At 44.6% G+C, this 117,882-nt stretch overlaps 1 protein-coding gene across 1 annotated transcript; it reads right to left on the bottom strand.

Moving 5' to 3' along the window:
- Nucleotides 1–39,730: 39,730 nt before the first annotated feature.
- Nucleotides 39,731–113,827, bottom strand: LOC147678465 (vomeronasal type-2 receptor 26-like). The gene is made up of 5 exons (XM_086946585.1): nucleotides 113,570–113,827; nucleotides 112,702–112,809; nucleotides 110,792–111,019; nucleotides 61,909–62,032; nucleotides 39,731–40,626 (listed from the first exon to the last, which is right to left on the bottom strand). The coding sequence occupies exons 1-5, from the start codon at nucleotides 113,825–113,827 to the stop codon at nucleotides 39,731–39,733; spliced, it is 1,614 nt and encodes a 537-aa protein (XP_086802711.1).
- Nucleotides 113,828–117,882: the final 4,055 nt, after the last annotated feature.

Raw genomic sequence — 117,882 nt, 5'->3', positions numbered from 1 at the left:
ATGTTGAATCCATGGACATGAATGATGCTGGTGAGTGGTGTTACATAGGTGTTAAAGAGGGTTGGTCTGAGTGATAAACCTTGAGCTACTCTGCAAATGAAATGAAATGAAATATGGGTTTTTGTACTCAGGTTATGGATATCTGACCACTACAGGGCCAGGTTAACTGACTGGGTCCAGCCTGTCAGGAAGGAGAATATGCATCAGAGTGCCAGACTTGGATGCCTGTTTGGTACAATCATTGGATAAGTAGGGAGATGGTGCTGTTAGCCACAGAGAGGTGTGGGAGGACAAAGGCAGTGGTGACTTCTCTGTCCATAATTATATGGATGTTGTCTGTCAAGGCGATAACGTTTTTTGAGCTGTAGCTTAAGCTCGCACCGGATTGAGTGTTGTTGAAGAGATGGCTTCTGTTGACGTTGGTGGCAAGGCACTTGTTGATTTACTAATATGTCATGCAATGTAAGGAATTCATCAGCCCATAAAGAAGCTGAGAAAAGAATCAATAATAACAGGTTTTTAGCTAATTTCAGTGTTTGAGTTTGGGTCAATAGAGATGCACCTCTTGAAGTTTGCCATATATGTTCCCTGGGTCTCAACTTAACTTAGCTGTCTTGCAGAAGGCCTTTCTCTTCTGCATAATATTAGCAGCTCTTCTTTGGCCTGTTAGGTGGAATAGAATTATTGTTATGAATTTAACTCTGCCTGATTCTGAATAAGTAAGTGATCCATGAACCAATTTTCCTGGGAGTTGAAAAACGGGCAGAAATGTTACCAGGTGATAAGTCTGCTAGGATTAATGATGCCCAACCCCACACAGACGCTGCAGGATACATTTGCTCTGAGTACAAGATAAATGAACAAGTTAAACCCCACAGGATTGGGAATTCTACTTGGATGTATGACTAGTAAATCCTGTCCCATTACGGAAAATCCCCACTGCATGGTAATTGCATGGTACTAGTGCAGTTCAGAAATACATAAACAATGACGGTTAACATCATTGCAAATTTCCATAGAATCAAATATGAATCCAATATCAAATTGAACCCCAATCTCCTTTATTCTCTGGCTGTCCTAACTGTGCCCCACTTTATCTTCTCCTTCTGGTGTGCTATTCTAATTTCAATATCAGTCTCTTTCACTCTCTCCAGCTCTCACTCTTCCTACACAAGTCCACATCACTCCAAATACATTTCATGGCCTACATTTAACTGGTGTTACTCTCATGAAACTAAGGCGCATATTATCAAGACAGGCGATAAAATTATTGCCGCTTTAGCAGAAAACTGCCGCTAAAATGGCGATAATGGGCTAGATAATATGCTCTATTAAAGCCCATGTTAGATGTTCTACATATCTAACATGGGCTTCAATTGGAATTCCATAGAGCATATTATCAAGCCTATTTTTGCAGTTTGCAAACCATTGATATATTCAATACCAACAGCAATTTTGAAGGGATGCCTCTTTCACTCCACTCCAAAATCGGATTTGGAACCAGTTGCAGAATCCATTGTATGAGTCTGGAAAGCTTTTCTGACTTGAAAAATGGGGCATATGTACAAGGAAGTGGAGGGGTGAGGCATTAGCAGTCATGGCTTAACACCTCGCTCCGTTACTTCTGAAAGACAGGTCTGCACCATATACACAATGATATGGTGCAGCCTTGCATTTCCCCTGAGATGGCGCTACACTTAGCAGGGTAGCACAAACGCATGCACTCTTGCACCATAGTGCATGCAGTGGAGGATTGCTTCTGTGCAGGAAGGTGACCCTTCCTACACATAAAAAATTCTGAAATGCGATTTTTTTGCTTCTCTATGTGCTGCATAATGCAGCACACATGGAAGTTACAAAATGTCATTTTGTTAAGGATTGTTTATGTGCAGGAAGGGTCACCTTCCGACACATAAACAATCCATGCAGAAAAAGCAAAAACGAGGAGAAATAAAGCATTTCTCCTCGTTTTGCCAACTTAAGACCATGTTTTTCCTGGTCTTAATTTTGGCGCTGCCTCCTATTTACGCTGCCCTGTGTGTTGTGGTGGAACGCCCGCAGCAACACCCACTGTCCACCGCTTTCACGCTAAGCGTAGTGTGAAAGGGGGCCTTATTTACAAGACAGCGTTAAGCCACGCTAAGTGGCTTAACGCTGCATTGTAATTAAGGCAAAACCCCTATCACCACGGGAACGTCACTAAAATGTACTTTTCTGTGGCGATAGGGTTTTGTACACATGCCCCTATGTTTTTGTGCACTTGCCATGCCCCTTTTGAGGTTGCAAATGCGTTTGTGACCTCAGGAGCGATTAATCCATATGGCCCCCAGTTACTTCATCCAGGTTCAATTGCATTTCAGCCCACTGTCCTGACTCGCGCAGAAGCACCAACTAATGTGGTCAAAAATTACTCTGGATTTTATGGTTGAACCCCGCTAACTAGTTTTAGATAGCACCGGTTAACCCTTAATATTTTTGTCTAATGTAATCTTACAGTTGTAGTTTAAAGGTTGAAGGCTTCATTGTGACTGGACACACAAAATGTGGTGAAACTATTTAAAAAAACTTCTCTCGAGCTGAGCATACGTCTGAAGCACTTAATACCACCCACCTAGACATTGCAAATTATCGTTCCTGTCCCCAGGCAAAATAAGCCTACCCTGGAGAAGTTGAAATGCAAAGAGAGCATATTTTCCTGCCTTACCTTCAATACACAGCTTCCTTCCCAATAACTCTCTTGCTGCAGCGGTGATAATGATGGGCCACAGAAGGTTGTGAATGTTTTTCATACTTTGAGCCTGGGTAACATTTATACTCTTGTATTAGATGATTAATAGCAAACCGTGCATACCCATTCACACACACACTTTTACCTCTGGGGCTCCAGGGCAAAGACGCAAGATAATTGCCACTTTTTAACTGAACCCTCATGAGGTAGGGATGGTTTCAGAGGGATTTGTCTGCAGGTGAAAGAAGTTCCAGAGTAAACGCTGTAACGTTAGAAGCTTCTGTAAAATAATGTGGAGAATAAAAAGATTTCGTTGATGGTTGTTGGGTATACAAGAGGTGCATAGTTTTGTAATAGTTGCTTTAATATTGAAAGCACAGTGAAGGGTCAAATGATCGCAGAAAAGCAGAGAGGATTGTAAGCTGAGCCTCCTACTGTGTCTACAGCGACACCACTTTTAACACTCTGCAATGACCAAATTCCCTTTCAACCTTTTGTCATGCATTGCTTCACTACCTGGGCCCTCTACTTTCTCTCACACTCCTCGCACACCTCTTTTATTATATCTCTTTTCTCTCCCACACTCACACTGTCCTTTCTTGGTCATTCCTCTCTCTGTCACACCTGCCTTTTTTCTTTTCCCCTCATTTACTCATGTCATTTTTTGTGTGCCCATTATCTTTCCTTGCCTCTATAATTTATCAGCTACCTCTCTATATTACGGTCTGCCTTCAACTTCACTTCTAGGTCTATCTCCTTTTCTCTGCACCCCCCCCCCCCAATACTACCACCTTCACCCCAAACCACGGACACTTTCTCCATGAATATCTGTCAAACCCTGTCCCTCACTGTCCTCCTCTGCCATTCACTGTCCTCCATTCACTCCAGGGTCCCCTCACTTGTCACCGGCCATTTTAGCTTCCCATCAGTGGTTTCTTCTTCCTTTCATCCCCTTCCAGCTTCTGTCTCTTCCTATCACTCTCTTTCTTACCACACCTGCCGCTCTCTAAATTATTTCTACTTCTAGCTGTCATTAATTGCCTTGTTCAGTCATTGTTGACCTTTCAGTCACAATCGCTTTCTGTTTAACCCTCCGTCAACCTCTGCCACCCTTTGTCTCTCCCTCTTTCACACCACCATTGTCTCTCTCTTCTTTACCCACTTTCTGTCTCTTCCTAGTGTCCCACTGACACACTGTAGAAACAGCCAGGGTTGTGCATCTCTAACCAATTCAGAGGTGGTCACAAACAGCTTAGAAATTGCAGCTAATTCTCCAAACAGGTCACTTGGCAGGCACATCATTTAGAACGAGGCCTCTAGTGCCTTATTGATCATGAAGTGGCTCATTACAAAGTCGTTCTCAACCAACTGGCCATTGGTTGCGGTCTGACCGAAATCTGGTCTGGCGGTCTGACCACCGCATTTTGATGCAGGCGGTCAGAGGCAGGGAGCAGAGGGACCAACCAACACTTCCGACAGGCACAAGGAGCCTGTACGACCGGCTTTTAGAGAAAGACCTTGATCCAAAAGGACACCCAGGTTTTTCACCACCTGCTTAGGGCTAGGGACAGGGCCCAGATCTAAAGGCCACCAGTCCGGTGTCCCCAACAGTGTCGCTTCCCCAAAGAGCATTAACTCTGTTTTTCCTACATTACACTGCAGGAAATTCGAGGCCATCCATTGTAATACAGCCCACATGCCTTCTGAAAAGGACTGTTTAACCGCCTTGTTTAATGACTTAAATGGGAAGAGAAGCTGAGTGTCATCAGCGTACGACACTGGGATGAATCCGTATGATCGCATGAGGCTGGCAGGGGGACCACGTAGATGTTGAAAAGTGTAGGGCTCAAACATGAGCCCTGTGACACCCCCTTTGTAAGCTCTACGGGTGCGGATCGGAATGAACCCATACTGATACACTGTGTGCGGCCCAATAAAAAGCTCCTCATCCAGGACAGCGCCGAACCCCTGAGCCCCACCTCCTCCAAACGGCTAAGCAGAATGTCATAACATCCCATTACACCGAGAGGATAGAAAAGGCGGACAGCTCAGTTAAGGAGCTGTTCCTGGTTTACAAAGAAATATCCTCGCTCTCGACCATAGAGGTACCGGTGACAGGCTCTGTGGCATCCTGTAATATGGTAGCAGAGTTTTTTGCCAATAAGGTGGAGAGGATTTACTAATCCTTTCCCGTGGAAGCGAGGTATGGGCTTGGAAGAGAGGGGGTACCTAGTAGTTTAATCGAGACAGATGGCCTGACGGCATTTAGGGTTCCAGCTGGAGATACGCTGAGCAAGATAGGTACTAGTATCAAATCCAGCTCACCCAAAGATCCTGCGCCTGCTAAAATCCTGAGAGAGAGCAGCGAAATTCTAGAGCCATTTATTAGACATCTGCTAGAACTTTCCTTCAGCTCAGGCAGGGTACCGAAAATTTGGAAGGAGGCAGTGGTGCTCCCTCTGAAAAAAAAGCAGAACGTAAGCATGGAGCAGTTGTACAACCTGCGTCCCATTTGGCTCCTGCGCTACTATGCCAAGATTGCTGAGAAGGTGGTCAATCAGCAATTGACTGCCCATATTGATTCTCATAAGCTGCTTCATCCCACACAATCTGGCTTCCGCGCACTCCATTCTATGGAGTCAGCTTTGCTTTTCTCCACAGAGACTCTTTGTAGACACGTGGATGAGGGTCAAACAGCGGCACTGATTCTTCTTGATTTAAGTGCCACATTTGACACTGTGGAGCATCACACTCTGCTGCAGTGTCTAAGAAGGGGAGGAGTGGTGGGGACAGTGTGGGAATGGCTGGAATCATTTCTCCATGACCGAAGTTTCCAAGTAGCTCAGGGACCCTATAGCTCTAAATCCATAAGCCTGAAACAAGGGGTCCCTCATGGGTCTAGCCTTAGCCCGACCCTTTTCAATCTTTATGTGGCTCCTGTGGCTGAGATAACCAAGAAATATGGGGTGGAAGTTGTGACATACGCCGACAACACTCAGCTGGTTATGGCCTTAGCGCAGCCAGCTGAGAGTGCAGCCAATAACTTCGCCTCCTGTTTGCAAGACCTCGCGGTCTGGATGGCCAGCAATTGTCTTAGATTGAACGGTGATAAAACTGAGGTGCTGATTGTGGGAAAGGCGCCGTCAGTCTGGACGTCAGCATGGTGGCCTCAGACGCTTGTGCCGCTCCCCACACCCAATGAACAAGTTAGGAACTTGGGGATCTATATTGACTCCAAAATCTCATTTGAGTACCACACTAGACGTGTTGCGGGTACCTGTTTCGGCATTCTTCGTGGCCTCAGAAGGACTCTGGACTTACTTCCTATAACAGGTAGGAAATCATTAGTCCATGCCTTGGTTACTTCAAGGCTGGACTATGGTAATGCCCTCTATTTGGGAGCTAGTGTGAGGTGCCTTCAGAGGCTTCAGTGTATCCGGAATGCGGCAGCCCGGCTGGTATTGATGCTGCCTAGGAGAGTTCCTTCTAAGAAAGCGTTGGAGACTCTACACTGGCTGCCAGTCAAGGAGCAAGTGCAGTTCAAAGTCCTATGTGTCAGTCATCGGATCACACAGGGGAAAGGACCTTGTCATCTTCTTAATTTTCTGACTCCTCATAACCCGACTCGACAACTAAGATCTAGTGGGGTGGGTCTAGTGAAGGTTCCTATAATCAGAAGAGCAAGAATGGGAGGGCGGTAGTTCCGGTTTATGGCAGCCCAATTGTGGAATAGCCTACCCCTCAGGCTCCGTCTGGAAACCTCGGAGGTGATTTTCCGTAAAGAGCTGAAAACCCACCTATTCCCTAGGGGATAGGGAAAAGCGAGGGTTTGGGTGGTGGGTGCTATGATGGCGTGTGAGGCCGTGGGGGCTGATACTTTAGCGCTGGGTCACACTTGTCAGTGTAACCAGGCGCTTTATAAGCTCAGTTAAATACATACTTACATACATTGTTGATTTCCTTGAACTACCCTTACTGTTTTGTACTACTGTAAACAACCATTGACAATTGTATAGTGTCTTTTGTACTATATGTTGTAAGTATGATCACTATTTCAGCACTGTGTTGCCTGCAATATATACAAATGTGTCACATTTTATTATACTGTGCTGCATATGTGTTCTAATATACTTGTGGAAGAAACTAAGAATGTCCGATGCTGGTACTCTGAGAATTATAATTTTTTTCTTCTGTGCAGTTAGATTGAAATGTGATTTTGAATAAGATTGTGGATTCCTCTAAAGGATAGATGACGTTTCCTCACCCAAATGATTCTCATGTGATTTTGTGTTTGTAAACTACCCTTGTAAGTAGGACTCACATCCAGCACATTGAGCAGGTTTACCATCAAATTCCTAGTGCAGGTTGCCAAGGGACACGACCCAACACGACCCTCCGAGGAACACTCGTCTACAGACCACCCGAACCCCGACCACAGTTCAGCGACACCATCGCCGACCTCATCAGCACCCACGCCCTCGCCTCCACGGACTACATCCTCCTCGGGGACCTGAACTTCCACAGCTCTAATCGACAACCTCTCCAACCTCGGACTCAAACAACTCCTGACTACACCCAACCACGCCGCCAGACACACACTGGACCCCATCTTCTCCACAAGTCCCCAGGTTTCCTTCAACCACACCACCGAACCCCACTGGACCGACCACAGATGCATCCACTTCACCTTCAGGAAACCCACCACGCACCACCACGCCCAACAGTTGCCACGCCACTGCTGGGGCAAAGTCACCAAGGACCAACTGACCACCACCCTCGCCCTGAGACCACCGGCCGACCCCACCGACCCCGACACTGCCGCCCGCCACCAACCTGAAACAGTGGATCAACAACTGCACCGACACCCACGCCCCAACCAAGACCCCCGCAACCAATCACACCAACAAGAAAGCCGTGTGGTTCACCGAAGACCTCCGGACCTCCAAGCACACCTGTCGGAAGCTGGAGAAGAAATGGCTCCACGACCGTACACCACACAGCTACACAGCCCACATGAACGCCACCCGCAAACACCACCAACACATCAGGACCGCCAAGAGGACCGCCTTCAAAGATCACCTAGACAACAGCGCACACAACTCCAAAGAGCGCTTCAGCATCGTGAAAGAACTCTCCAACCCCAGCTCCAACACCAACCTCATCCCACCCTCTCAGGACCTGTGCGACTCACTGGCCACCTTCTTTCACCGCAAGATCGCCGACATCCACGACAGCTTCAACTCCGACATCCCCACATCCACCGCTGAGACAACCAGTCCTGCGACCTCCACCCGCACCAGCCGCCTGACCACCTGGACCAACGTCAGCGACGAAGACACCATCAAGACCATGAACTCCATACACTCCGGATCCCCATCTGACCCATGCCCTCACCACGTCTTTAACAAAGCCAGCGCAATCACCGCACCCCATCTCCGGAAAACAATCAACTCCTCCTTCGAGACAGCAACCTTCCCGGAGAGCTGGAAGCATTCCGAGATCAACGCCCTACTGAAGAAACCGAAGGCGGACCCCAACGACCTCAAGAACTTCCGGCCCATCTCCCTGCTCTCCTTCCCGGCGAAAGTCACGGAGAAGATTGTCAACAGACAACTGTCCCGCTACCTCGAAGACAACAACATCCTGGACCCATCTTAGTCAGGCTCCCGCAGAAACCACAGCAATGAGACAGCCCTCATCGCCGCCACCAACGACATCAGGATCCTGATAGACAAAGGAGAAACAGCCGCCCTCATCCTTCTAGACCTATCAGCAGCCTTCGACACGGTCTGCCACCGCACCCTGACAGCTCGCCTCCATGACGCCGGAATCCAAGAGAAGGCCCTGGCCTGGACCACATCCTTCCTCACTGGCAGAACCCAGAGCGTCCGCCTCCCACCCTTTCGCTCCAAGACCACCGAGATCATCTGCGGCGTCCCACAGGGATCCTCCCTCAGCCCAACGCTGTTCAAAATCTACATGGCACCACTCGCCCACGTAGCACGACAACATAGCCTCAACATCATCTCCTATGCCGACGACACCCAACTGATCATATCCCTCACCGGATACCCCCACACCGTCAATGCCAACCTCCACAGAGGAATGAAGGTAGTCGCCGAATGGATGAAGCACAGCAGATTGAAGCTGAACTCAGACAAGAGGGAGGTCCTCATCCTCGGCTCCACCCCCTCAGCCTGGGACGACTCCTGGTGGTCAACATCGCTAGGAACAGCCCCAGAACCCACCGACCACGCACTCAACCTAGGGATCGTCCTAGACTCCGCCCTCTCCATGACCAAGCAAGTCAACGCAGTTTCCGCATCCTGCTTCAACACCCTCTGAATGCTCAGCAGAATCTTCAAATGGATCCCCCCCCGACACTAGAAGGACCGTCACCCACGTCCTTGTCACCAGCAGACTGGACTACAGGAACTCCCTCTATGCCGGAACAACAACCAAGCTCCAGAAGTGGCTGCAACGCATCCAGAACACCGCGGCACGTCTCATCCTCAACATACCATGACGCAACCACATCACACCCCACCTGAGAGACCTGCACTGGCTCCCTGTCAACAAGAGGATCACCTTCAAACTCCTCATCCACGCACACAAGGCCCTCCACAACGCCGAACCAGCATACCTCAACCACCGACTCAACTTCCACACCCCCACCCGTAACCTCCGCTCTGCCAACCTTGCCCTCGCCACAGTACCTCGCACCAGAAAATCCACCGCCGGCGGCAGATCCTTCTCCTACCTCGCGGCCAAGACCTGGAACACTCTCCCTACCCACCTGCGACAGACCCAGGACATGCCGGCCTTCAAGAGACTCCTCAAGACCTGGCTCTTCGATCAGTAGCAGCCCCCCCGCCCCCCTGCGCCTTGAGACCCCCACGGGTATGTAGCGCGCTTTACAAATTATATTGTATTGTATTGTATTTTGTTCTCTATACTCAGGGCTGTTTCCCTTTGCATGGGTTTAGTTTGCAGCACCCCGTGCAGTGCGCCCGTCGCACTTGAAATTTCTGGCTGATGTTAGCAACAAAGCAACAGTTTTCCAGGTATGCTTGTCCCATTCAAATTATTGCTGTCAGGTGCGCCAGTCCAACTGTGTCAATTGAAGCAAATCAAGAGTCCTACTCGCATAGTCCATTTGTTAGTTAAATGAGAACTCAAGGTTGGTATCCTGCCAAAAAGGAACAATCTGGCAAGCCCCATAGAGGTGTTTGATGTAAGGTGATCAAAGCTAAAGGAAGGGAAACTCATGACTGACCAAGGTAATAAAGAACAAAAGAAAAATTTACCAGATTGCAGTCAATACAATGCAGTGATGACACGTATTCAAAGGCGTTTTAATACTAGGGCATATTGCGACCTGCCTAAAACTACACAATAGCTTTACAAGTAGCAGGTATGACAACAGAAAAAAAGGGTAAGCACAGTGTCTGTGTGTCCTTCATGGGAAGAATGGCTGAAATCAATATGATTTTAAATTAAGTATGGAGAGTTTGGGGAGTACACATCTTGGTTCCCTCCTAAATCTGTCAAATGGCATTTCTGGACCGTGGCTTTCTCCTTGTCTACAACTGCACTAATTATGACTAGTCTGGAGGAAAACACACAAGATGATGGACAGAATGTTGCACAATGGCGAAACATTCACTCCCAGTCACAGATCTGGGTTTAATCCATCGTTATTTTGCTCACCAAGCCACCCCAGTTCAGACATGGCCATATGCAAATCAGTCTTGACCCTGTGCCTCATGGGAACAGTCCAGACCGAACTGCCAAGCCACGTCTTCCCTGGACCGGATCAAGCATCCTAGGACCGGTTTCTGCCTATCAGCCATCTTCAGCCAGGATAGCTTGACTCCAGTGGCATAGTGAGCACGGGACCCACGTCTGGGCATACCCTTCCGACATAGGGCGAACAGAAAAACACACAAGATGATGGACGGAATGTTGCACAATGCCAAAACATTCACCCCCAGTCACAGATCTGGGTTTAATCCATCGTTATTTTGCTCACCAAGCCAACCCCAGTTCTGACATGGCCATATGCAAATCAGTCTTGACCCTGTGCCTCATGGGAACAGTTCAGACCTAACTGCCAAGCCATGTCTTCCCCGGACCGGAATCAAGCATCCTAAGACCGGATGGATTTAGGCCCAGATCTCTGTACTGGGGCGAATGTATGACATTGTTCTGCATTCTGTCCATCAACTGTTGTTTTTGCATTTCTCATCCCGAGTGGGAGGGGTATGCTCAGACGTGAGTCCCGTGCTCTCCATGCTACTGGAATCAAGATATTCTGGCTGATGACGGCTGAAATCCAGAAACCGGTCCTAGGATGCTTGTTTCCAGTCCAGGGAGGACCTGGCTTGGCAGTTCGGGCTGGACTGTTCCCATGGGGCACAGGGTCAAGACTGATTTGCATATGGCTAGGTTCAAACTGGAATGGCATGGTGAGCAAAAAAACGAAGGATTTAGGCCCAGATCTCTGTACTGGGGTGAATGTATGACATTGTTCTGCATTCTGTCCATCAACTGTTGTTTTTGCATTAGTCTGTAGGAATCAGCACTGCACATGCTCTTAATCACAACACTCGACGAAGACAGACTAGGCTAGTGAGGCTAGTGATCCTTTAGAATAGGTCCCCTAAGGCCATGGTTTCTGGTAGGCTGGAAGGGCTGGCACAGAGTCAGACACCTTACTCATAAGTGATTGCCATGATGCAAAATCATGACTTTCCTGCCTGCACCAATATACTCAGATTGACTGTACTGCTGTATATCGACATACAAGAATCTAGAAGACAGAATATCGAGGGATAAAATATCAAAGAGTAAGTCCATATAGGGTAGTATCGATTATATCCCTAATTACACATCTACATGCCTTGAAGATATATGTATCGCGTAGGCACACATATGTGGAGTTAGGTATGGAACCTCTAGATTTACCTGTCAACATTCAATATTTTTTTCAATATTCTGTCTTTGATATTTAGTACTATCGATATTCTGACTTTGATATTTAGTATGTAGTTGCACACCCTCACATTGGTAAGGCACAATACCATGCATAAATTGATATCCAGCTTTAATTTTTAAAACTGGTTAACAAAATAAATCAAAAAAGAGAATAAGATGGAGGAAGAGGAAAAGAAAAAAGATACAAGGAAAAGAGTACATTATATGGAGATTATCAAATACACAAGATGTATTTCTTTAAAGGAATTTCAGGCAGTTCCCTGAAATATATGCAAAATTATAATGGCTGGACCTGGGAGAAGAGAGTAGTGAAGCCGTATAGGAAGCCTTTGGCTTTTCAAATTTGAGAATTAATTCTTATGGATCTTTGAAGCGTGAGAAGTATTTTTTCATCCCTGCCTGGTATGTTGTTTTTGGGGCATTTCTTCTTTTGGACTTAATGAGACAGGGGAAGAGCAGGGTTTGCAGAAATAGGAGGTCGATTCCGATGGTGTTAGATGGGTCAAAAATTGACCAAATGTTGAAACACAGGTAAATTAAGGTAAAATAATTGAGGATGGAAGACAAACGTTCAGTTCAGACTTTGAGAAATGTTTTGCAAATTAGAGGGACATTTAGGGTGGGATTTTGTACACGGGACGGGTCTGCTTTCTCTAGCATCCAAATATTAAGGTTTGTTTGGAAGACATTGAGATTTCTAGGGCTCTCCAGAAGCAGTATTAGACCGAGTCACTTAGAAAAGGGTGACCACTGAATGTAGAAATAATTCTGGGGGTGAAATTATGAGGATAGGATGATGTAGATCTGAATGCAGTCAAAGGGTATGTTAGGCCAGATAGGACAAATGAGTATTAGTGCATCACTTGGGGCCAAGGAGGTGAAGTTAACAGTTAAAATAGGGTCATTCTTTTTTCTTGTCTTGCTTTTCTATACCCTACAACGGTTCCTTTGCTGCAGAATGTGTTACCGGCATGGCTAGTGGTATAGTATGGATTTGGTTTAATGGACTCTTCACTTAGTGAGCTGCAAACCAAGCAGGGTGGTCAATTGGAAAACGGCCAGGATTGGATGAGAAATTGATATCAGTAGAGTAATTGGGAAAAGGGGGCATGAGATGGGGTAAATCAGTGCCACCATTAGCTGAGATGTCAGAAGGTGGGATTGCCTAGAACCATTGGTAATTCATCTTGAGGAAAATGTTCTGGTGCAGCTAATCAACATCATGTTGTTAAAGTTCTTGTAGGAGGATTTAAGGGTGATCAAAAGGTTCTGGTCAGTGTCTTATCTAATATTAATATAGGCTATCAGCATAAAGGTGGCAGACCTAGAGATGGCTCAGAAGAAGCTGAACAGGAATATAAGGGATATTTGTGCTGCAAATGGCATAGCTATTATACAACATATACCCATTACCACTGATGCCTACAACTAGTTCAGGCCTGATAGAGTTCATTTGCCTTTCCTCAAACATGAATATTCCTTCCTGCAGTTGAAGAATGCATTGGTGTGGACATTGGGGGAGGCCTGGTGGGATTAGGAAGAGTTTGGAGTGTGGGCAGCAGCAGTGACTTATAAACCCTGAGAAAGAATACAATTGGAGAAGGGTAACAGGGTCAGAATTGAGAACATAAACAAAGGTGAAGAAACATGACATTTAGGATGGGTGTAGGCGTGGGCACAAATAAGTTGGAAGTCAATAAGTTGTGGTAAGTTTTTGGGCATAATGTTAAGGGTGGATGGATACAAGTGGTTTTGTATTAGTTAGGTGGGACTTGTAAGATGCACAGACCTGTACCATTACAGCGGCCTCTGATAGAAATCTGTCATGATTCATGGGATTTCACCCCAAGGGTGCCTGTGGAAGAGGAGGTAGTTGGTCTTCCCTCTAGGTGAATTGCATGAATTATGAGTCGCTATATTGTGAGAAAAGTGGATTATTAGTTGGGGTGGTTGTGAGACTTCACCAAGTAATAATGGCACTAATCTGTGTCAGGTACAGTGAGTGTTTTTCATATCAAAGTTTCACCTAGTCCTGGGTAGCTGTGGCACAGAGCAGTCAGACTTGACTCAAAGGTAAAGCATGTATCTGTACCAAAACAGTAAACAAGTAGAAACATGACACCATAAAAATTCAATTTTAAGTTACAAAAATAGTGTAGATTGCTATGTTTAAAAAATCACCAACATGATAAAAATAGGATGAAGGGAACAGGTGTTATGATTTTTGCAAGATTTTAATATTTACTGCTTTTACTCTAAAAAGTTTTAAAAGCTTCAATAAGTTTATAATGCACAGCCTTTTACTTTTAGCAGTAGTCTATGAGCCTCGAACGCAAGTGTCTGAGGCTAAGTCAAAGTTTCCGACCAACTGTGATGGAAATAGAGGTCAGATGCTGGAGCTGGGCCAGTCCCACTCAAGATTTTCCCTTCATAATTTGAAACGGTTCTGGATCTTTTTTCTCCTTGAAAGTGTGGTTGACGGGGTCCTTTGCATTTTATTGACAGCGTTAGGCTTGATGTTGACAGACAGGTAAAGTCCAGTGGTCTGGCAAAGACTTTGGGGCATGTGTACAAGAAACTGGAGGGGCACGGTGTTACCCCAAAATTTGAAATGCCGTGCTCCGACAGTTTCAAAACACAGAGATGCACTGCATTCACAACAATGCGGTGCACTCCTGCGTTACTCCTAGCGCTGGAGCTAAAAAAGCTGCCTAGCTCCAGAGCAGGCACCCTAGAGCCATTTTGCTTGGATGCCTGCACTGCAGGGGCAATTGTTTATGTGCAGGAAGGTACACCTTCCTGCCCATAAACAATCTTTATGGGCAATTTGCTCTATCTAAATGTGCTGCAGAATGCAGCACACACGGAAAGAGCAAAACACTAAGACAAGCTATTCCCTAGCACTGTTTGCGTGCTGCCCCATACCTTGTAAATATGGGGCAGCATCAAAAAGCAATTGGCACTGCGGCGGAACGCCTACTGCAACACCAATTGCATGCCCCTTTCATGCTAGGTACTGCGTGAATAGGGGCATTATGTATAAGGTGGCGTTAAGTTAACACCTCCTTCTAAATAAGTTGCAGGAGTTAACACCACCGGAATGTCGAAAAAGTGACGTTCTGGTGGCTTTGAGTCCTTGAAATATGCCCATGGTTCTCGACAGCATTCAAGGCAATCAATGAACCAGCAAGTAGAGGTAGTCTATGTACCTCAGACTCAGTGCCAAAACCATTATGTTTTGCCTTTGGCTGGTAAGTTGCAGTTCTGTGAGCAGAAAGGTTGCACTCTAGCACCAGACAAGGGTCCAGGACCTGTGAGACACCTCTTCGGGGCTGGTTCATGAGCTCATGGGCTACACCAGTGGAGTACAGGGCAAGTACAGTGCAAACAGATGAGATTGGCATTTTGCATGTGCAAGGCATCTTTAGGTTCTGTGTCCCTGAAACTTAACTGAAGGCTGGCCAGCTAACCATTTGAGTCTACTCACTGATCCATAGCGCTAGTGCTCAGTGACTCGTTTTGGCTTCAAAGCCTTGCACATGATCTCTGCCAGCAGTTCATATGATCAATATATTTATGCATAGACATAAAAGAGGACTATCCAAGGCTTACACATTGGGCGCCATACTGAAATCACAAAGTTCCTATATGAACATTCAGACACTCCACAATAGACAACTGTTTAGTTATAAATACAGAAATATGTGTATGAGAACATTCTCTACTATATATTCAAGGTCTACACAGTCCAATGGGGATTCCTTTGGACTGTATTAGAATGGAAGGGCTTCCCGCCACAATTTATTAAAGCTGTACAATCACTTTATTCTAATCCCAAGGGTGTAATAAGACTAGGCACTGATACCTCTAGACCATTCTCAATCACTAGGGGGACCAGACAAGGTTGCCCCTGTTCTCCGCTTTTATTTGCCCTTTATTTAGAACCCTATTTGAACAGATTAATTACAGAACCTGGCATTCCACCAGTCCAACTTCACGAGGTTGACCACAAAGTTTTAGCGTACGCAGACGATGTGGCCATTGTAACCTCTGATTCTTCTACTGCCCTACCTAAAATAATTGAAGTAGCTAGAGAATTTGGTAAATTCTCCGGATATAAGCTTAATATCTCAAAAACCCAGATTATACACTCTAAAACTGGTGCACCCACCGATATTCCATTAAATCCTACTGGTACATACCTCGGTGTAACCATGGGCCCGATGTAGGTAGGGCGTTACCGATCGGTAACGGCCGAAAATACCGATTTTTGGCCCTTACCGATCGGTAAACAGCCATCGAGATGTAGGGAACAAAAAACATAAAGAATCGGAGTGAAAACCGAATCGGAATGAGTACCGAATGGGAAAGAATCCAATACGTACATACCGAAAATCGGATATGTAACGAATCGGAAAAACACCGAATCGGATGCAAAGACCGAATCGGTCCATGTACCGATTCGTTAGTGACACCGAATCGGAAAATCACCGATTCGGTCCATGTACCGAATCGTTAGTGACACCGAATCGGAAAATCACCGAATCGGTCCATGTACCGATTCGTTAGTGACACCGAATCGGAAAATCACCGATTCGGTCCATGTACCGATTCGTTAGTGACACCGATTCGGAAAATCGGTAGAAAGACCGATTCGGACATGAGCCGAATCGGAAAACATGCCGAATCGTATGAATCGCCGATCGGGAAATTCCCCGATTCCGACAGTTGGGGAGATGTAGGGAGGCACAGAAACACCGAAATCGGCTCAAAATCGGTAGAATTCACTCGGTATTTACCATGGATTGCAATCAGGTGGTAACCAACTCCAACCCATATAAACAGGCCCAAAATGCATTGCAACTTGCAGGATGGCAGCTTTCTATGTCATTGCGAGGCGGCTACGGCTACAGCAGGAAGGACAGAGGGAATGGCTAAGAAATGAACAGGTCTACAGACAGAGGATAACCCTGTTCATGCTCACAGAGGCAGAGATACTACAGAGATACAGGCTGGACTCTGACACCATACTTGAGCTCATCAGGGATCTCAAGCCATTCTTGGACCACCACACCCCAAGGGCGCACGCCATCCCTGCGCACATCCAGGTGCTATGCAGCCTACACCTGCTAGCGTCTGGCAGCTATCAAAGTGGTGTAGCAGCAGCAGGAGGGGTGAGCCAGAGCAGCCTGTCAAGGTTCTTCCACACATTCCTTGACGCCATGATACACAGGATGGACCAATACATCTCTTTCCCTGCAACCCACGCAGAACTGCTACAAACCAAAGCTGACTTCTACCAGATGGCACAATTTCCCCAAATCATCGGTTGCATAGATGGCACGCACATTCCGATTTGCCCACCAGCGGACACCGAATACATATACCGCAATCGCAAGTCTACACACACCATCAACGTGCAGGTGATCTGCAATGCAAAGTGCACCATCACAGACCTGGTCGCAAAATTTCCAGGGAGTACCCATGACTCCTATATTTTCCAACAGAGCGGCATCTATGCACGGCTGATGGCTGGCGAATTTGGTGAAGGATACCTCCTAGGTGAGACACATCATCAGACCCCCATAACACATAGTAGCTAGGTGGAATACATGTATGCATGTGTCTAATGTGACCCCTTTCTCTTCCAGGCGACAGTGCATATGCCCTCCGCTCATTCATACTCACCCCCTACCTCAACCCCTCCACACCCAGCCAAAGGAGGTATAACCAGGCCCACATACGCACAAGGAATGTTGTCGAACGGACCTTTGGCATCTGGAAAAGTAGATTCAGATGCCTGCACAAGAGTGGAGGTGCAAGGCAGTATACCCCCATCACCTGCTGCAAGATCATAGCTGTATGTGCAATGTTACACAACCTTGCGGTGAAGAAGGGCACTGAGGGGAGTTGTCTGACTATGAGGACCATGACGACGACGAAGCTGTGCCACTGACACAGCCAGCTGGGGTGTGTACGCCAAGTGATGGCAGATACAGACGTGAGGAGATTACTGAGAACTATTTCTGAGTGAGTACAGATGCAAAGACAGCAAAATGTTGGTTGGAAAACACAAATTTTAATACTGTTGCAACACAGTTACAGCACTGATGTGCAACAAAAAATGGTGTATAGGAAATAAAAAAAAGTCCAAGGTTCAGGTTGCCTCACCCGCCCTTGCAAGGCTACTTCTTTGCCCGCTTGCCAGACCCACTGGGGTGTCCCTCAGCCCCCTCTGAATGCCCAGCAGCATCAGCGGAGCGCCTGGTGCTCCTACGTGGCTCAGACGCAGCGCTGGCCGGGCTGCTGCGGCTGCTGCTGTCCCCAGCATCACCCAGGTCCAGGGCAGGATTGGAGGCGGTGTTTGAAATAATCATGGCCTCCATAGCAGTGGTGATCCGGGCCATCCCCCTTGTGAGCTCTGCCGTATGCTGACTCAGGCTAGATTCCTGGTTTGCGCTGCGATGGCACAGTTGTGCCGTCGCCGCAGCAAGGCGGCCCATGGCGCGGTTCAGCACCCGGGCATCCCGCCTGCGCACCAGCTCATGCTCCTCCTGTCTGCTAGATGATTGGGTTATGGCAGTGGTTAGCCTGCCTAACCCTGCTGCCACCTCCTTGTTCGATTCCACGAAGGCCTGGAATCCCTTGACCAACTCTCCCATCTGCAGGTTGTGCTGCAGGAGCTGGCGTTGGCAGGCCATCGTGGATCTAGCCTGTTGCCTCTGAATCTTCACCATCTGTCCCTCGAGGCCCAGGAATACACTGCCCTCCCGTGCTGGTGCAGCAGTGGTGGTGATGGTACGGCGCCGGGCACTGCTGCTTCCGGCCTGCTGAGTGGGCTGGGGTGCCACTGGTGGGGGTGTGGTGCTGGCCGGTCCCTGAGCCCCTGCTCCCAGGACAGGTTGTACAGGTGGCAAGGCCATGGTTGTGGCAGGAGCTGGTGTAGGCGGAATGGTGTCCCTTGTAGGGGAGTTCTCTGGGGAGAACTGCAAGGGGCGTGTGCTGGCCATTTGTGGGGAGTTCAGTGCATCGAAGTCTATCACCAGGTCTCCCTCCATACCTAGCCCTAGGGTGTTTCCGTCCTCCTCCTCCTCCTGGGCAGCCTGGCTGGTGCTCGGCCCTGCGACTGCAGTGTCAGACGGTGCTGCTCCCTCTGATGTCAATGTTGTTCCGCCTGATGGGGCCCCTAGGTACAAAGAAGCATTTGTAAACTGAGTGCCGATGTATTACAGTCAGTACAATTTAAGCATTCCACATGTCCTTGCATCTCCTTACACTGTGTCACACTGTTTCCTGTCTTGTGATTCTGCACTGCCATGTTTAGCTAACTTCTGCTGACTACATGTACCATGATGCTTGTCTCTTGTATGTTGGTGACAGTACTGTGCTGGGGTTTGCCTATGCATTGTGTCTAATGGGGAGGTGTCTGGTAGGGTGTGTCATGATGCGCATGCTTCTTACCTGTAGCTGTAGCTCTCGCAGAGCTGTCCAGGGTCCCGATTCCACTGACACTCTCCCTCTCAATGGTGCTGGAGACCAGTTCCTCCAGCTCGGTGAGGGGTGGCGCCGGGTTACTGCCTCCTCCAGTGCCTCCAGCCTGCCTCTGTATCTCAGCCATCTTCCTTTTTGTGAGGCTGCGGATGTCGTAGAATCTCTTCTTGAGTTCTTCTACGGACCTGGGGGTGACACCCGCAGCATTCACCTTCTGGGCGATTTCGGCCCAGATCCTCCTCTTGGTGCTGTCTGGCACATTGAGGGACAGCTTTCCAAACAGCTGGCGGTGCACCCTCACCACCTCTTCGACCAGCACCTGAAGCTCGGTGGTGGTAAACTTCGGCTTCCTCTTCTGGGAGGACTTCTGGCTTTCGCACTGCTCTGCCATGTTCTTCAGTAGAGTTGACAACCTCCTACTCCCACTGCTGCTAACTGTGAGTGTTGAGCTCAGGCTGGCTCTCCAGAAACTTCTTAATTAGCTGCACCTGCCAGGGTTGCCACTCCCTGTTTGGGTGGGGGAGGGGGAGCCACCTCATTGGCTGAATCGGCTTTTGCCGAATCGGATATTACCGAATCGGTAAAATCCGATTCGGTATTATCCGATTCGGTAAAACCCGATTCGGTAAAAGCCGATTCGGTTTCTTCAATGCATTCCTATGGGCTTTTTCGCCATGGGTGTGTTTTCATGGCTACGAATCTATGATTGCCGAATCGGATTTTACCGAATCGGCTTTTACCGAATCGGTGTTAGCCGAATCGGTAATTTCCGATTCGTTGTTAGCCGATTCGATACTTCCCGATTCGGTCCGTGCCGATTCGGAACGTACCGATTCTCATTACCGATGCCGACCGATTCGGTATTCATTCGCTTTTTTTTCCCTACATCTCGTTTTCCGATTTCAGAATACCGATTCGGCCCGCCTCGGTATTTTGAATTCAGAAAATCGCGTTTACCTACATCGGGCCCCATATCCCCTAAAATTGATGACATTGTTGGACTAAATTTGGATCCTTTACTCATATCTACCAACAGAACCTTAGAAAGGATAAACAATTTACACTTATCTTTATTTGGACGAACTAATGTCATCAAGATGATGATGTTCCCAAAATGTCTTTATTTTTTCCGCACCATTCCTCTATTCTTTTCCATGTCTCTCTTCAATAAAATAGACAGGATGTTGTCCAGATTCCTGTGGGGGTACCGCCGCTCAAGAAGATCTTTAAAGTGGTGTACTCTTCCGCAAGAGCGTGCTGGGTTGGGATTCCCGAACTTCAGAATGTATTACTGGGCTATCACTCTTAAAACAATTAAGGTCCTGCTATTCCATGACCATGTTACCGAAACCTCTATGGCACCCTCTATTTTTGAAATGCTTATGGGCACCCATGCGCGTCAATGTTTATTGAAATTCATGGAACCCAGCTATTACAAAAAAACAAAATTTAAGGTGCTTCTTTCTGCCTTTTTAGTTTGGAGACAGATCAACAAAACTTTACGGATAACTTCTAAATTCAATTTTTATACACCTATTTGTTGTAATATTTCACTATCAGGGATTTTTCAAGACCCTCCTACATATCGATGGCGCATGGGACAGATCCACTTAATTGGGCAACTGTATCAAAATGGGGTTTTTATGTCCTTCTCTGAACTCCAAGAAACATTTGGCCTTTCCAGGAATGAATTTTTCAAATACTTACAGATCCGTAGCTTTCTGGAAAAAAAAAACCTCTTATATAGCGATGCCATGGAGACTAATGATATTTTAGAGAGCTGTAGGAAGGATAACCGTATTGGTACAATCTATCAATTAATGGTCAATAGGATGCAGGATGATCTTGATCAACAAGCCCAGAAATGGCAAAGAAAATTGTGTATAGAAGGGATAGATTTGGTAAGGGCGTTTGAGATGAGTAATAAAACACTAATCAATAGCTCTCTTAAAAGTCAACATTATATGTCTACTCTAGATCTATACTACACACCTGCTAAGCTGGCCAAATGGAAAGCCACAAAAGGTATTAATTGTAGTCGCTGTGGAACCCTAGCAGCCGACTCATGTCACATGTTTTATAGCTGTCTTAAATTGGCGGTATACATAGATAAGATTGAAAAGTTTCTGACCAACTTGCTCAATGTCAATATTAAGCTATGTCCTTCGGTGATTATTTTTGGTATCTATTTTCCATCCAAGAGTTTATCTGTTGATCAAGAACACTTTCTTTTCATTGGAATGTCTATTTACCGTTTTTGTATTACTTCTAGATGGTTAGACATAGATCCACCATCATTTGAGCAATGGTTGGGAAAGCTGCTAAATGTTTATAGAATGGACAAAGCAGTTTATAAATTGAAAGGACAGAAAAAGAAGATCTTTGCTAGGAAGATATGTTCCCCTATTGACAATTGGATTTAATTTAATTATGACTGCTATTGCAAAGATATATTTTATATGCTAAACGTTTGGTCTTCTTTTCTTTCTTTCTTTTTTAGCTAGTAATGTATAAACCACTATGTGAATGACTGCCATTGATCAAATGCTGTTTCGTCCTTGTATGTATTATGCCTCTGCCACAAAAAAAGAAAAAAAATATAAAAAAAAAAAAGAAAGTGTGGTTGACGGGGTCCTTTGCATTTTATTGACAGCGTTAGGCTTGATGTTGACAGACAGGTGAAGTCCAGTGGTCTGGCAAAGACTTTGGGGCATATGTACAAGAAACTGGAGGGGCACGGTGTTACCCCAAAATTTGAAATGCCGTGCTCCGACAGTTTCAAAACACAGAGATGCACTGCATTCACAACAATGCGGTGCACTCCTGCGTTACTCCTAGCGCTGGAGCTAAAAAAGCTGCCTAGCTCCAGAGCAGGCACCCTAGAGCCATTTTGCTTGGATGCCTGCACTGCAGGGGCAATTGTTTATGTGCAGGAAGGTACACCTTCCTGCCCATAAACAATCTTTATGGGCAATTTGCTCTATCTAAATGTGCTGCAGAATGCAGCACACACGGAAAGAGCAAAACACTAAGACAAGCTATTCCCTAGCACTGTTTGCGTGCTGCCCCATACCTTGTAAATATGGGGCAGCATCAAAAAGCAATTGGCACTGCGGCGGAACGCCTACTGCAACACCAATTGCATGCCCCTTTCATGCTAGGTGCTGCGTGAATAGGGGCATTATGTATAAGGTGGCGTTAAGCCATGTTAAGAGGCTTAACACCTCCTTCTAAATAAGTTGCAGGAGTTAACACCACCGGAATGTCGAAAAAGTGACGTTCTGGTGGCTTTGAGTCCTTGAAATATGCCCATGGTTCTCGACAGCATTCAAGGCAATCAATGAACCAGCAAGTAGAGGTAGTCTATGTACCTCAGACTCTGTGCCAAAACCATTATGTTTTGCCTTTGGCTTGTAAGTTGCAGTTCTGTGAGCAGAAAGGTTGCACTCTAGCACCAGACAAGGGTCCAGGACCTGTGAGACACCTCTTCGGGGCTGGTTCATGAGCTCATGGGCTACACCAGTGGAGTACAGGGCAAGTACAGTGCAAACAGATGAGATTGGCATTTTGCATGTGCAAGGCATCTTTAGGTTCTGTGTCCCTGAAACTTAACTGAAGGCTGGCCAGCTAACCATTTGAGTCTACTCACTGATCCATAGCGCTAGTGCTCAGTGACTCGTTTTGGCTTCAAAGCCTTGCACATGATCTCTGCCAGCAGTTCATATGATCAATATATTTATGCATAGACATAAAAGAGGACTATCCAAGGCTTACACATTGGGCGCCATACTGAAATCACAAAGTTCCTATATGAACATTCAGACACTCCACAATAGACAACTATTTAGTTATAAATACAGAAATATGTGTATGAGAACATTCTCTACTATATATTCAAGGTCTACACTGTAAAGCGATCAAAAACAAAACACATACCTCCATAACCCTGCATGCAAGTAGTTACAATGTATTAATTCATTATACACAACCATTATGGTACTCCCACCTCTGCCACCACTCAGGCTTCATTTCTATGGTACAGTGGCACTATGGAGCTTAAGCTGGAGCTCCAGTACTATCCCTGCAAAAAACATAAAAATAAAATAATAATAATTGAAATGTGGATTGGTGGTTTTAAGAGGGTTTTGGCATTCATGGAGGGTTGGAGGTGGGGCCCACTCCTGCTCATGCCCAGCAATGAACAACCCGCTGCATACAGCTAAAGGCTCTGTGCAGAGGGTGGTTGGCTGCCCAGTGGGGTTGGACGCAGGGCCTGGCCAGAGGCCAGCTTTTGCAATCAAATCCATATTGCTCACGGGAAAAAGCTGTGTGCACTGGGCGGTTGGCTGCCTTCCATGGAGTTGGGTGCAGGGCCTGCTTGGGTCCTGGCTCTGCAGTCAACCCCCCGCTTTGAATGGCCTTTGGCCTGTGCAACAGAGTTTGGCCACCCGTGGAAGGGTTGGTCGCATGATCTGGATTTTGATGTAATTTCAGATGTCATCAGTGTTGGCATCAATTATGTCATTTAACATGACATGAGTGATGTAATAAGTGACATGATAACCAGTACATGGATGAAGTGCAAGTGATAGTTAGCTCCTTAACACATTTGCTCAGGTTAAGCAAATGGAATAAAAAACCTTTCACATATGATGGGCTGTATCTAACAGCTAGTTCTAGGCACCTGCAAATAGATTCTTCATAAGAGTTTGCTGTAGGAGAATGGTGTCCTAGTCATGGATCTGTTGAGAAAGAGTGTATGTCACACTTTGAGATAAAGAATAAGAACACTCTTGTCTACTCAACTAACTTCTTAATTAAATTGAAAATAATCAGACATCCTTGACATGTCTACAGTGTGGCACCCTCCTTCTACCTTCTATTAAAAATGAGTTGCTGGCTGGAAAATGGCATGCCGTGGAAGCGGCCAACCAGAAATCCTGCAGAAAGAAGCCCAATACTGCCAGGTGCAACACGATTAAAGAGGGCAATGTGGCAGGTCATCCGAGGGAAAGTCAATTATTGGGACAAATTGCTCTATGCGTGAGGTGAATGCATTGTCCCACCTCATGCTTCATTGACGGTTGCTGTCCCCAGTTGCTGTTCGTTTTAGGTGACCAATGCCACAAAAACTGATTTTATTTACCTTAAATGTGATAATATTTAAAGAGTCAGGGAATGATAGCCACATTTGTGGTTTTGACCTTCAAGGGAATAATGTTTTTATCATCAGAAAACTTCATTCGATTCACAGAATCATCAAAGCATAGTTAAAATACTAAAAACATTGGTAAATAAAACACATACAGTGCATTGATCCTCATAGTATTTACAGTTAGCAGCAGCAAAATTATGTATCAGTGTGCTACGTGTACACAGTTGGAAATCTTCAATTTTGTCACAGATGTTTTGTTCCCTATGTACAATATTTAGCGTTAAGTTCTATAAAGTGTCAAGTGCAAATTGGTTTGACTTTACTAAAAACACTTATAATACATTTGTCATCATATTATTTACAATATATGCTGGCACGATTTTATGACATGCGCTACAGTTACACAATTAAAAGACTTTGGTTAAGTTTGTGGTAGAAATATTGGTCCCCATATACAATTTTTAACAGTATGTTTCACAAAGTGCCAAGTGCAAATTTGTGTGTGCTACTTATTAAACATTCGCTAATCTAAATGTTTGGCAATTGTTTGATGATACCAAGTAATTCATTATAATTAGGACTCAATAAAATATACCTCAAAGAATCCACATATTAAAATCCACATCCTAATACCAATATAGTGATCCCTGAGGATACCCCCTGTTTAAAAATAGCATATAATATCTTTATAATTTTAGCCCTTCCTTCCTTCTTATAAAGTTTGTAGTCAGTAAAAATCTGCTAACGCCGACGACAATGAGTTTTGAGGAATCAGTTTTTAGAATACGCAACATATCATTACATTTTCTGATATTCAAGCTTCTGCCTAGGGGTTTTATCCATTTTCTTTCGGGATTTATGTATTTGGGACAGAAGAATAAAACATGGGCGATATTCTCCCTGACCCCCAAATGGCACAGCCTACACTTAGAATCCTTATCTCCATTCTGTTGTTGTCCCCATTTTGATGTAAAAGGTTTTATCTGCAGCATACCATACCTGAATTTCAGGTATAACATTTTTGTCATTTGGGGTTCAACATCATACAAAAATGGTTCGAAATAAGGAGTTGTTTTGAACGTCAGGAATTGGGTTGTGAGGGTTCCTGATGTACTATTTAGAGTGACTCTATGCCAAATGAAATGGCTTTAATTTCCTGCTTTGAGTCAGGTATCAGCAGGCTCGGGCTTTCCCAGCATCTGCTCAGAGTTTAGTTAAAGAACCACTTGCGAATGTGTGCCAACCAGGTAGTATAAGTATCAAGTGTCAGTAATTCACTCAATGTTTGTCTATATGTTACTAATTCATCTGTGGTCCAGATTCTGACCCAATATGACAGGGTCATCCAAATTGCCGTGTGTTCAAGTCGTTTTATACCAAGGTCATATATTAGCGGAATCAAAGGAGTGTTTTGGAGAAGTGCCATAAATCTTCTTAAAACCTTATTTTCCCTCACAGTTAGAGCGGAGAGATTTTTCCCATCCCACAGCTCTGAACCATACAAGGCTGCAGTTTGCACTCTGGACTTGTAAACTTCCACGGCTTGTGTTGCTGCCTTTGTCATAGTCACATACTGTTTTTTTAATGATTGGAGTGGAGATTTGCAATAAGATTGATTTTGATTTCATTATCTGTGGGTTCCATGAGAGTTTTGAATCAATGGTTACCCCTAGATAAACGCAATTAGAGACACACTTTAGGGTCGCTCCGTTCAGCACTGTTGTTTTTTAAACATTTGTGCGGTTTTATTGCCATATGTTTTGTTTTAACAGGGTTACTTTCCAGACCTATTAGTATGCAATATTCATTTAGTGAGTTTAAAAGATTTTGCAAGCCCTTTAGGGTTTGGGATAACAGAATTGTGTCATCTGTGAATGTTATGCGAGTCCCTCCAAGTTTTGGGGAATCATGTTGTGATTTTTGGAGAAACTAGACTATGTTGGTAACATATAATAGGAACAAGGTTGGTGCCAGGACACATCCTTGATGCACCCCTCTCTTGACAAGTATCTCCTCTGTGAGTTCCCCCCTTTTGCCCCAACGGACTTTTGCAAAGTTGCTATCATGAAGCCTAATCAATTGAATTAAAATCTCCTTAGGTACTCCCTGCTGTAACAAATTTGTCCATAATAGGTCTCTAGGGATTGAATCAAATGCATCCTTTAAGTCGACAAAAGCGACATATAAGTGGCCTCAACTTTGTATATTTCCAGGCTATAGTTACAAGTCTATACACCTGGTCTATTGTGCTGGTTTTTGTTTCTGAAGCCCGCCTGGCAAGATGAAAGTACATAATTTTAATTTATCCAGTCGTTTAGCTTATCCCAGATTTGCTTGGCATAGACTTTTTTATATATCTATCAGACTTATGGGTCTGTAGTTAGCGGGATCGTCTCTGCTGCACTTCTTTTAAATCGGAACAATCTCCGCTCCCTTCCAGGACTCTGGAATTGGTTTCCTCCTGGCAATTGCGTTACATAGATGGTTTATATAAACCTCAGGTGCATGCTTAAAAAGGTCCCCGGGTATCTTATCCGGACCTGGAGCTTTGGATGTCTTTATGGCCTCTATCGCAAGTGTGGTATCTTCTACACTAAAGTGTAATAGCGCTACCTCATTTAGAGTCAGCAGTCCCTCTGCACTACCAACGAGATCTTTGTCTACCAATTTCGGAAACGCGCATTCAAATTAGTAAAGTGTCTTTGCCATGTAGAGGGGTCTAAATGGTAGTTATGGGGAGAATTGTTTGTTTTACTATCATGGACTATCATCCACCAGAACATGGACTGATCACCAGCCTTTGTTGCTACTATCAGGTCCTCCCAGCTGGCATCTTCCCAGTTTCTTTGAGCTACTTTCAGGGTTTTATTGTATACATTTCATTCTTATGTGATCACAGCTATCTCTTTGGATTGAATTGCCTTAATGAGACGTTGTTTGGCCACTGCACATTCTTTATTGAACCAAGTATTAGATTGTCTGGTTTCAACCTTATGATTAGTGTTCCTGATTGTTATTTGGTTAAATAAGGTTTTATGTCTTCTATCAACATCTGGTGAATCTGAGTTATAGTTACATTTTCAGTGCTTGAGTTTAAAAAAGAGGTTAGAAGATGACTGAAGGTGTTATATATTTTAGTGAGGGGTTCAACTTGGTTGACTAGATTTGGCCATTTTACTGCCCTTCTTATTACTTACAAAGGGTGCTATGCTATCATCACTTGTTTCAGTTTGTGGAGACAAATGTGTCAGAAACCATTTTCCCACCAAGTCTAAATACAGTGGGAAATGGTCACTTTCTCTTCTGTCATCGACTTTGAAATCCTGTACATAAGCCCAGTGAGCTACACTTATCATGATGTAATCTATTCGGGATGCAGAGTGACCTCTCGAGTAAGAAGCATATTAGCAAAGGCATTTACGCTGCTTTAGCTGCACTTTCTGCCGCTAAAGCGGCAATATTATTATCGCCCAATTAACAAGCTGTCGTTAACAGCTGTTAGCGACAGCTTTCCGGTGACAGTGACCGCTTCCCTTGCCACTTTGCATCTCAGCGATATTTATTGCTAATTACATGCAAAGTAGGCGTGCCCCACAAAAACAACAGGTATCCACTTGCAAACACACCTAACTCCTATCAGGAATGCGACCCTGGGACCCTGTTAGCGACGATGAAAGTCACGATAAGCGCGGTTATCACAGGTTTTGTACACCTGCTCAAAAACTGACTTGTCCATTCAACTCAATAGGGGGGTGGATTGTGTGGCTGAGACCACTATGGCCTATCAGCAACCACCCCCCTAACGCTGGGTTATTATCGCCTTAATTCATGCAATAATCCTGCTTTTTGCCTCTATTGCTGGATTTTGCATCGCCGTGGACATAGCCCGTTGCTAATAACATGCTATCTCGCCGATGGAATCCAGCGATAGCCGGCGATGAAAACATACTTGCTAAGTGCGCTTTGCGATATTTATCACAAAGTGTTGCTAATATGCCCCAAATATTTAAACATTTGAGGTCTGAGGGGGATCTGCCATTACAAAACCTTAGGCCTTTCTCTATGGTGAAGTGGAATATTTGCATTGCAGAGTCAGAACTAACCCTGGGCGTAGTGGGGCTACGTAAAGCACCACAAAGTGGGAGGAAATCTATGCACACCCACACACTTCGCATAGCCCCACTACGCCCCGCCCGCCTCCCTCCCGCCCTCTTCTAAATGCCCTTAAATTATTTAAAACATTTTTAAAACATTGTAAAATGAATGAAAACAACTTACCTGAGATGCGGCGTCCCGGGGCTCCCTCTTCCTGGTTTCTCGCCGACTTCTTCCTGACAAATGCGCATGCGCGGGCGCTTGGACCCCCCCCAGCCATGTTACTATGGTGGGGGGTCTTTGCAGCAAGGATGGCGGGCGGATCGCCCCCGCCAGGCTGGCGGTGGCTACTACCAGCCTGGTGGGGGCGATCCGCCCACCATCCCAATGGGTTCCAAAATGTCGGGATCCCAATTTCCAAGTCTTCTTTCTCAAAGATGGCATCTAGTCCTGATAACAGTTCGTAGCAACAATTATAATCTCCCCGGACTATAATGGGCCCATTTGGTACAATAGAATCGAGGATTTCTTCCAGTTAATCGATTATCGGCGATTCTTTCGAACGCTCCCTTGGTCTTATATATATATTAAAAATGTGCATCCGAGACCTATTTAGGAAACTCAATTTTAAACCCAGGATATCATTCAAATTAGTTGGTAAAAATTCTATGGTTGCATTTATGTTGTTTTTTACCCAAATTAGTAGGCCGCCTGACGGTCTACCTTTGCTTAGGTGCTGAGCCTCTATGCTGAATGTTCTGTAGCCCACTTTGTATAACGGCTCCCTCGCCCATGTCTCCTGAAAGAGGTAGAAGTCAAAGTTATCAATGTAATCCTGCCAATCAGGTTCATAAAGTTTTTTGGGGAGTCCCGCTATATTCCAAGAGACCATCTTCACCCCTCCCAATGTTAAATAGCTTGGCGTGTTAGGCGGGTAATCAGTAATAATTGTGTAATCCAACCCATGTGGCTCAGAGATGTTAATTACTTTGCCTCCATCAAATCTTTTATTTCATGATGTGACTCCCGGATGGATTGCACATCTGGGTTTATTAAACCTTGGTCCCCATATGTCGAAATGGAAGTCCCTCCTCTATAGAATTCGATCTTGCCTGCAGATTCAGTCAATCTACAGCTTCTTGATTATTTGGGCCCTCCCTAGCTTTTATGGCAAAATTGCATCTATCTAAAGTGGTTTTGTTCTGTCTGAGGCTAATTTTAGAAATGAATAAAGAGTGGGTAGATAAGTGCATGGTTTATACATTTTCTGCAGTAGTTTTTGAGTGCAGCGTTAGTTTTATATCATCCAAGACCCCCTCCTCCTTATGGAACCGCTACGCATTATATATATCGGATCTTATAACAGAAAGGCACTGTTGGTTATTTCTGATCCAATGAATTGCCTTGTTTATGAGGCGGTCCTTATTTTCCCTGGCACCCTGCTTTAGTCTTGGGACATTAGTTAAAAATACATTATAGCCACTCGGCTGCCCCTATTTGCATGCTGGCTTATTGGGTAAGGTTCCTGAATCCGCTGGGGCCCCTATTCTCCTGCCCAAAATTTGGATACAACTAAGAATTTCCTTGGGTGGCTTGTGGTTGCCTCTAGGTATGCAATTTTATGTTGTGCATGTTGGTGCAAGAAAGGCAATCCAGAATGATTGTGTGTATTAGTCACTTGAGGCCTTGGTCTGGGTGGAGAGTTTGGTATATAAGTCATGTGATTGCTCTGGTTTATTACTTGGTTTGATGAGAATTTCGGTCCACCTCGGGGCGGGGTTGTATCTAGAATATTGTCTATTTGGGTGTATTGAGGTTTTCTCTTTGTATGTTCTGCTACCTCCGGTACACTATCCTCAGCTACTAGATTTTTGTGTAGATTTGTTGTAGGCACCTCAATCATACTTTTAATTACCGTAACCTCTTCCTGGACTGCTTTTAGTTTTGCGCAAAGATACAGCACAAGCGTATGAGTGTCTAGTTGTTGCACATGTGTTTCCACTACACTCTCATTGCCTATGGGATGTCTGTGACCATCTGTTTCTGTAGTTTGCTTTTCTTGTATTTCCTCCAGGTTGTGTGCTATTGGTGAGTATCTATTGGAGTACTCTATGCTTGGGATCTCCCTGCAAATAGAACTTCCCTGTGTCCTGTGAATATTACCGAATTCAGACGGGATTGGCTCACAGCAACTGGGTGTTATCGCCAATGAGGGTGTAGTTAATGATTATGAGGATGTCATGTTTTGAGCTCAGTGAACCATAATAGTAGGAATACTTGATCTTAAGGCAGTCGATTTTTCCTTTTTACTAAAGTAAGATGGGATTTTGCTTTTACCCTTGGTACTAAGCGCCTTTCTACTGGCCAGCATGGTTTCCACTTCTTCTATTAGGTCATCAGTGGATGCTAAGTTGCAGTGCTTTGCCCGGGCGAAGCCCGCGCTCCATGGGGAGAGGCAGTGCTTCAAGCGCGATGGAAGATCAGGCGCCTCCCCCGTCACTTGCAGCACCTGCGGATGGCTCGTTGCACCCTGGGAGAAGCAGTCTCCAAACAGGGTGTAGCGGTGGAAGCGTGGCTTTCTGGGGGCCCTGGGACTCCTGTCCCACCAGGGCAAGGACAGCGGGATGGCAGACAACAACGCGGGTACAAAGACTCAACAGTCTCCTGCACCGTGGGGGGAGAAGCAGTACTGTTAGTGCGATGGAAGCTCAGGCGCCTCACCCCTCACTTGCGGCACCTGCGATGGCTCGTTGCACCCTGGGAGAAGTAGTCTCCAAACAGTGTGTAGTGGTGGCAACGCAGCTTTCTGTGGTTTTCTAGGGGCCCTGGGACTCCTGTCCCACCAGGGCAAGGACTGCGGGATGGCAGACAACAACACGGGCAGAAAGACTGTTTAAGCACTACATTGATGTATTTAAATTCTCAAAAGCATTGTGAACATGTTAATGTACATATTCTGGAATTATACATTGTTTGTGCTGACTTCTTTCTGCACCTTTTTTCTTTTCAATGTGGTGTGTTTACCTGTCCCACTGCACAGACCCTTTTCAACAGGTTTTTTAAGTTGTCAAAATAGTAAGTATGTGCCATAAGGGTAGCTTTGTGTGTAACTCATTAGGTGATTTAAGAGATATACATTCAAAACTATTTTTGAGTTTAAATTGCATTTCATAATTAGGGATTTTTGTTCAATGGTATTCATGGGACATTTCCTTAGTTATTTATCCATGTTTATTTTTTGCTCATTTTATCTACATTTGTCCACATTCATTTTGTGCTTAGTTTAAAAAATGAAGCTATAATGGGTCTTTTTCCAAGTTCATTTAACCAGTTTGGTGACATTGACAGAATGGTTCCATTATGTGCCACAGTGCTCCTGTGCCGAGGAATGAACCATTCCATCCTCTGCAAACGAGCACCAAATCCCTCTGCTGTAAACAGCAGAGGGATTTCCTTTTTCTTTTCAAACTCGGAGCTGGGGAAGGCCTTCCCCAACCTCCCGAGGCATTTTGTTTTCACAGTGATGATGATATCACTTTCACTTCCTATGTGCCTGCGGCGTTATTTCAACCCCCAACCCCCAAACATGTAGCCAGACTGTACAGGTATCATTGGAAACAGGAGAATCTCCCCTTTCCAATGATACCTTTCCCTAGTGCCTCCCTGCTTTGGATCACTGATGCCGTGTGATTCCCCAAGCAGGGATACACCCACTAGTCACCAGGGAGGGGGGAGCAGCCCCTTGGGCAAGGACTTTTACTACCTCAAATAAATGCCTATGTTCAGTCTTTCTGCCACCCCACCCCCAGGGGGGGGGCATAAAGCACATTAGACAGCAGGGATAATGTGTGTTTTAATACTTAGGGTGGGAGCTCCCTAAATGGGCCTTATAATGCCCCCAACCCAGGGATTTATTTTACTTTCTAAAAGAATGGTTGGCATGCCAATGCCCCCACCCCCCAAAAACAAAAAAAGGACAGTCTTTCTGCTCCCCCAGGAGGCAGATGCAGGGGCAGAAAGCCCACTATGAATCAGGGATTTTGTTTTTGAATTCGTAGGTGTGGGGGCTGCCCAAAACACAAAAGTGACAGTCTTTCTGCCCAACAAGGGGCAGATGGGGGGTTTTACACCCAATATGCCCCCCCCCAAAATGGGCATAGACTTTCTACCCCACTGGGGGTATATGGAGGCAAAAGCACCCGATCTGCCCCCTGGGGTGGCATGAAGCCCCCTAGGCACCAGAAACTGTTTTTTATCTTAGTGTAGGGGTGGGTTCTGCCCCCACCCCTGCATAAAAAAATGGGCCCAGCCTTTCTGCCCTCTGAGGGGCATATTGCAGCAATAACCCTCAATCAGCCCCTCAAGTGGGGCAGAAAGCTCAGTAGCCACCAGGGATATGTTTATGGGCATGTCGAAGTGCAGCCCAATAGTCAAGGTTCACTCTTCTTTTTTGAAGGCACACATTTTAACCGTTTCTGCCACCTGGGGGGCAGATCAGAGATATGTTTAGGCTCATCTGTCCCCAAGGGGTGTGTGTGTGAACTGGAGTTCTGCTGATGGTCTGTACTGGCATTTGGCTGGCTGTGTGTGTACTGGCATTTTGCTGTCAGTGTGTGTGGACATGTGCATGGCTGGTGGTGTGTGTTGACTAGTGCTTGGTAGCAGTGTGTTTGTCTAGCACTTGCCTGGTGGTGTGTGTGAACTGGTGCTTGGCTGGCTGTGTGCATTGGATGGTGCTTGATTGGCGGTGTTCGTGGATGACCCTTGGCTGATGGTGTGGGCGAACTGTTGCATGGCTGGCGGTATGGCTTGCGGGAATCCCCCAGCGTTTTCCTACACAGAATCGACTGCAAACCTCAAAGTTAGCTAAAAAAGTCATATTTTCCTCACTGCACCGGCACAAATTTCATACCACCCAGCGTTCCCCTCGATTTCCTGATAAAAATGATCCTTCACTTCTCTGGGTGCCCAAAGCTACCTAAAAATGTATAAAACAACTGCCCTTATGGACACGCTTTGGTTCTCTCTCAGTTTTGAATTTTATACGTTTTTATGCTGAATCTACTTTGGGCACCCACACAAGTGAGGTATAATTTATATCGAGAAACAGAGCTGAATACTGGGTGGTAGGAAATGTGTGCCAGCACACTGATCCTACACAGAAATGTGAGGGAAGGGTTTTCAGGGGATTTGGGGTAAGAACATGTTAGGGAATCACTCAAGCCAGACCTCCCTGGACTCCTCCAGGTATTTAGTTTTCAGAAATGTCTGGGATTGGTGGGTTTACCAAGATGACCACCAAGCGGGGAACAAAAACCCAGGTGCCCCCATCTATCACAAAACAACTTATTTTTGCAAAGAAGGCTCCTGCGTTTTAGTCCTGGGCTCAGCAGCCATCTAGGGAAACCTACCAAGCCCAGACATTTCTGAAACTAAGACACCCTGGGGAGTCCAGGGAGGTGTGGCTTATGTGGATCCCCCAATGTTTTCTTACCCAGAATCCCCTGCACAAATCTGGCTTTGGTAGATTTCCCTAGATGCTCGCCGAACGTGGGGCCAGAAACGCAGTGCCTCCCTTGCAAAAGTATTGTGATCGATAATTTTCAAGTCTCCACAGTATGTTTTGTGCCATTTCCTATTGAGGGTATCAGGTTTACCCATACAAGTGAGGTGCCATTTTCATTGAAAGACTTGGGGGAATGCTGGGTGGGTGGATGTTTGTGGCTCCCTGCAGATTTCAGAACCTTCCATCACAGAAATGGAAGGAAATTGTTATTTTTTATTTTGCAAAGTTTGAGGTTTACAGGGGATTCTGGCTTACAGAACCTGGTGAGAGCCACACAAGTCATCCCATCCTGGATTCCCCTGGGAGTTTAGTTTTCAGAAATGTATAGGGTCCAAAATCCACAGCTAGGCACATTGCGAAAAAGGGTCCGTTTTTACTGGGAAAATATGATGTGTCCACATTACATTTTAGGCCGTTTCCTGCCTCACGCACTAGGCCTACCCACACAAGTGAGGTAACATTTTTATCGAGAGGCGTGGGTGGAATGCTGGATGATTGGAAACTTGTGGCTTCCCTCATATTCCAGAACCTTCCATCACAGAAATGTGAAGAAAATTTCGTTTTTTTACAAAGTTTGAGGTTTGCAAGGGATTCTGGGTATCAGAACCTGGTTAGAGTCATACAAGTCATACCATCCTGGATTTCCTTGGGAATAAATGTACAGGCTTGCTAGGTTTCCTTAGGTGATGGCTGAGATAAGGTCCAAAATCCATAGCTAGGCACATTGCGAAATACGGTCGGATTTCACTGGAAAAATGTGGTGTGTCCAGACTGCATTTTGGGCTGTTTCCTGCCACAGGCACTAGGTCTACCCACACAAGTGAGGTACCATCTTTATTGGGAGACTTGGTGGAATGCTGGCTGGGTAGAAGCTTGTCGCTTCCTTCAGGCTCCAGAACTTCCCATCACCGAAATGTGAGGAACATTTGTTTTTTTCGACAACGTTTGAGGTTTGCAAGGGATTCTGTGTAACAGAACCTGGTGAGAGCCACACAAACCATCCCATCCTGGATTTCTCTATGTGTCTAGTTTTAAAAATGTACAGATTTGCTAGGTTCCCCTAGGGGCCAGCTGAGCTAGGGTCCTACATCTGCAGCTAGGCACATTGCAAAAAAAGAGTCAGTTTTCACTGGAAAAATGTGATGTGTACATGTTGCATTTTGGGTTGTCTCATGTCGCGGGCACTAGGCCTACCCATGCAAGTGAGGTGCCATTTTTATGGGTAGACTTGTGGAATGCTGGGTGGGTTGAACTTTGTGTGTTTCCTCCAGATTTCTGAACTTTCTATCACAGAAATGTGAGGACATTTTTTGGGCACAAAGTTTGAAGTGTGCAAGGAATTCTGAGTAACAGAACCTGGTGAGAGCCACACAAGTCACCCCATTCGGGATTCCTCTCTGTATCTAGTTTTCAAAAATGTACAAGTTTGCTAGGTTTCCCTAGGTGCCGGGTGAGCTAGGGTAAAAAATCCACAACTAGGCACATTGCGAAAAAAGGGTCAGTTTTCACAGGAAAAATGTGTTGTTGTGCCCATTCTGCTTTTTGGACTGTTTCCTATTGTGGGCACTTGGCCTACCCACACAAGTGAGTTATCATTTTTATTGGAAGTCTTAGGGGAACACAGAATAGTAGAACAAGTGTTATTACCAACTGAATTTCTATGCATGTCTGTCTTCCCAATGTAAGCCAATGTGTTAAAAAGAAGTCATTTTAAAACATGCCCACTAATTCACATTCTAGTATGGGCACCCAGAAATTAGGAGACGTGCAAATAACCACTGCTTCCAAACTCCATATTTAATTCCCATTTCGTAATTACATAGGTTTCGATGATACTTATTTTTCACTCTATATTTTACAAAATGAATTTCTGTTTACTTGGTACAAAAAGAAAAGCCATTGCAAGGCGCAGCTCAGTCTTTGGCTCTGGGTACTTTGATTTCTTGGTGAACCTACAAGTCCTATATATCACTGCAACCAGAAGGATCCACTGGATGTAATGGTATATTGCTTTAAAACATCTACCATACTTAGAAGACATAAAAGGTAAAAATGTAGGTGAAAAAATTGCAGTTATTTTCAATTCTTTTCTATATTGTTTTATTTCAACTGTTAGTTATTGGTTTCAAACCCATTCCTACCAATAACTGGACGGAGGCTCACATCACAAAAATAGGAGAAATAGACTATTTCCCAGTAAAATGGCAAAACTGGGTAGAAAATCTTGCTTTTCTAGAAAAAGTCTGCCTGTTCCTGAAAGGTGAGAAGATGCTTTGTTCTACAGCACTCTTTTCCAATATTTCCCCCAAAACACAAAATGTTGCTGAATTTTGGGTTATTTCTTAGTCCCTTCCAGGGGAATCCACAAACCCTGGGTACCTTTAAAATCCTCTATATATTTGAAGAAAAGAACACACATTTTCTGTGGATACCTTATGTTGAACAAAAGTTATAGGGGCCTAAGCGCGAACAACCCCAAATAGCCCAAATAAGGCTTAGCATGGGTGGGGTTGTTGAGGCCTAGCAGAAAAAGGGGTTAACTGGCAAAGGTTTACTCATGTTTGAATATCTAATGAGGTTTAGCCATTTACAGTACACTTTTGCAATCTGAAATCATTTGCATTGTAGAACGGCTTAAAGAGATGTAATGCTGCAATTATTTAAGCTTCACTGGAATCCTTTTTTTTGTACCTTACCTGCCTGTTATCTAAGCTTCATTAGAAGTATTTTTATTTTTTTTTACCTTCCCTGCCTGCTATTGACCTGCCACATGAATTTACAGTAGTGAGAATTGTTGGACTTGGCCCGCAGGGCAGGTTCACCCCTAGACTTTTTGCCTTATGTGTGACCCTGTGTCAGTGATTTTTGGGTCTCTGCGCACTTTTCCCCTGAGTCCCAGAGTGAAAGTGCGTGCGTGTAGTATGGCTGGCCTGCCCTCCCATAGGAATGCATGGGGAATGTGTGTGTCCCTGGTAGTTCCTGATGCGTGGGGAGTGCAGGCTCGAGTTTAGTATGTGTAAACTCGTGAGAGTGAATGCTGCAAGATGGTGTCTGCGGCATGTATGTGTCTAGTTGGGAAGTGCTACTTCTGGACATTGAGATATGTGTGCAGTGAGGGTGCTGGAGCGTGATTGGCTGGAGCTGGCTGGCATGCCAGGCTCCAGGAAGTCTGGATGGGTCTGCCCGGTGGTGAGTGGGAGATTAGCATGAGTGATGTGTGGGAGGAGTGTACCTGGGTCCTGGATGGGCTGGGTTTTCCCCACACAATGCTGGCTCCGCCCCCCTGTGGTGTGTCTAACGACCCTAGCCTCCCCAGTGAATGAAATGGGTGGTTGGGCCATCAAGAGTGCTCCAGAACCAGCTGCGACTGGTTTTCCCCCCACCCTGCACATTGTAACAAAGGATTTACTGTATAAAAAGGGGCTGTGTCCCCTTGGAAAATGTTCTACTTTTGGATCCTGCCAGAGGGGGCTTTTGCTGCTGCTGGGGCCAGGAGGACCGCCACTTGGGGAGTCTCCCTGCCTGGAGACCCAGTGTGCTGGCTCTGGCCCAGCCTTGCCCCCCTGCCTGCCTCCAGCCCAGCTGGAGCCCTGTCCTGTCCTCCAGTGCTGGGGAGCACTGAGGACTTCTTGCCTGCAGCCTGAGAGCGCTGCTCTCTGTCCTTCAGCGCTGGGAGCGCTGGAATCCCTTGTCTAGCGCTTGAGAGCGCTGCATTTAGCCCGGTGGCGCTTGGGAGCGCCTTTTCTTAGAGGCTAGCGCTGCTAGCGCTTTGAGAGCCAGCCGGTGCCCACCCGGCATCAGCCCGAAATTGCGGTGCCCAGCGAGTGCCTACCTCGCTTTATATTTGCGTTGGCGGCGCGGGTGCCACCCCGCTCATTGCCGCGTTGTTTTAGCCCGGGTTGTTGATCTACGAGGGAGCCCACTCCTCGGATCACCTGGGAAGCCGCCTGCCTGCCTAAAAGCGAGCCGCCGCACTGCCCGCGGCGACCCGGAAGTGGTTGGGGGTCCGCCCAATCCTAGCGCGGCCCAGGAGAGGCCGACCGGAAGTCCCGCCTCTGACGCTGGGCCGGGAAGAGAGAAGCTGCCGGCCGGATCCCCGAGGCTCCCCGAGTGGAGAGGAGAGCCCCGGGACCAGCGGGAGAGACCCGCCTCCGCTGGAGACCAGCCAGTGAGTGTGGCCGTTCTGGAGGGAGGGGCGCCGCAACACATTGTCGGTGTCCGCCCCCCCCCCCCCCCCCTGCCCCCCTCGGCAGCGCGACCTCGCGCCCTCGTGTGGAAGAGCCCAGAGAGGCTCGGGGGCATTGCGTGAAGAGAGCCCAGCGAGGCTCCAACGACAGGGCGCCATTTCTTGTTTAGAGAGCCAGAGAGGCTCGCGAGGGCATTTGCTACGAGCCCAGAGAGGCTCTGAGGGCCATTTCGGTCGTGAGCCTGCGAGGCTCTTGCCGGGCATTTGTCTTTGCTTTGGGTCCCCAGAGCAGGGAACCCACAGCCCAGCGAGGCTGCACCTGTTGTTGCTGGAGTCCTGAGAGGCTCAGCAGCACGCTTGTTTGTTTAAGAGCCTGAGAGAGGCTCACCAGTGCCACAGTGGTGGTTCTTTGAGCCCAGAGAGGCTCCAACGTTGCCCTAACTTTCCCTGCTCCAGTTGCCCAGCACTTTGTGGGCAACTGCCACGTTTAGGCCCTGACATTGGGACACCGGGACAGTCACAGGTGGTGACTTGTGAGTTTGGCGCAATGGTACTTTCTCTGCACCTCTGAATGTATTGTTTATGCGTCATGTGCCTTTACACCTCTGAATGTTAATGCATCATGTGTTTTGTTTTTACACCCCTACAGGTATTGTGATGTGTAGGTGGTTGTTTTCTCCCTAGTACAGGTGGTGCTAGTGAGGTCCTGTTACCAGTGATTACTGGTTGTGTGATTTTGTGCTACAGTGATTTTACTTTCTAAAGTGCTATTTCTGAAAGTATTGCTTCTAAAAGTGCTGATACCCTTGACAGTGGTCCAAGTGGCCCTGTCCTGTACAAATATCCCTTGTAAATTCCGCCCGTGCCTGTTGGCACAGTGTAACAAGATGTGTGTTTTATCTGATGTATATTTATTATAATACAAAGGCTATTTTTACATAACCTTGTGTGGAGTGTTCCTTTGTGGTGGGCCTTTGGTTGTTGTTGCTGGGGTGCGTGCGCAAATACTTAACTTACATCGCCTCCAAGTTTAGCCTTGACTGCTCGCGCCACGTTACCTAGAGGGCGAGTAGGGGTTATCTTGGCGTGTAACTCCCTTGCCCTGACACTTAGAAATGGCGATCCCTGACTGACCTCGACGCGAGTCTTGGCCGGCCAGGGTCCCGTTTCTAACAAGAATCATCCCCCCAAAAAAAGATGTTCAGTATTTTTTCATGTAAAACAATACAAACAGAAAAATAAATTGTTTTCTGTTTGTAATTATCCAGTCAAATCAATAAAAACAGAAAAACAGGAACCTTGCTAATAATCCTTGAGTTTTTGATTGTGAAGAAAAGCTAGTAAATAAATCTAATACAGCATCTTTGACCATTACAAAGGTAGATTTTCTCTAAGGGCACTCACATTCAAATGTTTTTGAAATCGTCCTTAAAGCATACAACACATAGTAAAATTGAACTATGATGGATACAAGGTTTCCTTAATTGGGTTTATCTTCCTGTTACATAAATATTATTTCCCTAGAAGATGTTCTCTGGTATTCAATTCAGGCCGTAGCAATATTATGTAGCACTTAGGTAAAAAGATGCAAACAACTATTCCAGCACAAGAAGAGATGATGCCAAAGACCTCCACCGCCACCATGTATTTCCCTTGGGTGCTCAGATAGCCTGGGATGAAGGACAACCACACACTGAGGAACACCAGCATACTGAATGTAATCCACTTGGCCTCATTGAAACTGTCGGGCAAATTCCGTGCCAGGAAGGCCACCACGAAGCTAATGGAAGCCAAAAGACCCATGTATCCCAGCATGCACCACAGGGCAATCGCTGAACATTCATTGCACTGCAAGATGATGGTCCCTGTTTTCATTTTCATGTTCTTCTCTGGGAAAGGTGGGCAAAGGACAAGCCAGGTGGCACAGATGAGGACTTGAATTACAGTAGAAACTGAGACAGTAATCATGGGTACACGAAGACCTAGCCACCTCCTCATATTACTACCTGGCTTTGTGGCATTGAATGCGATGACGACCATGATGGTTTTGGCTAAAATGCATGATACACAGAGAGCAAACAAGATTCCAAAAGCAGTTTGGCGCAGTAAACAGGATATTGGTTGAGGTTCTCCAATGAAGAGTAAAGAGCAAAGAAAGCTCAACACAAGAGACACCAAGAGCAGATAAGTCAGATTCCTGTTGTTGGCTTTCACAATTGGAGTGTCTTGAAATTTGATGAAGATGATCAGTAGTTTTATTGTTATGAACGAGCAGAGTATGACGGCAGCAGACAGAGTTGCTCCTATAGGATCAATGTAGGAAAGAACCTCTAATCTCTTCGGCACACAATCACTGCGTCTCTCATTAGGCCACTGATCACTTGGACATGGCCAACACTTACTGGAATCTGTAAGAGAAGACATTTTTTTTAAATAAATAATGCATTTAAGAACATAGACTCATCAAGGTGTGAAGGACAACAATTTGCCTGATGTTCAGTACAATTCAGATAATTTTAGATAGCCTAATAATAAAGATGGATTCTTATAGACAGTTATACAACTTGCACATTGAGAAACTCTTCCACCATTTCCTCTGTCCTCATCAACATCTATTCATTGGCACCAACTTTAGTGGCCCCTTCTAACCAACCACACCTCAATTGTTTTTTTAATTCCTTACCTTTAAGAAGTTAAAAGGAAAATTCCTCCACTGTAGCTTGCAGCATCACCATGTACACATATACCTTGTCCTGCACAGCTGTCAATGCTGTGTACATTCCACTGCCCTATCTAGATTGGGTCACAAATGTCAGGAATATCCCAAAAGGCCAATAGTCTGCACAAGTAAGATTGAATAGAGACAGGGGAAGGTGTAGATTGATTTATTATAGATTCCTATGAAGATGTCCAGGCATGTGGCAGCTGGAATACACTGGCATGGTGGAACTAGGCACTCACAAAGGTTGGAACAGCCATTCCAGGTTCATTTAAGAAGAATTATAAGAAAGTCAAATTACCTAACAAAGTAGTATGTGAAAGGTTCTATCTTTCAGTAAGTGCCATTCATCACTTGTCATCCTCCACATTTATTTGATGTTTGCCATCTCAGTTCCCCTCATGTTAGGGTTTAATCCGTCTATCCCAGTGGGATATTTCCATAACCTGTGTTTGCTTTTGAGCAGGCTGTCTCTGTTTCTTCCATTTGCTGGGGTATTTCATGTAAACAGCTAATATAAAATAATTTCATTTTTGGTCATAGTAATCCCTTAAAAGCCATGATGTGCAAACTGTGGAGCAATTTTCTCCCACACTGCAGCTATATTTTTACTACACAAATGGTCTAGTTTCCTCATAAAAACCTCTCTTCTTTGAAAATGTGACCTTCAAACATAAAGCGTGTGACTTCTGCCACATACTATACACTTAGGGGCCGATTCCGATGTTGGACGGACCGGAGTTTGTCCGATATCGATTGGGAACTGGAACCAAAAGATCTCTTGTCATCCGTCCCAATTCCGCAAGTAGGATGCGACCCAACCCTTTTTGGTTGCAATCCTATACTTTACAATGGGAGCATGCATTCCAAACAGAATGCATGCTCTCATTGTAAAGAGCAGGGGTGCAGTTCATCCCTGCACCCCGTGGCAGGCACCTCAAGGTACCTGTCACCTGGTGCAGGGACTCGGTAGCCTTGCAGCCATGGGTCTGCGAGGCTTTGAAACATACAGGGACTACAGTTCACATTTTAGAGCTTACAATGGTGCCTCATGTATAGTACCAATCTATCCAGCATACCAGCGACCGCTGCCTATTGAACCATAATGGTTCATAATTATACAAAATAACTCTTGTAATGAGGAACATCAGGACTTTTATGTAACATCGTGCTAACATGGCGCCCGTAGCTACAAAAATGGGGTTCAGATTGCTTTAGTCCCTTATCGCTGGCCATGGAGTTCTCCAATGAGAGCAACATTGTGCTAAAATAGCATCATTTAAAACTGGATACATTTGAGACAAAACTGAGAATGCTAGCTTGAATATATATTTCACATTCCTGTGTCAATAAGGCTCCTGATTTGGACGGTAGACTGCCGAAACTGTCCTAAATCTACCACCAACATCTGAAACTGACAATTACATCGATTTGCGCATCTCCTTTCAAGCCAGTTTAAGCCTTTCAGCTAGATTCATGAAGCCAAATTGCGATCGCAATAGCTGCGAATTAGCAATTCTGATCGCAATTTGAATAAAAGGAATTCATGATAGTGAAATCTCAAAAAAAGCGAATTCGCTAAAGAAAAATTGCGAGTTCGCAAATAAATTTGCATAATCCTGGAAGAAGCCCATTAGCGAATCGGAAATTCCGAGAAACCATGGAATCTGCGAATTTATTTGCGACATCGCAAAATAATTGCAATCGCTATTCAAGAAAAATCGCAAAATGCGAAAAACCCAAAAATCGCTATTTGCGACGCGCAATTTAAGGAGAACCCAAACCAGGTGGTAACCAGTAGGGAAAAAAACTTTAACAAACTACCAACAGGTGCAGGCCTGACCAAACATACTTAAGGATATGCAGCTGGAGCATGAGGACTCTCACAATGCCAGGACTCTACATGGTGGTCAGGCGGCGAAGGCTACAGCGAGCAGCACGGAACAGACGTAGGATCCAGGAGCGGAAATTCCGCCAGCGGGTCACCCTTCTGGGCCAAACTGCGGAGCAAATTTACGCTAAGTACCGCCTGAATGGGGCAATGATCATCAAGCTGATCCGGGACCTAGACCCCCTGATGCAGCACCCAACAAGGAGGACCAATGCCGTGCCCACACATGTCCAGGTATTGTGCAGCCTGCACTTTCTGGCCTCCGGAAGCTTCCAGGGGATAATCGCTGTTGCAGGGGGGATATCCCAGCCCACCATGTCCCGCTGCCTAAGGAGTTTCCTGGAGGCTATGCTGACCCGGCTACACCACTACATCTCATTCCCCACCAGCCAACAGGACTTGAATGAGACCAAGCTTCAATTTTACAACGTTGCACGATTTCCACATGTAATAGGATGCATTGACTGTACCCACATCCACATCTGCCCACCAGCACAAACGGAATACATGTACCGCAACCGCAAGTCCTACCACTCCCTCAATATCCAGATGGTGTGCAATGCTAAGACATTCATCACGGACATAGTGGCACAGTACCCGGGGAGCACACATGACTCCTTCATATTCCGGCACAGCGGCATCCACACACGACTGGCCAGGGGAGACTTTGGGGAAGGACATCTACTAGGTAAGTACACATGTCCCAAAATAGTACACTGTGATCATGCAGCTGCGCAGAACAGGCACTCACCCTCTGCTCCTATCATTTAGGTGACAATGGCTACGCTCTCCGTGAGTACCTCCTCACCCCATACCTCAACCCTGCAACACCACAGCAACGGCGTTACAATGCTGCACACATACGCACAAGAAATTGCATTGAGAGGACATTTGGCCTTTTGAAGTGCAGATTCTGCATACTTCACAAGACTGGTGGGGCCATCAAATACAAGCCTGAGGTCTGCTGCCGCATCGTGGCCGTGTGTGCTATCCTCCACAACATTGCTACCAATCGCAGGATACCTGTAGAGATCTCTGGCAGTGAGTCGGAAGGGGACAACCGACCACCTGCACATGTGCGTCATGCACGCGGGGAGAATCCTGCAGAAGGACACAGGCGCCAAATCAGCATGAACTGTTTCTAGTGCACCCACTCCCCACACCCGACTTCACTCATGCATGACAATAGTAATAATGACATGAGTCAGATTAAGTTTAACAGAATATTTGTTATTGTTTTTTGCACAATAAAGTGGGAATTCCCCAAACTGTAACATGATTGCCATATTGCGTCATATGTCCCATGTTCTTGAGGAGGGCATGCTTGTAGCAGCAGCATGGCCCTTCATGGTACTAATCAAATGTTCAATGCCGCCTCCGGGCAGATGCTCCCAACCTTCTTTCCAGCTCCTCCTCCTGATTTGGCCGTGAGGCAGCAGAAGGCCTGGTGCTGCGGCGAGGTGCTACCACCAGTGGCACGGATTGGCTACTATGACTGTAATTAGCCTCACTAGTGTCGTCCCCCCCCCCACCTGGCCATGGCCAGTTGCCTGCGTACCCTGAACTGCAGTTGTCACTTGCTCCAGAGCTCTCGCGACGTCCTGACAGCACTGGACCATTTGCACCTGCATGGCCAAGGAGTGTTGTGACAGCTGGGAGGTCGCGTTGCCAATGATATAATTGGACCGCGTGTATGCAGACAGGCGGGTCAGCAGCTGCCGGTGTCTGCGCCGGTTGATGTCTCGCTGGCTATACATGGCCTGGGTGTTGGCCTCCACAGCAGCGGTCATCCTCTCCATACGGTCTGTCAGCTGACCAACATTCCTAGGGGTCTTGTTGAGCTGGAGATGTATTGCAGCGAGATGACGGGCTTGTGTTGGTGGACGTGGAGCATACGGCGCTCAATAGAGAGCCCAGGGGCCCACACGTTCACCCCCCTGCCAGCGCGTGATGTGGTATTGCGTGGCTCCCTCACCAGTCCGCTAGACTGGCTCCTCACAGCCGCAGGGCGGCAGGTTTGTCTGCGTGCTGCTGCTGGTGTTGTCAGCCCCACTGGTGTTTGAGTCACTCGCTGTGGTACTGCTGCGCCTGTTGGCGCAGAGGTGGCACTGTCCACAGGGGCAGGTGGTGGTATGACCGCTGGTGCGGCAGCTTGCCCTGATCGTCCTGGCTGTGGGGATGGATGTACATCTCCCTCAGTGTCCTCTGTTATTTCTTCAATTTGCAGGGCATCGCTATCCGTACTGGGTACTTCAGCGCCACCTGTGATGTAAAGTGGACGTTGATTAATGACATGTTACTTACACATTGGAGCTTCCTACATGCATGCAGGCTACCATTCCCTGACTCGCTGCAGGATTGACTCTCACTGAACAGTTCTGGCTGTATGGGGCTAGGTGGTAATTGTGGTCAGACTACATGTCCGACAATGCAATAGGGCTTTTGTGGTGTGCTTTGGCTGCATGACTGGGGTTTGTAATGGGATGATCTGGGGTCATGGCCATTGTTAAGGGACAGGGTCGCATTCACATGGCACTTATCTTGTGTATCTTGGGTGGGTCGGGAGGAGTCCAGCTGGATTACCCCCACGCATGCCTGCTGATTCAGGGTGTCCTCTACTCGGTCCTCAAGTGGGGTGTTGGGTGGGACAGTGGGATCCCCTCCTCCTGTCGAAACACGCTCCCCCAGCCTCTCTGCGATCTTCTCCTTGGCCCGCCCTCTGAGGTCGTACCATCGTTTTTTCAAGTCATCCACAGAGCGCTGGGTCACCCCCACGGAATTCACTTTTGCGCGGATGCGCACCCAAATCCTCCTTTTGTCGGCCTAAGGCACCCTTCTCGAGTCCTTCCCGAAGAGGCGGTTGTGGTCCTTGCACACTCCCTCTATCAGATATTCTAACTCTTGTTCTGAAAATTTAATTTTCCTTTTCCTTCCTGTGGAAGTTTCACCTGCAGCTTCCTGTGACATGGTGTGCACTGGGGTGTCTCCTGGATTTCACCTGTAGGTACTCTGGAGGGGAGCTCTGGCAATGCTGCTTCCACTTCAGGCTCACAATGCTGAATGAGGGTGGAACATGCCTACTTCCTGGTTGTGATGTCATCACTGTGCTCAGAATGCGACTTCCCGTTTTTGCGATCTCGCATTTAGCGAGATCGCAATTTGTGATTTCGGTAATTGCGAGATCGCTATTTCAACAAGGGTATCGGCAGATTCTGCGATTTTTATGTGATTTTTGGAAACTAGTAATCGGTGATTGCGGCCGATTGCGATTCGCTTTTTTTACTTGCATTTTTTCATGAATGCCATTCTGCGATTTCTAAATTGCGATTCGCTTTTTCTCGCAATTTAGGAATCGCAGAATTTGACATTGATGAATCTAGGTGTTTGTGTTTTGTTACCAGATGGCCTAATATTGTTCTTTTAAGGGATGCAGAGGAAGCAAATGTAACGTTTCCATTCTGCATTTCCTCACATTCTATAACACTGGTACATACCAGCAGCACAGGCTGCAAAGCTGAGATAACACTGAGCTGCAACTTGCGAGAGCATTCGGAGATTCGAGATCATGTGTGAGAACTAGAAAACAATACAGAGGGACTGCAGTACAAGACAGGTGACAGCTGAGCTGAACTCCTTCTGCAGAAGAAAGAATGGGAAGGAGGAGAGAGAAGTGAGGGCAGGACGAAAAGATGGCAGCAAGTCACACAGGAGGAAAAGGTGAGCGAGGGGAGGAGAGGAGCAGCTGGGCCGAAAGAACAAAGAAGGGAAAAAAAGGCAATGGAAACAGAAGTTGTGACTAAAGGAAACAAAATATTAATGTGGAAAGGGAGGACAAAGATGTAGCATGGCGGAGAAGCGGGTGAGGGACGAAAGAAGGAGAGGGAGAAAGAATGAGGGGGACACAGATGAACATGGTAGAATAAGTGAAAGGAAAACAATGGAGGCAAAGGAGGAGCTTAGTGACAAACCAAATTAACCAAGTACTGTGCGATAGGGATGGCACTAAGAGAACTAGGTCTTTGGGAAACACCAATGGAACAGGGATATAATGAAGCACATGAGCCATTGAACATGAGGCAAGGTGGAATACTCTTTATAACCTAAAAAGGATTCAAGTTCCCAATTTAATGTAATCTAGACAGAGCATTTAATGCCATATCTAAAGGGAATATCAGAGACCTTTGCTAATGCGCTGCCTCTAAGCTCGGCCGAAAAACAACTAGACAATTGTTTGGGTTCCAGTAAACACCACCATTCACACACTAGAACAGTCGCCCACTATTACATATGAGGGACAGTTACCAGCCAGTGTAGTACAGGTTTCAGTGAGAGCACAAGCTAGTGGCTCCTGCTTTCTATCCTCATTCGCACTGGAGTAAACTTGGTACAGAAGGTGAGCCGAGCCTTTTTCTGCCTAACAAAAGCAAAAAAATATGTTTTTCTACTTCTATTGCTGAACAGGAGCTAAAAAAATGGAGGCGAGCCTGAATGTATCTGTGAACAGCTGTAAAAGAGATATCTATATAAGAAATACTTAAATAACTTATGTAGATTAAGTTTAAAGAAAACATGAGTACCACAGTGACTGTGAAGTTTAGTGACCACTCAGGAGAGACAGAGGTCGGCCTTTGATGTCATTGAGAAGTACTTAAGAGAAAACATTATTTGATGGTTCTTGACATCTACATAACTGGCTGTTTAAAAACAAAAATGTCCTGAAGATGGTAGTCTTTTAGAATATCTACAGTCCACCGAAACATGCATCATTTATATTGAACTGTTTACTGCTTCCTGACCTAGAGTCTGAACGAAGATAGAGTTGATATCACTTTGGGTTCAGGTTTGTAATTACAACAGGAGAATTCATGTTTGCGTTTCTTGTTTATAATTTTCAAACAAAATTATTTGTGAGGTTCGAATTTATGTACATGATTTATGTACAATCAACATTGGATTGTTAAATGATGTGTTTTTATATGTTTGTATACTGCAGATTATTAAGGTGCAAAATAAGTTCCCATGGTGTTACACTTCAGGGGCTATACAGAGTTTATTTTGTTTGAATGCCTTCCTGTAACTCACTACATTGAAGCGCTCCTTTTTTTTGGTTGTTGAAGTTCCACTTCTTCAGCTGACTTAGATAGGTGGAGGTTCAGAAGACACGTCGCCATGCTGCTGTAGAACCTGGAGAAACAACTCAAATATATATCATCCTAACACAAGTGTGTATGGCAGGTCACAAAGCCCACTTGCCCATGTACACCATCTGCAGGGTATACCCTACACTGATTCCATACCCTGGTTCCTTGCTGTGCCATGGCATAATTATAAAAGTGCCTGGACTCGAGTTTGATGCTGTTTTTATTATTTTACAGCGGATCAGAAGCTTCTGGTAAATCATGAAGCTTCCATGATTTACCAGAAGCTTCTGATTCGCTGTAAAATAATAAAAACAGCATCAAACTCGATTCCAGGCACTTTTGTATTTTCTAAAACGTATATAGTCCAGCCTGGCCCCGTAGGACAAAACCCCTCATTTGATACAATGGCATAATTATAGGCATCCTCCCAAGAAAGTTCTGTTCCAGAAGTAAACCAACACCATAGAAAATGACTGTACTGAAGTGCTCCGAGGCGAAATGCGATCCCATATGATACACAAAAAACATGCTAATTTACATGACAAGTGAAGCTTAAGGCTATATTAGGGAACATAGATGCAGCTGTGCTGGTGCAAAAGAAGTTAAGGGAGAGAACAGTTTTCTCCAAGGAACATTATATTTTCTCTTGCTTATAATCCAAGCAAAGGAGAAGTGTGTGGGCTAGAGCACGAGCATGGGAGAAATACATTCCAAACATGTTTAAATATATTGTAATGTATTCACAACACCTACCACAACTGCAGCATATATATCATGGCTAAAGATCATATGAACAGTATCTTCCTTCTTACCTGTGATTTAGTTTGAGTCAGGTGTTATTTAGTGGGGTTGGGTTCGTAGACTGTGCCTAAGATAAAGGATTTGTAGTGTCGGGCCTAAGGCCCTCATGACGTTGCAATGAGGGACACTGACACAGACTCGTAGGTGGGTAAACTGGCCATGAGCACGTGCACCCGGGCCCTTTTATTTGCGGGGTCACGTGACTCGTCACACCCGTGATGGATGGGTGAGGGGGTGTAGTGTGCCCAGCCCTCGAGGGAGTGGCTGGCTTACAGGAAATGGAAAAACACTAGAACGTGTCCTGCAGGACACTACATTCCTCCCCAACTTTATTGAGGAACAAATAAATTGCTAGTCCAAACCTGTGGGGGATAAAAACAATTAACTAGTTACCACAGGGTCCATCAGTCTCTAGAGTCAGGTGGCAGGATGACAGCAGACCTGGATTGGTGGCTTGGCTTGCGGAGGAGCCTTCTCGGCGGGCACCCATAGTTTAACCTGAGGGCCTCAGGACACGACCGCTGGCTGGGAGATGTCCTCTGCATGCCGACAGCTCGTTGATGGTGAAGTGTCTTGCTGCTTTGCCTGGTCTCCACTTGGCTGACGTCCGTGATGGTCCGTGGTGGTTTCTAACAGTTCATGGTAGTGAGCTGCGTCACCAAAATGGATGGAGTCCTACAGGAGAGTTCACAGAGGTGTGGCTGAGCCGACGGTCCTTGTTGAACGGCTGGGCTGTGACCGGATACCTGTCGGTGGGGCAGAGTCTCTGCTCGCTCTCCCGCCTGGGGAGGCCCGTTGTCGGGGTTGCTGCGGGACTGTAGGAGGGCTGCACTGAGGGCTGCTTGTATGCCAGCTGGTGGCAGCTGCAGGGCCGCGGAGGAGCCGTTGCTTGGTCAACCGCCCAACTCCCACGGGTGCATGAGTCGTGGACTAGACTTGCCTTTGCTGCTTTGGTTCCGGTGTATGCCAGGTTCACAGGGGGCCTCTGGTTTCTATTGACTGCTGGTGTGGTGACTGTGCAGGACTCCAGTCCGCCGATCTTCTGGGAGTGGTACTGTTTGACGCAGGTGATGACGGCTGGCGTGATGGCAGTAGCCAGCCATGTGGTGACTTGGGATGACAGGTGGTGGTGACTTGCTGGGAGTGTTGGATGTCTAGGTGGACTTGGCAGCCGTGTGCCTCCGCCTTGCTGAGCTGGAGTGTCTATGGCGGCTTGACACGTAGAGTGAGGGGATCCTCCTTTGCCTGGCTTGGGTTCACTGCCAACTCCATCTTGAGGCGGTGGGAGGACGGACACCCTGGGCTGATCTCCACCCTTGATACCAGAGGACAGGAGCACGGATGCTGGTCGACTCACACTGCTGACGCTCGGGGATGGACGGTCACCTGGGAAAACGTTGGGACACAACGTGGGCTGAGCTCGCTGCGGCTTATGCTTGGTCTATCCGTGGCGCTGCATCCTGGGACGTCGGTCTGCGGGGACTGACGGTCGCCTGGGAAAACGTTGGGATGAGACGTGGGCTGCGCTCGCTGCAGCTTATGCTTGGTCTATCCGTGGCGCTGCATCCTGGGACGTCGGTCTGCGGGGACGGACGGTCGCCTGGGAAAACGTTGGGATGAGACGTGGGCTGCGCTCACTGCGGCTCATGCTTGGTCTGTCCGTGGCGCTGCGTCCTGGGACGTCGGTCCGCCTTGGTGGCTGTCTGGCGTGTCAGGGTGTGCTTCTTGGCTGGCTGCGAGTCCTCGGTCTTCTCCCTTTCGTGGTCTTGTTCAGCCCACCTGTGCTAGTCCGGTCTTCGGGGTGACAGGTCTGTCACTCTTTTTTTTTTCTTTTTCGAGGGCGTTGCGTGTGGACCTCGAGGCGGCGCAGTCGTGGCGCCGGCTTCCGCCTTTGCTCAGGCGTGCTTGTCTGGACTAGTCACTTGGTGACGTGTTTCTTGCTTGCTGGGCGACGTGACGTCCGGTCTTGTGTCGCTATTTGTTGGAGCACATGGTGCTGTGGCGGCCTGACACGTGGGGTGTGCGACTCCTCTCTTGCCCGTCGTGGGTCACTGCCGACTCCATCTGGAGGCAGTGCGAGGGAGGGCACTGTTGGTGGTCTTCGGCCTAATGTAGGGCTTCGCTGTGGCGGTGGAGGTGTGTGTGTCCTCCAACCTGCGTGCAGCAGTGCCTCTGTGCGGGGATGTTTCCAGGGTACTGACTGTGCCGTCAGGTCCACTGGCGCGACCTCCTGCGCGCTTCTGGCTTGGCGTGTTCTTTGAGTGCTGGGTCTCGTTTGTGGACGTTTTCTTCTGGCACTTGGGGTGCTTGCGTTGTAGCTTGCGGCTGTTCACCAGTGGGGTGGGTGACGGCTACCTCTTCACTGGTGGTGGCAGTGGGTGGCCACGTGTGGTGTGTGCTCTGCACCTGTCTTTCTTGCACTGTCGACTGGGATAGTTCCTTTGAGGGGATGCCGTTTGTGGCTGGCCTCCTTGTGATGAAGAGGTTTGTGTTGCAGCCTCCTCGGTATTGATGCTTCAGATCCTTGCAGGGTTTATCCTTTTCTCCTGCGGGCTTTGCAGATGTGGCAGGCGGTGCTGTTGCTTATATGAGGCTGGTGCGGCCGGGCGGGCCCTTTGGGGCTCTCGGGTGTGGTGGTTGCCTGTAGACTGCTGTCTTCGAAGGCGTCCTGGCTATTCCAACTTGCGGGTGCAGAGGGCCACTCTTTGCGCATTCCTCATTGAGGTCACTTTTTGCTGTGCCCGGCGCAGGGCTTCACGCAGTGACTGTCTTTTGATGCAGTGTGGGTGACGTTGAGGCAGCCTTGAGGGGGGGTAACTCTCGCTGGAGCTCTGTGTCCTTCCTGATGCAGGTACCATGCTGCTCCTGGCGCTGGGGAGGTGGACTCTGTGTGGTCTCGCGGAGACCTGTGGTGCGTTTATGCAGGCTTTGAGTGGTGCCTGGGCTCGGAGGGACTAGCGAGCGCTGGGGGCTCGGTTGGTGCCTGCGGCATGCAGCGGGTTCACTTCAGAGAGTAGGAATTGGGACCTACGGTGGGACTGGCACTGCGCCGCAGCGGTGTGTCCTTGGTGCCTATGCCAGTGCTGTGCAAACAGGCGACTGTTGCCGGGTGCTGTTCCTGCTGCGCGCCGACTCGGCTGGTGGCAGCCTTTGTGGCCCCTGGTTGGCTCTTCAGATGTGTGTAGACACACTGTCTTTTGTGTTTAGGTCCCGTCGCCGGTCAGATAGCGCTGCCAGGCTCTTACTTTCAGCTGTGCTCGGAGCTGCAGACTTCCGTGGGGAGTATCTGGTGTGGTGCGTTGTCGGACCACCAGGTGGCGCACTGCTTTAGTGTGAGGCTAGGCGCTCTTGCTGAGCCGCTCTCGCAGGTCTGCAGACTGGCGGGGAGGTGTGCCTTGCGGAGAGCCGTTGGGGACAAGGTAGGTGCTTCTTTTATTTTCCTTTTTTTTTTTTTTGGGAAGCTCTGTGTCCCTCGCAGCAGGCCTCAGTCTCTACGGGCTGCGCAGGAGAAGTGTCGGTGACAGTCCGACCAGCCGCGGGTGGGCTCCGCTGGCTCTATGTAGTTTTATCGGCTCTCCGTGCGCTGCGGGCACTTTCCTTCCGCCGCTGGGGCAGCCTGTCGCATGCTGCGCGGCGGGGCAGGGGGTCGCTGTAGTCAGGCCGCGGGTGGGCTCCGCTTTGCTGTACAATGCTGAGGGGGTCGCTTTACGCTAGCGCGGCCCCCAGGCACTTCACCGCCCCCGGGCTCACCTTCGACCTACGGGTCTCTTCTCTCGTTGCGGCCGTGGCGGGTGGGCTCCGCCCGGCCGGTGCTTCTCTCTGCTGGGGGTCACATCGCAGCCGGCTCAGGTGGGCTCTGGCCGGGCCGCGCTCCGTGGCGAGGGACCTCAGTGGCGGTCGACGCGGGTGGGCTCCGGTCGGTCGCTTCTTTCTGGGCACCGTTGCGGCTGGCGCAGGTGGGCACAGTCCGGTCCGCACTTCTTCTCCGGGGCTCGTTTCCTGGCAGGCAGGGCGGCAGGCCTTACCGGGGTGGACACCCGGACGCCGCGTCCTCGCAGGCCCAGGGCTCTTTACACACCCTGCAGGCCATCGGACGTGCTCCTCACCGGCTTCTGGGGGTGCCCTCGACACGGGCAGCTCTCACCGGGATCTGCGCTCACTTCTCCCTATCACGCGGCGGGGGTGAGGTGCGGCAGGCTCTCACCGGGACAGCGTCGCCTCCCCTCTTGTCCTTGGTGCCAGAGGTACAGCAGTCCCCGGTAGCTGTGCTGGGGCAAGGGGAGGCAGTTTCACGCCCGATGTTTCCTGCTGGCTGCACTGGCGAGGACTGTGGCGATGTGGTGAGGTGCTTGCCCTGGACCTCCGGCCTCCTTAGTCTGCTTCAGACGTCGGGTGGGGGCACGACTAGATTTGGTGGCAGCTCTGTGACTGCGGAGGACGGCGATGCATCCGATCCCCCTTGCAGTCGCTGGGGCTGTGGGAAAACGTTGTGGAGTGCCGCTTCTCAGGCACGTCCCTTTTCTTCCCCCAAGAACAACAAGCAACGTGGTGCTGCATACCAGGCTTAACTCCTTTCCCACACGAGGAATGGTGAAGCGCCGAGTGGCAGGCATGCGGGGTTAGCTACCCGCCTCGTCGCCAATGTAGTGTCGGGCCTAAGGCCCTCATGACGTTGCAATGAGGGACACTGACACAGACTCTTAGGTGGGTAAACTGGCCACGAGCACGTGCACCCGGGCCCTTTTATTTGCGGGGTCACGTGACTCGTCACACCCGTGATGGATGGGTGAGGGGGTGTAGTGTGCCCAGCCCTCGAGGGAGTGGCTGGCTTACAGGAAATGGAAAAACACTAGAACGTGTCCTGCAGGACACTACAGGATTCACGGATGTGCACCCTTTTTTTTTATTGGTCTCAGGGATTTTCTATATATATTATTTAATGCTGGTATTATGGCAAGTCCAAATCATGGTACTGTCTCTTTCTGCTGCATGGGGTGATGCTTCCTAGATCTCTATCATCACGAGGGCTTGTTTTGCATTGCTCCCTTTCCTCTGCCTTTTTACAGTAGTTCTATCTGACTTGCAACAAGAGCTCATATCTGCTCTGAGCCACACATTTCTTCATGATACAGCCTTGATATCATCTACGGGAAGGCACCTAATTTCAGTTTTGGTATTGTCTGAGGAATATTTGTCCTATTGAATTTGAGTGGTGTGAGGCTCAATGGAATATTGTTTTTGCTGGATGGCTTTGTTTGATGGTCTAATTAGATGCCCTTTGTGTCATAGTGGGGCCATGAAGACTTTTTGAGATCCTTGAGCAGTCTTTCCCAATGAAGGCTTAAATACCTCTTCTTGTAAAACCTCTTGAGCTGTCTTATTCCTGCTTCCTCCATTGGTGTCACTTAGTTAGCAGTCATTTTTTCCCTTGGTGCTTAATGTTTCTGAATCTCCATTTTTCATCACCTCAAAGATATGTTGTTAGTTTGCCTATCCTTAAAGACCCTCTTCTTTCTAGAAATTATGTACACTAGCAGGTTGGGGGAGTTAAAGGCTCTGTATGTTTCTAAAACATACTTTTATGTTCTTCTGGTTAGTCCTATCTTTAGGACTAGTTTGTACTTAAGATCCTGTTCAGTTATTGTTTATCTCAATTTGTGTCTCCAATTTTCTTTATCCCTGTACTCAAGAAATCTTATTTTAGCATTTGGTTAGAAGAAGTATATGTATTCAAATAGAATTTGAACAGGTGTATTTGGGTACAATATTTCTGCTTAATATTGGCCTGAAAATGTGCAACTGTTCTCCCTAAATAAGGAAAATGTACCTAGGTCAGCGTGTGTCTTATCCATTATTTACTATTCCTACATAGCGCCACTGGACTGAATGGTGTTCTGGTGCTTCGTGTAAAAACAATTTCTACAGGACAGAGGCAGGTGCTCCAGGGTATTTTAGTGAGAATATAAAGGTTAGCAACTTGGCCCTGGCAGAACACTTTAAATTACAATTATAAGTTACCATTCAGAAGACCATCTGCCTATAGTGTATTGGTTTGAATGACTGGAGTATCTATTCATGCATGTGTAGAATGGTATGTGTTGGACTTCACCCTTTCTTTAGGGTTATCCCCAAACCTTTTGCCTTCCTCATCCTATTTGGGCTCAATGTATCTTTGTTGAACTTAGGACTCTGCACTTTACCACTGCTAACCAGTGCTAAAGTTCTTGTGCTCTCTCCTTCAAACATGGTACAACCGGCTTTTACGCAATTGGCATATATCATTTGCTTATACGTGCCTAGTAAAGTGGCACTACCTGTGCCTCGGGTCTGTGAATTAAATGCTGATAGTAGGCCTGCACCACTGGTTGTGCCACCCACTTAAGTAACACTTTAAACATGTCTAAGGTCTGCCTTTGCAGAGCCTGTGTTCGCAGTTTTAAACTGCCATTTCGACCTGAAAAAATACATATTTTTTAATACATACAGGTCATCCCTAAGGTAGACCCTAGGTATCCTATAGGGCAGGATGCAGTGTAATTAAATGTTTGGACATCTACTTTTAAGTTTTACATGTCCTGATAGTGAAAAACTCCTAACGTTGTTTTCATTACTGCAAGGCTTACCTCTCCCATTGGATAACATTGGAGTTATGTTGTTACATCTTATGTCATTTCCAAATGTAAAAAGGTAACCAGTTCATGTTTGGTGTCTCTGGAATTGTAAAGACAAACCTAGCTTATGGTGAAATCTAAGTTTAAATTACCATTATGAAAATGTCACTTTTAGAAAGTTGGCAATTTCTTACCTTAGCAATTTGGTGCCTGTAGCCTATTTCTGCAGTGACAGTTAGACTTTGTGTATTCCTCCTAGACAGCACAATGTGAAGCTTAGGTGTGACTGGATGGGCCATTACTGGCAGGATGGGAGGGAGGAGATGGACACAACCCCACATACATGTGAATAGTCTGTGTCTTGTCCCCACACAAAATGCTGCATATCCCTTTTAGTTAGTCTGGAGCCTGGGCCAAGAAGGCAGGGCATCTGTGCACTTCAAAGGCGAGCCTCTAGAAGCTTCTCCCCGTTTCAAAGTCCCAACTGTGTAGAAATACTCGACCTCAGACACCAGTTCTTCAGGACACTTTTGGACCTGTGGATACTCTTTCAGAGGTAAGGACTGCTGTTCTGCTGAAAGGACTGCAACTCTGCTGGACTGCTGGTCTGAAGGAACTGCTGCCCTGCTGTGCTGAGTTGCTACCTACTGTTCTCTAGCTTAGGTGAGAAGGACTGAACCTGCATCTCTTGAACTCATAATCCTGAGGGACTCCAAGGGCTAGTTGGCAGGCCTCCCAATCTGAAGTTTCTGGGACATAACAGGCTTCCAACAACCTTGCAACTGCACCTAAACTCTGCCATATGTGAGTCTACCCTGCCAAGTGGTGCCACCCTAGTCCTGAGCCCTTGGAAGTGGGTTTAAGGTGCTCTGACAGCCTCTGTGAATCCAGCGGAACCAACACGTCCTCTGTGCAGTGCCGCACAAACCCGAGCAGAACCGATGCATCTCCGCTGCTGCATGGATTGGACTCTTTACAAAGACGTGCATCACATGGCAGCTCTTTGGAACCACTGCATTGAACATCCTTGGCACAGGCCCTTGCATCCCTTATTGACAGCAGCCTCGACAACAATGCCGGACTCGCATTGCAGCCTTGAAGCTCTTCAGAACTGACACATTGCCCCGACTGCGCGCTGTGCTCTTAACACTGGATATCACATTGAAAGCCTCATCAACAGTATCTTGATAACATTGCAGGTCCCCACATCGCAGGCGCATTTCGGAACTGACGCATCACTTTGGCTGCGTGAAGCATCTTTGACACGGATCCTTGCAATGCTCCGCAAATCAGGATTTGAGGTAGTTTAGTCAGAGGGCATAACTGGTTTGCTGTAGCCATCCTGCGCTCCATTGTGGTCGGCCTGAACTTGTCACTGTGTCCCAGTCAGGCACAAGCAGATATTCACAGTTGGTGCTGTGGGCTTTTTTGGCGCTATTTTTCTCAAATCTTTAGATTTTGATGTGCCCAGTTCTACTAATTGGATTTTTGTAATTTTGGTCTAGTTTTATTTATTAAAGAAAGTTCTTAGCTCGTTCTGCTGAAAATGACCCTGCCATGTCAGAACCCATCCATCTTTGTGTATTTTAATTTTCAGAAACAACACTCCAAAATGAAGTTTTGATTCAAAAATAAAGAAAATAATGGTCCCTGGTGCCTTTTCTTCGTGCCTGCCTGGGTCAGCTAATACTCACATAGAGATCTGGGGCAAGAAAAATATGTGCTGGTAGGCACGCTCTACATACAATGGATACTCTGATGCCGTGACACTGGCAGATTTGTGTTGGATGGGCTATCGGAAATTTAAGTTTCTCTCACTTTTTAATGATGTGGATAAATGCAAGATTGAAACTTCTACTCTGCCAAACCCAACATGACTCCCCAGTCCATTACCCTAATTACTAAAACAGATGAATTATTAGTTGGGAAAGATTTGAGTACTTCCCAAGTAATACTTTCAAAATCATTTCAGGAATCAACATACAAATTCAATAAATATACCTGGGCACAATCCCTGTTAATTAGGACACAAAGCAAATAGGCTTTAGACTTAACTTAAAGAAAAGTGTGTAAAGTATTTAGAAATTAAAAACGTCAAAATACAACACAATGAAAATCCCACATCCAATTTGTAAAATTAAGAAAAATAATAATAGGAAAGATTACACCAAAATGACTGGAATCCAAGGGGAAACCAATTGTATGAATTTTTAAATTTTAGAACAAAAAGAGGCATAAAAAGTAAGGCACCAATCAAAAGTCAGTTTGTATGTTTACGGGGGGCCTATGTGCAGTGATTCATTAAACTAACTTTTACTGGGGCACATAAGTAACATCTTTAACAAGTCAATAAACACACACAAAAAATTACCAGCGCACACAGGCTTTTCTTACAACCTTGGGTGAACTTATATAGTCCCAGTTAGCACACTTTTCAATGTTGATAGTTCGCATGTAGCATCAGTACTGGCATTTCTCAATGCTGTCAGAGACAGTGGATGGTGCAAGCTGTAGTGGCCTTCTGGGAAATATCTTGGGCCATGAACTTATTTCTACACATATGAAGCAGGTACAGGTCCAGTTATTACTAGTCAGCTAGTCAATCCAAGAAAAGGCCTCTTGTAAAAAGATGTGCCCTTGCAGAAAAACAGGAGGTCAGCCAATTGATCCTTGGGATAAACTTCTCAATCTTGGGTACACATGGGAGTACATCTCCACACAGATCGCAGGCAACAGGTCCAGGCCTGTTTTGTTCATCCACAGATTCAGATGTGTTCTCGTGAGCTAGGGATGAGGTGCTATTTTTATAGTAAAGCCTAGCCAGTGGGCGGGGTGACTCTTGGACACCCCCTAGCCACTGAGAAAAAAGTTCCTGAAGGCAAATCTGAACCCTTATGCAGGACATCCTAATTCCCTTCCTGCAAACTATCCCGTAATGAACTATTTTGAATTAAAGCCAACAACGCAGAACCCTTCTGCCCTTCGAGGTGGGTTATGTGCCAGCCACGGGTGTGTCTAGGTTGATGAGCAGGGCCTCCACCTTAAGCATGAGGCACTGGTCCGGGGACCAGCTCACCCTCCAACTAGGCTAGTGTAAAGCTAGCTATCCTGTTCCCAGGGATCAAGGGACTTCTCGTCCAGTCTCTCCCTTTACACGTAACAGTTTTGGTAAGGAGGTGCATCGCACAGTGGCTCTGATGCATTGGTTCTGCTGGGATGACAGCTCGGCTAGCAGAGCACTTTCAGGCCCACTTACAAGGGTTCAGGACTGGGGTAGCGCCTTCTGGGACGGTAGGACTCACCGCTGGCAGAGTCCAGGTGCTGGATTGAAGATGGAGGAAGTCTGTTCTGTCCCTGAGGTTTCAGGAAGCCAGCCAACTAGCTCTTGCAGTCACTCAGATGGTCCTGGGTTCAAGATGCCAACCCAGTCCTTCTCACTCATGCAGGTGGGCAGCAGAGCAGGGTGCCAGTCTTTCTTGCAGCAGAGTAGCACAGCAATCCTTCTTCTGAGTCTTCCACACGTCCAGGTGTGTACTGAAGAGTTAGTTTCCAAAATGTATATCTGTTGTCCACTTTGAAGTAGGAGCAGGTTCTAGAAGATTCCTCCCTTAGAGGTGCCTAGAATTTCCTGCCTCCCTGCCCTGGCCCCAGATTGTCTGGGATCACAATAGACAAGTGTGGCAGCCTTTGTGATGTGCAAATGTGGTTAGTGACTGATCCTACCCCTCGTTAACTGAGAGTGATCTATCATGCCAACACCAAGCACGTCTTTGTCTCACTTTCTTGGAACAATACAGAATACCTGATGCTAACAGCTCCTAGTCATGTAACTCAGGATACAGGCTGCAGACAACAAACTGCTGGGACAAGAAAATGCCAACTTTCTAAAAGTGGCACTTTCAGAATTGTGATTAGAAATATGACTTTACCATTAAAGAGGACTTTTAATTACAATTCTTTTGTCACCAAATTTGAACTGTCCACCTGCTTCCAATTGAAATATATCACTTGTCAAATGTGATATGGTAAACCAGTGTTATCCTACAAGAGAGGTACGCCTTGCAGGACTGAAAAACTGATTTAGGAGTTTTTCACTACTGGGACATGCAAAACGTAAAAATGCATGTCCCACTTTTGAAATTCACTACATACTTCCCTCTAGACTGCATAGGGCATGACTTAGTGATCACATATATACTAAAAAGGAAATTTTGGGCCTGGCAAGAGGGTTATCTTGCTAGGTCGAAAAGGCAATTTATAACTGCACACACAGGCTGCAATGGCAAGCCAGACACATTTAGACTGGTACTTAAGTGGGTGTCACAAATCAATCAGTACTGCAGGGCCACTAGTAGCATTTAATTTACAGGCCCTGGGTACATGTGGGACCAATTTACTAGTGACTTGCAAGGAATTTAAATATGTCAATTCAGTATAAGCCATTTGGACCATGTTTAGTGGAGAGATCACAGGAACCCTAGCAATGGTTAGCAGAGGTAAAGTGCACAGAGTCCCAAGGCCAACAGAAACAAGATCAGCAAAAATAGGAGTCTTGAAGGCAATAGGTTTGGGGGAAGACCACCCTAAGGCTGACAGGTCTAACGTGGAGATTAAGTAATTTTCCCTTGTATTATATAATGTGGCTAAGTGCAGAAAGTCAGACTGTGGCCTGCTAGCTACTTTGGCCGTGGACCGCAAATTTACAATAACATTTTGTGAATCTGAAAAAATGCGTGAATTAGGTTTGCTAGAGCAAGTTGTAAGACCCATCTAGAGAAAACAAACAAAGAACAATTACGTTTCTGAAATCCCCTATAAACAGAGCTATGGCATCATAAAACTGGTAGCAATTCAAAGCATTACTATAATCAGAAAGTTGGCCTGAACAGAGCCCATCAGAAATAGAGCCTCTGCATTTGCAGAGCCTGTGAATATTCAAGGATATGATGTCTATATAGCCAAGGTATGGGCTGAATTTGGTAATCAGAAAGGTGGTAAACTCTGACTTGGTATGAGTCCTGGCATAATGGGAAAGGCTTTTATCAGATGTTTGATATAATGAGAACACTGCCAGATTTTGACACTTTACTGCACAGCACCAAATGGGACAAGTGGATTCTTCTTACTAAAGTAGATTACTGAAATATCCATTACATGGAAATACAGATATTGTTTAAAAAAAAATCATAAAACTGAGTTATTCTTCTGTCTATCTTACTCCTCTAATGAAGCATGTTTTTATGACTTTTTCAAAATTCTCCTAAGGATGAACATGATAAAGACAGCTCATATTTTTGGCTGTCTTGGCTGCTTATTGTGGATTACTTTCACTCTTCATCTCTTCTCTTAGTATTGGACTTCGAATTATTTCTATCTAATCCCCTGTTCAAATGTGTTACCCCAGCTGTCAAAGAAAATACCACAATGAAGCGACAACCTGGGCTTCAGCCAATTGGAATACAGCCCATGTTCTGAACAGACTGCATTAATAGAGTTAAGTTGTCAACGAAGAGTGTTTTGAAAAGGAGTCAGAATATGAAGTTTGTGTTGCAAATTGTGAAATTAAGTGTGACCAGGGACATCTTAAGTATTTTACGGGCCTTGGTTCAAACGGATTTTGGGGGCACCTGTTCATACCAGCTTTGAATATATGACCCAATTTCAGCTCTGTCATGCCCTCTTTAGCCAGAACACTGACAGTGCACAGGCAAACTCTTCCAAATTCAAAATGTGTTTAAATCTAGTATTAAGGGATAATGACATGTATTTTCAATATTGTACCAAAACGGCAATTCACTAATATTATCACTAATAATCTCTGTGACACCCTCTCATTTCTCATATGTCAGGTACTGTGTTTTGATGTAAAAAAACTTTTTTATGGATGAAACAAACACAAACTGTGTCTGCAAAATGTCTGTAATAGACTCTAATACATAATCCACATTAAAAACAAATTAAAGGAAAACTTTTTTAAGAATTATTCCAGGGCAAGGCTCTCAGCAGAACAGAGCTGGGTCTCTCAGGGGGCTCCTAAAAGGCTGGGGCCCTGGGCCAGACCCCACTTTGCCCTTGCCCTAAAACAACTCTGAGTGTGACCAGCAATATATTGTACGGAAGATACTTGAGTAAGGGCCAGTATTGTTATTGCCTCTATGCCTTTGTGAGAGCACATTTTTACTTGGTGAAAGAAAAATGCAGTAAATCCTAAAACATGTTATCAAGACAGAAACGTTAAATAAATTAACATGCAAGGATGCAAGTAGAAAGAGCAGACACTTTTACAGAGGCTAAGGCATCCAAATGGGTCGCATTTTCTAAATAAAAAGCCATAGATAGGTAAATATAATTTTTTCAGTAAATAACAAAAACACACAATCGCTCTGACTTACATTCTACATGTTATATTGCATCTGCAGCATAATAAGAAAACTACTTATGAGACATTGTAACCACCCGCCAAATGCAATGGCATTGACCGTTTTAATACTATCTTTAGCCGGCACTAAAAAAAGACACATGCATACCTCTTTCTTTTGACACCTCTCCTTCAGAGCATGGGAGGCAGTCATAGCAGCAGACTGGCTGCCCTCTTTGCCCTGCCTTGTAATAACCAGGAATGCAGCTTTCACTACAAGCAGAACGAGGAGCCTGAGGATGAGAAAGAAAGGGAGAGGAAAATTCAGGGCTATTATCTATGTAGGTTTTTGTAGTATAAACACGCACATGTTTATTTGTCTTCCGAGTCCACAGCCCCCCTGGAGACCAACTATCCCAACCACCCAGTTCCACCCAACATTCCACTTTAGAACATCTATGCCACAATAGGTGACATAGAGCTGACTTTAACCACAGAGAATGACATAATACAACATATTCTCTCTTTATAACAATAAGAAATATATATGCATGATACATAAAATGTGTACATAAAACAAAGAAATACATAACAAAATAAGCTATGACATTAATGAGCTAAGCAATAACCAATTGCACAATTCATACTAAAAGTAACAAGCATTTGCAATGCAATAGGCCTCGCATTTTGAGCTGTTGGCATTGTAAATGGCAATGCCTTTTATTTATGTATTGGTTTTTAAAACATAAATAAAAGGCATTGGTGTTTACAATGGCAATAACTTAAACCTATTGCATATCAAATGCTTGTTTCTATTCTATATGGCAGTGTTCTGTTGCTTCTCCACGCCTCCATTCGCTATTTTTTTGGGGGGTTGAGGGGGGGGGTGGCAGCAGCCAGTTAACTACTGGACCGCTGAGCAAACTTTTAATCTACCACTGCATGAGGGATGTTCGGCATCTTGAAAAGCTAAATATTAGCAAAAATCAATAAATGGCAACTACAGCATCATGACTCATAGGAACATTCACTTATTGAACCTTTTTACTTTTTTTCCCTAATCTTTATTTTTCACTCGCACTTTCTGAACTAGTGAAGGATTTCTTTGGGTCACCAGTGTGAATTTGAAAGCCAGAGGGTATTTTACGAAAGTGCTTCTCAGCACAGTGGGCAGTGAGCATGTGCGAAGCAGCGATGGCCACTGGTCTTGGACAGGCATGTGATGATTCTGTTCTGCGAGGGTCGTCACAGGTGTAAACAAATTTCATTTGCATTCAGGCCCATTTATGAACACCGGCCTCCTAAAAAGGTGACTTTAGGGGCCCATGACGCCGGAGGGGAGCCAGAATATAGTAAGGGCAAGGAGTGTCGTGCAAAGAGCACTGAAGGACGCAGCCAGTGTTTCGGGGTCGCGGGAGAGTTGGGGCAGGGGGTAGGAGGGGGGAAAGCAGGTCGGAGGGCGGTCGCTCCCTGCTTTTTTGACCTGCGAATCAGGCTAGTCTCCTGTGAGGAAGCCTCTGTAACAAAGGTGTAAATGAGGGCAGCAGAATACAGGCCCCTTCGCCTAGCACCCGGGCATTCCCACGAGAGACAGCCAGGGCAAGAAATTAAGGGTAGAGAGTGGAATGCTTTCTAATTTTTAGCGCGGTCTGACACGCCGTCTTCCCCGCCGCTCTGATTGGGATTGGAGGAAGATTGCTCGAGCTAGACACTAGTCCACTGACACTAGCTTCAATAGGCCCTGGATATGATTCAACTCCATCCTAAGAGATCAAATGTCTCAGTTAATATATGGACCCAATAGCAAAACACATTTGTGCTTGTTTATCACAATCCCCACTTCTTGCAGTCTACTCAACACACTCTCTACGTTTTTATTATGCTCTTCCCTAGTCTTCCCAGAAACCAAAATGTCATCTTGGAACACAACAGTCTTCTCCAGCCCTTCCAACACTTTCTTAATGATACGTTGGAAAACAGAAGCCTCCTAGGCCAAGCCAAATAGCATGTGGTTAAATTGGAGAGTCCCCACAGAACATACAAATACAGTGAGGTGACGTGAATTAGCATCTAACTCCACTTGGTGTTAGGCCAATGCTAAATCGATCTTAGAAAATACCTCGGCCCCAAAAAACTTTGACACTATGTCACCTATTCTCAGTAAAGGATGGGAATCCACCCATATTTCTTTTTTTAAACTTCATAAAGCGACATAAACTCTCAAACGTCCAGGTTTCTACTGTGCTACGACCAAAGGTGAAAGCCATCGGGAAGATTCAATTGGCTCAAATATTCCTGCCAAACACATCATCCTCAATTCATCTGTCACGTCGTCTCTCACACTGAAAGGGATATTACGCAATTTAGGTTTAATAGGAGTGATTTGAACGTTTACCTTGATCATGTGATTGAAACCTTTAATATGCTCCAACCTCCAATGAAAAATGCATGAGAAACACCTTACGTTGAAAAATCCTTTGTTACTCTTGTAACAAAAGATTTTTCAACGTAAGGTGTTTCTCATGCATTTTTTCATCTCTGCACCTGACAACAATCCGATCACATATCAATTGTGCTGTAAAAGTATTAAACTCACAGTCGGAGACCAATATGCGTACACCGCAACAAATGCATCAATGCTCCCACCAGATTGTTCTTCCCTTGTAAAGAATGTATGTCTTGACACCACAATGCTACACTGTACATCAAACTATTTCTCCAACCTTGCCATAGCTTCTTGAAATTCATCTAACACATATTGTCCTTCTTTTGTTTCTAGCAGTGGTAAATGCTCAAGAGCAGCTTGCCCCTCACATCCTAGATTATGTTGTTATGTTGCTTCTTTTATTATTGTATCTTTCTCTTTAAGGCTCGTGTGCTAGAGCATTAGAATGTATTATGCAGGTGTGTTCCAGGTTCAGGCAGTTGCTGACTGACTGTGGAGCCTTCCAGTTGTGTTCCTGGCACTACCTGTTCTTCCTATCTTTATCTTAATAAAGATACTAAAGTAATCAAACCGTGTGGTTACTTAACAAGTGGCGACGAGGGAAACCGGGATTATTCGGAAACAAAGAATTTAATGGAGAAAGAAAACGGAGCTTTTTGGAGGAAACAAAGAATTTAAGGAAAAAGAAAACTGTGGTTTTTTTTTTGGAAGTATCATCGTGTCCTTAACTATTTACTCCTCGCGCGCACTGTCCATGGCACTCACAAGGTAGGAAAGACTATTTAGTAGTACTTTCCGGGTCAATTGAACTGACCTGCATCATTTGAAGTTGCCATAGCGCGAGTGTGAACAGCCTTCAGCGCGAGTGTTGACAGCGCGAGTGTAAACAGTTTCCTGCGCGAGTGTTGGCAGCCATCTACGAACCTTAGGACATCGACGTGCGTGATGATGTCATGGGGCAAGGTCACGTAGCGTGACCTTTGCGTGGCAGCCATTTTAGGTGGAGGAATCTGTATAATACATCGGAAAGGAAAAAATACACGGACACGATCTCTTCAGAGCTGGAGTTTGATTTTTTAATTGTGGAAACAATATATTTGGCGGAAATTTTACTGAGTGGAATATACATAATATACGGAAAGAACAGGTGAGGAAGTCGGGACACTTTCTTAAAAAAAAAAAATATTGTAATAATAATTTTTTTTTTTATTACTTGTGACAACAAAAATAAAAGAAAAGGAGTCTAGAGACTTGTTTTGTTAGAAACTCATTCTATGGACGGAGGTGATCAGACTGGGGCTGAGACTGAAGAGGGAATGGCTCAACACAGTTTTACCATAAGTCCTCCACAACCTTTCTGGTCCACGGGATCACAACCAGAGATCAAGTGGGTGGAATGGAAGGAATATTTTACTAATTACATTTGTGCTATCGATGAAGCAGGGAAAATGAAGGCTGAACAGAAGAAGAGAATATTATTGCATTCACTTGGTCCTAAGGGTTTAAAAACGTTTTCACGTATGCAAAAAGTTGTGAATGCAGATTTAAGTGACTTTGAAAATGCCTTGAATGATATGGACAGGTATTTTGCACCTAAGGTGTGCATTGGTGTAATAAGACATAAATTCTTCCAAAGGAAGCAAAAAAAGGAAGAATTAGTAGATGAATGGCTAGACGATTTAAAAAAATTGGCAATTGACTGCAAATTTGGTAATCTTCATGATGATCTTATCAGGGACCAACTGGTCATGCACAATGACAATTCGCCTATACAAGACCGATTATGGGTGAATGGAGACGCACAGTTAGATGACGTACTTGCCATTATGAGGAAATCTGAAATGTCGGGTAGATGTGCCAACGTGATTAAAGATACAGTGAAAGATACTGAAAAAACAACTTTAGCAGTATTTAAGATCCAGAGTGGTTCAAAAAACACAAACAGACAGTTCCAAGGGAAATCAACTAGCCTACCATTCAAGAGTCAAGGAAGAGATAGGAATACAGAAGAAAGGAGATGTTACCGTTGTGACAGCCGGGAACATTTGGCCTTCAGCAAGATGTGTCCTGCTTTAAGGAAGAAGTGTGGCATATGTGGATTAGTTGGACATTTTAGTAAAATGTGTCGCAGACGTAGTAACGTTAAATGTATTTGGAGTGAGGAATCGAATGCAGGAGAAAGTGATTATGATGATGATGAGTGTATAAAGAATGTAAGAGGAAACTATATGCTCAATATTAGCGATGAGGCAATGGAGGGGAAACCAATGTGTGACGTGTCTTTGGGTGGTGTAACGGTTAAAGTGTATGCTGATTCTGGTTCCCCATATACCATTGTAAACGAAGAGGTGTGGAAAAAGAAATTTGTACACAAGATAGGGGATCATTTGAATGCATCTGATGTGAGTCCGGTAGGTTACACAGGTGAGAGGATAAATTTGTTAGGATTCAGATGGCTCTCGTTTTTGTTTAAAGGAAGGATGACAAGAGGAAAATGATATATAGCAAAGAAGGGGCCATCTGTATTAGGATGGTATGATCAGAAAAATCTTCATATCATTCTAGATCCAAATAGTAAAGACAAAGTGCTGGTACTAGATGAAGGCAGTAAAATAGAGGATCTCTTAAAGAGTAAATTTGCCAAAGTTGTCAGTCAAAAGTTGGGGGAATTGAAAGGGTTTGAACACAGGATTATGCTTAAGACAGATGCTCAGCCAAAAGTACATAAGGTCAGACCTATTCCAATGTTAATAAGGGAGGAAGTGAAGAAAGAAATTCAGGGACTTTTGTCTGAGGGGGTCATTGAGGATGTGGACACGTCGGAATGGATTTCTCCGATTGTTGTCGCAAGGAAGCCCAACGGAAAAATTCGTTTGTGCATCGATTTACGCCATCTGAATAAAAACATTGTCATAGAAAGGTTCCCCTTACCAAAAATAAATGAGATGGTTTCATCTTTAAGAGGGGCAACATGGTTCTCAACGATTGACCTCTCTGCTGCCTATCATCAGGTAGTTTTAGAACCAGAATCAAGACATCTCACGGCGTTCATTACGCCATTTGGATGCTATCAATTTAAGAGGATGCCTTTTGGTTTGGCGTCAGCGGCAGCTGTTTTTCAGCGATTGATGCACAAGTTATTTGGTGAAATGGAGGGTGTATGTTTTTTCCAGGACAATGTTCTCATTACTGGAAATAACAACGAGGATCATGACGCTAAGTTGATGAAAGTGTTTGAGGTTTTAAGCTCTGCTGGTTTGACAGTGGAATTGACAAAATGTAAATTTGGTGAAAGAAGTGTTTCTTACCTTGGCCATGTGATCAGTGAGGATGGTGTCAGACCTAAAGTCTCCTTGGTTGAGAATATCTTGGCTGCGCCAGCCCCTAAATCTAAAGAAGAGATCAAATCATTTTTAGGGATGGCGGAATATTGCGCAAAATTCATTAAAAACTTTGCTTCGAAAGTTTATAACATTAGGTCCTTGCTTAAGAAGAATGCGAGGTTTGAATGGACCAAACAGTGTGAAAGGGAGTTTGTTGAGATTAAGATGGATTTTCAGAAAGTGAATTCACTTTCAAGTTTTGACCCCAATTTGGATTGTTTACTTACTACAGACGCAAGTGATAAGGGTTTGGGTGCAGTGCTTTCGCAGATGGGTGATGATGGAAAAGAAAGGATTATTCTGGTTGCATCCAGGGCTTTGTCGCCAGCTGAGGGAAGATATCCTATCATAGAAAGAGAGGCGCTGGCTTGTGCCTGGGCTCTAGAGCATTTTCGTGCTTTTGTATGGGGCAAGTTGGTACATATTCGAACGGACCACAAACCGTTGGTTCATATTTTGTCTACAGAAGGGACTGCAACAGCATCAGCCAGACTTGCAAGAATTTCGATGCGTATGAAAGAGTATATTTACAAGTTGAGTTACATGCCAGGTAGGGATAACGTAGTGGCAGATTGTTTATCCAGGTTGCCTACGCCTTTGGAGGAATGTGTAGATGATCCATGGGGAAGTTTTAGTGTGGCTCTGATTCAGGATTCTGGTGTCCCTGCTATTAGTAAGGAGGATTGGGCTAGAGAGCATGGTAAGGATAAGATCTTAGTAGATATATCTAAGTTTATTTGCAAAGGTTGGCCTAAGGAGAGGTTTATTGCCGATGAATTGAGACCATTTTGGGAAGTACGCTTGGAGTTGTCCTTTGAAAAAGATGTATTACTAAGGGGTGACAGAATTGTTCCACCGATGAGTTTAGGGAAAAGGATTATACAAATGTGTCACGAAGGGCATTTTGGGATAGTCAGGACTAAAGTAGCTGTCAAAAAGTTGTTTTGGTGGCCCAAGGTGGATAAGGAGGTAGAAGATTTTGTGAGGGCATGTTTGGTTTGTATCTCTGCTGACAAGTCTTTAAGGACTTTGAAACCTATGATGAGTGAGGGATTAATTCCCAGTTTTCCTTGGGAGACAGTTGCTGTGGACATTTTTGGTCCGGTGGGGGAACTCAGAGAGTATGGATTGGTTGCTATTGATCTTTTTTCAAAATGGCCAGTGGTTAAGTTTGTAGAGAAGGTAGACACCCTAACTGTTCTTAAGTTTTTGGACAAGATTTTTACAATGGAAGGGTTACCAGTTAACATCTTAACGGACAATGGTGTGCAATTTTTGTCGAATTTGGCTCAAGATTATTTTGGAAGATGTGGAATTAAACATAAGACCACAGCTCTGTATAATCCAAGTGGTAACAGCACTGTGGAACGGTTCAATAGAGTAATTAAAGGAGTTTTGCAAGCTGCAATTAATAAGAAGCTAGATTGGAAGGTACAAATACAGAAGGCTGTATGGTCTTACAGGGTTACTGTGCATAATAGTACAGGGTTATCCCCTTTTGTAATTTTGAGAGGCAGGTCACCAAGGTGTAAGTTAGGCCCGGGATGGATGTTTGAAGGTAAGTTGGAAAATTGGTCTATTGATGAGGTAAAGAAGAATTTAGGAAATGTACATTCTAAGAGCAAAGTTTATTATGACAAACTTCATGGTACTAAAGATACCCAGGTCAAAATTGGAGATTGGATTCGTGTTAAGAAACCTTTTAGAATTCAGAAGGGTGAGAACAAGTTTTATGTGGCTAAGCAGGTAATTGAAGTTTTTAGAAACTCAGTTAGGTTGGATGACGGAAAAGTGTGGAATCTTAAGGATTTTGCGTTTGATATCTGTTTGGACCATGATAGGATAGAATCTAGTAATGATGTAGTAAAGGATTTTGATTGGGTGGAGGATTATTTTGAAAATAGTGATTTGTAATCTCGTTTGGCTTTGGAGGAGAGGCATGATGTACAGTCTCAAAGTGGTCCTTGTAGTGTGGATGTCTCGGCTGTGCCTTCTCAATTAAGGGAAGGGGAAGGGTCGGTGGATGAGTTAGCTGTGGATGGTGGTGTGAACCAAGCCTTGGTGGATGGTGCTTGTGGCAATAATGGGAACATGCAGTCAAATGGGAACATGCAGTCAGGGTTGGTGGAAGATACTGTTTGTACCAAGAGAAAGAGGACGCTACCGTTGTGGTTAAATGATTATGTCATGTGAGTTTTAGGGAATGACTGTTCAAGGTGTTATTATCTTTTCATTATTGTTTTATTGTTTTTTTTTTATTTTATTTTTAGTTCTTTGTAATTTTGTAAAGGGGGGGATGTGTTATGTTGCTTCTTTTATTATTGTATCTTTCTCTTTAAGGCTCGTGTGCTAGAGCATTAGAATGTATTATGCAGGTGTGTTCCAGGTTCAGGCAGTTGCTGACTGACTGTGGAGCCTTCCAGTTGTGTTCCTGGCACTACCTGTTCTTCCTATCTTTATCTTAATAAAGATACTAAAGTAATCAAACCGTGTGGTTACTTAACATATGTTCTAGTACATACCTTTTATGTTCTGCTACAAATCTATTTCTACCCACCGCCCCCCAAATATTTGTACATTTCCTATACCACAATTTACACCTGACTGGTGGGTCTCCTGGAAGCTCTAAAAATGGTGGTGGTGGGTGCACACTTTGCATATTGTCCATCAGGACAACAGAGCCTGGGAAAGAAATGTTGCTCTAACAAAACATAGAACTCAGTTTGTTTTCAGAATACGAAGCAAGCACAAAGCGATCTCTCTCCCAGGATGACATTGATAAAGTTCTGAACAATACAATATATATATAAATACTGAACGTCAAGATGAGACTGATATCGGATTGTAAAATAAAATGTGGGAACTTTACACGTAATGTACCTCAAACATCACTGCATGTGTTACAGATGAACAAACTCAGTATGTGACTCTGCAGTTGTACATATAACCACCAAACAGCATACAATTGTGCACCAAACAATTAAAACGCAAAGCCCACAACTAATCCTACAATGTGCAAAGTAATAATTACCAAAAGGAAACAAGATGAAAACAAAATGAACAGATTGAATAAACTCACTGTTAATTTCACTACAAGTTATTCCTAATGCTGAACCTAAATCACCATATAGTTAAAGGAATGACTGTTTGTTTCACTACAAACTGAGCCAAGTGTTTAACCGTTCTTCTGGAGAATTCTACATTTTACCTCACAATAATACCACTCAGTTCAAAAGGATGCTGTGGCTGACATAGGTCGATGATGCAAAACAAAATTACCATGCAGGATGCTCTTCTTCATGATGTGCAGTTGCACAGTAGTAACCTTATATTGCTGCTGCACTCAAAAGAGCATTGAACAAGTGAGAAGCTTGCCCGCTGCACTCCCCACAACGTTACAAAAACACCACAAGACTACACACAATGCTGCTGATGTTGAGTTCATGTCTCTGACATTGCGCAGGGCTAACACTGCGTTCCACTGTGCGCTCCACCTCCCAATGCATTCCACAGTACGTCATACGACATTGATGCTGCTTTCCGTAATGCACTCCACAATAAGGCCTTGTCAGTAGATTACACACTGCCTTCCAATGTTGTTCACCACAGAAACAAATGACAATATGTAAACAACTTCTGAAAGACTAGCCAATGACACCATTCAATCCACGACACCCTGACGGAAAGGTCTCTGTAAACGATCAATAAAACCACAACTAAGCTCACCAGACTTTGATGATTATTAAGAGCAAGAATGGTCCACACTGTTCCTTGTTTAAATTATGAATCCTGAGGTCCTAAGGCAGTAAAACCTGTTGTGCACAGGGTGAAGTGCATGCGGTGTCTTCCGGAACATTGTAGACTTGATGATCCACTAACCAGCATGGGTGTAGTTGGAACCAACTTGTTGCTCATTTTTGTAGTATAAACATGCAGACAGGTATTGAAGGGGATACACGTTTATTTGGCTCCCAACTTCACAGCCCCTCTGTAGACCAACTGTCCTAACCATCCAGTTCCACCCAACATTCCACATTAGAATATCTATGTCACAATAGGTGACATAGAGCAGACTTTAAACATAAAGAATGATATATTACAATTTTATTGGTATGCAGTTCTGCTCATCTTAACCTTTGCAGTGTAGAATCCTTAAATCAATGACTGAAAAAAATTCACTCACTTTAACAACCATTAAGTTGCTAATGGGACAGAAAGGCCATTCAATGACTTGTGCATCATGCCTTAAGTATTTGCCACTGTGATGTTAATGAGTAAGCCCGTTTAAGCCCGTTCAAGACCGGCCAAGGACGGGACGGGCCACCCCCCTAATATCCACATTTACAGCCTTCCCAAAAGAGGTCAGTGACTTTTAGCATTTACCCATTTTGTTCCCTCGTACTAGTGTGGGCCGCAACGAGAGTCATCTTGCCGCAGACATCTTTGCAAGTTAGCTCACTATGGCTATATCACCACCCATAGGATTAAATAGCAGAAGAAGCACAGGGGGGACTCTAATGGGCAACCGGGACAATTTTTTGATCAGAGTGTCTAGCGCCTTGGCCAAAGACATTGAATTGACCGAAAAGAGGTTATCCCATGACAATTTATTTGATAAACGGTCATCAATGGGAAGTCTGGCAAGGGTAAAATCGCCGGTTGCCCAAACGACTGAGCCCCAGGATAGACAGATCCTCAGTGAGGGGGATGAGGGAAACTGCATTTTACATCCAGCAAAGTCCCTTGTAACCCTGGACACAGTTGAAAACATCATAGCAACTGGGCCACAGAGAAGTAATTTTTCAAAGAGGAAACCGTCACCCAATATAAAGACCAGATCAGCTAGAAGTGCCAGAATTGGGTTGGTACAGTCACCGCAGGGGCCGCTGATGGAGCGAGTTTCAGAATTCATTTTATTCTGGCTCACGAAATTAATTCTCTGTAACATGAACTAACTTATTAATGAAATGTTGCATGATTTTCTATTATTAATCCAACGTAAAGTAAAAGTTGCACACACGAAACACGCGGGACTTACATTTATGTGCTCATGTTGCATTCGCAAGTACGTTTTGTAACACATGTATTTAATATTGTCTTGTTCGTCCTATTGTCTTTGTCATCATTAATGCGGCTGTTCATCATATGGCATGTGCTTTTATTATATGTGCTTATTTGTGAGTCTATGTTGAGTTCGTCTGTCTATGTTGTGACTGTTTTATATGTTTTGCTCGACGATAATTCTTTTTACTCTTTCCGATTTACTAAGAAACCAGCTGGACACTATGAAGAATGGTAGATATTAAATGTGCTGCTTTATTTGTGTGCTTCTGCTAGGTGATATATATTAATGGGTTTAATTCTAGCAGGGAAAGGGTGGGTAACAGAAGGGTTTACTTTACCTGAATTAATCACTCTTTTATGTTTGTTTAAATACTAGCCCGAGAGAAAGGCCTGAGGCCTAGTTCTGGAGAATATTGGTTAGCCTGTACGTGAGCAGAGCCAAGCACGGTCACATTTGAACTTTTCCATGACAGCTATTCATTGGAATGGACTGAGGCTTAAATAAAAAAGACTTGTGCATTACGTGCTCTGGATGTTATTTCTACAAGGCCAAGGAAGTGACAGAGATGGTTTTGCCGAGCTCTGGAGGAAATCAGTGAAACAACTTTTAAAAATTGTATCGAATCCTCGGAAGCCGGAGTCGCTTCATGTCAATGAACAATGGTGAAGTGACGTTGTCACTCTGGATAGAGGTGGTTTTGGTGGTCTGACAGTCAGCAACCAATCAGGGTGCTGAGAATTATTAAAATATTACATTTAGTTAGATTAAGTGAGTCAGAAAGGTATAAAAGTTTAGCCTTTGAGGGGAGCGGGGCTGACTGTTTCCTGAGGGCGAAGTGCTGTCCGTTTTCCTTTGGACACGTAAGGATTTTATAATAATTAATGTTTTCTTTCCAGGTCAGAAAGCTAACTTAGGGATTGAGGTTTGATGTTTATTTAGTTCATTTATTCTGTGTGATTCTGAATGTCGGACCTTTGTGTCAATAATAAAATTGATTTAATAAAAATGTTTGAGATTAATAAAAGCTAATAAAATTTGATTCTTTGAAATTTAAAAAAATAAAAGACTTAAAACGTCAAGCTGGTCTTGATTATTTGGTCGTTACCATAGGTAGATCTCATTGGCCTCAGTGGTCTAATTAAATGTTTCCTTGTTATTCATGATTTTAAATGTTATACTGCAGTTGTATATATTATAAATAGGGGTTTATTAGTGTGAATAATTAGGCCACATGATTCAGCTTCATAATATTCTGTCGTAGGTTTATGGGCCTTAGTGTTAATTAGCTTGGTGAGTATTAGGTAGTGAATGATAAATGGTGACGCACGTATGACAGAATTTCTATAGTGACGCTGGATCACCGCTAACGCTAAAAAGGAAACGCACAGGGGCACAAATGCAAGCCGCAGATAGAAAGGCAAAAAAAGCTAAAGAGGCGATGCCCAAAGAGAGCTTGACAGTTAGCACCTCACTAAGCCCACATGATTTGGTACCAGTAAATGAAGGAGTCAATGGATTGACAAACAAGGAGGGAGGGTACAGTAGTGGGTGAGCCAGACCCCCCCTTCTGGAAAAGACTGGAAAACATCATGAAAAAGGCAATTCACCCGATTCACGACAGATTGGACCGGATTGAATCGAGACTGGTGTGTGTGGAACTTTTGCTTGCATCAGCACAAACAAGGGGCAACCAGGGCAGCGAGCAAAAAGTGGCAGGACCAAGTATTGAGGGTACGAGTACTAATATTACTGCTAATGTTCCCTTGAATCCTGATGTTTTTACAATTGGTAGTCACCCTTCTGTAGTAAATAGCCAGGTGACAGCCAGTGTCATGGGTCCCCGGACTAATTTGGCAGGGGTTACCCAATCGGAACAATTAGGTAGGGAAGGTGTTGGGGGGGCTAGTCACCCTGTATTACAACCACTCGCAGTCCAACCCCCGTTAGTGTCTAAACTGCCAATAACCCGTCCTGTATCCAACCTGCAAACAATAGATCTACCCCCAGACTCAGCCCCCTACGTGTTAATTTTAGCAGGGGTGCCATCGCTTGAGCAAGGAAAGAGGGAAACATATATGGAGTTAAAAAACAAGTGTATTTTCTGGCTTAATGAAAATCGTCCGTTACCACTCCACATGTGTGCAGAGATATTGTTCGCTAGAAGAGTCAATTGGGTGGGTAGGTGGGCCAAGTCACTAGGAGGAGATTGTATTATGATCAATTTCAGGGACACAAAATGTGTTGAATATATCTGTAATTGGGCACAGCAAAATCCAATGTCCCGAATCCAACCACTCCCTCTCATGACCTTCTATGCACCAGTACAGACCCCACAATGGGGACATTCAGTAGGGAATGAGGTACAGAATCATTACATCCCACGGAACATAAGGCTACATAACAGGTTTGAGGCCCTGTCTGGGCTGTCGGACTGTGATTGACCGCAAACCCAGAATGGTGGGATTAGGGCGGGCATCGCTCCATCAGTAGCAACACCTATCGCGGAATCAGTTAGTGGACCTCAGTAAGTTAAAGAACCACTAACACTAAGTGAGTGGAACACATTTGAACTTCTGTCTTGGAATGTGGCGGGTCTCTCAGCCAAATTCCAAAATAAAGAATGGTTGGATTACGTAAACAAATATAATGTCATTTGTGCCCAGGAAACCTGGGAAGTGAATCCAACTAATTTCAATCTGGATGGCTATAAGCTATTCGGCATCCAAGCAGTTAGATCAAAAGCAGGGAGAGCGAGAGGGGGCCTTTTACTGTGGGTCCGCCTGACGGTAGAAGGAGTATGGAAGGACTTGAAATGGAAGTCAGATTGTATGTTGGCGGTACAGTTGAAAACGAGGGACCTTAATCTAATTATTGTATTTATTGTAAATGTTTATAATGTAGGGGGGAGTAGATTGGAGGAACTGGAAGAACGGCTAGGCACACAGTTAGAGAAGCTGACGGATGCCCTAGTCCCCCAAATTTTAATTGCAGGGGATTTTAATTGTCATTTATGTCCCCAATTGATACCCTTTACGGATGATTGGTCCTCCTGTAATATGGAGGAGGGTGCTCATTTTGAGCATACAACAGAGGGTACCAAATTGAACACAATGGTGTCAAATTTTGACCTGGTACATTCAATGGACCTCATACCATTAGACCCGGAAAGGGGAGTTGATCCCACCTTTAAAGGAAGATTTTGTAATTGTGTCTCGCTCAATAACACAAAGAATAGTAGAGTTTAATATTGAGTGTAGCGGTTTCAGTGACCATAATCCCCTTACCATGATAATGTTACTGTCGCAAGGGAACAAAAAAATGAGGAGAAGAGTAAAGGACGTCAGGGAGATTATCACTGACCAGGGTTGTTGGACCTAGAATTGCTAAGCCACCTAGGGTAAGACAGTCACTAAATAGAGGCACATGTGTAAAGGTTGCACACCACCCAGCAGTAACTCAATGCAATTTCACTCAAAAAGGACACTACACCGGTAATTATGGAAAAATATGGTTTGCTTTATAAAAACAGTTTGGTCTTTCTATATATCTCTTTTCTTTTTACACCAATACTTCTCCTTATGTTTCTTTTCACCTTTAAACTTTATCACATTTCAAAGACACATTTCATTTCTTTTGACAAATTACCTAGAAATTTCACACTAAACTTTATCCACCAAGCTTCTCTTAATACTGCAGAGCTGGAACAAAATGAGCAGTGGTGGGAGGCAATCAGCCTATTCAATTCCCCCAGAAGAACATCAGCATTTTAAACCCTCAGAGTAAGGATGACAACACAGGTTTCCCCATTTGACCCCATGGACTAAATAACCCCCACACGGTTCAATGCAAAACTGGAGTCAGGCAGACTGAATCTAACTCCTGCCAGAGGCTTGCTCTTACTATGACTGTATAAGATTTGCAGTTCTCACCACAGTTCATCCTTCCACCCTGGAGAACCTGTCCCAAGTTACCACCTACTTCCACTGTCAACTGGTGGATTCAGTCTAGCTTGAATTCATAGACCGGATCTGCTGCCTGGACAGTGCCAGTAACCTTTTCCCAAGTAACCGGTCAATCACAAGTACACAGGCATCAAATTCAAGCCGGTTCCCCACAGCGTTAGATACCAAAGGGGTTCAGAACTCTTTCTCTTTCTCCAGGCTCGTCTTGTCCCAATCGGAAGATAGGAAGACGAGCTATCCCCTCGTGGTCTAATCAAGCTTCAGGGACTCTGCTTCATTCCTGTCCCACGGACCCTGCCGCTTTTAAAGGAAATCGCCCCGCTCTGAGAATTCACCAAAGCGGACCGCTTACTGTGTTAGCCCTTGGTCCTCCGCATAGACACCCGGGAACTTCGGCGCTCCTCCCCTCCTTGTCAGTTCCACACACGCGGCCTGGCCAGCCGCCGGTCTACGCAGCTCCGCTCCTCTACCGAGCCTGCGCGGCACTCCAGACACTTCTGCGCCTCAGGAACCACTCGTGCTGGCACTAAGCATGCGCGGCCTTGAGACAGCGCTTCTATGTCCCGGTACTGCTCTGCACCACACGGAGCCTGCGCAGCGCCGGGAACACTACTTTCGGCAGAGGGAAGCGGCGCCTCACTGGCAGAGGATCCAATACTGAGGTCAGTCACTCTTGATAACCTCTGCTCCGACGTGCCGGATTTAGGCAGGACACTCAAGTCAAGTTTATTATGTTTTGGCTCTCAAATGAGGGCCACATAAAATAGACACAATATTACACAAAAAATTTACAATGAGAATCACAAGTAACAGAACAAAAGGAAATACTACATATTCACTGAGCGAACAATCATCTAACACTTCTCTATGTATCATTAATAAATATCTAAAAACCCTTTGAAAAAGTTAAAAATTCTAAAACAGAACACTTCATTTGGCGGACAATAAAGTGCATGGAAAAAAGTTTTTACATTTAGAATTCCTAATTGTAAACAAATAGGTTTTAGCCATTTAACACGCAATGGGCGTAGAGCGGGACAGATGAACAAGACGTGATTACGATCCTGTATGGCATTCTTACAAAAGTTACATAGAGGAGATACACCATACCATTTTGCTAAAAGGAGATTTAATGGGAGCAAATCTTGTCTTAAAAGGTACCATAATCTACGGACTCTATGAGGGATATTCCAGGAGAGGTATTCTTGGGCCAGCTTTGGTATATATGTGTTTAACAATGATTGTCTTTCTCTTTTCCCTTGTATGGCAATCATATCCAATTTAAAACTGAGTTCCCACGATACACATTTTAGTTTAGACTTTAGTTCAGAGGGTGTAAGTAAAAACAGTGTACTTTCATCCAATTTTAACAAAGTTACTGCTTTTCTAAAGTTTTTAACTAACATGGAAAACTCGTTAAAATTACCCAAGAGTTCATTTTTAATAGCTTCCCTTAAGGTACCCTGTTTACCTTTCGCTAAGCGGACCACCCACCTTACGAGTGCAATCAACCCCTGTACCCAGCAGCTTCGGAGTCCGAATTCCAGCCTGCATGAAAATACAGAGCATGCTGTGTTTAAGGAAGAAATTCTTCTTAGCACCTTTCCTTCAATTTTTTGCAAGAATCCCCAATGTTTTAACTCCACTAATTCTAATCCATACAGTAGAGTAGCAGGGATTTTAGCTCTAAATACCTCCAAAAATAATGTAAAGTGCCTCTTCCCTGTAGCATTATACAAGGAACATAGCCCTATTCCATGAGCCGATGCTTTACTTGAGTTCTGCTCAATGTGGGGTTTCTCACTTAGGTTTGCTGAAATTATTTTACCTAAGAAAGTATAGGTTTTAACCACCTCTAGTTTCTGTCTTCCAATGGCCCAACTATAGTTTACAGACCTACATTTTTTCTTTCCAAAAATGCACATAATTTTGCTTTTCATGACATTAATCTTCATGTAATGTGCTTCTGCAAACTGATTTAATGCGTGTAGGCGGTTAGACAAGCCCTTTGGGGTTAAATCTAAAATGAGGATATTGTCTGCATACATTAATACCGATATCGGTAATCCTCCAATTTTCGGGGCTTGCCCACCACAAGCAGAAATGGAGATGGGCAGGTCTGATGTATAGAGTGAAAACAATATAGGGGCCAATATACACCCTTGTTTCAACCCATTCGGAGAGGGGATAGATTGAGAAAGACCCCTTTCTCCGCCTTGTAAGACCTTACACCACGTGCTCGAGTGAAGAGATTTTATGAGTTCAAGTAACTGTATTGGCATGCCTAATGCTGCAAGCTTTCTCCACAGCGTTGGACGATCCACCTTGTCGAACGCTGTGGAGAAATCTATAAATGCCACATATATTCCACCACCTCGAACACGTACATATTTGTCGACAATCACCTCTAATGCTGTTAAGTTATCAAGAGTACCATGCTCTTTACTAAATCCGGTTTGTTCCAATGGTAAAATACTATTTAATTCAATCCATTCTGTAATTAATGTTAAAAGATATTTAGCAAAGATTTTTCCTATTGAGTCCAATAGAGCTATTAACCGATAATTTGTAGCATTATCCCGCTCTCCCTTTTTAAATATGGGAATTAATATACTTCCCCTCCATGATTCAGGGACTGATCTCGAAAGGAGGCATGCGTGAAACACTGGGAGAAGAATCCTACTCCAAGAGGTGACATCTTGCTTTATTAGTGACATGGGCAACTCGTCCGGACCCATAGCTCCGGAAGAGCGCATACTCTTAATTACCGAAGCTATGGTTTTCTCGGTTGGGAGCTCTATATTAAGCTCACTATTCCGGGCTAAGTCCCCATTGTCACCCACTACACCGTTAGATGCGTACAAACTAGATATAAATAATATCCAAACATCTTCAGCAATAGAGATCGGGATAGGTGTGGTTCTTGCACCACATCCCTTCCCTATTATGGACCAGAACTCTCTAGATTTATTAAAGGCCGAAGCTTCTCTTAACCTGATCCAAAGGGAATCTTCTTGTTCTCTTTTTAATTTTATTTTCAGTCTCACCCTCCTTCTTCTTAGTAAGGCTAATTTATGCTCTTTTTCCCTAGTTCTGTTAAGGTACTGTTGCCTCACAAGTTTATTTATTTCCTTATTTAAAGGTAATAATATACTAGGAGGGGAATACTGCTTCTTAGGATTTCTTATTTTCTTAGCTGTCAAAGTAAGCTTCTTCTTAAAAATTTCAAAATATGAGAATTCCCTACCCTGCCATTCATCTAATTCTAATACAGTTTGGGCAAGAATATTTTGTACATCCTTCATAGTGGTAGGGTCCCAAAAACACCTTCCAGACTTACAATGAGTAGAAACTCCTTTATTGGCTATAGACCAGGAGTCAGTATCTGGAGGTTGTATTGAGACAGTTATGTTAATCACATTATGATCACTCAAAGAAGATTCAGAAATCATTATATCACGAATGAAGGGGAACGTATCATAGTCCGTGATCACGTAATCCAGAATAGATTCACCCCTGAATGACCTATGTGTAAATTTAGCAGGGATATCAGACGGCATCCTACCATTTATGATTAGTCCCTCTAAATGGGTAAGTTCTTCAAGTAATATCTTACCTCTTTTATTAGTTTTTGTTTTACTAGGAAAGATGGCTTGGGGTATATTATATACTTCTTCCTTGAATTTATTTCGAAACATATCTATACTTGAATTAGACACTTTACCATTTAAATCTCCCATAAGTAAGATATAAGGGGGCGGGTCAAGCTCTAATAATTGTTTTACATAGGAAAACATTCGCTTCAAAACATTATTAAAAGAGTCTTCAGGTGGAATATATGCATTTAAAATTACAAGAGAAGAACGTGTCCCTACAGACTCTATATTATTAATAGTTATTGATTGAAAGAGATTACTAATGTCCGTGTAGTGGGAAAATTGCCATTGTAATGAATTTAATAAGAAACAGGCAATTCCGCCTTTCGCATGGCCTTTTTTTGAAGGTGTAGCGGTGGCTTCAAGGACAAAGTAATCTTTTCCTCCATATAGGCTGTTTATACACCATGTTTCCTGAATACATAGTACATCTGCGTGCAAAGAAAATGAAAAATCTAGCTTCTCTGGGCAATTATGTAGTCCTGCTGCATTCCAAGATATGACTTTTAATTGACTGTTAAAGATGTTGAAACAGTCTTGGGTTATTCGATGTATTGTTAGACAGGACTCCGGGAAGCCAGTTCCACAGCTGATTATCTTCTGTTAGCGGCATATCCAAATTCTCAGGGATGGGGAGTACTTGAGAAACCATGCGTTTGCCTCTAGAGACCCAGATTTTTAGATCTTTATTATAAGTGGACTGATCTTCCTGCTTATGGCCCATCTTAAAAACTCCTTCTCTAGGGAAGATACATTTTCCATTATTAAAAAAGGGTAACACATCAATCCCTCTGCATTGGAATGCTTCCGCTTGTTGAAGGACAAGATTGGCAATAATTTTAGAACAAAATTTTACCCGTGCTCATTGCCCATTTTCAAGCCTTATTACTGAAACCAAGTCAATATCACTAGACAAGATAAGTTTTAGGCTTTCAATATCCTTAAAAGAATTAAGTAACCATGACCTATTCAAGTTTAGGTCAGAGTCGAATAAGGGAAGAAAGTCCAATGTCAAGGTATCCACACTTGGATTTGGAATTTTTAAAGGTGCAATAGTTATGTTCGTAATTGCATCAGCATGGGGGCGAAAATTAGGCGCTGTCGGATTAAGTACCCTTTTTTCCGTAGGTTTATTTCGTGTGGGTTCTTCTACGGGTTCCGGGAGATTTATCCCACTAACTTCATAACATAGAGCTCCCCCGTTCATAGTACTAACATCAAGGGGACCTTCTACTACGGGGTCAGTGGAACAAACAGCAACCTCATTAGAAGAAATATCCAACAGTGGACTATCTACAATTTCTATTACTTCAAGGGCTTCTGTATCTAAGTGATTTTGAAAGATAATTTGTCTCTGTCTTCTCTTCTTATACTTGCGGGTAGGTTTCCTATTTTTCCCTTTGTTCTTTCTACTTTTTCCTTTTACTAACCCCTTGGTCATTACAGATCCTTCAGAATCTTTTTTATCCTGATTGAAAATGGGGAAAAGTTCTTTCACAGCGGATTGATTAACCTCTACCAAACTTTCTTCTTTCAAAGTATGATCGGATTCTTTCCTCCGTTGTGTGGAAAGTGGGATGGGAGCCTTAGAGGGCTCATGAATGTCTACCTTTAGCAACATCTCCACTGGTGCATTTCTCCTTAATGAACCATTGCTGTCCAGATCCTTCTGGACAACGTTTTCAGTTGGTAAAATGGATCCAATCTCAGTATTTTTAGCAAGTAATACTTTCAGTATCTCAGTGACTGAGTCCAAAATACTATCAGAACTCCCAACAAATTTACCTAATAGAAGAAGTATGGAGGCCAGTAAATGTTCAAGTGCTATCAGGGAATCTGAAATAGGTTTTTCATTTTTTGGGTATCCAGATGCGATAAGAGAGCAGATACCTGATAGATTAAGTTGCGGGGATTTCAAATCACTCTGCATTGAGGGGATATCATTTGATAGTATGGAAGGAGTGCTACTATATAGCAATAATCCCGATGGTGTTGCCCTATTTGGAGTTTGACTGGGTTCAGGCTGTTGGAGGATTCTCTCGTCCATATAGCGACCACAAAGTTCGAGATCGATACTGGATGGAATCGAAAGCTCTTTAATATCCACTTCCTGATTTACTGTGTCCTTAAGAGTGTTAAACTGAAGAACTTTCAGATTTGCTTTGGTAGGGTCAGAGTGAGCTCTTTTGGAAGAACATAGTAGGGAGATTGTGTCAGTAATTAAAGGCTGAAAAGGCGAATTTTTGTCCGCAGTTAGCTCAGGTTTGATATCTTTTACTGCTTCTAACTGCGGTTCCATCGTTGTTAACATGTCAGCATCAGTGATTATTGGAGCTTCCGCAGTTTTATTAGCTGGTTTATCCCATATTTTCAGCAACTGCATCTGTCCCTTTAGTTGAACACTATTTCCATAATTATTCCTTAAGGGATTGGATCTGGTTTTTATACAGGACCTCCCACCTAGGACTCTTCCGGAGCGTAGTTTCTTTGCTGTCATTTTCTGGGGCTAGACGGGCAGTCAATAGTGTTATAATTTTACACGCCTTCAAACACTAGTAGGTCAGATTTGTTCAAAAATGTAAATAACCGGGCCCAGCCCAGCCTACCTCAGCCACTGACGGCCACAGACGGTCCCGCCCTTGTCCCGGGCTTCTCCCGGCGCGCTCCCGCGCGCTCCCGCGCGGCGGAAGTCTTGTGCGAAATTTATAAGTGTCTAAATGAAGGGGGCGTGGCTGACAGGGAGAGCGGCCCAGGTGACTCGGGCGGGTCCGCAGCAGGGACTCCTGGAACTCGGAGTCCAGCAAACCACACGCTCGCAGCCCTGCAGCGCTTATCAGCAGCACAGTCCACACAAGGGTCCCCTCCTCTGCACTCTCCAGGCAGCAAGCGCCGCGAAGCCAGACCCGCGGAGCGGGTCCTGCGAGCTGTAGCGTTTCACGGAGGGTGGGCGCTCTGGAGACACGAGGTGCTAGGGAGCCTCAATAGAAGCAATCAGGATTCCAGCAGGCAAGAACAGCATAGAGAGAAGCCAGGCAGGACACTCCTTCTAGGTCACTACGTCAGTCTCACCGGACACCAGGGGGGGTTTAGGAAACAGGGATCTCCCTTCTTTCGTTCCCCTCAAGCCTGGAGGGCGCCTCCGGTTGCCCTCACCTGACAGTGCCTCTCTGTCCTCGCCTTCAGCCACCACATAGGAGTCCCAGCGGAACTCTTGCCCAAAGGGGGGGGTCCTGAGTCCACGACTTGACAGGGTCAGGTCAGAAGAGGAGGGATAGCGCTACTACAACAGGGACCGCGATCCAGCAGATCTGTCGATCTCCACAGTGTGCCCATCTCCTCCTTCAGCCACCTATACTCCTGCCCCAACTCTCCTCTTCACGCCAAAAACCAACATAAAATGGCCGCCTTGGTTCTGGCCTTATATAGGCTACCCTAGGAGGTCCAGAAGGGACCAGAAGGTTCTAGAGGCTCCTACTCTTCCTTATGGCCACAGGAATGGCAGTTATGGCAGTTGTTGGCATCCATTTTGTGGTTTCCACAATTCTGGTCAGAAAAGGCTCCTGGGACTGAGGTAAAAAGGCTATGGGGGTAAAAGAGCATCTATCCCCCAGGTCAACACCATAAAAATCTAGTGGGCACAAAAAGATTAAAAAGGTATGAGGGGCAAAAAGGGGACAAAATAAATAATTAATAGGTGGGGCTACGCAAAAGGCCAGACAGGTCCAACAAGGGTAGACGTTTAAAATGGGCAAAAATGGATGGGGAAAGTTTTTATATTTCATTAGTGACAAAGGGCACGGTGTACTTGGAGGTGTTTTTTAATCTGGATGTAAGTGGGCCCCCGCTAGTTGAGGCTTTTGAGAATATAGGACGGCTAGTAGATAGTCTATTCTTTACGAAGGGGAAGGGCAAGGTATTAACCAAGCCCAAAAGGTTCAATAGAGGATGTTCCCGCGCTCAGCGTAATCTTAGAGCAGCACTTAAGCAAAAACCAAGGGATGGGCTAAGGATCACACGCTGTAGATTAAATTACAAACAAGAAGTTAAACGCCATAAAAAAGCCCTCCAAGCTGAGACATGGGAAGATTTGCGCGAGGCAGCAGAAAAAAGGGACCTCTCTGGGTTTTGGTCAATAATTAACAGACCCTGCTTCCAAGAAGGGAATAGCCCGTGTATAGGGTCAATTGTACTGCCCGAAAAATGGGTGGAGCATTTTGGTGGCCTATATAATCGAGGCACCCAGATGGAAGGAGAGCATGTTGCCTGCAGGGAGACAAGCGTAGAGCTGACCACTTTTACTTTAAAAGAGATTGAGGGGGGCATAAAGGGTTTGACTCGTAACAAAGCACCTGGGCCGGAAAGGATCCCGCCAGACCTCTTTTTAAGCAAGATCTAATTATGGGGCCCGATATTGACAAGAGTTATAAATGCTGCTATAGCCTCGGGCCTACCACGCTCTTGGTCGACGGCCATAATTGTCCCGATTTATAAGAAAGGCAGTAGGGACAACCCCCAATGCTATAGGCCCATTTCCCTGATAGATGTAACTGCAAAGGTGATGGGTAGGGCCATCCTGAACCGCCTTATGTGCTGGGAAGAAGAACATCGTATACTATCAGAAGTACAGTATGGGTTCAGGGCAGGCAGATCCATGACTGATCAGTGTTTAAATTTATATTTATTGGTCACAAAATACACTGAAGCCAGTAAGGAAAAAGTCTATCTAGCTTTTATGGATCTGGCTGCGGCATTCGATTGCGTAAATCGATCGAAGCTGTGGGCTATACTCTCGAGTCTGGGTGTTGACAGTGGTCTCACACACATCTTGATAGCCCTACACCATAACACAACTGCAAAAGTGGGGTACAACCTAGGGGGAGGCCTGACTGATTCTTTTAATTGTTCAAGCGGGGTGAGGCAAGGATGTGTTCTAGCACCCTTCCTGTTTTCCATTTACATAAACGGACTTGAAAGTTTTTTAATTAACCTACACGTAGATTCCCCAAGGATAGGAAATAGACCAGTGCCTGTCCTCCTTTACACGGACGACGCGGTCCTGCTGGCGCGTACACCACTAGGTCTGCAGCATCTGATTGATGGGTTCATCGAGTTCATGAAGGGATTAGATTTATCGGCGAATCTAACAAAATCGGATGTCATGGAGGTGGGCCAAAGAGTAAGGGGAAAGATTTTAATTATAGAATAGGCTCCACAAGTCTGGCAAAAGTACAGACTTTTTTGTATTTGGGCATTCTATTTGATAGAAATTTAACTTTTAAACCTCTGATTGAGGGACATGGAAATAAGTTAGCAGCTAGCTCTGGTGCGATCATGAATTTCCGTCGCCGTTTGAGACGTTGGTCCCCAGAGCAAATGAGGACTTTGTATAAATCGGTCACTGTTGCTAAAGCTGTATATGGGGCAGAACTGTGGGGGATGGCGAACGTAGACACACTGCAAAAACAGGAAAATAAATACTTGAAGAGGCTTCTTAAAGTTCCTCAGGGCACATCAGCCTATATAGTACATGAGGAACTAGGCTGTAAGTACTTGGAAGACAGAGTAAAATTGAGGCCTGCTTTAGCATGGTTAAAACTATGGGTTAGCCAGGAAGCCACCTTGACCCAACGAATAATTTTAGATTGTCTGGGCAGGGAGAAAGACAGTTCCATTCCCTGGCTAAAATATGTGAAAGGGGTCTTCGAGGGAATTGGATGTGGAAATCTGTTTTCAAACCCACAGAGCATCACGAAAAAGATTCAAGCAACAGTAATTGGAAAGCTTCTCAAATTTAAAGTGACAACACGGGAAGCACTTGTAAAGAATATGCAGACTGTCCAAGCATATGTGCCGTTGAGATCTTGCAGTGGACTCGAGCCATATCTCGCCCTCGTTTACAACCCACATGACAGGTTTTTATTAACGCGGTTTAGGCTCAACCTATTTCACCATTTATTAGCTGACCCCGCGGGATTCACTAATTTACTTGAGTCAAAGGGTCCCTGCGGCTGCGATCAACGATCCCCGCAGAATACCCTTCATTTTGTATTGTTATACCCATTTTATTTAATGCCTAGGTGCCGTTTTTTAAGAGATCTTTTAAAGAAGGCTAATTTTAGATCAGCGAGAGATGCCCTTGTCTTTTTAAAAGTATCTAGAGATCCCCTGATTTTATTCTGTGTGACAAATTTTTTAAGAACCGCAGTTAGTTTAAGGTCCACTATTGAAATATGATGATTGTTAATGTACTGAAAGGACAGCAAAACTGTTTTCTAGCTTCCTTCTGCTAGTTTGAACTGATGGATTTAGTTTGTTGCTGACTTGTGTACTTATCTTTTTATTTTTGTTTGTTTAATGAAATGTCGGAATATTGTAAAAATTGTACTTTTATGGTGTTAATAAAATGCCGAATAAAGTTTGTTGAACTGAACTGAACTGAGTAGGAATGAGACAGATAAGAGAAGATTTAGATTGGGCCGAGTTCAGAAAGCTAATTCCCTATGTAAACTTTGCTTACATGCACAAATTGCATTATTAAGAGGATAAAAACATAAAGCATTCACAAAAGGTGATGTTACATTTGTTAAAAGATTGATGACACAATGATTCTTGAGAAAAAGTCCACTCTCACGAGTGTAAGTACACGTTACAGGGTGTGAATTCCATGTGTGTTGGTAAACACTTACAAAGCTGGTAAATATTCACACACGTACTTGATTAGTAGGTGTTCCCAAACCTTGTCCTCAAGCATTCCCACTCTAGAAATGGCTTTCGATTTACTCCTGTCATGTGTAGGATATAATCTCCCTGCAGACTGGAATTGTTCAGAAAACAACCCCAACTATGTTGAACAGAAGAGGTGCAGGGTATCGTCCATGGAGAAAAATATGTTTTTTTATTGCACTCATAAAAAGTATTTTCCACGTATGTGTCAGAAATCATTAGGACGACACTGACGACAACTCCCATGAGTCTCTGCGACACGCACGTCTATAACGTCATCGCGATCCTGAGGGGCGTATTTCTTCTTGCAAGGAAGCTCCGCAGTTGCCGGTTACTCTTTCTTCTGAGCCAAGTTCGGGTGTTCGCGAGTACGAGTCCTGCCATTTACCTTTGTGCTACAGTTGGTAGTTGCTCAGCGGAGGCGGCAATTCACAGGCTCTCTGAATGTTAATGACTTTTCCCGATGGATGAACCGCTTTCCGGTTCGTGCGGGGAAGTCCAATTCTTATTCCACTGCTTCCCGTTGGAGGAACCGCCTTCGGGGTTCGTGCGGGAAAGCAGAAGTAGTGTGCCTGCATTTCACGGCTCCACATTGGAGTTCTTTGATTCAAGAGGGCATTCTCTGTCGAAGGATAGGATTTCCTTTAGAGACTGCCTTTGATATATATTTGTTTGAAATACTTGCTGATACGGAGGGGAGCTTGTGTTACTGATTGACTCCCTTACTTCCGTTAACCCTCTGTGTTCTGAGAGGCATCAGAACGCGACTTGCTTCCATAAACAATATAGGAATCAGAATCATGTTGGATTGGGATTGATTCCACCTTGTGTTATTTTGGAGCATCGCATGTGTGAGTTTATGAGTGTGTAAAGATCAGTGCCTGTGAATGGGCCTTCTTGTGTTGTTTTGCTACAGGGGATCCTGAAGTATTCCACAGTCAGCCCTGCACCCCCTGTAAAGCACAGTACCTCATATTCATGGGTAGGTTGTTAGACCCAAGGAACAAGCATTTGTGAAACTACATGATAAAGTATTAATGTGTTGTCTTCTACTCTTAGATGTGTGCTACGAATCGATAATCCATCTATGCTGACAAATAGAGAGAGAAGAGTATTTTCTTTTACAGGTATTTAGAACAGGTCATATATCGTAGTGGGTAATAGACAGGATCTGGAGTATATTGTGACTGTGCATGACCGGAGTGTTCTTGTCGTTACAGGTCTCCCTCCCTGCTGTTCCCTTCCTTCCCTTCCCCCGCTTGATCACTCCATGGAGTCTGTATGTTATAGTCAGATCGTGGTGGTATTGAGGTGTGGACCATAATGAGCAACATACGACCCTGAGGATCCTAGGCTGCGACAGAGTAACCGGCCTACATATATATATCCTTCGAGTCATAAGTTGAAATGGCCACTTTGGAGGACGTCATAGCAGCTCTTACCTTAGTACAGACAGAACTCGTAGCCTCTAGGGCTGAAACAGCCACTTTACAGGCAGTTGTGGATAGGATACAAAGGAAACCTTTTAATGCAGGTGCAGCAAAAATACCATCTTTGGTAGTAGAGGTGCCTACACCTATTCCCCTAGCCACCCCTGAGAGATTCCACGGGGAGAGTAGTAAGGTACAAGTATTCCTGACGCAGGTTATGCTGCATTTTTCATGCAAGGTCAAGGCGTTCACTACCAATCACTCTAGAGTAGCATTACTCATCTCATATCTGCCAGGAGATGCTGCTCAATGGGCTGTGCCTTTGGTGCGGAGAGACGACCCGTTATTATACGACTTGGACTCCTTTATCAGGGAATTTGAAAAAACCTTTAACCGCCGCTCTGTCACCCTTTCAGCTGACAGGGATCTGCTTGAATTACGTCAAGGAAATAGGGACCTGATCACATATCTGAACGACTTTTGCAGACTCATCACGGAGACAGAGTGGCCAGTGGCTAAACAGGCTGCTATCTTTCACCAGGGGCTAAGAGAGGAAATGAAAGACATTCTGGCGCAAATTGACCCTCAGCCGGTATCATGCGAAGACTTGATAAGTCTGGTGTTAACATTGGATCACAGACTGAACGAACGCAAAGGAGAAAACAAAAGAAGGGAGCGTGGTTCCGCTAGGTTCGAGGCACCACGGCACTCTGAAGGACAAACGGCTAACAAAACTGAGCCCATGGACATTGGTGCAGTGCGTTCTGCGCTTACCACAGACGAGAGGAATTACCGAAGGAAGAAGGGGTTATGTATATATTGTGGCAAGAAGGGCCATTTCATCTGAGAATGTACCCTGAGAACAAAGTATCCTCGAACAGACAATAGAAAGATCTTGCCAGTTGCCTCCATGTCCACTGCGGGAAACGACAGAGCTTGAGGACCACCGAAGGGATTCCCTCAAGCTATTCTTACATCCCTTCTTTAGACAAAGACACTCTTAGTAAGACTGACTGGGGACGATTCACAGTACTAACTTAAGACAAAATCCTAAACTTACTACTTTTGGTATTCACAGAAGTTAGGATTTTGTCTTAAGTTTGTCTTAAATTTGTCTTAAGACAGACTTAAGACAGACTTAAGACAAAATCCTAACTGAGGTACTGGGTTTTTCAGAACCAGTACTGATCCGGTAACCCAGCGGTGTCAGGGGCAACACCCAAAGACCTCAGGTACTTTCCTGATTCAGACCACAGAAACACGAGTCTTCTAGGTGAAGTCAAAGGTCAAATTTATTGGCTGCAACCAAGTAACAAGCGTCCTAGAAGTACAACAGCACGGTGTGTATATTCTCAGGAGACTGCTCAACCTTACAGAGCCAGGCTTCTCTTTTTATACAGAATATTAAGCTTCAGGCAAACATTCTTGGATTTACAGTGCAAACATTCTTAGATTTACAGTAGGCTATTCACATATTTTTACTACAAAGAAAAAGCAGAGTCATGATGACAAGTCCCCATTTCAGTTCGTCCAGTCCGTGATGAATTACCCGGCAAGGTCCAACATTTTCATCAGATATCGGTGTACCCCCAATAAAACCGGGCTCCTCCTCATCATAAAGGAAAAGAAGAGATTAGAGCAGGGACAGGTGTGAGCAAGATTTGGGTGGGGTGTGTGTGCGATGGGAACAGTTTATGGCCTGTTGTGCTTTGATGCTATCTCGTTCGGCCACTGGGAGTGGGACTGACCGAACAGGTTTGGCCTGGGGCAATGGTTCCAGCTTGCCCAGGTCACAGAAAAGTCAATTAAGGTGTATGTGTCCTTTGATATCGAATTCAGCTGTAGTTACAAGCCTATGTGAAGGGCAACTCACAAAATGGCCTCCAAGCGTAAAATGGAACCCAAGGGTTCAAAAACGAAAATGACGATTTCGAGGTGAAATCGTTACTCGATTATGACGAAAACGCTTGTGCATAGTGTACTAGCCATTATCGGTCTTTTGATATAAAAATCGTCATGCTACGACAAAGTTTGTTGCACGAGTCCAGAATTTTTCAGAACTACAAACCCTCCTTTTGCCCTTACATAGGCAATTTAACCTAATCTCATGCTAATCTGAGTCCAGGTCTATATTCCTAAAGTCATTGAGATGTTGCTGTAACATCATTCTGGTACTTAGTTTGTCTTTTGACACAGGCTTCCTACACATGATGTAGCACAGAGGCTACATATTGCAGGAGCTCAATGCACGCACAGACAGAACAGGAAAAGAATGGCTAAGACCATCCCAATGACCATCAGAATTTTCCATCCCCAGCCGGATATCAGTTCCCAGAACCATCCCATAAAAGACCAATCTCCTTTATCCACATGAATAGATTCGGAAATCTTATGCAATTTGGAGATGGCCTGGTACACTGTTGGAGCATTATCTGGAATGAAAACACAGCAACCTAATTGGATCAATTTACATACCCCACCCCGGTCTGCAAGTATGACATCTAATGCGGCCCTGTTCTGAAGGGTCATAAGACGGTCCGACTGGAGCTCAGCAGTCAAGTTACTAAGGGCACCAGCAGTTTCAATTACGGTGGATTCAACCACCCTTGCTAATTGCCTTATGTTTCTGCTGTTAACCATTGGTCCCCAGAACGGCAGAAAACCCTTTACGAAATCCCCAAATTCTTGTCCTGCAGTGTCTTCTTTACTCAAGACACCTCTAACTATCCTTGTTTTGTGGTAATCTGCCGCTGCTGTGTAGGTGGAGGCAACAGGAACGAAACAAAACATGTGCCCGAAAAGTCAGGGGGCAACCATGTATAGGCTCTATCATGGCAGATGAAATAGGTACCCTTAGCTGCAAAAAACGAAGGGGAAGTCTGAGATGCAAAAACATATGTTTCAGTACAGACACTCTTCCCTAACTGAGCTCTGGGGTTCTTGCCAGTACCTTGCAGACACAGGTGGCCCTGATGGGGTACAATCCAAATCGGGGAAGATCTCTTAGCTTGCTGTTTCTCACTCAGAGTAGCTCCATATCCGGTCACGTTCCATCCTATGTATACTAGTGTCTCATCTCTTGGAATAGTCTCATAGGAAATATCTTCCTTAATCATATCTACTATACCCTTAACTAGAGCACTATTCTTAGGATTGTTTGTTACAGAACGTAGGGGGTAGACTTCATGTGCATAAATGAACATTGTTCTGTATGCCCACACAGAACCATTGTGGCTGAATGGCAGGACCAAGTAAGGGATACCTTTATCCGTTGTGTGGAGCATAAGACCACACACCCAACAGTTAGTCGTGTTCATTACTAGTTAGTGTTGGTGCAAGAGCTGAATGAAGGAATTTTTAATAAACTCTAATCTCCTAGCTGACTCATGTTCAGGAAGGGGTTGAAAAGAATGTGAAGAAACAGTAGGAGGAGGTACGGGCGATGTAGTGGGTGCAAATGTAGCTTGTAAAGAAAATAATACTTATCCTACTAAAAACATTATTGCACTGAATAACAGGAAAATGCATAATAATAGAAAACGTTTCTTTGTCATTAATCCACATATTCTGGCCTTAAAGTTCACAGTTTTGGCAGGTCTCTCCATCTTGAAAACTCCATCCTCTCTACAATGCTGCCCGCGATGGGAGGTTGATTCTGCTAAGGAATGCTTCTGTTGATCCAGGGCAACTCCCTTAGACCAACCAGAACTGCCGACCTAACGTCGTCAGCTGCACCCCAAAGACTTTGGGCAATCGCGGCCCTAGCAGCGGAACCTGGATGGCGGTTCGAAAAACAAAAATAAGCAAGTTCCTCAGATGGGAGAGCTGCGCTTCAAAAATAGTACTTGGGAGAATTTTTTTTTTTTATTAGTTCACTTTTATTAGTTCGTATTTCTCGGCCTCAGATTATACCGTTGTTTTCCTGGTATTGTATGGTCTTGAAACAAGACTTCAGGTTCTGTAGTGTCCAATCGGGCTGACGGTGGTACAGCTGGTTGCAAAATATCGTCACTCTCTTGTTCAGTAATTGTTCCTTTTACACGAGCATCACTGAAAGGCAGAAACCGTGGCACAGATTCAGTCTCTGAGTCGGCGACACCCTTCTGAACCCACCGGTCATAGGGCAGAGGCAGGGGGATCTGTTTACAGTGGATCCCGTGGATCCAGTTCTTCTTTCCTTCCACTCGAACAGCTGATCTTGTGGAAAGAAGGACGAGGTGTGGGCCGGTCCACCTGGGTTGGTCGTTCTTTGTTCGCTGAAAGTTCTTTACCAGCACCCAGGATCCAGGATCGATTTAATGGCCTGGAGCTTCAGAGACCGGAGGCAGAGAGTCATGGACCTGTTGGTGTAAAACACGCAATTTAGCCGTCAATTCATAAAATAGTCAAGCAAAACAGGGTGTTCTATTTCACTAAACTTGGTGGGTCTTGGCACCCCCCATATGTTGGCCGAAGACAATTTCATAGGGACTAAGTTTCACCCTTGAATGCACGGTCATTCTGGTGGATAGGAGTGCTAAGGGCAGAGCGTCGGGCCCTTTAAGATCAGTGCTCGCTTGAATGTTGGCTAGTTTTCACTTTAGAGTGCCATTATAACATTCTACTAGTCCAGCTGATTGGGGGTGATTTGCAGCATGGAACTTCTGTCGGATGCCTAGCCCTTCACATACTTTCGTCATCACTTGACCCACAAATTCACTCCCATTGTCACTCCAGATCATTCTAGGCATTCCGAATCTGGGGAAGAACTCTTTTACAAGGGCTTTTGCTGTGGACAAGGCAGTATTGTCCTTTAGGGGATATGCTTCTACCCATCTTGAGAAGGCACAGACAACAACGAGTACGTTTTTTAAATTGTTGCACCTCTCCATGTGGATGAAATCTAGCTGCAAAACCTCAAACGGATACGTAGGAGGTGCAAAATGACCAGCTGGAGTTGGGGTTCCCCTACCAGGATTGTGTTTCAGACACACCATGCAATTCTTGACCACATTCTCTGCACACTTAGGAATTCCAGCATTTTGCCATACTGGAGCCAACAACTTGCAAATCCCTTTCATGCTGATATGAGCCATTCCATGAGCCATTGTAACCACTGCAAGCACGTACGCATCGGGTAGTAACCATCTCTGATGCTCTGAAAATTTAACCCAACAACCATTTGCATCCATTCTACCCGTACTTTCTCTCCACATGTTCAACTCTTTCTCTGTAGCCTCAGATTGGATCGATTTCACACTCTCTATCGTGTCTTCACACATTCCAACATCACCAACCCATCTTGCAGAGCCTGCAACATACATTCTGCTCATTACATTCCTTGCTGTTTCTTTCGCAACCTCATCAGCAAATGCATTTCCACGACCAACATCATCAGTCACCTTCCTGTGAGCACTACATTTTACAATCGCAACTTGTAGAGGCAAGGTCAGTGATTCAAGAAGCTCATTCACCAACTGACCATGCTGGATCTTGGCTCCATGCGAAGTCAGAAACCCACGTTCACGCCACAGACGTCCAAAACTATGAGCCACACCAAATGCATACTGACTGTCAGTGTACACATTTACTTTCATTCCTTTTGACAACACACACGCCCTCGTAAGTGCAATCAATTCTGCTGCTTGAGCTGAGTTATGCGGAATACGTGCAGCTTCAATGATTGTGTGCAAAGTTGTGACAGCATATGCTGCAGTCGTGTCACCATTCGGAAGCTTGAAGCATGAACCGTCCACCCATAAGGTACCATCGCATTCAACAAGAGGAGTATCTTGGAGGTCTAGTCTCCCTTTTGTTTCTTCTTCTGTTTTAAGAAAACAATCATGCTGCTCTTCAGCATTCTCAGCCTCAACTGGAATTGGCAATAACGTGGCTGGGTTTAGTGTGCTGCATCTTTTGATGTGCACATGGCTCGCTAACAAAGTTAGTTCATAACCAGACAATCGAGCACTAGTTAAGTGCTGTGTCTTGGTTCTGTTCAATAATGTGTCCACTGCATGTGGAACCATGACCACTAATGTGTTATTCATCACTAAGCCAGCAGACTGTCGAATCGAAACAGCTGCTGCCGCTGTTGCTCTTAAACAACTTGGCAATGCTTTAGCTACTGGATCCAAAGTCGACGAAAAATATGCACATGGACGCTGCTTGTCTCCAAACAACTGTGTCAAGACCGATAATGCACATCCTTCTTTCTCATGGACATACAATGTAAAGGGCTTACTGTAGTTGGGGGTACCCAACACAGGAGCCGAACATAATGCTGTGCGCAATTCAGAAAAACTTTTCTGACACTCTTCAGACCAAGGCACGGGATTGGGTGTATCTTTACACGTTAATGCCACCAAGGGTTTGGCCAGTAAAGAAAAATTTGGAATCCACTGTCTACAGTACGATGTAATACCCAAGAAAGCACGCACTTCTCTCTGTGTTCTTGGCACACTTAATTTTGCTATTGCCTGAATTCTTTCTGGGGTCAGTTTCCTTCCCTCCTTCGATAAGAGATGACCTAAGTAGGTCACTTCTTGTCGACAATATTGTAGTTTTGAGGGAGACACTTTGTGATGCAGATCACACAAATGACGCAACACAGACAACGTGGCTTCTTTACAGATTTCCTCAGAGTCTGCAGCAACAAGTAAGTCATCAACATACTGAATGAGGGTAGCGCCTTCAGGTAAAACAATTGTGTCAAGCTGTGATTTTAGAACTTGACTATATATTGATGGACTTTCGCAGTAGCCCTGGGGAGCGCGTATAAAGCGGAAACTTCGTCCTCCTAAACTGAAGCCAAAAATATCCCTACTCTCCTCAGCAATCGGGATGCTGAAGAAAGCATTCTTCAAGTCAATCACCGAAAACCAGGTTGCAGAGGCTGGAATCATAGTCAATAGGGCAGTAATGTCAGGAACAACTGGAAATTGTGGCACAACTATTTTATTGACCTCTCTAAGATCAATCACAAATCTGTACACAGGTGGCTGAGAGGGATCAGTTCATTTCAAAACAGGCAGAACAGGACTATTGCAAACGTTGCCTCTTGTCTCTTCAATCACATCTTTTTCAATTAGATCGTAAATGATTGCTAACAACGCTTTTTCACCTTCACTAGAAATTTTGTATTGGGGAATTCGTGGCATCCTAACATTAGCTTTTAATGTCACAACATATGGTGGTATTTCCAAGAGACCCACATCGTTAGGACCAGTAGCCCAAAGAATATTAGGTAGAGATGACAATTCTGTCGGAAATTCATCCCTTGACAAATACATTGGAGAAACCACTTCCTTACCTAGTGTAAGTTGTACTCCTGAAGGGGAACAGTACAAAGTCGCATACAATCTCTTTAACAGGTCCAATCCCAACAAGTTCTCACCACAACCTGTTGTCGGAATAAGGGGTGCTTCGAATTCATAAGGACCAACAGACAGGGACATAGGACTAGAAATCGGGTTCCTAACCGGGGCGCCAGAAAAACCTACAGAAACATTCATTTCGCCAGACAAAGGTACGCCAGGGAGTTTTGAGTGCATCATAGAACTCTTTGTAGTACCAGTATCCAACAGAAAAGGTTCTGACACACCTGATGTAATCACCTCAACATATGGTCCACTCTGATCTACTGGAACTGAAACAACTCCCTCTCTTTGTCTATGGCTGTCCTAGCAATCATTACCTTCCATATACTCATCTTCTGCATAGTAATCATCAGCATAGTACTGAGCTGCCCTACCAGAGGCGTTATTCTGCTGATCAAACCTATTCATAGAATTTTGAGGTGGAAAGGAGCGTGCATTCTGAGGGACGTTTCCGCGTCCTCTACCTCTAGGTGTTTGCTGAACACCTCTACCTCTTGTGTTTGACACACCATTTGCGCGCTGTAACAGGATAGGGCAACTATACTTAAAATGGCCCTCTTCCTTGCAATACGAACACTGATTGGGACCTACAGGAGCGCGTGGCTGAGTATACTCTACTCTTGGCTTTTGAAACTGTTGAGGTTGCTGATAATCATTCTGATAGTTATTCTGCCCACCATTATTCTGGCCACTACCACCACTTGGCGGATATGCTTGCTGTAACAGGACCTTCGTTTTCAACTCTTTAGTTTTCTTTTCTGCTCTATCTTTCTCATCTTTATCTCTATTTTCATAATACTGTGCGGTAGCCAATATCTGTGCTGAAGAAGAAACTGCCCATGAACTCTCTGAATCCTTCAACTTCTTACACAAATCTGGAAGTAGATTGTGCACGAATTTATCGATGAACAGTCGCTGACCACCTTCTGTACTCATATCTTGACCACTGTGGTCGACAAATGTTTCTTCAAACCTGGTGAAGAAATCAGACACCGTTTCATCTTTCTTTTGCTTACACGCAGACAACTTATCCCAATTTACACGCATCGCAGGCATTATAGTTTTCATGTAATCAATGATCCTACCAGGGAGTTCTGCTACCAAAGGCTCAGGTTTAGCACCACCAATTTGTAGGGCATCTGCAGCAGCAATATTAGCCCATGAGTCGCCTAATTCCTGATTGTGGTCTGTATGACGAATCTTTCCCCATAAAGGCTGTGGAACAACATTCCCAAATAACATATCAATATCGGCTAAATTCATAATGCATGAACCTGCAGTCTGCGACAATTCCTTGTAATACCCTGCAGGATTTTTGCGGGGATCAGGCAATGTCTGCTTAAGGGCTAATACTTCAGCTCGCTTCCATGGGACATGTACCCACACACGCTGAAAATGTGGCAGAATGATAGGGTTAGCATTCGCGTCCCCATCTCTCCAAACTGGGGGAACCTCTCTCATGGGATATTGTCTTCCCTTCTTCTTGACAGAGGAATCAGAATCAAACAACGACTTGGAAACACCTTCAATCCTAAGTGCTAACAACGTCGCAACGGCTTTCCTAACATCTGAACCCACAATTGCGCCTTTTGAAAATTTGAACCGTACATGGTTCAACTCGGGCGGATTAGAGTCCAAATCATTTTCTTCTAAATCTTCGCATAGAAAAACACACATTTTCTCGAAAACGTACCTCTGCTTTGATGCTTCCCACTGATGGAAGACATCCATAACAGATTCTAAATCATATATCATCGGGTTAGTCACCCATCTATGTGCCAAATGATTTAACGTTTCTTTCTCCCTAGAATCAGGCTGTTGGCTGCACAACTGTTTGTGCCCAGAGGCATGAGCCGGACTTGCCGCTCCAAAGAAAGGGTATAGAATGCTAGAAACAGTGCTTGCCACTCTCTGACGAACAGAAGGAGAAGTCGATGAAAAGACAAGTGGGAAGGCAGGATGAGACGAGGCAGATGCAGAGGCAGTGGGAGGAGGAGTACCAGGAGTGGTAGTCGATACAGTAGTTAAAGTTGCAGGAAGTATAGGGAGAGCAGGTGTAAAGGCTGATGACCCTTGGGGAGGCTGCACCAGAGGAATAGGAGCCAGCTGAAGAATAGCTGGTGGGTGCTGTGGAGGAACAGGAGGCATAACAACCATGGGTTGCACAACTAAAGGTTGTGGAGGTGCTGTAGCATTTTGCGCATACGGGGGATGGTGAACGTAACAAATGCGACATTAGGGGATCTTTTTCAAGCTCTTTTGTTGCTTCTTGCTGAAGATGCGGCAAAACTGGGTAGCATTTATCTATTACCATTTTACGTTGCCTGTGCAACTGCTCACTCATCTGTTCTTCTTCATTGTCTTTATACTGCATAGCAGCTTGCATTATTGAGATACCCCTTTCTCTCTTATTTTTCTTCGCTAATTTAATTTCCTTTTGTTTGGCCTCCTTACGCCATAGGCGGAAAGAGTCAAACATCGCCGGCCGGGCTTTCTTCTTAAAAAGTTTAACTTCGAGATTATCTAGGATTTCCGTATCAAAACTACCATACTGGGGCCATTTTAAAACACCGTCCTTTCTGGTGTATTTGATCCATACTTCATTGTATGTGATGGGGCCTACCCCATGCTTCACATATAGTTCATAGGTTGGAGTTCCAATCGGAGGAACTGGACACGAGTCCTCCAGTCGGGAGTCCCTATTATTACTACCAAGACAAATCAAATTTCCAAGTCTGCTAAGACCAGGCATCTTCCATCTTTAGTCTAGCTTCAAACTTCAAAGGATTATCGATTACGATATTCTCGTGAATACACGAGTCCTTCGGCTTTGGCGCTTGCAAGTTCCAAATCAAACAAAACTAAGGACTAACTGGGAGGCGCTCCACTTATACTTAACTGAGGTATCGATGACTTCACCAGAAGACTCGTCTATCGTTTCGCTCTACCAAACATCAAGGGTCCAAATCAGGGCGACAGCCAGGGCAGCAGTCCTTTGTAGCCGTCGGGAAGCGGGGAACCTCGCAGCAAAGACTTTCGGACCACGTCGACATGCAGGGGTCGATGAAGTGGCGGCCTTCCTCCAGAATTTTCACACGAAGCTCCTCACGAACCTCAGGCTTGGACCGGTACCGCTGGTATCGCCCTACATTGGGCACCAACTGAGGTACTGGGTTTTTCAGAACCGGTACTGATCCGGTAACCCAGCGGTGTCAGGGGCAACACCCAAAGACCTCGAGTACTTTCCTGATTCAGACCACAGAAACACGAGTCTTCTAGGTGAAGTCATAGGTCGAATTTATTGGCTGCAACCAAGTAACAAGCGTCCTAGAAGTACAACAGCACGGTGTGTATATTCTCAGAAGACTGCTCAACCTTACAGAGCCAGGCTTCTCTTTTTATACAGAATATTAAGCTTCAGGCAAATATTCTTGGATTTACAGTGCAAACATTCTTAGATTTACAGTAGGCTATTCACATATTTTTACTACAAAGAAAAAGCAGAGTCACGATGACAAGTCCCCATTTCAGTTTGTCCAGTCCGTGATGAATTACCCGGCAAGGTCCAACATTTTCATCAGATATCGGTGTACCCCCAATAAAACCGGGCTCCTCCTCATCATAAAGGAAAAGAAGAGAAAAGAGCAGGGACAGGTGTGAGCAAGATTTGGGCAGGGTGTGTGTGCGATGGGAACAGTTTATGGCCTGTTGTGCTTTGATGCTATCTCGTTCGGCCACTGGGAGTGGGACTGACCGAACAGGTTTGGCCTGGGGCAATGGTTCCAGCTTGCCCAGGTCACAGAAAAGTCAATTAAGGTGTATGTGTCCTTTGATATCGAATTCAGCTGTTGTTACAAGCCTATGTGAAGGGCAACTGACAAAATGGCCGCCAAGCGTAAATTGGAACCCAAGGGTTCAAAAACGAAAATGACGATTTCGAGGTGAAATCGTTACTCGATTATGACGAAAATGCTTGTGCATAGTGTACTAGCCATTATCGGTCTTTTGATATAAAAATCGTCATGCTACGACAAAGTTTGTTGCACAAGTCCAGAATTTTTCAGAACTACATAACTTCTGTGAATACCAAAAGTAATAAGTTTAGGATTTTGTCTTAATTTAGTTCTGTGAATCGGGCCCACCATTTTTTTGTGACCCTTCATTTTCTTATCAGAGAAATATGGTGTTCTGTGCCCGCCATGTTGGATTCCGGAGCAACAGGATGTTTCATTGATCAGGAACAAGCCAATACACTGGGGCTTTCATTGCGAGAGAAGGAACTTCCTGAAGCTGTCTATGCCGTTGACGGTCGAAAGTTGGAAGCTGGTCCCATTCGATTCTGCACAGAAGAATTAGATGTACTCCACAAACCTGACCACCAAGAAAGATTGTTTTTCAACGTGATAACTGCACCCCAATATGGCGTTATTTTGGGCTTACCTTGGTTGAGGAAACATAACCCTCAGGTGAATTGGATGTAGAAATCTGTTTCTTTTGTATCAGATTACTGCAGACAACACTGACTGATAGAAAGAAATAATCCAGCTACCACATTGGCAGAAAGACATCATATCGCCACGGCAATTGAACATCCTGTGAGTTTACCGGAGGAATACCAAGATCTTGCAGATGTCTTTGACGAGTAGATGGCTGAAACATTACCACCTCATAGGCAATATGACTGCCAAATTGAGTTACTTCCTGGGGTGGTCCTACCTTCAGTGAGAGTCTATGCCTTGACTGAACCGGAAAATCTCCATCTCCGTGAATATCTGGACAAGTATCTGGCCTTGGGTTTCATCAGAGTTTCCAAATCACCTGCAGCCTCTCTATTATTTTTCATACCTAAGGCTAACGGAGAGCTACACGCCTGTGTGGACATTCGTTCACTCAATGCCATTACAGTAAAAAAACGGTACCCGTATTGGAACAGGTTAAGAAGGCAGTCATTTACACCCGCTTGGATTTAAAAGGGGCTTACCATCTGGTAAGGATGAGCCAGGGAGACGAGTGGAAGACGGTATTCAGGACTCGCTTTGGGCTCTACGAATATCTGGTGATGCCATTCGGTCTTTGCAACGCGCCCGCCGCCTTCCAATACTTCCTTAATGATGTGCTACGAGAATTTCTGGATTATTTTGTGGTGGTCTATATTGATGATATTTTAATCTATTCATCTAACACCGAGATCCATGGCACATATGTACGCACCATTTTACAAACATTGAGAAGGCATCACTTATACTTTAAGATCAGTAAGTGTGAGTTCAGTGTCACCACCGTTGAATTTCTAGAAGTCATGTTGACCCCATGGGGTCAGGAAATGTCAGACCGCAGGATACAGGCGGTAAAGAACTGGCCTACCCCCAAGACAGTTCGCGATATCCAGTGCTTCTTGGGGTTCGCACATTTTTACCGCCGATTTATCAACCACTTTTCTAAGATAGCCACTCCGCTCACATGCCTGTTACAGAAGAAAGTGAAGTTTCTTTGGACTGAGGAGGCCCAACAAGGATGTGAGGCTCTAAAGACCGCTTTCGTATCTGCCCCGGTGTTGAGACATGCAGACCCGGATCAGCCATACATTGTGGAGGCGGATGCTTATGTGTATGCAGTAGGGGCGGTGCTTTCTCAACGTCACCTTGATACTGGCCAACTACACCCCGTTGCCTATATGTCCAGAAAACTCAATACCGTCGAGTGTAATTATACCATCACGGAGAAGGAGCTGTTGGTCATTAGGAACACATTCCAGGAGTGGAGACAGTACTTAATGGGATCCAAACACATTGTAACAGTCTTCACTGACCACCGCAACTTGCAATTTATGAAAGCTGCATACAACTTTCTGGTGACCTTCCGTCCCGGGAGCGAGAATAGAAAGGCTGATGCTTTGAGTCGCCAAGACACCCCGATAACACCTGAAGTCCTTCCTGAGAATACCATAGTGAATCCTCCGAACGTGATTTGTGCCAGTCACAGAAAATTCCTTAGAAGCATCAAACAGAATGTAACAACCAACCTATGGAAGATATGGTTAGAGAACAACAACAACTGGAATGTTAAAGATGGTCTTCCAGTACGGGGGAACCAGTTGTTGCTACCTATCAATTCCTTAAGGAAACAAGTTTCCAATGGTGTCATGCTTTACCCAGTGCAGGACACAATGTCATCGAGAAAACCATGGAAAGAATTCTCTGTTAGTTTTGGTGGCCCACGGTCTCGGGAGATGTAAACAGATGGGTGAGCGTATGTACAGTATGTTGTCAGATGAAGACCACACACAATAAACCAGTAGGATTATTGAGACCTTTACCTACCCCGGTCCAACCTTGGGAAAGAATTTCCCTTGACTTCATAGTAGGGATGCCACCCGACAAGGGACATACAGTCATTCTTGTAGTGGTGGATTCTTTGACCAAACTAGCTCATTTTATTGCTTTCAAAAAGATACCTACGGCGAGTGAGCTAGCTCAAATGTTGCTACAGAACATTGTTAGATTACATGGACTTCCTAGAGTGGTAGTGTCAGACAGAGGAACCTAATTTACGGCTAACTTCTGGAAAAAATGGTGCTCCACCTTGCAAATCATGTCAGATCTGTCTACAGGTTTCCATCCTCAGACCGATGGCCAGACCAAAAGGGTCAATCAGACTTTGAAACAATATCTCAGATGCTATGTGGATGTCATGACTGAGGCATGGGTGGACAGTCTATGGTTGGCGGAAGTGGCATATAACAGCGCCTTGCACAGCTCCACTAAACACACACCTTTTCAGTGCACTTATGGGTATCACCATTGTTTCACCCCCTTCCAGCATCCTATGGGCCAGGGATCTGTGCCCGAGGTACAAGAACGGATATTGCACATTCAAAAGACATTACAACGAGCGCGTAATGAGCTTCGGAAATCAAAAAAGGTGTATAAAGGTTATGCAGATAAACATAGACAAGAAGGGCCTACATACAAAAAGGGAGATTACGTGTGGTTGTCAACCAAACACATCAGATTTAAAAAATATAGCATCTTTAACCCTAGGTACATTGGCCCTTACAAAATAGTCAAATTGATTAACCCAGTGGTGGTGAAATTAGATTTGCCATCTTCCCAGCGCATTCATCCGGCCTTTCATGTTTCCCTACTCAAACCCACTTGTTCGGGAATAAGAAAGAAGCCTGCTCCGGTGATAGTGGATGGGGAGAAGGAGCATGAGGTAAAAGGTATTCTGGACTCAAAAATACACCGCACCAGGTTATGGTACCTGGTTGCTAGGAAAGCCTGTGGCAACAAAGAGAATTCATGGAAACCTGCTTCAGGTGTTCATGCTCCTCATTATATTTGTTTGTTCCACAACCGTTTCCCTCATAAACCCTGCCTCTGTCAGTGTTCTTAGAGAGAGGGATGTACTGTCAGAAATCATTAGGACGACACTGACGAGGCGATCTTGCAAGAGACTACAACTCTCCTGAGTCTCTGCGACATGCACGTCTATGACATCATCGCGATCCTGTTGGGCGTATTTCTTCTTGCAAGGAAGCTCCGCAGTTGCCGGTTACTCTTTCTGCTGAGCCAAGTTTGGGTGTTCGCGAGTACGAGATCTGGTAAGGGCGCTTTGCACCACGACTCCTGCCATTTACCTTTGTGCTAGAGTTGGTAGTTGCTCAGGGGAGGCGGCAATTCACAGGCCCTCTGAATGTTAAGGACTTTTCCCATTGGATGAACCGCTTTCTGGTTCGTGCAGGGAAGTCTGATTCTTATTCCACTGCTTTCCGTTGGAGGAACAGTTTTCGGGGTTCGTGCGGGGAAGCAGAAGTAGCGTGCCTGCATTTCATGGCTCCACATTGGAGTTCTTTGATTCAAGAGGGCATTCTCTGTTGGAGGATAGGATTTCCTTTAGAGACTGCCTTTGATATATATTTGTTTGAAATACTTGCTGATACGGAGGGGAGCTTGTGTTACTGATTGACTCCCTTACTTCCGTTAACCCTCTGTGTTTTGAGAGGCATCCGAACGCGACTTGCTTTCATAAACAATATAGGAATCAGAGTCATGTTGGATTGGGATTGATTCCGCCTTGTGTTATTTTGAAGCATCGCATGTGTGAGTTTATGAGTGTGTAAAGATCAGTGCCTGTGAATGGGCCTTCTTGTGTTGTTTTGCTACAGGGGATCCTGAAGTATTCCACAGTCAGCCCTGCACCCCCTGTAAAGCACAGTACCTCATATTCATGGGTAGGTTGTTAGAACCAAGGAACAAGCATTTGTGAAACTACATGATAAAGTATCAATGTGTTGTCTTCTTCTCTTAGATGTGTGCTACGAATTGATAATCCATCTATGCTGACAAATAGAGAGAAAAGAGTATTTTCTTTTATGGGTATTTAGAACAGGTCATATATCGTAGTGGGTAATAGACAGGATCTGGAGTATATTGTGACTGTGTATGACCGGAGTGTTCTTGTCTTTACAGGTCTCCCTCCCCGCTGTTCCCTTCCTTCCCTTCCCCCGCTTGATCACTCCATGGAGTCTGTATGTTAAAGTCAGACCGTGGTGGTATCGAGAGGTGGACCATAACGAGCAACATACAACCCTGAGGATCCTAGGCTGTGACAGTGTGTAATAATACGTTATTCACAATTTTAAATTTCAAAATCGGTCACCTTGCATAAAGTTAGGAATCACGAACACTTTCAAGAAGCACTCTTGTTTCCATCTAGGAAACCTATGTGATTCTAAAAAATTTGGAATTTTGCATCCATGTGAAACCCATACTTTCTAACCAAGTAAATCAATACATTAGGACACATCTTCTCAGGGGCATAAACACGTCCAGATACAGGACACTTGTTTGCACAGTTTTAGTTTACAGAGGCAACATTTCACTCAGAAGTGCACAGTCAGATGTTGGAGGGCTGAATCCCAAGGCTGCATGGTCTTGATTCAACCTCGTCTCTTTCATCCACCACACGCATCCCATCCTCTTCACCTCACTATTTCATGTCCTTTTCCATACCTGCTTTCTTTCTTTGTGACTTTTTCTGTTTCTCTCTTCCTCCTTCTTTCCCCGTTTTTTGTTTTTTCTCTCTTCTGCCCTAGGTCGAAGTCTGAGGAGGAAAAATAAGTGCTGAGCCCTAAAATTGAGTACTGATGGGGCCCACCTGCCACCACTCTATAAAATGAATCACTCTACACAAGGAAAACCCTTTATATGCTGAAAAAGAAGCGTGTAGTTTCCATAGCTGAATGAGGTAATGGGGACTCACCCCTGCGGCTCCAAGAACATAATTGAGAAAGTGGCACATATATTTCCTGCAAGTTATAACAAGATGTACTGATGTCAAAAATGATCTGTTTTCATACTGTGCAGCCCCTCAGGTATTGGAATATTTGTAGTGTTTTTTTACAGAATTGTTCACAAATTCAAAAGCTTATAGGCACTGTATTTTTAGAATGTTTTAATATGAAATTAATCAAGTGAAAAAACTCCTTGCGGTAGACCAATCCAAAACTCTCCTTGAGAAAGTCTGCTAACTCAATGCCCTGAAATCTGATATTATTATTTTTTTCATGAATGCCTAATCCCACAGCCATATCCTGGAAGCAATTTTGATATTAAATATGTCTGTTAGTTCTGTGGGACCACTAGGCCAGTAGCAGGCACCTCATCACTTTGAATTGATGCTTCTTAGCAAGGCTTCAGGAGACAGGCTAACTCATAGAAGGTGAATGTTTGGAGTACTGGAGCATGAAGATGAGTAAAATAGCAGAATCAGACTTCCAGCCTCCAGAGGCTGATAAATATAGTACCCCAAAATGGGTAGCAGTAACACTAAAAGCACAATGTACAAACAACATAATAATTTCTGACTGTACCCTACGCATGAGCTGTGGTCATATATTAATTGCACTGAATAAGGCTTTTCAAATGGTTTCTAAATTCAACCTGCAAGCTTTTGCTGGATTGAGAGATTCACAAAATTAAGAAGAGATTTTGGGACAGGTTAATTAAGAGGAAATCGTAAGTGAGTTACAACCCCATGAGCAGATACTAAATGCCCAATGTTGTTGCCCAAGTTGCCGCTATAATTGCATTGGTAAAAATAAGTAAATTTTTAACCTACATTTTTGAGTCTTGTAGCTTTTGGCTCACATATCACAAGGATTTAGAAGCATTTGTGAATAGTCACAACAACTAGAATATACGGGCTTCAATTACCACCACATCATATCTGGGTGTAAAAAGGTGCACATTACACAAGCATAGGCAAGTCAATAACTGCGGTTTATGTTAAAAAACATGAAAACACAGTCTTACACAAATGCTGTGGTGTTATCAAGGGTAGTGATGGTGGTAATAATGTTTTCGGTAATAGGGGACAGTGTTGGTGGTAATGGTAGTAGTGATGATGCTACAAATCTAAGTAAAGGTGGTGGTGGTAATGGGGTGGTGGTAATGTTGGTTGAAATGGTAGTGGCAATGGTGATGTTGATAGTGGAGGTGGTTGTAATATTAGCAATGGATGTTGAGGTAATTATAGTGACACTTGTAGTGATGGTGGTAATGTTGCTGATCATAAATGTGATGGTGGTGGTGGCGGCACCTAAGGAGAGATGGTGAAGAAGAGGACCAAAGACAAATGACTGAGAGGGGGAGACTGGCTTTGTATCTATTGAAAAGCCAAGAAAGGAGCCGGGCCAAAGAAAAACAGGAGAACCTAGCAATTGGAGACCGACTGAGTAAAGTGGGAGAAGAGTCTTTGGGCCAGGCACTGTGATTTGTGCACAAAAATCCAGTCAGTGCCTAATTTGAACCGATGTTTTCCGGTGCTCGGCACTGACACTTCATTATCAACACCGTTGCTTATGACAATCTGCCACATAGTGGTGCTGCGTTTATCTAAGTTAGAGATGAACGCAACAAAATTTGGTTTATTAATTCAATGTAGATTAAAAAATACTAATACATGCCACCTAAGCCATTCTTTTGGCTTTGGAGGTCTGGAATAGTCTAAATTGTCACACATGTAGGAGTGTGATAGTTAGTAGTTATGTTGGCACTGTCATTCGCAGCTCTGGCAGGGGCAATGGCGCATGCAGACTGGGGTGACTTCTTCATGAAAGGCCTGCGACTTTTTACCCAATAAATTAAGCACTGTATCCATCAATAAAACAATGCAGCAGCATCACTTAGCTTTTAGGCATGGTACAAATGTACAAATTGTCCAGGTATAGGCAAAACAATGACAGCCAAGGTAGCAAGGAGGGTGGGGGTTATTAGTGTCTAGGATCTCTTAAGGCAACAGAGCAATTTTGGAATCATTCTGTATCAATGTGGAAAGATATGAACGCAATTAGGTGTACAGCTTACGGTCAGACTCATGCTTGAGTCAAGTAAAAAAAAGGGTTGCTTTCTGTTTAAATTGAATGTGTGATCATTGATTGTATTTTTTTAGAAGTAAAATAGTCTCTCCGTAGGAGACAGTTATACACCAAACATGAATAGCATGTGATGAGAGAGCAGCACCCTTCTGAGCATACAGTGGCCAGATTTACCATGCACTTGTGTTGTCCTTGCAGCACTCGGGTCAATGCAAACCAACACAAAGTGCTGAAGTGATATTTACAAAGCCATGCAAATCGAGATTTGCAGGCTTTGTGCCACTTTTCAGCCACAGAGTAACGTAACACAGCACCTTGAGTTACCCTGCATCGGGTAGGCGTTACATGAGTGGATGCATGGGCATTCCCATGCATCCACTCATATATTTTGACACAAACCCAGATTTAGTCAGTACATCCTTGCTAGTGCAAAAATGGTACGCCTATCTGAGAGAGAGGTAACGAGGATAAATCTCTGTATTTCACCTTGTTACTTCATCTTTGTATGATGCAAAATGTAGCACACACACAAAGAGGAATACACATCTAAGGATTAAGTTTGTGTAGGAAAGTATCCCTTCCTTCTTAACCCCTCCCCTGCTGGTGACGGAACCGCTCCGTCATCAGCTGCGGTGGCGCTGTGCTGATGACAAAGCGGTTCTGTCATGGCCCGCCCGACGCTCCTGCGCGGCGCGAATTACGCGCCTGCGCTGAGCGTTCTATTGAGCGGGCGGGGCCATGACGGAACCGCTCCATCATAAGCACAGCGCAACCGACGATGGTGACGGAGCGGCTCCGTCACCAGCATGCGCCCGCCGCCTTTCCGCCCGCCCCCTTGAAATGAGTAGGATTGAGTTGGGTAACAATAAAAATATGTTATTCAGTGCCAAGATACCCGTCGCTATAAACATGTGTTTTACAAATACACCTTATATTTTCTTAGTAGTTATGGCACATTTTTTCTGTCGCCATTTCATGCAACTCAGCACAGCAAGTTCTCTTGCTGCTTCGGTTGTGCAAAGAATAGTAAATCTGGCCCCCTAAGTATGTTTTTAGTGGCCACACCTATATACTACACTTAGTAGATATCATAGAATGAAACATAAAAGAAACGCCAATAGTTTTATTTGTACTAACAATCTACTTGAATACTCAAGGTTCCACCATGAGTGTATGTGTAGTTAATCCACATCAAATTGTGAGCCTTTCTTTGGTTTGAATTAAAACTATAACAGAGAAACCAAAGGGCAGGTGGCAAAGAAAAAAGTGATTTTCATTCAGGTTATCACCCAGCTATGGCATGTAGGTAATCTTGTTTTCAAAATCAGTTAAAACTTCAAAACTTAATCTCTGAGATTAGACACATAACATGTATTTCATTAATCATATAATACTTTGAAGATGGGTGATAAAGGGTTATACAACCCAAATAATAAAATAGTGAGTGCTGAAATTGCATAAGCAAATATCTATTGCAAACACAAATATAGTGTAAAAATATCCAGAGAATGTCAGGCAAAATTTAGTTACTTTGCAGTATTTCCATACGTTGGAACCAAAAGGGTCAAAAGAAAGGTGATAACCTTATGCTCTGATGTTAGTTCAGTCCTCAGAAGGTATAAAATTCAGTTGAACTCAAGCATGCCCCCACCTTAGGTGCCGATTACAATGTCGTTCGAAACTGTTTCAAACGAATCGGTCTCTGAATCGTTTCTGAACGAATCTGGTCCTGGCAGTCCAAACAATTGATAACGACGCTTCCCAACATCGTTTGGTTGGACTCGCACTGACTTCAATGGGAATCTGTGTTCCGAACGAGAACACAGGCTCCCATTGAAAAAAGGGATGGTTGGGGAAAACCTTGCACCAAGTGGTGGGTACCCCATGGTGCCTGCAACATTGTGCATGGTTGGGAAGAGTGGTCCCTTGGGCACCCCCATGGAACCCCAATCAGACCCCTCGCAACGGGCCCCCAATGACAGATTTTAACTCTGTTTTGTGTTGGGCAGACCAAATCAGAATGGCTGTCCTAATCAGTCATCATAATTGCTCAATCAGAAACTGTGTCCATAGAGCTGTATTATTTGGCTCCGATAGACTCTGGCTGTCTCACTGCCTTATGGAACCAATTAGAACTGCCTGAATGGTTCCCGCCAATGTAATCAGTCCTTGGAAAAAAGGCATGATTCGTGTATGATTCGTTCGGAAACAAGGGTTCCAATTCGGATTCTGCAATACCAAATCCAATTGGAGCCTTTCCAAACAATATCATAATCAGCACCTTAGTGTGTAAACGTGTTTCAGTCTAAGTTAAATTTGCCAGGATCTCATTAATGCTCACATAGTACTCATAAGACAATCACATACAATGGCATTATAAAAGTAGTACAAATGACATTTGCATACATTCCCAATAAAGAAAACACATAAGTAATCATACAAGTAAATAAGCAAAACAGATTCTGCTAAATACAAAATAAAAACCTACAATGAGAAAAAATAAAATGAAAATAGGAGTAATTTATAAAAACACAAGTATAGATATACTAGGTAGGATGTATGTTGTTACAACGCAGGCTATTACAACGCCTGCCTTTACAACGCGGTTTTTACATCGCATACCTTTACAACGCATAGCGCTTAGAGGTGCTGGATAGTGAAAAGTTTAATTTTCTATTCCAACTCCAGTCCCCGTGGACACTAGGGAAGGTGTTGGATAGAAAATTAAACTTATTCCCTATCCTAGAGCGCCCCCCAGCGCAATGCGTTGTAATGGTTTGTGTTGTAATTACCCCGTTGTAATGGTAGTGCGTTGTAAAAGTTTTGTTGTAAAGGTTGTTCACCACTAGGTAAATAGCAGCTAAAATAATGGTAAAGTCCATTATATAAAGACATTACTAAATGTTCAACAACTCTAAATGTTGCCTAATTACAATTAGAGCTATCACATATTTAAATCTTCCACATCAGATAGGCATGGACGTCATTTGGAGGGAGTCAGGGGTCACAGCTGTGACCTCTAACTTGCTTCCTGATACTCCTGGCACTTCCTTTTCAAAGTGTCAGGGTAGAAGGGAGCAAGTTAGTGGTCACAGCTGCGACCACTGGTAAACTTCAAATTACGTCCATGCTCTGGGAAGTACTGTGTGAAAAAAATTACTGAAACACATTTTTCTCTAGTTGAACCTCGAAAGATTTTAACTGCCAAACTTACCTTGGTAAAAACGTGAGGTTGTAATATTAATCACACTTGGCAATTACCCCATGTGACTTCTGCGCATTACTATTAATTCTAATATGTCAATGACATATGTCACCACACATATCGGAATTTACATGGGTGTTAGATAATAGATGGATTTACATGTCTACTTCAATTTCCAGTACGGTTCTTGACTTGTGTAGCCTCAACATAACCAGAAATATAGACAAAGGCCATTTACTCCTTAAATCCAAATCAAGAGGATAGAATTGGTGACTGCAGATGATTGTGTCATTAGTCTGATCACAAAAACAATTAGAGGACTGTGGTACCCCCTTTAAATGGAATTGAGTGGTTCCTAGTTTCAAACGAGCCCAAGACAGTGACAGAAAATTCAAGAATATTTACAAAATATGGTCTGTATTTGTGAGCATATCTGCAACATACCTCTTTCCCTTGCCTGGCCCATGATAACGCACTGCTGTTGATATAGAGCTCTTGTCCCTTTTGCTGCCTTGTGTCAAACGATCCAACACTCTCATAGTGGACTGTACCATTGAGCTCGCGCTGCCAGTTGATGATGTCATAGGCTGCAGGAGGGTTGCCATATTCATCGAAGAATATCTCTTCCCCCATCTTGTTTTTGAAGCGTAAGCCTTTCATGTAATGGAAGAGCTGGAGATATTAATGTACATATTTCTAAATCATAAACCATCCTGAAAAAACCTTTGTTAGCCATACACACAAGCCTCTTGAAGACCGGCCAGAAACATCAGTACATGAACCTCATTACAACAATACTGCTGGCATAATTTGACTCATTAAAACAATTGCTACATTCATTTGGAGACCAATCACATGTATGAAACTCAGACCAAGTGCATTTGTAAATCCCATATAGCCCATTTCCTGAAGGTAAGTCTAGCCTTCTCTTTGGTACCCAACTTTATGTAGGCAAAGGCATTCTCCCAAAGTCGACTCCTTTTTACTAAGTGATCATTCTCTTAAAGAATTTGTAGTAGGCCTGGGCAAAATTGTAATTATGCCGGAGTAACAGGACTAATTTTAGTAATTGTGCAGTAGTCTTGTGGTGCGAAATTGCGCAATTACACCAGCTTGAGTAATTAAGAGTAATGTGCTGCAAAGATCCTGCAGCGGCAGCATAGAAACAACGAACCTGAGAGAACAGATGCTGGCTACTGCTGTTCGTGTCCTGTAGCATTTAGTATTAGATTTTCTTTGCACAGAGTGCATCCCCTTGCCCATTTTGACGGTGAGGGTGTATTTTGCACTAAGAAAATAGTGCTTAGTGCTGGATTACACTTCTCACACAATTAAGCATAATTACTCTCAAGAGAATTACTCCAGTTATGCACACTGCTAATCTGTAGCACAGGACTTCAGTGTAAATTTTCTCAGTCATCCCATCACTATTATCACTCTCTGTAGTATCTCCCTCTGAAGAATCTGTGCTTCCAAGCTTTTGTTCTGCCACTAACACTCTACGGGATCACTGAAACAATTCCAGGCATGCTAAATATTTCTTGCAATTACATGAACAAGTTAGGGAAGTATGCCTCGCCTGAGACTCTTGATTGCAGACAATTTGCAAAGAAACATACCTGCCATGGCTTAAAATCCAAAAGCTTTCCACAGGCTTTAAGGGTAAAAGGTCCATAGCCCGGCACACAAGATAGAATGCTCTTGAGGGCAAATGCCACAGCATACACAGCATTGTAAATCATATAGAAAACTCGTGGATCTGGCTCATATTCATGTTTTGCTTTGAATTTTTCAAGTTTCTCTTCACCCGTGCAAATGGCAGTGTCATCCCCAAACTGCACATTTGTCAGAGTCATATTGGATCCAGGACTGAGCCAGAGACATCCCATTGCCAGTTCCCAGAATTGTTTAACAAATCTGTCCTTTGGGTAGTCTGAAGGATTAACTTTTAGGAGAAAATCTTTGAATGCTGGGATTTTCCACTCTTGGACAGTCAAACCAATAGTGTAACTCATTACATTGGCAAATTCGCTACTTATTAAATTGGGGGCAGTCATCCATCCTTCACTTGCAATCCACACCTTGCTTCTGATGTTTTGTCGGGACAGTGCTCTCATTATTGGGAGCAAAAAATGGGGGGAACAAAAAGCAAGAATAACATTGACTGAAGAGTGTGTAATAGTCTCCACAATGAGATTTGTTGTTGTGGCTGAAGGTTCAATAGGTATTGATTCATGAAAGGCGAAGCAAACTCCATATACCAGTAGCTGCTCCTTGAGCCGCTGAGAACCTAATCTTCCGTAGTCATCTTCATTTGAAACAATGCCCACCCAGGTCCAACCAAAGTGCACCACCAGCTGTGCCAAACCCTGGGCCTGGCTGTCATCACTTGGGATTGTTCGGAAGAAGGAAGGGAACTCATCTTTGTTGTTGAGTAAAGGACTGGTTGAATCATAACTGATCTGAAAATGAGAGATTAAGCCATACTTGTTTTATTTCATTGAATTCATTAATTGTTTTTATTCACAGATCTGATCATATTAGAAAACAGTATGTACAATGTACAATTTAAAAACAATGGATTGTATGAATCCTGAAGCTCAACAGCTAACTTATTAAAGTAGAAGTAAAGCAAAAGCTTAGACTTGGTATAAAAGACAGCTTCTAAACAGGCTTGATATGTGGGTGAGCTTACAATTCCTTTATGGATTTAAACTTGTAGATGCAAGTAATGAAAAAATGAACTATGCAAATTCACAAGGCAGTGTAGGAGGCCGTGAGAAGTTGATAACGCCTTTAATATGAATGGACCCTGAGTTTCCTAATTCGGTCTGATGACTAGTGTAGTATGCCTAAGTAATACTGTATATTTATCTTATATCTGGATAAACCTAACTTTGTTATAAGGGCTAAATGCAAATTCCACAGCTGCTTTGGAGTCTTAAATTGGGGTACACCTAACTTATGTAGTCTATCTTCTATAAATGTGATCACAGTCATATATTTAAGTGAATATGTGATGGCTGTATCTGGTTTGAGTAATTCTCAGCACTTAGTTTCTTACATCTTATTCACCCATACTGTGTGTTTCCAAAGTAACTCAGGAATACAATTCCTACCTGCCCTGACTTTTGAGGCGTCTCAAGTAAATAGACATACTTGGTGCTGTGAAGTAGCAAAAGTAGTGTCTTGAATCTGCCAAATTACTCTCACACGTCTTACCTGTGGGTATCTGTAAAGTCCTAACAGTCTGGCGATAGACATCGAGATGGTGGAACTGGACTCGCCAATGATGGCGGTGAGCGGTGAAGGACTTTTGCATCTGTAGTTCAGGGTGGGTCTCCCTTGTCCTGTCAACATCTGCAGGGTGCCCTCGATTGCCTTCTTGTCTGAAGAACATGTGTCAAAGATCTGAATACCCAGGGTGAGGTTTGGAAGGATAGTCTGCTCCCGGTTTATTTCATCAATGGCAAATACCATGGCTTGAACACAACCATAGGTTGTAACACTGAAACTGGAGAGAAAGTAAAAGAGAGGGCTTGAATGAGTGCAGATGTTTTTTTCCATCCCAACTTGCCTCTTGAGTTGAACCTATTACTTTGCACTTTGTTAGTGGTGCCTCATGCTCAGAAGCAGTACTTAATGCCACGTGAACCAAAGTCAGCCATAATGTAACCTAGCATGAAAGTCGTTCAGCAATAGGAAAAAGACTTAGTAGTAGTAACAATAGTTTATTCGGTTGTCATAAACCATCTAAGTATACAAACGGAATAAAAATCAAAAAAGGAACATGGAAACAGCAAATATACAGTTTCAATTAAATTCATAATTAATCTCAACCCTAAACACATATATACATATTATGATTTTGTCCTAGTATATAGTATGGGCTGTGCATAACACAATCTCTTGTTTCATAACACAGTGATACATCAATAGCAGCCTCTGGGTGCTTTTATGACATCAGCACAGCTGAGACAGTATGAGGTACTTTAGTACAAATTGCCCCCTAATGGGGTCAGTGCAAATTACAGCCAATAATCATGTGCTAGTGCCAGAAATAACAAATGCAATATCCTATTAAATACTAACATTTTAAAAACAAATTGTAAAATATACAGAATATTAAACATTTTTAAATATTCAATGATTAAATAGGAAGAATCACTTGAAAAATGTGCAACAACACAAAATAACTGATTTTAAAATGTTGCTGCTCTTATGCCACATACAGGGCCGGACTGGGAACAGTTATTAGCCCTGGCAAGTTTTGCCAGACCAGCCCCTGTCCCGCACGTAGCGTGCCCGACCACCACTAGGAGGGTTTGGGGGGCTTTTCCCCTCCAAATTTTTGGGGAAAAAGACAGACCAAAATGGTGCATTTACAGCACATTTCTCATTACAAAGCACATGCAGGGGGGGCCCCCATCAGACCACCTCGCTCTCACTCACAAGCTGGCCTGGCGGCATAGCTTGTAATGCAGTAGGTTTTGCCTTTTCTAAGAATTTTAAATAACGTGCTGCTATGAACTAATTTAAAGGGAGTCAATGTATAGACCTCAGAAGGCTAAATGGCTGAATTGTCTTTGCAAAGATTCATATCTCAGTTATAAGCCTTGTGGGCTTTTCTAGCTGAGACACAGTGTGGCTTCTCGCTTCTCCTCCTTCAATCATTCATTCTCTTACTGCCATCTTTCCCTTTTTCTTCTCTTCAGTCATTGTTCCCTCCCTTTCTCACCAGTTTCCTTCACTTGTCAGTTTTCATTCCCTTGCAAACACCCTTCCTTCCATCTCTCCTAAGCAGTTTTCTAGATCTTCTCCCTCTGCGCCTATTATTCCTTTCTTCTAAACTATCTCGTACTCTGTCATCCCTCCGGACAACCCCTTGCCCTTCACTCTCATCTCCGGCCCCTCGCGGCGGGATGCCTGGCTTTCACCTTGTGGATAACCTGCCGGGGTTATCTCACAGGGGAATACCAGGACGGGTTCCCTAAGCAAGCGCCGGGAAACCCTTTGTGGGTAGCTGTGCGCTATATAAGCTCAAATACATTTACATTTACATTTACATCTTCATGTATCTTTCTCTTCTAGAAGTCTTTACTTGCTTTTTCTCTCCCTTCTTCTTTACTTATCCCTTCCACCCACCTTCCTCTCTTCATCCCTTCCATCTTTTCCTCCCTCCCAGCCTTTATTGCTGGTGTCTTCACAGCCTCTTTGCCTTAACATGTCTGCGGCAGTGAGGAGATGATTGCCAGCACCCCACCGACCACAATATGCCCCCGGGTCCGACTTTGATTCACTTTCCAAGCCGTAAACCGTTTGATATTAGGGCGGGTGCTCATTTAGCTCTACATGGCAGCACTTTAGCATTTGTGGGGTTGTTAGTGTCTCCACCGGCCAACCAGCTGTTAGCATCCAATGTTCTGCACCCATGTTAGGTGCCTATTTCCATTTGCAGGTCTCCTAAAATCTGCCTGAGCTGCAGCAAGCGGATTCCACAGGCAAATTCAGCATACACTGGAAATGGGAGTCTTGAGAGGCTTGACTACAATGGTAAAATTCACAAGTGTAATAGTTGGTGTAAGCCCAAGGAAGTGAAGGTTAAATTATTAACTATTAACAAACTGGGAATAGAATGAAAAAGTCACAAAAACTTCAAAATACGATTGGTGCGACTTACAACTAAAAGAAACTATGAAGCAAAGAAGAAAGGGGCACCGAAGCTAACAACAGCCTAGTTTCAGGTTAAATTAGTCTCTAAATAGATACAATAGGAAAACACAAGGAAAAGGTGTACAGGAAATCGATAGGCAGCATAAATGTGGTAGTAAAGGGCTATGCATGTGCTTTTTACAATTTAAAAATGAAAAGTACAGTGGCTGGGACTCCTCTTACCCCATTGGAGTGCCTCAAGGGCATGGATGTCAAAGAAGATGGCAATATGACTGAAAATCTAGCAAAGGTAGTTATGGAATATAAAGCTAGGATCTGGATTACTTTGTTTTAGGTACTGGCACGGGGAATGAAGCCGAGGAGGCAAGATAAGAGTGGAGCAATAAACACAGATGTTTGGAGGTTAAAGGGCATATGACTTTCTAGTGCACTGTACCCCTTGAGTTTAAAAACAATTATTGCCACTCGATGTCTGCTGCTGGCAGACCGAACAAACAGAAAATCAGGAGATCAAAAAATGTTGATGTTGAGGAAGAAAGCAGATAGTCCATTGCCATCAAGGATTGATTCTAACACATCTTTTGCATCAACACACAAGGTTACCACTTTCAGGCGATAACAAATGACTGAGATCTGTAAAGGTCAGACAGACAGGCTACAGTGCAGTAGGACTCTGACTCACGGACCAAAAATCAGCCCCAGCAAAACCGGCCCCCTCTGAAAAAATAACAGCCACCACACCATCCGGCCTACCGGGGGATTGCCCAGTGCCCGGAATAACCAGTCCAGCCCTTGCCACATTACTTGTAAAAATGTACTCACTGCAAATACAATTTTGGGAGAGGTGTTGCTTTTTAAGATCCTAAAGGCTACGAGCTGCCTAATTGTTCCCATGTTTTGGCATATTAGGTGAATCCATTTGCAGCGGGAATTGTGATACTCAGGGCAAACATCATTATGTGTATCTCATTCTCATCACTCAGGCTACACGCTGGGCAAACGTTAGAATCTTGTTCCTGGCGCTATTTGTGAGTAAACAATATAATTGGGAGGGTGACAAGATGAAAGCCTATATACAGACTCTTGGCTAAAGGAGATAATATTGAATCTAGGAATTGCTTAAAGAGCGGCAAAGGCTTAAAGTCTAAAAACAAATTGGTCAAGGAACCAAATAAGCTGTTTGCTATATGGTTATAGTTGATGTAAGTCCAATAGCGTAATTTCATTGTAAACCCAGTTTCCCCGCCAAACAAAAACAAATTTAAGCCTTGAAAGGGTCCTAGTCCCGCCCCCGGGATTTTTAGTAAATCTGTACAAGAGTCCTTATAATCTCTAGCTCAGGTGTAGTCTAGAGGCGGACTTACTACAACCATAAAGACAACAACTCACTACTCTGTCATCTCCTCTTCCATCCACCAAGAAACACCTCCTCCTTCGGAGAGCACCTCTCCAACCTATTAACTCATTCCTCACTCTAGGATCCAAACAACATACTTCTAGGCGACCTCAACTTAAATTGGAAAGATGAAAACATTGCGCTAATCAAAACCCTAAATGATCTAATAGGCAACCTCAATCTCACCCAACACTGCACCAAGGAAACCCATAACAAAGGTTCTATCCTCGACGCTATTATTGCTCATGCAGACACAGTCTCCATCGACCACACCTTGCCTGTGAACTGGTCGGATCACCTTATTGTTTTGTTCCACCTAAACCAAAAGATCAAAGACAGAACCTTGACCCGGGATCCACTGCGCTGGGTGATAAATCTAAGCCAAATCCCTCTTGCTGACCTGGAAGAAAGGGTAAGCTTCCTCCTCCCCTTACACACAGTAGATCTATCAGCAACTGAACTCACT

This window comes from Lissotriton vulgaris, chromosome 12 (genome assembly GCF_964263255.1).
Source record: "Lissotriton vulgaris chromosome 12, aLisVul1.2, whole genome shotgun sequence".
Taxonomy (NCBI): Eukaryota; Metazoa; Chordata; class Amphibia; order Caudata; family Salamandridae; genus Lissotriton; species Lissotriton vulgaris.
This window is presented reverse-complemented; position numbering and strand designations above follow the sequence as displayed.

What these genes read in the sequence shown, in the direction of transcription:
- LOC147678465 (XM_086946585.1), bottom strand. Translation starts at nt 113,827, where the DNA reads ATGGTATTTGCCATTGATGAAATAAACCGGGAGCAGACTATCCTTCCA. An exon ending in GACTTTACAGATACCCACAG is followed by an intron (nt 112,810 to 113,569) that starts GTAAGACGTGTG and finishes TCTCATTTTCAG; the next exon opens with ATCAGTTATGATTCAACCAG. An exon ending in CCCAGGGTTTGGCACAGCTG is followed by an intron (nt 111,020 to 112,701) that starts GTGGTGCACTTT and finishes TAATATCTCCAG; the next exon opens with CTCTTCCATTACATGAAAGG.